This window comes from Lutra lutra, chromosome 1 (genome assembly GCF_902655055.1).
Source record: "Lutra lutra chromosome 1, mLutLut1.2, whole genome shotgun sequence".
NCBI lineage: Eukaryota > Metazoa > Chordata > Mammalia > Carnivora > Mustelidae > Lutra > Lutra lutra.
In genome coordinates, this window is record NC_062278.1 from 56356118 (window position 1) to 56500296 (window position 144179).

Consider the following 144179-nt stretch of genomic DNA (forward strand, 5'->3'; position numbering starts at 1 on the left):
CACTGCTCTTGGACTTATGAGACCCGATGTGGTTAATGATGTTTGGGGAAATGTCTCAAAATAAACACAAACACAGCAAAATGCACGGATGGCAAAAAGTGCAGTTTCGTAATCCAAAAGGCAACAGCACACGGTCCAGCATTATCGGCAGCTACCAGGTAGTGTGTTCTCACAGGAGAGCTTTGTTTTTACCTGTGACCATCCATAGGGTGAAAAGTCTGTAAGCAGAACGCATCAGAAACTAACCTACTTTCCTCATGGGTTTGTTGTTGGGATAAACTAAAAGGGAAAGTGTAAAATATTTTTCAGAGCTTTGTTATCATTTGCATGAAGCTTGCCTCATTTCCATACTTCCATGTTGGAACACCAGGGACAAATCTTTGTCCCACAGCAAAAGAGGGAACTCTAACCTTAATCTCTCTTCGAGCCAAACATATGAGCATGTATGCACGCATGTGCCCACCTACACACAGGCATACACGTGTGAGCGCGTGTGCACACACACACACGCACACCCACACCCACACCACTATCAGCAGGAGAGATAGGGATCTCGGCTCACAGAGATCACATCTCTCCCGGTAGGAAAAGGGGTAGAGTCAAAATTCTTAGGTGCTGATCACTTCATTTGCACAAGACAAACTTCCTGTTGTTTGCTTAATAAAAGGAAATAAATCATTTGAAAGATGTTTTGAGTTAGACTAAAAAGACACAGGTTGAGATTAGGGTTAGAGATTTTATTATATCCCGGAGTGCCTGTATAAATTATGTTGCAGTGATGTTTAATTGAAAGCTTTTCTAGATAATAAGTAGGAGATTCATTTACGGGCACTTCTAAAATGCTATTGGAATGAGAAAATGTAGATGCCAGCACATGTTCACGTAATCAAATAATAAACGACCAATTTTTATGTTGAGTTTTAAGATCACACAGTTATAAACAATTTACATAGAAGGAGGGGTCACTGAGCTAGCCTTTTGGGAAAACAAGATGGATTTTTCCAGCCAATCTTGTCTTGGCGTACAACCACCTTAGATATATTGTTAGATTTTATGAAGGTATTTTTCCTCTCACACTTCACTTTCACCATCTAGAAGCCAAGTTGAGGCATTTTCCTTGGTGAGTGGGACTTATAAGGACTAGTTCAAAAATGGAGTAGGCTTTTAGCGAAACTTTTATGTAGGGGAAATTATTGCTTTAGCCTGAATCTTGTTTCAGTGTCTTGAGTCTAAGCCCTATCCTCACCCTCAGGCACTCAACTCTCTGCAGACACAAAATTCCTCACAGAAGCAGTGCCCTGAGGAAAAAAATATTTAAACTGTTAAATTTTAGATGGCTGTAAAAGGGAAGTTAAGCCCAGGGCTTCAGTTTGTGGATATATATATATATTTTAAAGATTTTATTTATTTATTTGACAGAGAGAGAGAGAGATCACAAGCAGGCAGAGAGGCAGGCAGAGAGAGGGGAGGAAGCAGGCTCCCCGCAGAGCAGAGAGCCCGATGCGGGGCTCGATCCCAGGACCCTGAGATCATGACCTGAGCCGAAGGCAGCGGCTTAACCACTGAGCCACCCAGGCGCCCCTCAGTTTGTAGATATTAATCTCTGCTAATATCCACAGATTTTTTTTTTTAATCTGAAAGTGTTTTTCTTCTGAGTAAGTGGTTTGCATTTTAACAAGGGTAAATAAATGCCTAGTTCAAATGAATGACACCATACGATTTTTAAATACCACCTCCTCCAGGAAGTATATCCAGGTTTTCTCTATCCCCACAGGCTAGACGGTCCCAATAAGACTCCTAAGCAAAGTGTACTTCTCCTGTCATGGCACTTAGTACCCATTATTATGATCATTTGTTTAATTGTCCCTCTTCCAGTTCAACAGTGAGCTCTGTGAGTGTACAGCCCGATTTATATATTCATGTATGTATATAGTATATGTATAGCATTCCATGAATTCCCACCACATGGCTCTGTGATCAAACCAGGACCTCAGGGTACCTGGTTGGCTCAGTTGGAAGGTCATGCAACTTGATCTGGGGGAATGAGTTCGAGCCCCATACTGAGTGTAGAAATCACTTAAATAAATATATAAACTTTTCAAAAAATACTTGAAGGACCTTAGTAAATACTTGTTTATTGAAGAATGAATGAAAAATGCTAAGAATCTCAGAAGCTCTAGAAAAGTGATAGGGTGAGGGAAGAAGAATGTGGTATTTTGGAGGTCAGGTGGCTTTCATTAATGCCTCCTATGTAGAGATTTTATAAGACTAGACAGCCCTGCTGACAGACCTCTGAAAATGCCACCTGAACATAAAAGATACAGATTTCAATATCATTCAAGTACTTTTAGAAACCCACTCAGCATTGACTGTATAGCCTTGGTCTTCTGGGGTCACAGGTACCTTTAGTATACAGAAATTCCACAGAAAGTGTCATGGCATCCTTGTTCTACTCAACGAGGGAATCCATTGATTTGTACCTGATTTGAAATTACTCCTTCTACCAACAAAAACAGAGAATGAGAAGAAAACAAAAGTAAAATCTCCCCATCTTCACAGTATGACATAGAATAATCACATAAAAAGAGAAAGAAGGCTTCAGGGAAACACAAATGAAAAGAGAATTATTTCAGTGACATTCTAAGTATGTAAATTGTGGCTAGCATTTCGACTCAATTACTAGAGGGTACAAAGCCCCCCCCCAGCAACACAGTGATAAGAGCTCTTCTAAAAGTCAAGTGAACTTGGAACAAGTAAATGAGGAAACACTGAGAATAGGGAGCAACTAGAAGAATGCTACCTCTCAAAGCATGTGGGAAAGCTCAGCTGAATTAATATGAGGAGGAAAGGAAATTTTTTTTCCAGACCAGAGACTACTCTATAAATCCTGTGGGAATCTTTATTTCTTAGTGAGGAGGAATTGTTACTTTCAGGGAGGAACTTCAAAGTTCTTTCGGCTGATCTAAGAATTTAAGGAGCATGAAACACATGAACAGGAGAAAATCAAGTTTAATTACATAGGGACAGGGGCTCCTACAGAATAGGCAGCCCACCACAGGTTAGCAGTTTAGGTTTATACGACATTCAAAGCTAGGAAAGAGAGAATAAAGGTCTGAAACTTCAAAGGGAAGAAAGACCATTCACAGGAAAATGGAAAAGAGTAAATAATTGTTAAACAAATGTTTGCTGGGACACAGAGAGGAATTATAGTAGACTTTGCTAAGATCCTCCCTGTCCACCACCTCTAGTTCTTATCACAATGTAGGAATCTCTGGCATTATCTCCCTTCCTGGAGCAGGTCTTCTATCAAAATTCTTTCAGGCACTTAGGGCAGTGGCAAAAAAGAAAAACTTCTTGAGCCTGTTTCTTAAAAATAATCAGCCTAAAATAATCTACAGGCTAAAGAGACATATTTTGGGTGGCAACTGTTACCCCCACTACAGTCCTACCTTTAAAATGGGAAGTTTTGAAGTCTAGAAGTTGAGTTGGTAGATTGCTTCCTCTCCCTGAACCAGTCTCGCAGTCCTGATAGTAGGTTAGTTAGTTCCTGAAATTCATCTCAGGAGGCAGCAATGGAGGTGTGCTCCCAAAGTTAGGCCTGTGGCTCAAGTAATGAGGTATTAAATAAGAGGTATTTTTACGGAAATTTTTTAAATGAAAGAAAGAAATAGTCAATGATTGTAATGTAGGAACAGACATTAGGGTTCAAAGCCAAAGGCTAAGAAAGAATTCTTGAGACATCTTTGGTGTAAAATGGTGATTTTATTAAGGCATGGGAACAGGACCCGTGGGCAGAAGGAGCCGCACTGGGGTCATGAGTGGCCCATTTTTCATCTTCAAATTGGGAAGGGGTTAGGGATATTGTAAGTCTCTAAGGAATTTTGGAAACAAGGTTTCCAGAAACTTGAGGGGGCTAACTGTAGTCAGGAAAAGTCATTTATTACTGCTAATAGTCATGAAGACTCTTCAGATATATATCAGTGGGCCATATGCTTGGGCATGATTGCCAACACATATCTTGGGGGGGGTTGAGATAAAGGATTTCAAAGGAATTTTTATACATAAAAGTAGACCTACAGGGTTGGGCGTGGGGGGACTCAGGCTAGGATTGCCTTTTGCCCTTAGCAAAGTGTTAACATCCAGCCAGTTGAGTCCCTAGAGGAATGTCCCTGTCTGTTTCAGGGACTTGTCAAAGGGCTCTAGGTAGTAAGGAAATTTAATAATTTTTCTTCTGTCTTTGTTTCCCTCATCAGTTGCAGCAATTTATGAACCCAGTTTCTGAGCTCTGGAGACAGCCCGTCAAGAAGATTTTTAGATGGCACGGGGGCAGGCAGGAGCAATTTTATAGATTTTCCTGGTTTGGAGTTTGAATGTCTCTGATGCTCTTTCTGAGCAGCCATGCAGCGACTACTATGAACATGACAAGTACATGAGCTGTTACGGTAATTTCTCTAAAGTTGATATCAAGTCATTCATATTCAGCCTGTAGGGCTTCAGGAAAAGGCAGTTTTAGTTCTCAATGATTCCACGTCAGAATCCATTCAGGACTCTGAGATCATGTCCCCAGCCCAAGGTGGACCCTTAACTCACCGAGCTACTTGGGTGCCCTGGAAGTCATCTTTTTTACTCACCTGGGAATGCTGATGGAAACTCCATAAGCAAGGTACGAGGCTCATATTTCCAAGGTACGAGGCTCATATTTCCAAGGAGCTCTATTGGGTCCAAAAAATCAAACTTAGTTCATTAAATCTGTCTACTCATATTTGAGTCTATGCCCTTCTCTCTCTATGACATTCCAGTCAGAGCTTTGGTAATATAACCCATGTTTCCAGTTGTGTCCTCTTACGAGAATAGACCCTTACTGAACTTAAGCAAATAAATATATTGACATAAAAATAAGAACACTCACTATGAATTTCTGAATTCTGGAGAGATTGGGTAAGGAGAAAAGGATAAATGTGTCAATTTGTTCACAAAGATATTCTTTTTTTTTTTTAAGATTTTATTTATTTATTTGGCAGAGAGAGATCACAAGTAGGCAGAGAGGCAGAGAGAGAGGAGGAAGCAGGCTCCCTGCTGAGCAGAGAGCCTGTTGCTGGATGCTGCTGTGGGGCTCAATCCAAGGACCCTGGGATCATGACCTGAGCTGAATGAAGGCAGAGGCTTAACCCACTGAGCCACCCAGGCGCCCCCACAAAGATATTCTTTATCAAATTGCTGTACGTCATAGTTAGCTCAAGAGAAAAAGTGTGCTTAAATCTAGAAAGCAAAACATTTAAAAAAAATCAGCAATAAACATCACAAAAGTTATAATCTTCCTCATCAGTTCCTTCAGCCCATATTATTAGTTTTTGTTCTGCTTGAATCCAGTTTTTCCATTAGTTGTGGAAATTTTTATCCACTTTAGTTTTATGGTCTTAAAGTTATCAGAAACTTGTATTCTGGAGGCTTCCCCATGAATCTCCTTTAGGATGAGCATTTTTGCAGGAATTCTTTTTGTAAAAGCATCTGAGTAAATGAATAACTAAATTGAAAAGACTTAAAAATAGCATGGCTAAGGGTCTGATTAGGGCTCATTATAATGAGCCTGACAAGGAAATTTGGTTATTTCTGTGACATACAACATTTTAAGATAATAACTAGAATTATAACTGATAGCATTATACTAAGATATATCAGAATTTTAGGAATTTTATACAATTTTGAAAACACTTACATTAATAATATTTACCTATTACAATACAACCAACTGACATGGCTTCCCATGTAATTTACTATATCAAATAAGCCCAATCAGTTTAATATCTCTCTTTTATAAGGAGAAAGAACAAATTTTTGTGATTCCTCTGGAATCTGAAAAATCCCAAAGTGATTTTGAGGTCAAAAAGACTTTATTTAGAATTTGATTTTGGGGAAGTTTGTCAAAAATATCAAAACTGTTGTAAAACATTTTGTCAAATAGGGTCATAGTTCTCTGTGAAACAATACTTAAATATCCACTTAACCATGATGATAGTTAAAGATGTTGCAGGCAAATACAGAAAGTTAAATGGCCCTAAGAAGGAAAAACTTGGCTCTTTTAATTTTGAGGAGATTCATTGTCTTAAGTAATCAAGGGCCTGATTAAGACAACATGAAGCATAGGACATTATTTTGACAAAACACAGCAATTCTGTTTTCTAGGCAGGTTACTTTAAGAGAAGAGAGAAACCAAAAAAAAAAAAAAGAGAGAGAGAAGAGAGAAACCTTTTATAATCTGTTATAAAAAACAGATCAAGAGTCCAAGAAAACTTTGTCCTTTTAACAGACAGTAAAACCAAATTCTAATTGTGTACTAGTGTACTTTTGGTATTTAAACTCATTCTTAAATAAGTTTATTTTAATCTTAGCCAGCTTAACTACACATTAAAATTCCTTTTCAGAGATTCCATTTCCACAATCTTGTATGACTTTCTTTTTTACATTTAGATTTTGTCCTTTCCTCTTTTCCATAACCAGTTTTATTTTGGACAAATTTACTTTTATTTCCTTTAACAAAAACATCTTCATACCTCATACCTTTTCTTTCCTTGTATATACATTCTATTTCCCTTATTCTTTCTAATAGCTTTAACTACAAATGTTAATTAGAGTACATAATTCTTAGAAACTTTTATTTCTAGGGAAAATTAAGTAGTAATCAATTGTGAACTGTCTGTTGTATCAACATTCTTTAGATTGGCAAATTTATGAACACAGTTCATACTTTCTATGAATGTGTATCTTCAAAGTACAATCTTTTAATAAAGCACAAAACATGTTTATGAACAAACTCAAATTTACCTTTAGTTTCTCTGTAGTAAGGAAGTAGATAAACCTGTTTTCAGTAGTTAATGTTTCATTATTTTATCTTATTTGGAGATGATCTAGATAGTCAATGAGTTTCCATCATTCAACATAACTAAGCAAAGCTCTTAAGTTTCAGGTTGCCAAAAAGATTTTGCAAATTATCTTTAAGTACACATATCATAAAACATAATTTTTTGCAAAGAAGTTCACCTAAAGGGACGCCTGGGCAGCTCAGTTGGTTGGGCGTCTGCTTTCGGCTCAGGTCATGATCCCAGGGTCCTGGGATCGAGTCCTGCATCAGGCTCCTTGTTCATTGGGGAGCCTGCTTCTCTCTCTGCCTCTGCCTGCCACTCTGCCTGCTTGTGCTCTCTCTCTCTCTCTCTCTGACAAATAAATAAATAAATAAAACCTTTAAAAAAAAGTTCACCTAAAAACTCTTATCTCACTTACATCTCTGAAATAATTTGCCCCCAATGGCATGTTTAGATTACCTGTCATGAGACATTAGACAGAGTCAGCCATCATTCTAAATTATTATTTGCTGACAAATTTTGCAACAGAGATAACAAACTTGACAATAAACCCAAGTAGAATAAAAAGTTGTATGTCTGGATTATAGTCAATGTTGATAACTCTAAGACATGTCTATTTTATTTTATATATTTTTTTAACATCTTAATTTAATTTTATTTTTTTCATTGTTCCAAGATTCATTGTTTATGCACTACACCCAGTGCTCCATGCAATACGTGCCCTCCTTAATACCCACCACCAGGCTCACCCATCCCTGCACCCCACTCCCCTCCAAAACCCTCAGTTTGTTTCCTCAGAGTCCACAGTCTCTCATGCTTCGTCTCCCCCTCCGATTTACTCCAATTCACTTTCCCTTTCCTTCTCCTAAAGACGTGCCTATTTTAACCAAACAAGCATCCTTACATTAACTTTCATACTGAATGTATTCCCAGACCATATAAATCTGAAATTCATTTGGATTAAGTTTTTATTTTCTTTGTTTTATTTATTTATTTATTTATTTATTTATTTATTTATTTATTTGATAGAGAGATCACAAGTAGGCAGAGAAGCAGAGAGAGAGGGGGAAGCAGGCTCCCTGCTGAACAGCGAGCCCAATGCAGGGCTCCATCCCAGGACCCTGAGACCATGACCTGAGCTGAGGGCAGAGGCTTAACCCACTGAGCCACCCAGGCACTCCAGTTTCTATTTTATTTGTGAGAATTTTTATGGATACTAAATTTATTTAATTTTCTTTATTTTTTAAAAGATTTTATTTATTTGAGAGATAGAGAGAGAGCTCATGAGTGGGGTGGATGGAGCAGAGGGATAGGAAGAAGCACACTCCCTGCTGAGAAGGGAGCCCAATGTGGGGCTATATCCCAGGACCCCAGGATCATGACCTGAGCAAAAGGCAGATGCTTAACTGACTGAGCCACCCAGGTGCTAGTGAATGCTTAATTTTCTTCAAGCCAATTAAATAGGACTCTTTTACACAAATTAATTTTGGAAATACCATCCAGAGGTAGAAAAATACCATATTTCTTATAGACAGGCAGGCATAGGCAGACATACAAGCATAGAGATTTTATAACTTCTATTTTATTTTGTTTTATTTCTTTATTAACATATAATGTACTATTTGCTTCAAGGGTGCAGGTCTGTTTTTCATCAGTCTTACACAATTCACAGTGCTCACCATAGCACAGACCCTCCTCATTGTCCATCACCCAGCCACCTCATCCCTCCCACCCCCCTCCACTCCAGCAACCCTCTGAGATTAAGAGTCTTTTATGGTTTGTCTCCCTCTCTGGTTTCGTCTTGTTTCATTTTCCCTCCCTTCTTCTATGATCTTCTATGATCCTCTATTTTAAAACAATATAAAATCACTTATTTATAAATAATGGAACAATTCAAGTTTACTCACTAGAATGGTTAAAAGTTTTTACTATTTGTGGAGAAGACTTTTAAGATTTGTATTCGTCCCTGAAAGTAATCTTAAGGAGGCTATCGCCTAGAGTTTGGCAAGAGAGCCCTTTCTGTAGTTTGTAATTTTTTTTTTTTTGAGATTTATTTATTTATTTTACAGAGGGAGAGAGAGAGAGAAAGAGAGAGAGCAGGTGAGGGGAGGGGAGGTGAAGGGAGGGGCAAAGGGAGAGAGAAAATCCTAAAGCTGACTCCCCATTGAATGCAGATCCTGATGTGGGGCTTGATCCCAGGGCCCTGAGATCATGACCTGAGCTGAAATCAAGAGTCACACACTTAACCAAATGAGCCACCCAGGTGCCCCTTGTAGTTTGTATTTTTAAGAAGACTCTTTTTCTTTTCTTGTCTTTTCCTTTAGTCTTAGGTGAGTGTAGAGTTTTAGATAGTTTTAGATACTTCTTGGGGTGTTACATTTCAAAGACATGGTAAGATTTACTTTTTTCAAGAGACTGAAAAAGAATACAAGTTCTTCCAAGAAGGACTTTGGTTTCCTAAGGCCAGTAATTGACAAGACTTTTGAGATGAATAGGTGAGGTTTTAGAATTGATGGAAAGGAACAGATGGATTTTGGATTGCCTGTGGAGTTGCATTTTTTTTTTCTTCGTTTTGCAAAGATTCGTAAGATAAAGAAAGTTGCTCTCATTTTTTTTTCTTTTCTTCTTAAGTGCAGAACAATTATCCTTCTAATATCTTGGGTTTTTTTGTTTTTGTTTTTGTTTTTGTTTTTAATACCTGCAAATGTCTGAAGGCAAATAGGAAGGGGCCTGAGCGGACTTTGATTCTTGTACTATGTCTAATTCATTTTTTTTTCTTTTTTAAGATATACTTGTGTATTTTAGAGAGAGTGTGTCTGAGTGGGAGAAGGGGCAGAGGGAGAGAGTCTTAAGTAGACTCCCTGCTGAGCATGGAAACAACACAGGCCTTGATCCCATGACCCATGAACCAGCCAAAACCAACAGTCAGATGCTTAACAAACTGAGCCACCCAGGCACCCCACTATATCTAGTTTCTGTTCTTTCATCTTATTAAAGCGTCCCTAAGGCTAGCCATTATACCCATAGGACAATTGTTTTGGATGAGAACCCTCCAAAATTTTTTTTCTTTCAAATATACCCAACTTAAGGGATCCACTCTCTGGCCGCTGATGAGTAGAATCTCATATTAAACTCAATAGTGACTTAAACCAATAAACCTTTTTATGGCTTAACCATAGATGCAAGAGGTATCCTTAAAGGAGAGTGGGGGGAAAAAGAAAAAAAAAAAGCAAAAAAAAAAGCAGTCCTCTCAAGATCCAGAAAGTTTACTCCCAAAGTTAGCCTAAGAAAGATCTAGCCACAAGTAGATGGACAAGTATGTCTGTCCAGACACACCTAGCCGCAAATAAAGTGCAACCCACACTTCTGTCTGGCCAAATTAGTGACAATGAAGGTTGAGATGATAAAGGACCTTTATGAAGTGGAACCCCTTATGACATATTTTCCTGAGAGCTGACACAGTTGGACAAAGAGAAGGCTGACTATTGGATCCACATCTTATTGGGCTGCCTGCCAGATGCATGCCAGGGTAAGCATCCTCCCGTTGGTAGAGACCAAAGAGAATATTCTCCCCCGTCATAAGGCTCAGCTCTTAAGACAACGAATAAGATGAGAGGAAAACTTAATCAGAACTATGGTTCACCATTTCTTATGACAAATGACACAAAAGACAGAGACAAAAGAAAACAATGACCATCTCTGGCAGAAAAAGGATCAATAGAAAACAACAGTACTTAAAATAAGTTTTTACCAAAGTCACTTTACCCAAGGAAATAGTTCCATAAATGTTTTCTCCTGCTAATCTAAATTCAGATAAAGAAAAGTACTCTCACTACTATTGCTTCCGTTAGATCCTGCAGGCACACATAGGGAGACTGGTATGGTAAGAATTCTTACCCTCTGCCAGCTTTTTGTCAGAAGTCCCACGATCTCTCAGCTGCAGCAGTCCTGTGGTGAGCATCATTCAGCCAGTTTAAGTTTATCCTGCTGGCTACACCAGCTCTTGGGGAGGAAAAAGTTTTCTGTACTCAAGATTCTTTGGCTGGTCTAAAAATTAAATTGACATGATACAGTCTAACAAGAGAAAATCAAATTTAATTACATATGTCTGGGGTTCCACAACAATATGAGACCCGCAGGCAGTCAGGTGATTGAGGTTTAATATGCGATGCAGAGCTAAGGAGAAGGCTGGAAGGGGGCTGAGACAGTTCACAGAAAAGATGAAAGGAAAGAAAGACAGTTCCCAGGAATAGTAGATGTTTGGTAAACAAATGTTTGCTGGGCCATACAGAAACAGTGGAACCCAGGAAGGAATTTTAGCAAACAGACATTGCTGGTTTCCTCCCTATCTACTGCCACTAGTTCATATTATACTGTAGGTATCAGTGGCAGTATCTCCCTTCCTGGAGCAGGTCCTCTATCTATATTCTTTTAGGCAGTTAGGGGAGTGGCAATAAAAACTTCTTGAGCTTATTTCTTAAAAATCATCAGCCTAAAATAATTTGCATGCTCAGGAGACACATTTTGAGATGGCAAATTTTGCTCCCCTATGTAAACTGTATCAGAACTGCACTGTACATATGTATGTATATGTAGTTTGTCAGTGTAACTGTAGTTCTTAGTAATATGGTATTCAGTCATTTTTACTTCTTTCTCTTTTTCCTTTTTCTCCCTCCCTCCCTCTCTGTCTCTCTGCTCCTTATTTCTTTTGTCTTTATGATATTTCAAGTTAAAGAACTTCTTTTGACACTGTTATAAAGATATACAGACTAGGTGGACCAATACATAAATTAATATATAAAGTGGCCAAAACCTCCAGTAAAAATTTCTAACTTCTATGGGTTTATTTCCATCTACATGTGTTGCATATTTTATTTACACACACACCCCCCCCCCACACACACACACACACGCACACATTCTTATTCAATTCCCCCAACATCCCTACTCTATAATAATTTTATTGCTATTTTTTGGATGAGTAAAGAAATTCAGTTAAAGTAGGAAGCTTGGCCAATGACAAGCAAAATGTAGACCATGAATTTAAAGGTGAATTGTCTGGCTCCAAAGCCTATAGTCTGTTCCCTGCATATCTTGGGAGAAAATAGGTACAATGTAGGATAAAATCAATGTTGTAATTGTTGTTTAGCTTAGGTAAAGATGTAATGTCCTCATTCATAATAAAGTACCCATCCCTACTCTGGAAGAGCATATTGTTTTAAAGCTGCAAGATACCAGTAAGGACTCAGATGGTATCCATGCACAAGTTTGAAAACCCTGTTGCTGCATGGTTTTCTTTTTCCTTTGGCTGGGCCAATAGATACAATACCCACATTCCTGGCATGAAGATCTCATCCATCCCTGAATTGGTGCCAGAGGCTCCAGGGCTTAGGTGGGTTTCTCCAAGACACTGCACACCTTACACTCTTCCACGGGGTACCTGCCCAGGTGAACAGCATGTCAATGGCACCAGCCGGACTTTCTTGCTCCTACTTCTCCATACTTCACTTACAATATGACTTGGTAGAGGATCAGAATGTTGATATATTTTAATTTGCTCATAGGCCAAATCGGAGTGTTTGTATTTATAACTCTGAGAATTAATGGAGAGAATAAATAGAGTTAGAATTCATATTCCATGAAGTACTTTGAGCTTCACTAAAAGGGGAGATATACAAGACATTACATTTAGAAATTGTTTAGGAGCAGCAAATGGAAAGAAGCATCATTTTGCTTAAAAAAAAACACACATCACAACCCCTTCATTATGTGCAGCACACAATTTAACAGGTGTGTGATTTATTCATTTATTCACAGATTCATGGACTAACCATTCCATCACAGCACTATTGTCTGTGAAGCAAAACACATTTACAACAAACTGCATCAGCTTCTTCAGAGTTACTGAATTAGCTGATCTCCAGAAATTCTTCACTACCAGTTGAAAAAGAGGGTTAATAATCACCAAAATGGTGGTCATGAAAAATTAAACTCTAGCTCATTAAAGTCCTTTCCATCCTTGTATTTCTGGGTCATCTATAACCAGCACTTGATTTAAAAGAGGAAAAATGTGTATATTTCCATCGGAGAAGTAATGAAATAAAATAGTTTCTCCACATGCATCTAGAATGGTCAATGGTCCTCTCGGGAAAGGTGCTGTTGCCCGCCATTTCCTGTTTACTTAATTCTTCTCTTAAGAAGACGGTTTTCCATAGAGCTATCTTATGTTTATAGCAGCAATGTCCACAATAGCCAAACTATAGAAAGAACCTAGATGTTCACCAACAGGTGAATGGATAAAGAAGATGTGGTATATATATACAATGGAATACGATGTAGCCATCAAAAGAAATGAAATCTTGCCATTTGTGACGATGTGGATGGAACTAGAGGGTATTATGCTTATCGAAATAAGTCAATTGGAGAAAGACATCTATCATGTGATCTCCCTGATATGAGGAAGTGGGGAGGTTTGGAGGGTAGGAAAAGAATAAATGAAACAAGATGGGATCAGGAGGGAGACAAACCATAAGAGACTCTTAATCTCACAAAACAAACTGAGAGTGGACGGGGGGAGGGGGGGTAGGAAGAGGGTGTTGGGGTTATGGACATTGGGGAGGGTATGTGCTATGGTGAGTGCTGTGAAGTGTGTAAACCTGGCAATTCACAGACTTGTACCCCTGGGGCTAATAATACATTATATGTTTATTAAAAAATTAAAAAAATTAAAAAATTAAAAAAAAAAAGAAGATTATTTTCCTGATAGGTAAGTCTAGGGACAGCAGCACACCATCTACATTTCTTTACTGGGCAAAGTTAAGTGTCGAAGGTCATTGTTCTTATTCTCTTGGCCTCCCTGACTCAAGGGCTCCTAGGAGATGTGTGTGCCTGTCTTAAGTCTCCACGTGGTTAGCTTATCACTAGTGAGTCCAGCTAAGTCTCTTGTTATTGCTTCTCCATCTGTGGCTGTATAAGAAGTTATGGTCCAGTGGGTGTCTGGGTATATACGTGGAGCAGAGAACTGTTAGGTTGGGGCTGCACTTTCTGCACAGTTTGAAAAAGTGCCCTGTGATCTTTGGCCCATGACATGAAGCTGATACTACACTTGGATCGTGCCGTGTTATTCGATCTGGCTTTACTGCTGGTGAAGCTGATGACTGTACTGTGATCCTCTACTCGCTCCTTTTGCCAAGTCCTCAGCTGAGTGGACATAGAAGGTGAGACTGGATGAGTGATTCTTACCCTGTCCCCAAACTCCAGTAGACACCAAAGATTCTTGAGGGAACCAGAAGGTATTATGCTCACCGAAATAACTCAATCAGAGAAAGACAATCATCCTATGATCTCACTCATATGTGGAATTTAAGGAACAAAACAGAGGAGAATAGAGGGAGGGAGGGGAAAATAAAACAAGATGAAATCAGAGAGGGAGACAAACCATAAGAGACTCTAAATCATAGGAAACAAACTGAAGGTTGCTGGAGGGGAAAGGAGTGGGGGGGTAACTGGGTGCTGGGAAGGAAGGAGGGCGTGTGACATAATGAGCACTGGGTGTGGTATACGACTGACGAATCCCTGAACTCTACCTCTGAAACTAATAATACGCTATAGGTTAATTAGTTGAATTTAAACAAACAAAAAAGAAACCAAAGATTTCCAAAAACAGAGCAGCAAGAGGGAGATGGGGGGTGGTGGTGAGGGTAGGGATGTGTGGAGAGATAGCTACTACTTTTCACTTTCTGTCTGCCTTTAATATATCACAATGCTCTCATTAAAAAAATTAAAAAACTTGCACTTAAAAATGGTCCCCAGGACTAGAATGCTGAAGACACAGTGGGAAACATGCCATCGGTAAGTAAACAGTGTCAGCCCGAAGACCTTTCAGAACAACATTCTTGCTCAGGAAAAAGAAAAAAATATTGAGGTAGATTTAGCCTATTTAAATATTTCCCAAGATATTTGTCGAATTTTGGGACACAATGTTTCTCCCTTTGAATAAGCTTGCTTGCTTGTCTTTGAGAACAGCCTGGGCTAGAGACCATTTGACATTCAACCTCTGACTATTTTAGAGTTGGGGCTGGACCAAAAGAAATTTACACTCAATCGAATGATTTTTCACTTACTGAGACAAATTCACTTTTTGCTTCCTTCAGTAATTCATCAATCTAATGGGAGAAATAAAAGCTATCATAATAATGAGAATAGACTTCTAGAAGCATGAGCCAATATCAATACTTTATTTAATAATGCAAATTCTATTGCTCTATATTTGGTCCCAATCCAAATTTGCTTTTAATTAAGTTTTCTTGCCATTGTATGCTCCTTTCTCTCTTACTCTGTCTCTCTTCACACCCCTCACCCCACATAGACATTTAAGCTTTTCTCATAGTGCAGGCATCATATTTGACCTGATCCTATTGTCCCAGGACAATATTGATAATGCACTGATGACATCACTATTACCATCATCATTGTCATCATACTGGAGGGCATCTTTAGAACATTTTGAATGTGGCTGCAAGAGGGTTTTAGATAAAGTAAATACTCCCTATCTCATATATTGTGTCCCCAAACAATAATACTAATTGAAAATACTGAAGAATATATATGTCTTTTATTTTTTAAATTTATTTATTTGACAGACAGATCACAAGTAGGTGGAGAGGCAGGCAGAGAGAGAGAGGAGGAAGCAGGCTCCCCGCTGAGCAGAGAACCCCCGATGCGGAGGGGTTCGGATAGACCCATCATGAGGTCTATCCCCCTCATGACCTGAGCCGAAGGCAGAGGCTGCAACCCACTGAGCCACCCAGGCACCCCCAAAGAATATATATTTTTAAGAGTAATGTGGTTACATAATGTGTAAGCATCAAAGTTTCACACCATGAAACTTTGTCATGAGTCATGACTCATATAAGATAGGATACTCAAACACTTGAACAAAAAAGGGCTACCAAATTCTGTTATTTTATTGTTTATATTTAAGACAGTTAAAAGTATTTTTATGGTAGGTGACTCTGAGCAGCAGACATCTATCTACTGAAGGATGTTATGAAATAATGTGCCTTCTCCCATCCTGTCCATCAACCTTTATTTGGACGCTCTGGTCAGCCCATGGTTAGCAGCCATTACCCAGCTCCTCACTCTCTGGTTTCTGACCTGCTTCTAAACTATTTCTAGCTTGTTCCTGACTCTGCATTACTATCTCCCTTTGTTCTCCAGATCTACTTAGGTCTTTGACTTTGGGTTCCTTTCAAGGACTCTTGGCTCCCTTTGTAGTTGCTTTGAAAGGGTTAACCCATCCTAACAGCTTTCACTTGGGCCTGCTGACCTAGTTTCTCTGGAGGGTAGTATTGGACAGCAGACTTTCAGACCATGACTTGGCTGTTCTTCATCCTTCTTTATCCAGCCATTAAGCATTGGATTTCATCAAGGCTTAGTTCTGGGTCCTACTTACTAACTCCGTGTGCTCTCTGAAAGAACTCAAGTCCACATTTAATGACTGGTTAATAGAGTAATTACCAGATTCTGAGAACTACTTTAAGAATTTTAAATGCATCCTGCTGTTTAATACCCCAAGTGTTATAAGGTAGGGAATATTCTTGTCCCCGTTTTATAGATAGGAAAATTTGGTGTAGAATATTTGAGTAATTTCTTTATGGCTGCACAGCTAGAAAGTGACAAAGCTGGGCTACAAATCAAGACAGTTTTACTCCAGGACCCCTGCTCTCAACCACTAATATTGCTACTGGTTTATATGGAATCTCTTGGTGATCTCATCCACACTTGTAAGTTTTGTTGCCACCAAAGCACAGATGGACTGACAAACTTCAGTTGCCTACTCAAGGTCTCCATTTGGATGTCTCAAAAACACTTCAAATTAAATGCATCCTAGAGGTGTCTGGGTGGCTGAGTCGTTAAGCGTCTGCCTTTGGCTCGGGTCAGGATCCCAGGATCCTGGGATCAAGCCCCATGTCGGGCTGCCTGCTCAGAGGGAAGCCTGCTTCTCCCTCTTCCACTCTCCTTGCTGTGTTCCCTCTCTCACCTTATCTCTATCAAAGAAATAAATAAATAAATCTTTTTAAAAAAATGCATCCTAAAGTTAACTCAATTTATAACGAAGAAATAACGAAGAACATGAGCTAAGGGCGCAGACCCCCTATGCAGTTGAAATTCTGCATATAACTTTCAACTGCCCCCAAATTTAACTATTAATAGTCCACTGTTGATCAGAAACCTCACTGGTGATAAATAAATAAAAAGTTAACTAACACATATTTTGCATGCTCTATGTATTATACACTGTATTCTTATAATCAAGTAAGCTAAAGAAAATGTTATTAAGAAAATCCTAAGAAAGAGAAAATATTTATAGTACCATATTACTTAAACAAAATCCACATGTAAGTGGGCCTGTGGAGTTCAAACTCATGTTGTTCAAGAGTCAACTCTATTTGCCCCTCCAAACTGGTCCCCTCCTTCCATCAGCGTAGGACACAATCCTCAATTTGGTGGTATAAGCCAGGCACCCAGGCATCATCTTTAACTCATCCCTTCCTTTCCTTCAGTCATGTCCCATGCATTATTAAGTCCTGTAACTAAAGTCTCTGAAATGTGTTCCAAAGCTGTCCTCTTCTTTCTATCTCCACAGTCACCACCTTTGCCCAAGTCATGGTTATCTCTCATCTAATCTAGTGCCATAGATCCTGGACTGGTCTCACATCCAGCTTTGGCCCTCTTCATCTGCTCTTGACATTGCAGTTTAAATAATCTTTTCCAAAATGCAAATTGACAATATCATCACCTGCTTAAACTCTTTCATGATTCTCATTGTTCATAGCTGAAGAACTATCTACTTAGCAAGACCAGCAAGGTGCTACAAAGTCTGGTCTCTGCCTGAACGTCCAGCCTCATGTGAATTCCCTTTACTTTCTGTATCAGGCACACTTGCCTTCTTCTATTTGGGCATTTTCAGTTGACTTCAGGGCCTTTGCACACGCTATTCCCTATGTTTGAAATGCTTTCCACCCACCACCCAACCCCCACCCCCAAGTCTGGTGAACTTTTATGCATTCTTCCGTTCTTAGGTCACATGTAAGTTCTTCAGAGACACCTTCCTGGCCCTTCTTCCCAGACCAGGTTAGGTTTTCCTGTAATATATCCTTATAACACCATGAACCTCACTGTCATAACACTTAGATCAGTTTGTAATTATGCAGTTGTTTATGTAATTATTTGCCCAATGACTCTCTTCTTTAGTGGAATATAGACTCCATAAGGATAGAGATCAAGTCAGTTTTTGCTGAACATTGTATCCCCTATAAGCATTGATAAATATTCACTGAACAAATAAGATGGGTGATTCTGAAAACACAAAGGAATTAGGGTTAAATGTAACAGATTAAGTAGTAAAACTAAATCTTTGAGTGAAAGGCCAGATATTAAATTTTAAGGTAAAGTTTTTTGACTCAAAACTTCCCTCTCTTATTTTAAACTTCTTTAACACACTCTGAATATCTATCTCAATGTATATAATCCTTTTAATTTTCTCAGTAGCATATAACAAAAGGGTATGACCTGTTTTTTTTTTAAAGATTTTGTTTATTTATTTGACAGACAGAGATCACAAGTAGGCAGAGAAGCATGCAGAGAGAGAGAGAGGAAGAAGCAGGCTCCCTGCTGAGCAGAGAGCCCGATGTGGGGCTCGATCCCAGGACCCTGAGATCATGACCTGAGCCGAAAGCAGAGACTTTAACCCACCTAGCCACCCAGATGCCCCAGTATGACCTAATCTTGAAACTGATCCCTGGGTCTCCACCCGTCCCCTTTCCCACCACACTCATCATACTTTCCTGCATCCGTGACCTTCTGGTCTCCCAGCTACTTTGCCTTTAGGTCAGAGCCTACCACTGGCCCTTGCTTCAGACCCCGCTTTTATTCTTCACCCTCAGATTTTGTATCCTTACAGTTTCAGCGGGACTGGGGAGTGGAGAATGGGGTGGTAATGCTGATGGCTGGGCTAATTCCTGGCAAGAGGGCAATTTATGTAGTTCTGATCTGGAATCCACACTGCCTGGAAGAAAGAGCAGGGAGTGGAGGCCATGTGGAAGGGTCAGGTGCTAGTATTATTGACAGTGTGTTTTGGGGAAGTGATTAAATCCCAGGACTACTTACTCTGAATCTCTTAAACTGGCCCAGAAATCTGCATTTTAATATGCAGCCCAAATAATTTTGATGCATGTGGTCCTTATACAACACTTTGAAGAAAACACTGGCATAGAGACATAATTTTTTAAGAGCAATGTTAACACTTCCTTTAAAAAAAAAAAGCCCTATATATCTCAGCTGTACTGACTTGCTTGCACATGCTATCATGTAGGCTGACTCTCTGGTCCCTTACATTAAAGTATATTAATGGATATCATTGTGTTTTTATTCTGAGAAGCATAGAGGGACAGTTACCTGTTTTTCTTTGTGAATTCCAGGAACATCTGTTGCCTAACACCTGGCAGTCTCTGTAACAGGTGTATGCTCAAGATAGCAATGATAAATAATCATATGACGTTGGCCCAGATCACAATTTGCAGCCTGTCACGCCTGCCAAATGGGTCAGTTGAGACGGAAACCACAATCTGAGCAGCTGTGTATTAATAATTTAGGGAAGTGTCATAATTAAAAAGAAAGAGTATAAGAATACAGAATACCGTGGGGGTGGGGTGCCTGGGTGGCTCAGTGGGTTAAAGCCTCTGCCTTCAGCTCAGGTCATGATCCCAGGGTCATGGGATCGAGCCCCACATCGGGCTCTGCCCCGCATAGGGCTCTCTGCTCAGAAGTGAGCCTGCTTCCCCTCATCTCTCTCTCTCTGCCTACCTCTCTGCCTACTTGTGATCTCTGTCTGTCCAATAAATAAATAAAAAATCTTTAAAAAAAAAAAAAAGAATACCGTGGGGGAATGGGAGAGGTAATTTTCTACTGCCCATGAACATTGTTTTCTTTCTTGTCCTCTTCCCCTCCTTACTCATCCCCCAAACACTGGCTACTTTTAAGACGCTGTGAAGGAGATGAAAATTGAGAAGTTGTTTGACCAAAAGAAAGCAGGTGTGTAATGGTGGGAGACCTCAGTTGGGAGGCCCTGGGAAGGTCTGGTTTACACCTTCCATTATGTAGCCGAGGAAATGGAGGCCCAGGGAGATTATGGTTGAGGCAGGTGACGGGCTATACTATCTTTTATCTGTCTGGAACCCAGAGGACAGCTAGTGTCCAGCTGTCAGATGTAGTCCACTCTTCTTCCCACACTATCGCAACATGTTAGCTCAGACTTCCAGGCAAGGGAAATAGCCAGTGATACTCCCTCTACACAGTTGACTCTGCCTATCTTTTCCTCCACTGTAACCTTAGCATTTAAGGCTGTGCAAGGCCCTTTGTGAGTACTTGGTAAGGCCCAGTAGCTTCTACTTTTGTGTTTCTGGGAAACCTGAGTGTCTAAGAAATTTGGCTACTCTGATGGTGAGAGCACATGGAGCGATCAGAGGGAGACTGTGAAAGGGACTTCTTTGGAAATAGGGTCTTTGCAGATCTTTTCATGTTAACATGAAGTCATGCTGGACCAGATGGAACATAAATTCAATGACTGGTATCCTCATACGAGGGCTGGGGGGAACACAGACACACATGGGAAGAAGGCTGTGTGGTGACAGAGGCTGAGACTGTGGTCACGAGGCTACAATCCAAGGAATGCCAGGGGCTGACAGCAACTGCCAGAAGCCAGAAAGAGGTGAGGAAGGATTCTTCCCTGGAGCCTCCAGTAGCATCACGGCCCCACCAACACCTTGCTTTTGAGCTTCTAGCCTCCAGAACTTAAGAGAATCAGACACGTGCACAGAGCACCCAGCACAGTGTCATCTCCAGATCTAAAGGGGATGAGAGACGGGCTGAATCTGGGAGTTAGAGGAAGGGTGGGGACAGGCAGAGATGAATTTACGGTAGTCAGGATTTTTAAAAAAATAATTTTGGTCCAGAATGATCATTTCTGGATGTTTTCTGAAGCAAAGGTGTTTATGGTAGTGATGCAAGGGGGGCGAGGCTGGGGGCTCTAGCGGGGGAAGAAGTGGAGTCCCAGTCACCTCAGTTACAAGCAGAGAAGCTAGTGTATATAACTAACAGAGTCAAAGTAAGGAATTTGTTAGCAAGAATGAGAAGCCTTCAATGAAAGAAGGCAAAGAAAATGGGGGAGACTTCATTGAAGCTTGTACATGAATGAATGGTGTGAGGACAATGATCATAAATGTGTTCATTTAATCTCAGAATATCACAGGCTAAAGACATGTTTTGAAACCAAGAAAAGACGCACCTATAGGATAAATAAAGGAAATGATATTTTATTTAAATTCTGCAAGTAAATATATGGAAGAAGCTTCCAAGAGGGTGTACTACTTAGCCTAAACTGGTAAAGAGGTTCAAGACAGGTTTAGATAGTTTAGTGAGTGTGAGTCCAGCTCTGATTAAAAGATGTTGAAGGTTTTCCTACTTTTTTCATTTTTATTTTATTTGATTCAGATATTTAGAAAATGTAAAAGACCATACAGTGAAGACTTGCTCTGTTGCACCTGTCCCATGTCTGCCCAGCCCCTACCTCTCCCAACACAAAATTGCTATAATGGGTTTCTTATGTCTTTAAACGCATTTTGTAAAGTGGATAGAAAAGCAAATAAAAATAAGTTCTCTAATGGCAGGGAATTTGGTCTGTTTCATTCACTGAATATATATATATATATATATATATATATATATATATATATATACTCCACACCTAGAAAAGTTCTTGGGATGTCGAAGGTGTTCAAGGAATATATATTAAATGATCAAATATAGTCACCTTCACAATCTCTAAACACATAGTGGCCTCCTATACTCACTCACGTGTATGCATCTTACTTTATTTCACACTATGTCCTCCAGACTTTTCTTTAGTGGTACATGAAGACCTCTTTCATCCTGTTTTTAGACCCAAGTAGTGTTCTATTGTATGGTTGTACCATAATTTATTTCGACTAGTCTCCTATTAATGGCCACATAGTTCATTCCCAAGTTTTTGTTATTACAAACATCATGGCAATGAATAATCTTGTGTGATTTTTGCATTTGTAGGATAAGTTCCCCAGAAGTACAACACCAGTTTTTAAGAAGTCATGTCCTCACAGTGCCTGGGAGGTTCAGTCGTTAAGTGTCTGCCTTCAGCTCAGGTTATGATCCCAGGGTCCCGGGCCTGAGCTCTGCATGGGGCTCCCTGCTCAGTGGGACACCTGCTTCTCCCTCTCCCTCTGCCCCTCCCCCTCCTGCTCATACTCTATCTCACTTTCTCTTTCTAAGAAAAATAAAACCTTAAAAAAAAAAAAGTCATGTCCTCAGATATTGGTGACAAAATTCTCAATCAAAATCAAATAGAACACTGAACTGCCTGGCATGACATATCTTGTGCTCTTTTCAGTGTCATTGAGGTTACTAATGCCAGGTGTCTTTAGCCTGCTTTCAAAGCAAAAACAAACAAACAAAAACCAAAAACCAAGAGATTTGCAGAAAGAGAACCAGTGAGCAGTGCTGGAAGTGGTGAAATTGACACATGGATGTTCACGATCCTGCTGAAAGATCATAAGGGGATCACAACGCAAATACCCGAAATCCCACACAAATCTTGTGTGGCCACTGCTTGGGTCTCTAAGCTGCCTTCACTGTGAGGTACAGGCTTTAATTGCTATTGTCTGATAATACACATCCGTGCTTTCAGTATTTTTCTAGGGACGTCTGAGAATCCCGACCAATACATAATGGCTTCTTTGCCAATCTTGCTTTATCATTGTCTTTTGTTTTCCTCATAGCCTTGGGGCTTTGATTTTATTATTTTGGTCCGACTATGACACTGGGGACAGCGGGCTGAAATGACAGCGTCCGACTTGCTTTATCTCGGCGTGGCTTCTTACAGGGGCATCGGACATGGATGAGGGTGCTGTAAGGAAACCGTCTCTGAATCCTTAACCCCGGCACACGTGGCTGTGCCGCTTTTCACGGCCATATTTCCATCTGAGACGTGGAGATAATGATACATGGCCCGCACCCTTGGAGGATGTGGTGGTGAATATTAATGAGATAAGCTTCAAAATGCAGTTTGAGCTCTTTCAGGCCTGAGGTCCTTGATAAAAACTGGGTTATAGAATTAGGGAGATAAAGGAGCACAGCCCAACCATGACCATTTTTCATTATAGAGTGCCTTGACAACTGCTCTATGCCTCTAACTCTGATACAATACCTAGGAACGGTCAGTAGAGTGCATAGGTATTTTTAATATTTTGCCTTATCTTCCTACATCCTTTCTGCCAGGGACTGTGGGTAGTTTACTCAATCAGCAGATAGGTTTTAAATGTTCACTGGGTTCCGATGGAGGTGGCAGTCTCGGGAAGAGCCCCGGGCTGCAGGCCAGGAGGGCAGCTTTGCCCATCGTCCCACCTGGATTCGAGGAGCAGCCCATTGCCCCTGAGCCCCATTGCCTTCTCATCAGAGCAGAGAGACGAGCTCTGCCCTGTGCGTCTCTGTATATGAAAGGAACATTCGGTGAGCATAGGAGTACCAGCTTGTTCAGTGGAATAAGGCCCCTTAACGATGAATATTAATGTCTAGATGGGCTACTTCCTCAAGTTGGAAATAAAACTGAGATGTCAGGAAACAAAGACTGCCTACCCTGAGCCAAGGCTTCCCATCCACAGAGGAATTATAAACCAAGAACATGTCCACATTTTCTACCATGATGTATCAAAATCATCTAGGTCTACATAGGTGTAAAATATGTATATAAGATATTTGTAAAAGAGGCATCTACCAATGATAAAATAGAGAGCAAATTTTCGACAATGACAATGACAAACAGAATCTTCCTTTCAGTTAGTTCACACTGAACTGGCCTATGAGGGGAGTTGGTTTTCTGTCTCCTGAAAGAACTGGGAAATGTCAGAGGGGCCCAATGCCAAACTCAGAGCTCTGCCAGCATGCATTCCAGCCCTGGCAACAGTCCCGTGGCCTTGGGATGGCCTTAGGCGCCTCATACAGATTCTATTCCAGGAGCTCTGAGGGCTCAGTGAAAGGAAAAATATCTGTTGATGTTTTTTTTTATTTCTCTTCTCTGAAAGTGGATTGGTAACCAGGGGCTGGTGACGCTGGTGAATGTGATGGTGAATAGAGGCTAGAGGCAGCAAAAAGGTATTGCTTTCAGTTCTGGGCTAGAGGGGCAATGCAGACAAGGGGGACAGGCAAGGCAAGAATTCCAATAATCCAAGAGCGTTCTATTTCACATTCAGAACCGCCTCATGTCAGGAACATAGTCAGGACTGGTGGGGACTGAGGTCCTATGGAGAACATCACTCCACTCGATGTGATTGTCATAGGTACCAGTGCAGGCTTCGAGTCGGGGCATCTTCTAATCTTTGGTTAAGCTCTGCAATCTGGATCCTTATGTGAAATTCTCATGTTTGAATGTTGGTGTGTGTGTACAGACACTCAGATAGACAACCACAGGTCGTTATGTAAGAGAAGCTGGAGTGGTCTCCCTGGGGGATCCTTGGACCTTCGGTGTTGGAGAGCAGTGGGCGCTGTCAGCCCAGAGGAGTGGACATGGTTAGAAACTAGCCCTGGGGCAAGGCAACATTATCAGGTTCTCTCCTTCCTGAGCTCAGCCTGACCACCAGGGTGAGGATCTAGAGGCTTCTGGGCCACTGTGTAGACATCTGTCACCTCCTTGGGGACTGGCAGGGAAGGAAGGCCACTTTAGCACTGTTTTGGAGTCCCCATTTGTTTGGTCAAAATTCATGGGTCCCGCTGGCCAAGAGGGAGTTAACATGTGGCTTCCACGAGCCCAACTCCGAGTCATGTGAGTTTCTAAGATCAACTACAGGAGCCATAGTACAGAAAAGGGGAGTCCATGAAGTGGAACTTATGGGGACCCCTAGAACCATAAAGCTAGCTCTTCTAATAAGGGGGAAAGGCAACAGGTTGGTGATTACCATCTTTGCATGTATAAAATGGCAGCGTTGACATCTAATAGCTAAGCAACAGACTTCTTATAAGGTGATTCGGAGGAACTGGTTTGCTCTAGAATTAGACGGATAGGGATAAATAATACCAAATGATTCGTTGGACTCCCTGGAACTTCCCAAACGCTAAGCAACTGGCAAGAAAGTATCTGCCAGGGCACAGGCTACAACTATGGATTTGGAGAGAGCACTTGTGTTCAGCTGATTATTTCAATTTTCTCACCCATAAAAGGATATGGCCAAAGAACACTTTTCCAATATGCTGCAAAAGCCGATTTGGAAACCAGAGGCTTAATTCTTTTCTTTTCTCTCACTGTTAAGTCTGTATGTAGAAATCAACCACATCAAATTTAATCACACCTGCTTCTATTTTGTTGATAAGATCAAAGGATTTATAAGCTAAGGAATATAAGTCCTGGGAAGGAAGGAAGTAGGCCAGAAGCAGTATGAGCATACATTGAGCACCTAATAGGTACAATCACATACATTACCCTATTTAATACTCGCAGTCTTCCCAGAGGGAGGCCTCATTACCATCATTTTGCAGTGAAGGGAATTTTCTTCTTGAAGGTTTGCTCCAATTACAAATAAGTGTGTAAAATAAAAGTCATACACAGGAAATGAAGGAGGAAGAGAAAAAGGCCTACATTAGAAGCTACATTCTCCTCACTTACCTTTAATTTATCTGATTCATCCTTCTCAGTTTCCTTCCTCTTGCCAGAACTTAGGGGTAAAAGCATTTTCAATCCTTGGTCCTTTCCTCAGTCTGTTTCTACAAGCTCTTACCCATGCCAGGCTTGAGGTACGGCCTCCCAGTAGATGAATCCCATCTCTGGTCCTGATTCTGTCCTACATTCCAAAGCCAGGCCAGCCTTGCCAGTTCCCAGCTAGCCACCTGTACATGTAAGTGAGTTGGGGTTGACCTGCTCATGGCCAGCTGGTATGTATTGGGCCAGAGTCATTCCAGCCTCATCCAGAATCCCAGTGAGATTAGGACTAAATAGCATCTCTCCAAACCAGGAGATCAGAAATCTGACTGAAGGGAGAAGTTTTGAATCAGCAGCGCCTTCTGGAAATAATGCTTAGAGGCTGCCAAATGGTTTCTGGAATGCCGTGCAGTTTTCCGTTGTCTTGGACTTTAGGAATTCCCCTCCAAGGTGTGGTCACTGCAGGAGGGATCCCACACAATATCCTTACCTACTTCCAATTCCCCCACCAGCCCCAGGCCTGGGGAAGATCAGATCTGACAGGCCCTTATTGCTTCTGGATCAAAACTCCCAAACAGATCTGACTCTCCATGACCTGCCATTACCTAGGTTGGCATTTGGGATCATACCAGCTCCCAAACTGCCACTTACTGATTCCAAACTGGACTAAAACTTGACATCCCCAGGCAGACTTGGTTTTTGCCATCCTGGCCCCCCTCCCAAGGAAATGAAAGCTTGGTCTTTTTCTCGTATTTCATATTAGTCTCTAGGCAGATTCCTCCACCACCTCCCATTACAAGATATCCCATACCAACTCTTGACTGACGGTATTTGCAGTTGTCTATTTGAGTGTATCCACATGATGGTTTCAACTTTCTTCAAAAACAACAAGGTTTAGATGAACTAGGGTCTCTCTCCTGACACTGAATCTGGTTCCTTCTTCATGTGTATCATATAAGAAGGCCTAAAGGGAGCAGGCATAGAATAGAGTAGTTGTCAACCACAGCTGCCAAAGTTCCTTGCTTTGCTCCACGGCTACCTCTCTGGAAAGTCATGACTGGCATCCTCTCTCCCTCCTCTCCTCAGCTCCCTCTGCACTTTCTGTGTGGTAATATTTTCTAAGTTTGCCACTAACTGGGTGAGCTGATCAATTGTCTCTTCAAGGTGTTGTGATGATTTAATATGTATATTAAATTTCTTGCAACATAGAAGCTGCACAATAAATGGTATTTATGATTTAAAAAATTATTACACTATAACCGACTTGGTGTACTATTGCCCTTCAATGTCATAACATATATCTTTATCTTTCTTAGATTGAAGATTTATGGTATAAAGCGTTCAAATCCTGAGTCCACTAATATCTGGCTTTGGACCTGTTATTTTGTTTCTCTGGACCTCAGTTTCGTATCTGTAAAGTGGAAATAATACCTCACTCACAAAATACCTCACTCCCTCACAAAACGTGATATTATGAATAAAATGCTTAGCACAGTGCCTGGCATGCAGAGTGATAATAATGATCATTATCACTGTCTATGTGCCTTTGCTCATACAAATCCCTCTTTCTGGAATGTTGCTTCTCCTCTTTTCCATTTTGCAAAATTTTGAAAGACCTGGGTCTTTTCCTCCCAGTGGATTCATGTCTTCTCAGCTCTGTTCTACTGTACCCAGGTCTATTATTATATTTTATTGTATTATGTCTATTTGATTTACCACTTCTCCTGCTTGACTCCTTATCTTGGCATTCGAAATCTTCCATTTCATCTTCCTTTTCTTCCTCCTGGTGTACCTCGAATCCTTCCTCTCCACCATCTGATCCCTTAATGCCTTTCTGCACCCCATGACTTTGTGTCTTTCCCTCTGCCTAGAATGGCTATTCCTGTTTTTCTTTGTTACCGGAATCTTACTCATCCATCAAGGACCAACTCTAGGAATTCTTCTCTATTTCCTCCAAGTTAGAAGAAACCCAGTTCAATACCATTCGGTTTATTTCTCTATTATGAACGTTACCATCATAATGTTTTAATTAATGCACATATCTTCCCCATTAGACTGTGAGCTCTTGAAGGAGAGACTATGTCTGATTATTTGTTTCCTCCAGCACCTACTACTGTGTTCAAAATACAGTACTTATCCATCACATCCTGGCTACATTTATACTATGTAAGTGTACTAAGCAGCATCTGCCTAAAGCAAGAGGTCACAAGTATGAAGGTAATGCTTCTAGACCAGCAGCACTTTCTGTAAAGCTTATGGATTGCTGAAAGGTTTCCAAGAGTCAAATGGATAGGGAGTTTAAAATCTGTCACAATCTCTATCTGAAATAAAATATCTAGTCATGAACATTAGCATAGGCTAACATTTATTGACTAACAAGGCCCTGGAAGCATAAGAGAAATCAAGTCATATACAAGGGAACTATGTCAGTAAAACTAAGAAAAACATAATAAACTCCGGCTACAATTTTTAGTCCCTGTGTATTATGTAGAACCATTATTGAAATTTATGGTTGTGGAAAACTGGCCAGTTTCAGTTTCAGCATGGTTGAGTCAGGGACATTTCCTGTTATCAATAGGAAGCTGCTATACAATTAAATGGATCAATGATGCAGTGAACTGAATTAGTTGTTTTTTTATAGCAAGTAATTGGACTAGTTGTGCATTCTATATTCTTCAGTTGTACAAGCATGATCTTTGAATCTATCATGAGGGAAGATGCTTGGGTTGCTTTAGCCTATTGATTTGAGAGGTAGTAAAAGGAACTGGGTTTAGTTAGAAAGGCAGTAAAGTTACATCAATAAAATGGTACAGGGGATGCACATTTGACACACTGAGCGGCTTTATGGAGACTTAATGATTTTTTAGAACAATTTGCAAATCTGATCTAATTCAATTAGTACAATAATAATCTACCTTAAAATATGGTGGGACATTCTGTTATATATTTACTGCATTTGGTTCTGGTCTATGGAACATTATACCACTTCTTATCAGTGGTGAGCTGGTAAACCGGCTTTTTGTTTTGTTTTTGTTTTCTCAAAGCCCTAATTTTTTAGTGTTTTCCGATTTCCCTGGTGTAAATACTCCCATTATGCACTGGCTTTAAGCTACCAACAGTTAAACAACTGCTCTCAAAGTTTCTAAATACTTACAATCAGCTCTTAGGAGCTGCTACACCATAGCAAATTATTTAAATAGTGTAGGAGAGATTTAAAATCATGCAATTTTAGGATGAGAAGCATTCGGAATATTCAAGTCCTACTCCTAACTTTACAGAAAAAAAAATATTGATACTGAGGATAAGTGATGTCCTATAAGTCATGCAAAAACTTACTAGCAGACTTCTGTTTGGAACCAAGGTGTCTGGATTCCCCATTCAGTAATCTATGCAAAAGCCTTTATATAGGGAGTAGAGAAAAACAGTCGTTGGGCATGAAAGGGATCATGACTGTTTAATGTTGCTTTGGGGTTTGGACGGGAAGGATGGGTGACAGGAACTGTGAACATGAAGTTGCCATACAGCTGCTCCAGGTTGCGTTGAGAACTGTTTAGGTTCTCAGTACAAAACTGAGGCTTGTAGTCCTCGTTTGAAAACGGGCAGGCTGCTTGACCTTTCTGGGCATTGGCTTTATGATTTTTTTCTAAGTAATGATTTTTAATATTAAGGTGTCACAAACCCAAGTGTGTATTAAATAATCTAAGGTACCTAGTAAAAATCACTCCCAGTGGGGCTGATGTTAAAATAGTCCGAAGGCGAAACTTTAAGAGACACTAGTTTAGATCCTTTTTAAAGAGCTCTTCAGATCCAAGGTGCTTTATCTGTTTACTGGTAGGTAAGGAGAGTTTCTAGAGTGGTAACTCTCCCAAATAGTTCTTCAGTTAGCTGTATCAGAGTTATCTGAGCAATTCTTTGATATTTCTGGCCCCTCAGTCCCACCCAAGAACTATCAAGAAAGAACTGAGGGGTTAGAAGGCTGGGATGTTATTGTTTTGTTGTTGTCGTCGAAGTGGCCTTTTAGATTTTGATGTCCAAGCAGAGTTAGGAACTATACATGTTGCTAGCTAGAGAATGTTTTTTTTTGTTTTTTTTTTAATTTTTAATTTTTAATAAACATATATATTTTTATCCCCAGGAGTACAGGTCTGTGAATCGCCCGGTTTACACACTTCACAGCACTCACCAGAGCACATACCATCCCCAATGTCCACAACCCCACCCCCCCTTCTAACCCCCCTCCCCAAAGCAACCCTCAGTTTGTTTTGTGAGATTAAGAGTCACTTATGGTTTGTCTCCCTCCCAATCCCATCTTGTTTCATTAAATCTTCTCCTACCCCCTTAACCCCCCATGTTGCATCTCCACTCCCTCATATTAGGGAGATCATATGGTAGTTGTCTTTCTCCGATTGACTTATTTCGCTAAGCATGATACCCTCTAGTTCCATCCATGTCGTCGCAAATGGCAAGATTTCATTTCTTTTGATGGCTGCATAGTATTCCATTGTGTATATATACCACATCTTCTTTATCCATTCGTCTGTTGATGGACATCTAGGTTCTTTCCATAGTTTGGCTATTGTAGACATTGCTGCTATAAATATTCGGGTGCATGTGCCCCTTCAGATCACTACGTTTGTATCTTTAGGGTAAATACCCAGTAGTGCAATTGCTGGGTCATAGGGTAGCTCTATTTTCAACATTTTGAGGAACCTCCATGCTGTTTTCCAGAGTGGTTGCACCAGCTTGCATTCCCACCAACAGTGTAGGAGGGTTCCCCTTTCTCCGCATCCTTGCCAGCATCTGTCATTTCCTGACTTGTTAATTTTAGCCATTCTGACTGGTGTGAAGTGATATCTCATTGTGGTTTTGATTTGTATTTCCCTGATGCCGAGTGATATGGAGCACTTTTTCATGTGTCTGTTGGCCATCTGGATGTCTTCTTTGCAGAAATGTCTGTTCATGTCTTCTGCCCATTTCTTGATTGGATTATTTGTTCTTTGGGTGTTGAGTTTGCTAAGTTCTTTATAGATTTTGGACACTAGCTGTTTATCTGATATGTTGTTTGCAAATTATCTTCTCCCATTCTGTCAGTTATCTTTTGGTTTTGTTAACTGTTTCTTTTGCTGTACAAAAGCTTTTGATCTTGATGAAATACCAATAGTTCATTTTTGCCCTTGCTTCCCTTGCCTTTGGCGATATTCCTAGGAAGATGTTGCTGCGGCTGAGGTCGAAGAGGTTGCTGCCTGTGTTCTCCTCAAGGATTTTGATGGATTCCTTTCTCACATTGAGGTCCTTCATCCATTTTGAGTCTATTTTCGTGTGTGGTGTAAGGAAATGATCCAACTTCATTTTTCTGCATGTGGCTGTCCAATTTTCCCAACATCATTTATTGAAGAGGCTGTCTTTTTTCCATTGGACATTTTTTCCTGCTTTGTCAAAGATTAGTTGACCATAGAGTTGAGGGTCTATTTCTGGGCTCTCTATTCTGTTCCATTGATCTATGTGTCTGTTTTTGTGCCAGTACCATGCTGTCTTGATGATGACAGCTTTGTAATAGAGCTTGAAGTCCAGAATTGTGATGCCACCAACCTTGGCTTTCTTTTTCAATATTCCTTTGGCTATTTGAGGTCTTTTCTGGTTCCATATAAATTTTAGGATTATTTGTTCCATTTCTTTGAAAAAAATGGATGGTATTTTGATAGGAATTGCATTAAATGTGTAGATTGCTTTAGGTAGCATAGACATTTTCACAATATTTATTCTTCCAATCCAGGAGCATGGAACATTTTTCCATTTCTTTGTGTCTTCCTCAATTTCTTTCATGAGTACTTTATACTTTTCTGTGTAGAGATTTTTAGTCTCTTTGGTTAGGTTTATTCCTCGGTAGCTTATAGTTTTGGGTGCAATTGTAAATGCGATGGACTCCTTAATTTCTCTTTCTTCTGTCCTGTTGTTGGTGTAGAGAAATACAACTGATTTCTGTGCATTGATTTTATATCCTGACACTTTACTGAATTCCTGTACAAGTTCTAGCAGTTTTGGAGTGGAGTCTTTTGGGTTTTCCACATATAGTATCATATCATCTGCGAAGAGTGATAGTTTGACTTCTTCTTTGCCAATTTGGATGCCTTTAATTTCCTTTTGTTGTCTGATTGCTGAGGCTAGGACTTCTAGTACTATGTTGAATAGCAGTGGTGATAACGGACATCCCTGCCGTGTTCCTGACCTTAGCGGAAAAGCTTTCAGTTTTTCTCCATTGAGAATGATATTTGTGGTGGGTTTTTCATAGATGGCTTTGATAAAATTGAGGTATGTGCCCTCTATCCCTACACTTTGAAGAGTTTTGATCAGGAAGGGATGCTGTACTTTGTCAAATGCTTTTTCAGCATCTATTGAGAGTATCATATGGTTCTTGTTCTTTCTTTTATTAATGTGTTGTATCACATTGATTGATTTGCGGATGTTGAACCAACCTTGCAGCCCTGGAATAAATCCAACTTGGTCGTGGTGAATAATCCTTTTAATGTTCTGTTGAATCCTATTGACTAGTATTTTGGCAAGAATTTTTCCATCTGTGTTCATCAAGGATATTGGTCTGTAGTTCTCTTTTTTGATGGGATCCTTGTCTGGTTTTGGGATCAAGGTGATGCTAGCCTCATAAAATGAGTTTGGAAGTTTTCCTTCCATTTCTATTTTTTGGAACAGTTTCAGGAGAATAGGAAATAGTTCTTCTTTAAATGTTTGGTAGAATTCCCCCGGGAAGCCATCTGGCCCTGGGCTTTTGTTTGTTTGGAGATTTTTGATGACTGTTTCAATATCCTTACTGGTTATGGGTCTGTTCAGGCTTTCTATTTCTTCCTGGTTCAGTTGTGGTAGTTTATATGTCTCTAGGAATGCATCCATTTCTTCCAGATTGTCAAATTTGTTGGCATAGAGTTGCTAATAGTATGTTCTTATAATCGGTCTGTATTTCTTTGGTGTTCGTTGTGATCTCTCCTCTTTCATTCATGATTTTATTTATTTGGGTCCTTTCTCTTTTCTTTTTGAGAAGTCTGGCCAGGGGTTTATCAATCTTATTAATTCTTTCAAAGAACCAGCTCCTAGTTTCGTTGATTTGTTCTATTGTTTTTTTGGTTTCTATTTCATTGATTTCTGCTCTGATCTTTATGATTTCTCTTCTCCTGCTGGGTTTAGGTTTTCTTTCTTGTTCTTTCTCCAGCTCCTTTAGGTGTAGGGTTAGGTTGTGTACCTGAGACCTTTCTTGTTTCTTGAGAAAGGCTTGTACCGCTATATATTTTCCTCTCAGGACTGGCTTTGTTGTGTCCCACAGATTTTGAACTGTTGTGTTTTCATTATCATTTGTTTCCATGAATTTTTTCAATTCTTCTTTAATTTCCTGGTTGACCCATTCATTCTTTAGAAGGATGCTGTTTAGTCTCCATGTTTTTAGGTTCTTTCCAAATTTCCTCTTGTGATTGAGTTCTAGCTTCAGAGCATTGTGGTCTGAAAATATGCTGGGAATGATTCCAATCTTTTGATAATCGTTGAGACCTGATTTAGGACCGAGAATGTGATCTATTCTGGAGAATGTCCCATGTGCACTAGAGAAGAATGTGTATTCTGTTGCTTTGGGATGAAATGTTCTGAATATATCTGTGATGTCCATCTGGTCCAGTGTGTCATTTAAGGCCTTTATTTCCTTGTTGATCTTTTGCTTGGATGATCAGTCCATTTCAGTGAGGGGAGTGTTAAAGTCCCCTACGATTATTGTATTATTGTTGATGTGTTTCTTTGATTTTGTTATTAATTGGTTTATATAGTTGGCTGCTCCCATGTTAGGGGCATAGATATTTAAAATTGTTAGATCTTCTTGTTGGACAGATCCTTTGAGTATGATATAGTGTCCTTCCTCATCTCTTATTATAGTCTTTGGCTTAAAATCTAATTGATCTGATATAAGGATTGCCACTCCTGCTTTCTTCTGATGTCCATTAGCATGGTAAATTCTTTTCCACCCCCTCACTTTAAATCTGGAGGTGTCTTCGGGTTTAAGATGAGTTTCTTGTAGGCAACATATAGATGGGTTTTGTTTTTTTATCCATTCTGATACCCTGTGTCTTTTGATTGGGGCATTTAGCCCATTAACATTCAGGGTAAGTATTGAGAGATATGAATTTAGTGCCATTGTATTGCCTGTAAGGTGACTGTTATTGTATATTGTCTCTGTTCCTTTCTGATCTACTACTTTTAGGGTCTCTCTTTGCTTAGAGGACCCCTTTTAATATTTCCTGTAGAGCTGGTTTGGTGTTTGCAAATTCTTTCAGTTTTTGTTTGTCCCGGAAGCTTTTAATCTCTCCTTCTATTTTCAATGATAGCCTAGCTGGATATAGTATTCTTGGCTGCATATTTTTCTCGTTTAGTACTCTGAAAATATCATGCCAGCTCTTTCTGGCCTGCCAGGTCTCTGTGGATAAGTCTGCTGCTAATCTAATATTTTTACCATTGTACGTTACAGACTTCTTTTCCCGGGCTGCTTTCAGGATCTTCTCTTTGTCACTAAGACTTGTAAATTTTACTATTAGGTGATGGGGTATGGACCTATTCTTATTGATTTTGAGGGGGATTCTCTGAACCTCCTGGATTTTGATGCTTGTTCCCTTTGCCATATTGGGGAAATTCTCTCCAATAATTCTCTCCAATATACCTTCTGCTCCCCTCTCTGTTTCCTCTTCTTCTGGAATCCCAATTATTCTAATGTTGTTTCGTCTTATGGTGTCACTTATCTCTCGAATTCTCCCCTCGTGGTCCAGTAGCTGTTTGTCCCTCTTTTGCTCAGCTTCTTTATTCTCTGTCATTTGGTCTTCTATATCGCTAATTCTTTCTTCTGCCTCATTTATCCTAGCAGTGAGAGCCTCCATTTTTTATTGCACCTAATTAATAGCTTTTTTTATTTCAACTTGGTTAGATTTTAGTTCTTTTATTTCTCCAGAAAGGGCTTTTATATCTCCCGAGAGGGTTTCTCTAATATCTTCCATGCCTTTTTTGAGCCCGGCTAGAACCTTGAGAATCATCATTCTGAACTCTAGATCTGACATATTACCAATGTCTGTATTGATTAGGTCCCTAGCCTTTGGTACTGCCTCTTGTTCTTTTTTTTGTTGTGAATTTTTCCGCCTTGTCATTTTGTCCAGATAAGAGTATATGAAGGAGCAAGTAAAATACTAAAAGGGTGGCAACAACCCCAGGAAAATATGCTTTAGCCAAATCAGAAGAGATCCCAAATCGTGAGGGGGTAAAAAGGGGATAAAAAGAGGTTCAGAAAGAAAAAAAAAAAAGAAACAATTAAAAAAAGGAAACCAATAAAGAAAAAATATAAAAAGGAAAAAAAAAATATATATTAGATAAACTAGGTAAAAAATGTTAAAAAAGAAAAGGGTAAAAGTTAAAAAAATAGCAGAAGAAGAGAAAAAAAAATTCAAAAAGAAAAAAGAGTTAAATTAACTGCAAGGCTAAAGAATCATGGGGAGAAAGCCAGGAGTTCCGTGCTTTGCTTTCCCCTCCTCTGGAATTCCGCTGCTCTCCTTGGTATTGAAACTGCACTCCTTGGTAGGTGAACTTGGTCCTGGCTCCATTTCTTGTTGATCTTCTGGGGGAGGGGCCCATTGTAGTGATTCTCAAGCGTCTTTGCCCCAGGCGGAATTGCACCGCCCTTCCCCAGGCCGGTCTGAGTAATCCGCTCGGGTTTCCCTTCGGGAGCTTTTGTTCCCTGAGTGCTTTCCGTAGAGGTCTGGAGGACGGGAATGAAGATGGCGGCCTCCTGGTCTCCGGCCCGGAGGAGCCGAGAGCCCTGGGCCCCACTCCTCAGTGCACCCTCAGAGAACAGCGCCCAATTACTCCCGTCACCCTGCCTCCGGCCGCGCTCCAAGCTGATGGAGCCTGGGACCGGTTCAAGGTAACCCCGAGCTGTGCGCTCACTCCTCGGCTCCATCTTGGTAGCCGGCTTCCCCGTTCTAATACCTGTAAGCTCTGCGACACTCAGACACCCCCGATCCTTCTGTGACCCTGCGGGACCTGAGGCCACGCTGACCCCGCGTGGGCTTCACCCCAGTTAAGTCTCTGGAGCGTTGTCTCCCAGGGGAACAGACTTTTAAAAGTCCTGATTTTGTGCTCCGTTGCTCCGCCGCTTGCCGGGAGCTGGCCCCTCCCCCCGGGGTCTATCTTCCCGTCGCTTTGGATTCACTTCTCCGCCAGTCCTACCTTTCAGAAAGTGGTTGATTTTCTGTTTCTAGAATTGCTGTTCTTCTCTTCGATCTCCCGTTGGATTTGTAGGTGTTTGCAATCTTTAGATAAGCTATCTAGCTGATCTCCCGCTACCTGAAGTAGTCTCAGCCTGCTACTTCTCCGCCATCTTGACTCCTCCCCCGCTAGAGAATGTTTTGCAGGGTAAGAAAAGTGGTAACTTTGCTAACTGCTGACCCACAGAGAAGGGGCGATGTGTGGGGGCTTTAAGCCTATGTGATAGCATCTCAAGCGGGGAATGGGAAGGAGCAGGAGCAGGTGATAGGTTCTAGGGTACTGTCTGATGGTAAGCTGGAAAGTGTCCTTGTAGTACTTGGCAGCATGAGAACAAAGTGTGGAAAGGGTCAGACACAGTCCTGAAATAAGGCGTTGATGGTGAATCAGCAAATCTTAAGTTTGAACTTTGCATGTCTGTATGAAATCCACACAATTATGTAAATCTAACACTTGAGACATGTTATTTAGGACACATTTAGATGGACATGGTTCTTGTCCTCCTCTCCTGTGTTTTAAAAAGGCTTGTCAAAAAAACCCCCAAACAAATAGACAAGTGAATCCAAATTTGCTCTTACTCTTTAAAATGCCATTTCTTGGGGGTGCCTGGGTGGCTTGTTGGTTGAGTGTCTGCCTTCGGCTCAGGTCATGATCCTAGGGTGCTCGAACTGATTCCCACATGGGGCTCCCCTAAGTGGGGAGCCTGATTCTCCCTCTCCCTCTACCTGCCGCTCCCCCTGGTTGTGCTCTCTGTCAAATAAATAAATAAAATCTTTAAAAAAATAAATAAAATTCCATTTCTCCTCTTAAAATACAAAGTTTTAGGATTTATGACTTGGTTGTTAGCTACATTAAATTTCAAAAAAGATAAAGCTATGACAATGGTTGCTATTTGACCACAAAATAGGGCAGTACATTCTAACTACTATAATTACATTATTATTAAAGCCTGCTTTAAAGTAAAAACAAAAAGCCTTTTTGGCAGGCATAGAAGAGTTTTAAGAAGCAAAGCATTTGGCCATGTCATCCTAGGTTCTCTACAAAATCTCCCAAATCCTCAAAGTCTACTGACATTCAAAGAGCATCACATGCATGTTAATCAGCCATGCAGAAGAGTTATGAACAGAGTGACATGTGTCTCCTCATCTTCCTACACAGAGCCTGCAGATCCCTGCTTCTAATAAAAGGTTGAAAATAATCTCAAATTTGTACACTGATTTTTATATGCTCATTTACCTAAATCTGCATCCTCAAAGTGTGTTCTTGGATGAAAAGGATCTGTGATTACATATTTGTTTAAAAAAAAAAAGGAACTATATTCACTATTTGCAGATTCACAAGGCAGATGAGAAATCCTAAAGAAAATGAAGCTTGTTTAACATTATCAAATTTACTGACTACAGAAATTTGTTTTTGGGTAAAACTCATAGGGATTGTTGACCTAGATAAGCTAGAGGGCAGTAGGAAAAAAAACCTCCCTTAAAATTGTACAAATATAAGATGTGTTCAGTGGGCCATATAATTTTATTGGGGAGGTTATATTATTTTAACAAGTTGACTTTGTATTTGATTCAGAGGGAGGCTAACTTCTATATGGAACCTATAATTTCCAAGAACCATCATTTCTTAAACTTTATATTTTAAAATAAGTTCAGTGTTATAGAAAAATTAGTAAAAAACACAATGGAAAGGGGTTAATATCCAAAATAGATAAATAAACAACTCAACACCAAAAAAAAAAAACCCCAAATAATCTTTTGGATAAAAAATGGGATTTTGGATAATCTTTGGATTAAAAAATGGGCAGAGGACCTGAATAGACATTTTTCCAAAGAAGACATACATATGGCCAACAGACATATGGAAAGATGCTCAACATCACTAATCACCAAAAAAAATGCACATGAGATACCACCTTACACCTGTCAGAATGGCTAAAATCATTCTGAAGAAGTGTTAGTGAGGAAATGAATGAAAAGGGACCCGAGTGCACTGTTGGTGGGACTGCAAATTGGCATAGCCACTATGGAAAATAGTACAGAGGCGCCTCAAAAAATCAAATATAGAATTATCATATAACCCAGTAATTCCACTACTGGGTATTTACCCGCAAAATACGGAAACACTAATTTGAAAAGATATATGCACTCATGTTTACTGCAGTATTTACAACAGGCAAGATATGGAAGCAACCCAACCCATAGATAGATGATGGATAAAGAAGATGTGGAATATATATATGGAATATCCATATATATATATAGAGAGAGAGAGAGAGAGAGAGAGAGAGAGAATCACTCAGCCATAAAAATGAATGAGATCTTGCCACTTGCAACAATATGAACGAATCCAGAGGGTATCATGCTAAATGAAATAAGTCAGATAAAGATAAATTCCAGGATTTCACTCATTTGTGGAATTTAAGAAACAACAACAAAGTCGAATTACCGAAAATTGAGTTTATTCAGAAATAGCAGAGGAGCAACAATTCAGGAAACACACTCAAGCTATAAGTGAATCTATTGAGAGTTCAGGATGGGCTCTAATTTTGAACAAGGAGTGCAAAGACAGGAAGACCAGCCAGAGTCCAGTCTGTTAAGTTCATTGGCTTGAGGATAGTGAGATATTCCTATGTTCATTGATCAGGAGAAAAATCTGGGTCTTCTATAAATCAGGCATTTATGAGAGATCAGTCTCTCAGTTCCTAAATTCTGTTCTAAGGCTGCATAGATGAGAGTCCCCATTTCCTATTTCTGGTTCCATTTTAGATTGAAATCCTTTGATAAACACTTTGGTGATTCTTGCCCAAAACACTTACTACTATGGTAATTGCCAGTTGGCATTTTTTTTTTTTAAAGATTTTATTTATTTATTTGACAGACAGAGATCACAGGTAGGCAGAGAGGCAGGCAGAGAGAGGAAGGGAAGCAGGCTCCTCACTGAGCAGAGAGCCTGATGCCGGGCTCGATCCCAGGACCCTGGGATCATGACCTGAGCTGAAGGCAGAGGCTTTAACCCACTGAGCCACCCAGGCACCCGCAGATGGCATTTTCTAAATGCAATATCCTTTTTACATTAGCTGTCACTCTCTTGTAAGAAAGACCTCTCTCTTCTTCAATTGATTCACTTATTTTGTCAACATATAAGCAGTTACTTTTACTAGCAAAATTAGTTTATTCAGAGATAGCAGAGGAATTATAATACAGGACACGCAAGCTATGGTGAACCAACCGTGGGCAAGTCTGAAGAGACAAAGGGAAAGTCAGCTTTTATTAGGGGAGGGTTGCTTTGAAGGAAAGTTCATGGGAGAAGGGCAAGGGTTTACGGCTGTGGCAGTTTCTCATTGGCTGCAAGCGATGGATAGCACGTGGTTGCTGCAGTGGGGGAAGGATCTCCCCACCTTTTTTTTTTTTCCTGAAAAGCAGAACATGAAATTCCTATGTGAAAAATGTCTTTCCTTGTCAAGATAATTCTTATCTTCCTTCTCTCTGTTAGGCAGGCTAAATAAGTGGTACCTGCGCGAGAGCTCCCCCTCAAGCTGACTCCATTTTTAAAAAATTTTTAAAATTTTTTAATAAACATATAATGTAGTATTAGCCCCAGGGGTGACTCCATTATTTTAAGTGAGGTTTCTTTCATTAATTTTCACAATTTCTATCTGTAATAGACTCATGGTTTCTTGTTTTATTCTGTGAGTTATAATTCATTTCTATCATTATTTATTTTAATATTCAGTTGTCCCAGCTTGGGACGCCCCTCAACCTGACTGTATCCGTTAGCCATTTTCCCATCATTCTTTGAGCAGTTCTCTGCTTTCTGGCAGAAAAGGAATTCCCACTCATATTGTGCCTTTCCTGCCCCAGCCCAGGAATCAATCATTCTCCTAAGAAGCCTGTTTTCATTTTTAAGTAGAAAATTTAAAAACCAAGATCTGAGTGTGAGGCATTCTGTTACTATGCATCACTGCTTCTAGGCCTCCTTAGAGGACAGAAATAGTAAATACATGGGTGTATATGTACATGGATTTCTGTATACTTATTGATTTCTGTTAATCTGTATGTATTAAAAAAACCATGTGTCCATGCTGATGCTTCCAATTCCAACACAATACCATAGGGGGTAGAAAAACATTTACAATTACTACCTCAAAACTGCGTCAAAACTCATAGACTTGAGGTCATTAAATCTGTCATGCAACACAATAGAAACTGTGAGACATTCTGGAACTGGGTAATGCCAGCCATCCACCCATCCTCTTAGAAACTCACACTCGGTGTGCTAGGTAGTTGGCTAGAAATATGGAAATGTATCTTTCTTTGTTTTTAAATTTATTTGACAGACAAATCACAAGTAGGCAGAGAGGCAGGCAGAGAGAGAGGGAGAAGCAGGCTCCCTTATGCAGGGCTCGATCCCAGGACCCTGGGATCATGCCCTGAGCCGAAGGAGGAGGCTTTAACCCACCGAGCCACCCAGGCGCCCCTAGAACTATGGAAATGAAAAAGACGTTTTCCCTTTTCTCAAGCAGCTCAGTCTATGAGAGAGGGTAGAAGAAAATAGATAATTACAATGCGGTGCAATAAATTCTGTATTAGAGGTATTCAGCCTTATATTGAATCAGAGAGGAGGGGTGCCCAGGTCAAACTGAGTAAACTGGATTACTCCGGGGAAGAAAACAAAAATAGATCATCCACACTACTTGCTGCAAGAGTTCTTAGATTATTGCACGTTTACACAAAATGAAGAGTGTCCTTTGCTTCTGAACAAAAGTACACTTTACAGAGAGCTCTGATTTATCTAGAAGGGTCTCTGCATTGATTGAATTCATCAAAAAGCTGCAGCCATGACATACTTACTATTCAAGTAAGTTCCAAGGGAATCGGTGTTTGCCTGTAGGATCCAAGTTGGGGTTTCCCTCTTTTTTCTAGGCCCCACTCAATGGCCATAAATAAGAGAAGGGAAATTTTTTATTTTTTCAAACTGCTTATTAACCCAAACTAAATGAACTGACTTATTTGCCGTTGGATTTATTGTCACCCTCTTGAGCCACAGAATAGTTTACACACCCTGATTTTCTTTAATCTAAACTTAAATTCAAGAACAGTATGAAGGAGAGAAAAAGATTTGTGTGCATGTGTCTATGCAAAGTAAAATTGAGGGAAGAAAATATTAGGATAAAAATTGAGAAAAGAATTTTATCATTTTTGTTGTCATATATACATAAAAAATTGAGAAAGGAATTTTATTATTTTTGTTGTCATATATATGTATAACAAAAATAATAAAATTCCTTTAATATATATATATGTATGTATACATATATATATATATATATATATATATATATAGTATTCTTATCAAAATTTACCTCTAGATTTCTTTTTCTTCTTTTTAAAGTATAAATGTGGGCTATCTTCTAGTTTGTGCTCTCCTTGCCAGTCTCCCCCAGTTGTTAAGTCTGGTCACGTAACTATTGCTTATTTTACCAAGTTAGAAGTCCCAGACTAGAGAGTCGCTCAGTATGACGTGCAAGCAAAGATCACCAGCACCAGGAGGCTGATCTTGCTGTCTCCTGTTCTGCTGTAAAATGACTCTTTAGTACAGCTGATACTGCAGAAAAAAGTAGAACTGAGATATGTATATGCCTTTTCTGTCACTACAGAGTCAAACATGACTGAAATGTTCGTTTGCTTATTTATTAGATGGCCTTAGATCAGAGAAGATAAAAAATCATTCTAGTCATGAAATACTCAATACTTAATAAGGACACTTAAGTCTTTTCATATGCTTTTTAAGAGAAATGTAATTTTAGGTAACCATAAAGCTGAGGCAAGGGTAGTTTGGGTTCTTAAGAAGGATCCCCAGCCCTCATTAGTTGCTGCTGGGCGCAGAAGCACTTATGATCACTGCAGTGGTGGACCAAACTGAAGGTGCCAGGCTGTGTCAAAGGTCCATGTGGTGACAGCAGCAGGAGCCCCTGCAGAAAACATGGTCATACACACTGGCTTACACAAGGAACAAAGAGAAAAATATGCCACCGGGTGGGGGTTTTAACATCTGTAATGATTACTGAAAGCTTCTTTGAAAGTGAGAATTTTTAATTACTTTATTATTATATTCAATTAAAAGGCTTTAGCCATCCATAAACACCATGATACAATGTGTATATACGTAAAAATATACCCACTGAACATGCTTTGAGAGGTATAATAGTGTTTGGAAATCTATGCCACATGAAATACACTTTGATATAAAAAACAACTAATCAGAAGCATGAAAAACAGTGTTTTAATAAGAGCCTATTGCAGATTCTGGAATGATTGTTGCATGCATGTCCCTAGTCATGTTGGACTTCTCCTTCAGTTTTGATTGGAGTAATGTGTGTTCCACAACGCCAATTCTGATGTCCATCTGAACCGTTTCTTGCTTCAGCTTTGTTAAGCTCTGTTTAATCTTTACCAAGGGAGCTGCAGAATGAAAATAACATGCAATAAAAATGTTCATTTGGAGTATCAGTCTATTACAGAATTGCATGACATTTTCCTCACTTTGTCTTAAGCCAAAAACAGGGTTAAAAACAAAACCTACAACATACTGACATTCACATGGTTTTGCGGTGGTATTTTAAATACCTGAGATTTTTAGGATGTGAAATGATGCAACATTTGAGCTGAGGTTAAACTCCTTCCTTTTCTTGGGGAAGAGGTGCTAAAGGGGTATTTAAGGATGTCTTTAATAAATTTTATGAGCTAGAATATTTGTCTGAAGGAAAAGGGATACAATGGGGAAAAAAAGGAAGAAAGAACTACCTGAGAGATAGAGTTAATGGGTTCATTCAAACATAGTACAAAATCTCTATACGTCCCCTTTTGGATAATCACTCAGTTTATATCATCAGAACTCTGGAAAATCTTTCTAGAACACAGAAGGGCCTTAGGCAATAAACCAGGCCGTGTCAAAGTGACTAGCTCATGATGGAGCATGATTAGTAGAGGATTATTAATTCTTCTCTATTTGACCGCTCTGCCCAGTTGGGTCCACTGGGGGAGAGGAAGATAAACAAAGGTCACCCCATCACTGCCTTCATGCCATTTGGGCACACACTTAGTGCTCTTTTGCACATAAAGTGGAATAATGAAGCTCATTTGAGAAAACAGCAAATATTGTTTTTTTTTTTAAATCGGAATAACAAAGTGTATATTTAAGTATTTCCCACTCTATCTCTAAATCAACACAGTTAGAATAAAAAAATCCTAAATAAGGATAAAAAAAAATGATTCCCCTGAGGTGACTGATGAGGAAAACAGTATATGGATTATCAGACATCATTTTTGTACCACATACCTACCTCTCCTCAAACTCATTTTATTTATTTATTTATTTATTTATTTATTTTTTAAAGATTTTATTTATTTATTTGACAGAGAGAAATCACAAGCAGGCAGAGAGGCAGGCAGAGAGAGAGGAGGAAGCAGGCTCCCTGCTGAGCAGAGAGCCTGATGCGGGGCTCGATCCCAGGACCCTGGGATCATGACCTGAGCTGAAGGCAGCGGCTTAACCCACTGAGCCACCCAGGCACCCCTATTTTTTTTATTTAATCATTTTTTAAATTTATTTTCAGCATAACAATATTCATTGTTTTTTTTTTTTTTAAAGATTTTATTTATCAGAGAGAGAGAGGAAGAGAGAGCGAGCACAGGCATACAGAGCGGCAGGCAGAGGCAGAGGGAGAAGCAGGCTCCCCGCCGAGCAAGGAGCCCGATGTGGGACTCGATCCCAGGACGCTGGGATCATGACCTGAACCGAAGGAAGCTGCTCAACCAACTGAGCCCCCCAGGCGTCCCAATATTCATTGTTTTTGTACCACACCCAGTGCTCCATGCAGTCAGTGCCCTCTCTAATACCTCAAACTCATTTTAAAAAGCAGACTCCCGATTTACGAATAGCATTTTGTTAAATAGATTTCTTGGGAAATACTCTCCTCTTGCTCATCTTCCCCTGAGGATGAGTGTGTACTCACCACCGTCAGTCATGCTGCTGCCTTTTTCTTCCATTTCTTGCTTTACCTTTTCCAGTTCTTCTGTCACCTTTAATTGAAAAAAAAAAATTCACACGCTCTGGATTTTAATAAACTTTCAAAATCATTGAATGATGTGTTAAGGAAATTTAGATCTAATACATCTGTAAAGGGACATAAAAATATAAGGAGTCTTCTGGACATAATCTGAATAATAAGATAAAATAGGCAGACACACAAAGCTTTTCATCTTCTGAGAGTGCTCCTAACATTAAACTTCACCAAATGACATTCTCAGGTTGTCACATGACAATAAAAAAATGATCTGAGTTCTCATTTTAGGTATCAGACATGCAAACCTTGCAGTTATCTCCTAGCATGTATGGTGTCAGTCCTTTCTTTTTCTTTTTCTTTCTTTAGAGAGAGAGAGAGAGAGTGGGGGTGATGGGGGCAGGGAGGGACAGAGGGAGAGGGAGAGAATCTTAAGTAGACTCCACGCCTGACGTGGGGCTCCGTCTCACAATCCTGAGATCATGACCTGAGCAGAAATCAAGAGTAGGATGCCCAACCAACTGAGCCACCTGGGCACCCCAACCATGCCAGTCATTAATAATGAGTCATTAATTAAAAACATTCACGGGACGCCTGGGTGGCTCAGTGGGTTAAGCCGCTGCCTTCGGCTCAGGTCATGATCCCGGGGTCCTGGGATTGAGTCCCGCGTCGGGCTCCTTGCTCAGCAGGGAGCCTGCCTCTCTCTCCGCCTCTGCCTGCCTCTCTGCCTGCTTGTGTGCTTTCTCTCTCTAAAAAAAAAAAAAAAAAAACAAAAAAAAAAACATTCACACATCCTGAGAAGATTTTGGATATCTGAGGCTTATTAGGTATATTTCTTAATATTACAGTTTTATAAGAGAAGATGCCATCTTTTCCTCTATAGGATGTTAAAAATAATGTTTATACCATATGGCTGTAATATAAAAATATTCCAACTGCTTTTCTCCAAACCATGAGCTCCAAGAGCCATATTGTGCTGTCATATCGGCTCCTATCTGTACTCTACGTCATACTCAAATTATACTACTATAGCCTCTATCAGCAAAATTCCAAACAGGCATATTATCTTTAAAAAAATTAAAAATATTTTTATATGACCTAGAACTAAGCCATAATTATTGTAACTTAGTAGACTTTATTTTTATCATACTGGTGAGTAAAAACTTCCTTGGGAATAAAGTGCTCATCCAAGTAAAGCAAATTAATTTTTTTTAGGCACCTGCAATGTTACAACTGGGGATAACTACCTCCTCCAAAAGAACTAAATGGGTCCCTGGACTCCCTTCAAGTGTTAATTTACTTAACGTAAGTGAGCACTTTACTTCTTTCCACATAACATTCTATTTGCCTAGAAGCACCACAGGATTAGAGTCTAAATATTACTAAAGTTATATTTTTAGTATTCTAAAATAACTATTTATGCCTTGAATAATCTCTATAAAAGAAGCTTAATTCTATTATATAGAAAAAGCCTGGGACAATTACACTGGATTTTGACCAAAGATAATTTTGTTCATTGGCTATTGACCTTGTTGTAAGATTTTTTTTTCCTCTCAGCTCTTCAGTAAAAAATTGGAATATATATTAGATCTTACTCTCTTACATGATGTTGAAAGTCAATATAACAATATATGCAAATATTTCATAAGTTCTCAGAGGGAAAGGGTTACAAGCCACTTCCAGTTTGTGTGGAGAGAAATACTCAGGATCACATACATCGGCAGCAATCAGGAAAAACAAATCTTACATCTTACAGCCTAACATTAAAATCTGTGTACGACATTTAAGCCAGTGCTTTACCTACTCTTCTATATATTAATCATAATTATTAGGTTTTTAAAAGATTAAGGAAGGTTATAAACATGCTAATATTATCAGCAGGTTCTGTGTTGAATTTAATAAAACAACTGCAGGCATTTTATGGAAACAAACAGTATATAAATACATAATTGAGTCACTGATAAGGAAACTAGGGATTTTCTCCTTAAAGAAAAGGACTTAAAGCCATGGGAAGCAGTTACCGAAACAAACAACACCAGGCTATAGCCTTATTAAACCGCCCGGGCCCCGCACGGCCTGGGCTCAGCTGATGGTGAGAAGAGGGCAAGAGCACAGTGCGTACCTCAGACAGGAGCCGGGTCCTTTCCGTTACTCCACCGTTACCCTGCTGGTATCGCTCCCTCGCCTAAGGGAGAAAACATTTTGTTTAATGACAAATTCAAAACAGAAGCAGATTACTTAAGTGTGACCTCTTTGTGTTTGCAATTTCTGCATATAATTTTACGACACCCCTCCATTTGTGAATACATTTGTGAAAGTGACATTTAACTGTAGCTGTTTTATGTCCCTAATAGACACCATCTATTTAAACTAAGGCACTATAAAATGATAAGCTACCTTAACCTTCATATACTGACTGTGTAACTCACACAGGCATGGCTCACAATAAAAACTGTCCTCAGCTATTCCTACACCGTCTAGGAGAGTAGCTCTTGGTCGATCTAATTTGCATGCAATGCAGAGAAAACGAGTTCTAAAAATCAATCATAATAGAGAGTCAGGATGAGCAATTAATAAGGATTAACAAATGGTATGACAGTACAGAATATGTTCTTGGGAACTAATCTAACAATTATTTAATATCAATGTTTGACAGATACACAGTGGCTTCAATCAGAGTCTTTTACAGCATTTGAAAGTAAAACATCCCCGAGTAGATGTGTCTGTGAGGGAATACTTTGTTAAATAAATAATTAAAAAGTGAAAATTATTTTGTTTGGTCTTTGAGAACTTCTGAAAGTGCAGAGGTATCTCAAGTTCATTTCCAGTTTTTTCCCATTCTTCCAACCTTGTTTGCTAAACGAAAAAAAAAAAGTCCTTAACTGACACTTGCAAGTGTTCTTACTAGTCTCTTCCTCAGTATCAGGAAAGAGGGGGCATAACTCCCAAGGAAAGCCTTTAGATCCCCACTGGGGCACAAAGAACTGCTGCTTTCAAAGGCGAAGGTTTCGTTTTTTTGGTTGAAATTCTAAAACCTTGAAAGGATTAAAAAATTTGCTCATTAAATTAATTAAACTGCTTGTCTTTGAACGTGTCGTGCTTTCATATTTTTTATTATGTGGCTGTAAGTCATTAAGGCAATGATGTCTTTTCCTACTGACACATGTAAATGCATACTATTCTTTTTCCTCCTACTCCTAGGGTAAATTAACAGCAGACTTAGACACAAAACCAGGTGTCCTGATACTCCGTTCCTGTTCTAAGCAATGTTCCCCAACAATACATGCCTTCATTTATTTAAATCAAAAGAAGAAATGCATTTAAAGACTTCCAGGAGATAATTTCTATTACAGGTAACACGGAGATGGCAAGTGCTCCGGCCTCATGTGGCTTCCTAAAGTGGGCAGAGAATCCAGGTGTTGCTGTTTGTGAAAAGCATTTCATGATTCACAAATTCGAAGTGCTGTGTCACGTCTGGGAAACAGTGTCATCAGCTGAACTAAATCCCAGATATCATTCCTAAGTTACCTCACTCAGCTGGGCTTGAGCCGCACGATATTCTTGAACCAAGTGCTCAAGCTGATTGTTGATGTACTTTTCTCGGCTGCTGATCTTTTCCAGAGTCCTGCTAATTTCATTATGAAGTTTATCCAAAAATCCCTAGAAATTCCATTGGATTTTAGTAGATAAAAGAATTCACAAATATATTTCTTAAGAACAGTATAAAACGGGCTAAATCTCCTTCAATTCATCCCACAAATTCTCAGCTGGTGAAAAAGAAGTTAGCTTGAGATTTTCAATAGCAAAAGAATTCTGTAATGAGAAATAATTTAGTCATACTTGGCAGAATGTTAAAATAAAAAGCACCTGGTAGTGTTAGTCAATTCATTAGCCCTTATGCATGTCTAAATTGTACGTGAGTGGAATTTGCTTTATATAAAGTTTGTAATCAAAGTAGGTAATGGAATAACAAGACTTTCTTATACCACAGTTCAAAGATGACTAGAATGCTCCCTTTGGAGGTAAGTCATTAAATTTATAGTTCTAGCCTGGGACCTGTAACTTCTCATTCCAACTTTGCTTCCTTATGGCATCCTCCAAAAGAGTCCTTATTTCTGTCAGAGCAGCAAGCTTGGGGGAGTTGTAGTTTCTAAGCATTGCTGGCCCAGTGCTCTGTTACCTCATGGGATTCAGAAAAAAAAGAATGATGAAATGTTTCTCTAATATGTATAGATATATAGAGAGAATCTAATATACATTAGATCTAATCTAACATATATTAGAGAAACACTTCATCATTCTTTTCTTTCTGAATATATTGTATAATTGTATAATACACAATGATATATATTATACAATATACCTAATGTATACAATTTGTATATTGCACAATTTACATATATATTGTGTAGTTGTATAGTATATATACATATTAGAGATATTTATCTTTCTCTGTACTAGGTATATATTATACTGACTTGATAAAAAGTTACTTTTCTTTAGTTTAAGTACGTTAGGGCTGTTGAAATATAATATGGTACATTCAATCTATAAGCTCCTCAAAGGCAAGGATTGCGTCTTTTTTTTTTTTTTTTCATGTTCTCCTTTAACAAGTATTCAACAGGTGAATAAATGTACATTGATTCACTTGAAATAATTCACATACCTTGGTCTCCTTTAGAGCAGATTCTATTCCACTTTTGTGTTGGTGCATTTGGTCAACATGGATTCTCCAATCCTATAGGCGTAAGAGCATAACAGGAACAAGTAAAATACACATTTCCTTCTTTCCTCTATGTTTTTGAAGTTGTATTCTTCATTAGTTACTTTGGTTGCTGCCCTATTTCAGGTAGGAAAGTCCTATATATAGCTTGCAATCAGATTATAAAGAAATATGTGTAGAGCACTTTAGGATTAAAGGTTCTAAATAAATGTAAATGATTTTATGTGTTCACAGAGTGATGTCTGACAATTTGAATATAAATTATTCCTGCACTGCTGGTGGTTAATATTTATGACTACCCATCAAAATGAAAAAAATATATAATTACTAGAAAAGAAATAGTTGTTTAAATAGTAACAATTGCCAGAAGCAACTCTCGAATCAAGTATCATATATCAAGTATTAGTTTGTCCCCTGAAAATTAAGAGAGGGCCCTCTTCTTCAGGAAGACTTCTCTTTCTGAAAAAAGGAAATCTATGATGATTATTAGAGTTCATATATTTTGAGATATATCGCATTACTACTAGGCTGTGTGCATATTTAAAATCAATGCCAACATTTTAATTTCTTACAAGATATCTTCAAAATCTTTTGGTTTATATTAATAAAGGAAACGATTTTAAGACTGGAGAAATAGCCATGATGAGAAAAAATATGGTAAGTTGAAGTAATGGAACCAGGATATTCCTCAATTATACATATCTTTTTGCATAGCCTGAGGCTCCACTTTGCTATCTACACTATTCTGTGAGACAAAAACATACTGTGAATTGTCCTATTCTACCGATTCCTTAACTCTGAAACATGGGCTAGGACTACCGGGTGAGAAAGCAAGCCTGGGGTACTTCACACATACCAATGATAAAATTACAATATATTAAAGAACCTCAAAGAGCAACTAGGCTCACCTTTATCATTTCACAGATAAGCAAGAGGCCCCGTGACAGAAAGTGGCACACCCGGGGCACACCCAAACCCACGCGGGTAGTAGTGCTCCTGGCTCAGAAGCCAAGTGTATTAATTCTCGCAGACCACATTTTGGCAGGTCAGAGTTAATAAAAGGAGCAACTGGCTACTTGACACCGGTGCAGGTGCTAGAGCAGAGAACAAATCAGCACTTCCTTTTGTCCATAAGCATTTTTCTGTCTCATGAGCAAAAAATATCTCAGAATATGAGAGCTGGGAAGGACCTTAGAGATCATCTACTCATCCATTTAATAGTCACCTGGTGAAACATTTTCATTTTACAGTTGAGGGGACTGTTCATCACCCGTGACTATGACTAGACAGATCTGGCAAGGAAACAGGCCTCTCCAACACGGCCAGTCAACACTGGAACGGGGAGGAGAGGCTACTGGTGGGCCTGCTGCAGCTGGACCAAATATGTTACTAAGCCTCAAAATGGAATACTGGTTAAGCCCAAGCAAGCATCCTTATAAAAGAAAATGAACTTAATAAGTATCATTATATTAGTAATTTTTCCAAAATAGTACTCGTCCGGACTGATTCCAAAAAAAAAAACTTCATAAGCTTAACAAAACACCAAGTGTAAGTATTTCTACAGTCTTGGTGTCTGTAGATATATATACATGTATAAACATATACATATATACATATGTATACTTTGTATCTATTATTTTATTTATAGTAATTGATGTGTTTAATATAGATTGTGTTCTGCTTTTCCTACCCAGCCTTATCTTTTACCATTACATTTTTTTCATGTTCTGATAAATATTTCGAGAGAATTAAGCATGCCTGACTCATTTATGTATAACTATGATAACTTACATTGATGTTAAACTCCATGGAGGAGCTGGCATTTCAGTGCAAGCTTGAAGCATTAGGAGCATTTCAACAGGCTGGAAAGGAGTGGGAGAGGAAGGGTATTTTAGGCTGAGGGAATAACTAGAACAAGAAAAAAACAGGAAATATATAGGGAACAAGAGCCCAGGCTGGCTAGAATATAAAACACAAAGTTCTTGGGGCAGGGTGGGGTGGAGAGGGTGAATCACGAAGAAGCAAAGCCGGAGAGGTAGGTTAAGTTAGGTGGAGGGCTTTAACTGAGGACTGTGGATTTTATCATGTGGACAATGGAGAGCTATTAAAGATTTTTGGTTTCAGTTTTAGGACAAGTTTGTGTTTTGAGAAAGTAACAGAGGGAAGGACTAGAAGGCAAGGAAGAATTAGAAAGGCAATTAGACTGAAGGCAGGTAGGCAACCAGTTAAGAGGCTGTGCAATGGCCCACGTTAACATTAGCAGTAGAGCAGCGCTTGTGAGAATGAAAGAGAAGAGATAGATTCAAAGGACATCATAGGGACAGAACTAGCAGGATTTGAGGACTAAGGGCAAGTGTGGGGTGGCTGAAGTGGAGATGGGGTGGTAGAGAGGTGTCTTTAATGTTTCCAGTCTTAGGGACGAAGATATTAGTAATATCACAGTGTGAGAAGAATAGATTTCAGGGACCCAGAAATACTGAGGATTTGGTTTGGGACTTTTTAATATGATAACCCACTGGGACATATTTATGTATTCTTACTGCCTTTTAAAGTGAAAAGCTAATAATGATTTATGATTATCTGGCACATAAATCTGAATGTTTTATTAAAATCTAGATGGACACATTTCCTGATGTATAGTTATTTTAAAAAAAGGCCTTAAAGATGTCCTAACCTCTTAACCCAGCAATTTCACCTCTAGAAATTATTCCCAAGGAAATATATGGGGATATACACAAAGAGGAATGTACAAGTTCTTTGTAAAACAGCTCTCTAAATAGTTAACTCTCTAAATGTTTAACAGTAGAGGACAGTTTAATTTTGTGATATCCATTTCACCACTAAAAATAATGCAGTATGATACCATTTTTATAAAGCTCAAAATGGAGCAAAGCTCAATGATACACTAAAATACTAAAAAAGAGGAAGAGAAGGAGGAAGAAGTGGAGGAGGAGGAAGTGGAGGAGGAAGAGGAAGCAGAAGCAGCAGCTAAGGACAATATCTGATACACAAATTGAGGACAGCGGTTCCCCATGGGAGGCAAAGGGCAGCAGCAGAGGAGCACCCAGGTAATTTCAAGGGCATGCAATGGTCTAGTTCTCAAGTTCAGTAGTGGGTTCATGAGTGTTTGGTTTATATTACTGGGCTCCATAAATATATATGTATTGCATATCAAAATGTTAAATTCATGTTTTCAATAGAAATTTATTCAGCAAAAATACACGCAAACAACATAAAGTAATGTGGAAACACATTCCCCAAAGAATATCCTATTAGGTGTCCAATTTAGTAAAAATTAATATTTGAGTATATTTGTATATGTATGCATATATTAAGCCAGGAATTTGGATATCGATGTTTAGAATTTCTTCTTTATCCTTCCAAAATTTCCCAAATTTCCTGCCAGAGAATTTTTAATCATTACTTTAATCATCAGGGGGGAAAAGTCTGGATGCCCAAGTAGTTCTCGAAAGGGGTTTAATACAGTTACAGCAGAAAATATAAGTGATCACATTTGTAACATTTTAAAAACATGATTATAAAAAGGCATAACACGTAGCTTTTAAAAAACTACAATGGAGATGGTTAAAGAGTTTACAAAGGTTTGTGGTAAGAATGAAGAAGTGATGAAGGACTTGATCCCCAAAATGCTAGCAATCCTTATATTGGTAGAGAATCCACTAGGTTACAATGCACTCTTATATACATTTCCTTATTTGAGACTCACAAAGGTTTGGAGTGCTATGTCAATTTGTCATCCTTCTTTTTCACTTCTACCCTTCCCTGTGAGAGGGTTATGTGATTTGTAGACCAGTTGTGGGGGGAGTATACTTCTCTGCTCCATTGATGCTGGCCTTGGCCATGTGATTCTCTTTGGCCAGTGGAACAGTGGTGAGTATGGCCTATGCCAGGACTGTGCAGATGGTGTAAGAGGCATCCATCAGCCCCCTTCCCCTTTCTTTCTGCCATTATAATAGGCATGCCCCACATAGGGGTTATACTTTCAGCCTGGGCCTGGGAATAAGAAATATGAAACACAGCAGGGCTAGAGCCGCAGCTGAGTCACACAACAGCAGACACTATCTTGAGTGACAGTATATTTGTTGTTATTATGATTATAAACCACTGTGATTTGGGCTTGCTTTTGATACAGAAAAACTGACTATATATACATATTGTATAGGAGGAAAACCAAGAATCAGGCAAATTAAATGACCTTTCTGAGGTTTCATGTCTGGAAAATGGAAAGCACTCTCAGACCAGTGCATTTTCCACATACCATAGGCTGCTTTTCTTTATGATAAAATGAACTACCGCAGAGTATCTAAGGTAAACCAATAATTTTTTTGTTATATACCAAGTGAGACCACTCCTCTCTGTAGATGTTGAGTTTTTCACTAATCCAGCATGTTTCCTCTCTCCGAGGAAATGAGAAGACTAATAATGATGCAGTATATCATTTCTTTAGACTATTTTTAAAAATCCTTTCATACAAAATCTTATATAATTCTGTCACCTCTGAGGTAGACAGCAAAGCGACTGTTGTAACCATAACCTCCTTTCCACTCCAAATTCTTGAGTGCCAAATTATATTCTCTCCCTTTTTCAAAAACTGGAGAATTACGATGCCTTGTCAGCAGATGGCGAGTCACAGCATACCATAAAGTCAAAACATAGGAGCTCCAGCTGCAGCCATTAAGGTGACCAGCAAGACTACAAGGATCTCTGGGTTTTACTTCAACAGCACAACCCCTGAATGACTAACTTTACATATGATACACAGACGCTTGGTTTCTTTGTCTGGATCCCCAACTCAATGCTCCAAGCTCCTCTCTGAAACTACTGCGGAGGGAGAGACCGACACATGAGCTAGAGGTGGTAAATGGAACTTTTATCTGTATATACATTTTACTAATTATACAACTCATAAAGTGTCAAACTGTCAGTTTTTTTCTCCAAGTTTGAACTTCTGAATAGAGAGAGGCGGAGAGTCAACGGAGTCCTGATAGAACAAAGCTGAGGAAGGTACTCTGGTGTATACTGGGGTGTTTTTTCCTGGGCTCAGGAAATGTCCATGCCAGAGCAGCGGAGTCTCATAGTCTGTGGCTCTAGTGGCACATTTGCTTCAGCCCCCAAGGGCGGGAGCAGGGCCCCAAGGCTCAGATGTATTTTGAATTTCTTTCCATCACAAAAATGCTACTTCTGCCATCTACTTTCCCTTTTCCCTCTATTCTTACTGGTTCTCCCCCAACTGTGTTATGAATAATTACTAATGGAATCTTAATATTCTGTTTTTGCAGTTGTGTTTTCGTGAACATGACAAGATATACTAGGGCTTTTATGCACTCCCTGCATTTAAGGGTCCTCACTGCATTTTCCTCTTTGGGCCTCTATTTCACCCCTGAATTCACTTTCTCTGTGGATTTTCAAGATCACTCTGGGGAGGAAATCTTGTACCTCCATTTCACTGATTGGGTAACAAATTGAGGTGGTGTGATTTTTACTATGCCAATTGCAAAATGAACAGGAAGCCAAATGTCTTTCTCTCCCTTACAGATTTTCCATTACACTGACCAGCTTCTTTCATTTCCTTACTTTGTCACCCAATTTCAATAGGAGCACAAGAAACTGACAACTTTCCATTCAAGTTTGCACATTAAATAAATGTTTCTTAGCTCAGTTGTTTTGCTAAAGCTTAGATGCTATGGGAGGTTTGCTGCTTCTAATCTGCTGTGGATGAACAGTCTGTTTAACCAACCTTGTTAGAATAATCTCTGAAACAACTATATGTAAGTTCCAAAGAAGGATTTATCAGATTCCCCTATAAATAAAATGCATGAGCTTTAGTACATAGTTTTTTGTGATTTCTATTTTGGCTACTTAGAAACCTTTTCTTTTTCCTTCCTTGGTATAGAGTAGTTCCCCAATAGTCACATCCATCCCGAGATCCTTTTACATCTAATGATAGCTTCAGTGTTAACACTCAAAAATGTCTAGTATGTGTCAGGCACTATGTTAGGCACTATCCATACATCATCACATACAATTCTTTTAAAAACTCTCATAAGATGAGGAAATTGAGATTTAGCTACTTTAAAGTAGACTGCCCAATCTTATAGGCAAGTGAGCAGTTGAGAGCAAATTTGCAGAGACCATGCTATCGTTACTTATCATCTCCCTGATGAAACGTAGCGAAGTATAACTAAAAATTTTAAGGGGGTGATGGTTAAAAGAGATGTTAGTTTCATTTATAATATTTGAATATTACCAAGAATGTATTTATATATCAATTGTATAATAAAAAAAGAATTTAAAAGTTTTAGGATAAACACAGGCAATTAAAAATTCTCTCACAAAGGGGGCACCTGGGTGGCTCAGTGGGTTAAGCCTCTATCTTCACTCAGCTCAGGATATGATCCCAGGGTCCTGGAATCGAGCCCCGCATCAGGCTCTCTGCTCAGCAGGGAGCCTGCTTCCCTCCCTCTCTCTGCCTGCCTTTCTGCCTACTTTTGATCTTTGTCTATCAAATAAATAAAACTCTTTAAAAAAAAATTTCTCACAAAGAAATACCCAGACCCAGACGGCTTCATCGGTGAATTTTTTCAAATATTTAAGGAATAACAACAACTTTACACAAATATCAGTGACAGGAAAAAAAAAAGAGAGAGCAATTGCCAACTGGTTTTATGAGGCCTAGATAGCATTACACTAAAACCTGACAAAGACACCTAAAGAACAGGAAAAATTACAAATCAGTATTTTTTGTAAACATTGATATAAAAGAAGTTCTCAACAAAAAAGAGTGCCTGGGTGACTCAGATGCTTAAGCGTCTGCCTTCGGCTCAGGTCATGATCCTAGGGTCCTGGGATCAAGCCCTGCATCGGACTCCCTGCTCAGTGGGAAGCCTGCTTCTCCCTCTCCCTCTCCTGATGCTTGTGTTCCCTCTCTTGCTGTGTCTCTCTCTGTCACATAAATAAATAAGGATATAATCTTAAAAAAAAAAGTTCTCAACAAAAATACCAGCAAATAGAATCCAGTAACATATAAAAAGGATAATATATCACGATTAAGTTACATTTATTCTAAAATGCAAGGTTAGTTTGATACTCAAAAATCAATCAGTATAATCCACCATAGCAAGAGAGGGAAAAAGAGAGGAAATAAATCACATGGTCCTCTTAATAGATGAAGAAAAAAAATCACTTGAAAACAATGTAACATCCATTCATAATAACGCTAAGCAAACTAGGAACAAAAGGAAAGCTCCTTAATCTAGTAAAGGCAAATAAAGTCATAAAGTTAACATCATACTTATTGGTACAATTGAAATATTAAAAGCTTTCTCCCTAATACCACTTATATCCAACTTAGACAAAAGTTCTTAACCACTATATAAGGCAAATTTAAAAATTTAAAAATCTTTAAAATTTTATTTATTTATTTATTTATGAGAGAGAGAGAAAGCAGGGGGAGCAAGAGATAGAATCTCTAGCCGACTCCACACTGAGCATGGAACCCAATGCAGGGTTTGATCCTATGACCTTGAGATCATGGCCTGAGCTGAAATCAAGAGGCTCAACTGACTCAGCCACCCAATTGACCCCATAATTATTTTTATATACCAGCAATAAACAGAAAATAAAATCTAAAGAGATACCATTTCAGTAGTATGAAAGAACAACAGATAGACTAGGGCAATAAAATAGAGTGTCCAGATGCAGACCCACACATACAGGCTTTTTATGACAAAGCAGTGCACTGGTGAAAAAATAACCTTTTCATTAAAATGGGTCAGTATACATATATACATATATATGCACACACACACACACATATATATATATCTCCCCCAAATAAGTCTTGAGTTCTACCTTACACCATACATAAGAAAAAAAGCTAGATGAATCACAGAACTCGATGCCAAAAGTAAAGCAATAAAGCTTCAAAAAGAAAACATAGGAGAATAACTTCATAGCATTGGGGTAAGCAAAGGTTCTTAAAGAAAACAAATATTAGCCATGTTCCTTTCTCCCCAAAAAAAGGTCATTTTGAGTATATTAACATTAGGCCACTGTTTATACCAATAAGAGTGAAAAGAAAAGCTAAAGAGTACATATTTTCAATACATATACCTGACAAAGGACTCATATCCAGAGTATAAAAATAATTTCTATAAATCAAAGGAAAAGCAGATAACCCAATAGCAAAAGACAAGAGGATATCCAAATGTCAAATATATGGAAAGGGGTTTGACTTCAGCAGTTGTTAGGGAAATGCAAATTAAAATGGCAGTGAGGGGGCGCCTGGGTGGCTCAGTGGGTTAAGCCGCTGCCTTCGGCTCAGGTCATGATCTCAGAGTCCTGGGATCGAGCCCCGCATCGGGCTCTCTGCTCGGCAGGGAGCCTGCTTCCTCCTCTCTCTCTGCCTGCCTCTCTGCCTACTTGTGATCTCTCTGTCAAATAAATAAAAATCTTAAAAAAAAAATAAAATAAAATGGCAGTGAGACTATAGCATAGCTATTATGATGACAAAAATGAAAAAGCATCAATACTTAATGTTGACAAAGATGCGGAGCAACTGCAACTTTCATACCCTGCTGGGAGGCATATAAATTTGTATAACCACCTTCAAACACTATTTGGCAGGGTCTGCTAAGGCTGAACATGTACATACCCCAGGACTTAGCAATTCCACACCTAGTAGAAATTCCAGTAGAAATGTGTGCAGATGTTTACTAAGAGACATGTATAAGAATTTTCAAAACAGTATTATTTATAATACTATAAACAATTCACATAAGCCCAGATGTGGGCTCCTCTGGAAGGGCATGACCTGGGCTAGGAAGCTCTCTGCCATCACAGGTGCAGGCAGCTAGGGATTATCTGTCGACGACGCTCTGTGGCTGGGCAGCAAGTCCTTGCTTGTAAAGGGATCTGGACATTTCATCTCCGTTTCAGTCACAGGGAGAGAGATGCAGTTATTAAGATTATAACTGTATCTGCAGTGGTAGGGAGGTAGGGCCAAGTGTGAGCGGCAGTCCAAAAGTGATCAGTCTCGAGATTTCAGTGTGGAATACTGATGTTCCTGTGACATGTTTAATAGCCCATTCATGGTCAATGATGAAATTCTTTGGAAATCGGATGGTTGGAATCAGGCTAAGTGAAAAAAGCAGAGAAGACAGTTTGATAGAAGTGGCTGCATATGTCTAAGTTCACTGTAGCAAATGTTGCTGGGATAGGTCAATAATTCATCATGCTTTCAGTGCAAGGAAAAGAGCAGCAAATTTCCCTCCTCCACCCACAATACTACCTTCCCTAATAATAGAACATTATCTATATTCTCTTTTTGCCACTTTGCACAAGTGGTTTTGTAATCTCTTCTTCTTGTTCTAATCGTTAATTTGCGTCTTCACCAGGGCTCACATTTGCGGACTTATTTGTGTATGTGTGTGTGAGAGAAAGAGAAGAGGAGTGAGCGAGATTGTCCATCAGATATTTTTTTCATGAGACTGAATTACTTTCTGAATGAAAAATGCCCATCAGGTTGTGAGGTAATCACAGAATGTGGCTTTCTGAATTTTTTATTGTGACAGTTTTCTTTCATTGCCAGCAGCTTACAGTCTTATCTGATACACACTTGTGTGAAAACATGATTTTTCTTTGTAAGTGTTTAAAGAACTAAACATACTAAACATACGACTTAGAAGTTGAGTATGTATGTGTGATATATAATGTATGTGTATATTTGTTGCAGGGAGTATGGAAATCCACTAGTGCTGGAAATGTGAGTTTCCTCAGGAAAGTTCCTGGTTCCTAGATAGTCCTCTTGTTGTAGAGAAAGATAAGACAGTGTGCACAGAGGGTAAGCAAAGGCTATCACAACAATCACTAATATTCTCACACCTACCTGTAGTTGAACTGAAACTGGAGATCCATAATCTCTAAACCTTGTTAGTTAAATAATTAAATTTCTTTTTTAAAAATTTAATTATTTTCAGTGTTCCAAAATTCATTGTTTATGCACCACACCTAGTGCTCCATGCAATATGTGCCTTCCTTAATACCCACCCAACCCTCCACCTCCCTCCCCTCCAAAACCCTCAGTTTGTTTCTCAGAGTCCACAGTCTCTCATGGTTTGTCTCCCCCAATAATTACATTTCTAATTGTGTGCTCAGAGATGATCTTTACTGACTACCATCTGTTCTAAAGTGTTTTCATATGTTCACTCTGACTTATTATTCATGCTTCCTCCAACCACACCCCTTTTTTATAGCCACAAAATTCTCCTGAGTGAGGGTTTCTAGACTTTACAAGGAATTATAAGCCCAGAGAAGAGAGCTGGCAAGGCAGATGGGGCGTGAGTGGGGGTCCTTCTGTGAATGCAGGGGCACTCTTAGGCCCAATGAGAATGAAACTATTTCACAGGATGCTGAGTAACCCTGAGGCATAGCCGGAGAAGATAACCTTGACAGTCCCTCTCAACTTCAAGAATCTACTAATCAAAACCTTGATCTCCTACAATACTCAAAAAACAAAAAAACTGAAAAAATAAATAGAGCCATCTGCATATTTGAAGAACCAAGAAATCTAAGTCATTACCTTGGCATAAGGAAACAGAATCAAATGTAATGGGATAAAGGCTATGGGAGTAAAATTTGTCCACATATTAAGAAATTTAATAATGAAACACAGTGATACTGAGAACTACTCTAATATCATTGATTGGAGAAATGAAGCAAACCAATTAAAAAGTACATTTCATAGGGAGGGCCATATGACAAATGGTTTCTGTTTCAATTCATATTTTTACATTAAATAATTTAAAGGAAACATTAAATCATACTTTGTAATAATGAAATATTTAGGCAGTCTAGAAGTTTTAATTATAATCAATATATATTAATTCACTGCTCTCAATCACAAATGTCTATCTGAGGTATATCTGCTGTGAGGCATTAGTAACAAACTTCCCTCTGTAGTGTTCATGCAGTATTTATTGGTTATTTCCTTAAAATCTGCTACCACTGTTGATGCTCTTTAGTTAGAGTTGATGGTACTCTCTAAAGCAAAACACTTGTTCTCCTATTTCGACTTGTGATAAATGAAACCTTTCCTCGATCCAGTTGAAACATTTATCACACTCAGGGTAAATAGGAAGGAAGGCATCATCAACTATCTTTAAACAGAATATCCTGAATGTTCAACAAGACTGTGACAGAAGCAGCTAAAAACTGTTTTCAGTTTCTTAAGGATAGCTGGGTTTTCTCCACCCCTTTGCAGTAGTTTTACATATAATTTTAAGCATAGTATTCTTTTCTACAATCCTGATACCTGCCCATGACCTATAGGCTAAAAAGAAAACAAACAACAACAACAAAAACGACAGTTGACCAGCTTAAGAAAAATAAGAAACTGTGAATAAAACTCTAAGTCTACAAAATAACACCATGTTTTAAAAATAACACAAAAATCCAAAGCAATCCTCTGTTTCTTGTAGTCTCCTTTAAAGAAAGCTTGCCTGTAAATGTCCATCAGCGAATATTTCCCCTCATTCTTTGAGACAATGTGGCAGTTGAGTAATCATGCGGGCTGCTCTAAAAATGTGTCTAGTTAATTTAGGCAGTTTATTTTGATAGCATTCACCTCTTTTTGATTATAGCAGGTGTTTCAAGGATAAATTTGCTGGAAATTGTATTTTGTTTAAACAACAGCAGCATGTACATTTATGGCCTTACTATATTAAAAAGCATTTATTGTCTGGCAGCAATAGATACAATTACAAACATTTGTGACAGTAATTGGAGCTATTATTCCTGCATGGAACCTCATGGAGACCAACTTATTGCCACCTGTATTTACATTTGTTACTGGTAATTGTAAAAGCTGATTTTTTTTTAAATTTGGTGCCTTATTTTTTTTTATGTGAATATTTCTCAACAAAAGGTCTTTCTACCAGAAAATCCTTAAAAATTATAAATGTAGTTTCTTCATTACTCAAATAACTAGCAGAATCACATTTTAATGACTAATACATACATAAACTGTATTCTTGTATCCTAGCCCACAGAATATATTATACCTTTTTGCTCATAGATGCAAGAATCCTATCAATGTAGCCTATCCAACAACCAGAGTACAAGTCTTAAGAAATGCTCTTTATTTCCAAACTATAACAATTCATAAATCCTTGCAGGTCAGAAATATTTAGAAAGCTAAATTTTATTAACATTCTTCTTACACTACATCCAAACATAGCGATGGCAGAAGGTCAAAGCAGGTTACTCTCTGCACTGCTTTGGAATGAGAAAAACACCCTCTTTCTCTTGCTTCCAGATACAGATTTGTCTATAATGGTAAAAAGAGAAAGCCTACTATTGTACATTTTCTGCAGGATCTGGCTTCCAATTTGAAGAGACTTAAATCTAATATAGTAATTCTGTGGTCCCTCCAGGTTCATTTAAATGGAATTCCACCTGCTGATTAATAAAGGCCTCTCTCCTCCCTCTTAGGTTTTAGCTCTCATACTGACTAGAGAGCCCAAGGGCTCAAGACTATTGCAATGATTCCATCCTTAGCACAATGACTCTTCCAGAAAGGTTTCTTGCTGTGAATTACCCAAGGCAACACCTGTATAGTTTATTTACGTTAAAACAAAATCCAGTTGTTTGGAGTTGAAATTTAAAGTTTAAGGTTCTTTTTACAACTGCACCCTGAGAAAGTCAGACACTGAAAAACAGGTAAGGATGTAAAAAAAGCAGTTCAGTGAATCATAGGCTTGAAATAATTAGAAACACATGCTGTAGTACTTCCAAAGCCTTTAAAATATATATATAATCTCTTTATCTAAATTCTTGTAATGAACCTGAAGATTTACATAATGAGTAGGAGACATTTTGGAGGAATGAAGGGGGTACTTAGCCAGCTATCTTTTAAAACAACAAAGCAGGAAACATTTAATTATAATTTGGAAAAAAAATCAATTTAAGTCATTAATCAAAATTTTAATTACAATATCCACGGGGCATTAAAGCATGATAGAACATTTGTTCATTGCATCAAATACCCCATATTAAATCATTATAATATACAATTGTTTAGGGATAAATACTGTATAATTGAGGAAAAGGGTCTATGTAAGGTTTAGCTGAAAACTGATTTCACACTTTCTGCTCTTTCTTATTTCTGGAGAACAGGAATAAATATTATTAATGTTTACTTGGTTTCTATTATGGTAAAAACCCTTGACTTGAAAAAAAAAAAAAAGTCATTCTCGGGATAAAGACTGATAAGACTGATCATTTTAAGAAGCCACTTTCCCTCGGTTCAATGGATGAAGCTGACTGAATATACGAATGGAGAACAATGTCCAGGCCATAATCAAAAGTAGAATTCTGATCTACTGGGACACGTGGGTAGCTCAGTCCATTAAGCATCTCCCTTTGGCTCAGGTCATGATCCCAGGGTCCTGGGATCCTGCCCCAAATCAGGCTCCTTGTTCAACAGGAAGTCTGCCTCCTCCTCAGCCTGCTGGTCCCCTTGCTTGTGCACTAACTCCCTGGCTATGGTAAGCTCTAAATACGTAGTCTTCGTTTTCATTTAGGTGGTCTCCTTTATTTCCACAGAATCAAACATAGGCTTGTTTTTTATAATAAAAAGGAAACTAAAAAAGAATAAGGTTCATCGAGAAACAGCATTATTTAGTGATTCAAAATTAATAAAAAACACAGAAAGTCAAATCTGTATGAATATGCAACCACATCTTTTATTTCCTCAGAAATTATGGAACATGTAGAATTCTTTGGCAGCTCAGTCTCCAGCTAGTAGTTGTCAACTGATTCACTTAGACGTTTTAAAAAATCACTGTTATGGAATTAAAAATATTTTAATCATGAAGGAAAATATCATCTTTCAATAAATGACACCAGGTACTTCCACCACCAATAACTACTGGTTTCTTCAAAATAACTCACTGGCAGGTTTCATTTCTTGCTATTGGTCTGTATTCTCAGATCTTATGGTCCTTATGCTTGCCCATATTCTAACTATCAGCTGTTGCATGACTCTGTCCAGCTGGCCATTTCTCCACCAAGATCTTAGGCCTCTTGGTTTGATCCCAGCCTGCTGAGCTTGGCCAAGCCATCTCTGCTACCTACCACTCAGCTGAAGTTATGGCTTGTATGTTTTAAGGATGTGTGGAACTGCTCATGATATACTTCTGTGTTTTTAAAAACAGAGGTGTAACCTCAACTGTATACACAGAAAAGCACACGGAAATAGTGGTTAACATATATTAAGTAATTCTTCTGGCAACATTCTAAGTGCTTAAGCTACACTAATTTATTTAATCCCTTTAATAACTCTTTGAGGTAGGTTTTATAATGAACTCCATCGTACAGATGAGGAGACTGAGACGTAGTGGTTAAAACTTGCCCACAGGGTCCAACAGCTAGTAAGTATTAGAGCCAGGATTTGTACTCAAGCAACCTGGATTCAGAATTTGTGCTTTTAACCAGTATGCAATATTGTCATTAATGGAATAGGTAAGAGCCTGGGTTGTAAGTTCAAATATCTGTCACTTACTAGGCAAAAGCAAGTTACTTCACTTCACTGTGTTTCAGTTTCTTTCCCTGCTGTGAAATATACCTGTATGTAACAGGGCAGCGGAAAGGATGAAGTGAGTAAATATATATGTGAAGTGTTAAGAACTGTACTTGGCACATAGTAAACACTTGTAAATATCAGTTATTATTACCATATTATATATACGTTTACTAGAGGAAAAAAACTGGATAGATTTATCAAAGTGAATACTTTGAGCCTGATTACTTATATGAGTCTGATTATATCCCCATGTAAGACTATAAGGCTGATATTTTAAAATATTCCTTTAAATGATGGAAGTATTAGTACAGAAATTTTGTAAATTTCTCCTGAATATTGACATAGGCACTGAATATGAGGGCCATGATAGAACACAATAATATTATAATAACAATACTATAATTTAACAATAATTAACATTTATTTATTAGGCATTAATTATGTCTCAGACACTGTTGTTGGTGCTTTACAACAACTGTGTAAGATAAATAATACACTTAGTCCCATTTTACAGATTAGGAGAAGGAGGGACAGAGAGGTTTAGTAATTTGTTCTGGATCATACATCTAATAAATGGTAGAAATATGAATTCTGGGTGTCAAGGGAAGATGTGTAAGATAGGCTCTACCTTCCTTTGATCTTTGTGACTACCCCAGTTCCACTAAGTTTCTGAAACTCTGACCCAATAAATCAAGAATTGATAGTGAAAATAAATGTGGGATCACTAGCTTCTAACTCATAGCACACTGCCCATCCCTCTTCCCCTTGAATTGCTTCCATATTATTTTTATAATTAAAAACAGAAGTGTATTTTATTTTATTTTTTTAAGATTTTATTTTATTTGACAGAGAGAGGTCACAAATAGGCAGAGAGGCAGGCAGAGAGAGAGAGAGAGGAGGAAACAGGCTCCCCGGTGAGCAGAGAGCCCGATGCAGGACTCGATCCCAGGACCCTGAGATCATGACCTGAGCTGAAGGCAGAGGCTTAACCCACTGAGCCAGCCAGGCGCCCCAAAACAGAAGTGTATTTTAAAAAGACTCAGAGAAGGAAGCTTGGATGGCTCAGTTCGTTAAGCGTCTGCCTTTGCCTCAGGTCATGATCCTGGGGTCTGGGATTGAGCCCAGGTCTCCCTCTCCCTCTGCCTGCTGGTCCCCCTGCTTGCGGGTGCTATCTCCCTCTTGGTCAAATAAATAAATAAAAATCTTAAAAAAAAAAAAAAAAAGACTTAGAGATCAGGAGAATTCTTGACCAGTTATAGATTTAAGTTTATTCTGATTATAATCACAGATGTTTGCTCTTAGTTCTAAATTTCACCAGAGTACTTATGTAACACTTGTGGGCACCAACTGCTGGTCTAACAAAAAACAATAAAAAAGACATAAAAACACACAAGAAGAAAGGGAAAGAGATATAAAGAGAAAAAATGAGGGAAAGAACAAAAAGTGCAAGATATACAGTCACAGTGTACTAAAAATACTCACAGATGATTATATTAGGTGGCACTGTTATCTACTCTAATTTAGCTGTCCTCAGACTGCCCTTCTAAGGAATTGACTCCAGAGCTTTACTTCCTTGGTCATAACTGAGGCATTAACTAGAATGGAATGACCCAGGATTTGGCTGAATATATTGACTTTCTTGGCAGAACTTCTGACTATGTGTTTAGACACATTATTCCAAGTCAAGGCAGAGCTGAGTTGGTCGCTGGGTATATTTAACACTCTAGAAGTAATCACCAGGAGCATTCTCTATAACCAACCCTAAAAAGGAAACTGCTAATATGGTCCATTCAAGCTAACATATGACAGAAGTCCTTCACTTTCAGCTGTGGAACATATTATTTGTATTTTTGGCAACATATGTATTTTCCCAATTGTAATTTGTTTAAGCTAATATTAAAATTTGTTTGCGTTCTTTGAAAACTGTCAACAGTAACAAGTGGTGCCGGAAAAAAGGACAAGCTAGCCCAGCAATAAAAACCTAATTACAACATTATGGGGAATATAAAATAAAATACTGGTATATGAGAGGATCTCATAATAGCATACATACTACAATATGCAAAAAGAAAGACAAGTAGATTTACTTTTCTTTTCTTTCTTTCTTTCTTTTTTTTTTTTTTTTTTTTGCGATTACCTGCCAGGAAGCATACAAGGAATAAACTGAATCTGTGAGAAAAGAAAGCAGAACAAACATTTGATCCAGTGCTAAATAAATATGGAACTTACTTACTCCTAACACAAGGTCATTTTCAAGAACTTTATAATGGGTCTAAATAATGGAGGCCCTTTATTATTTATTTCCCACATCTCTATGCTATTTAAAAATTAATCTAACAGTGATCAGTAAAGCACATTGATCTGAAAAAAACTAATTTTCCCTCAAACACAAAGTTGAATTCTCTAAATGTCCTAAATAGCATGTGTTGAGTGAAAGATAACTGTTTTGGCCAAGAAGAAAGGAGAGGATTTGGTTTTGTAGTGTCAGGAGTTGAGAAGAACGGGATATACCACGACGCAGGAGTCAACCTCTTCTGATGGAGGATAGTGAGCCCGTGAGAAACCTCATCTGTGACCAGATTACTTTTATTTCTGAGGCATGAAAAACACCTCTTTATTCACTAGCCCCTTACTTTCTCAAATCAATGTATAATTTTATTTTTCTTAAGTAAAGCTGAATAAAGAATTGACCCAAAACCTGTCCTTCCCATTTGATACCTCTGAAACACTTAAGAATTTGTGAAATACTGGACATAAAGACCAAATGATCTAGAAAAGAATTCTGAAAAAGCACTCAGATATTACTTTATGTCAGTATATTTTACCGCAAAAACCTAAATTCAAATGCTATTCATATAAAGAAAACCCCCCAAAACTTCATCTGACATTTCAGGATGTTGCTTGTAAAATTTGACTATATAAATTAATTTGTTACAGTATATCCGGTACATGGCAATACATGGCACAAGAGTAAGAGGCCAACTTTCACCTAGTTAATTTTTCCCCAAATCAGGAGATCACTGACTCTCTAAGAACCCAGGATTCTGATTACTGTAATATTTGTTTGTTAGTAGAATTTGACCTGTACTTAGTTTTGTAAAACTGTATGTGTCAGAAGTTGCATTTATATCCTTTCTTCATTCAGTTACTCCTATTATGTAGAAATCAATGACCATGCTTTAAAAAATACTCTGGTGTGATCCTATTAGGCTCTAAATGAGATGTCGGATTTCAAGAGTTTACTTAGCTTGAAAGTAAATAAATTAAACTTGCTTCTTTGTGAGATTAAGATGTACCTGAGAGTTCCTCACTACATGGTTATTCTAACACGTCATTCTAACTAGAATAACAATAAAAGTGATTTTTAAATTTATTAGATTTCTTCTTGTAAAATTAAAGAATTAAAAATTACATTCCCCCCCCAAAAAATCACGTTTTTGCAAATTATGACATCCAGCAGAGATCAAATCAGTGAAGAACTCTGTATTAACATGTATTTATATATAAGAGATACACAAACAAAAAATTCACCCCTAAAGCAGCCAAATAATGTCTGTCCATAATGTTTGGGTAATTACATGGTAAACAGGCTGCAGGATTTGCCTGTTTACCTTTAAGTTTATTCCACAGCTATTCAGTCTAGTAAGACCTTTGCTGCCCTTATCCTAATCTAGCACTGCCCTAGGAGTCTAGACTGCTTCTTACCTTCTCTAGGACACAGTTTTATAAGCTCAAATCCAAACATTCTGAGAATGAATTTGTTTCCAAGGCATTCTGAAAGCAGTGATCTTTGGGGGTAGAAATGGTAGACCATATTTTCAGAGTAACAAGCTTCCTTAGAACCTAGTTCCATAATTCTGGTGCTTTTCTCCAGCCTCTTAGGATAAAAAACCCTTTAGTTTCTTTACCTACAGGTCTCTCTAGTCCCTTCTACAGACATTATTCTAGTATTAATGAGAATGGTATTGTTTAGTCACCTCTTAGTTTGTTCTGAAGTTCTTGTACATTGTAGGTTAGAAAGAAGCAGAAACTTGATTAAATGGGTCAGTTCATCTGGCTCAATCCCCAAATCTTAATGCAAATGCTTTGCTTATTTGCTTACTACTTGATTTTTAATCATATGTACTGAATAGGTTATGTAAGGCAACCTCAAGGATGTCTTCTGTTCTGCCATCCAGCAGGGTTCCAAAACCATTTTCTAACTATAAACAGTTGGTATACAGTCATAAAATTCCAATTTTGTTCACCATTCACCTGAACAAAATATGAGTTCTATGAAAATACATCAAAATGTATTGAGAAAATGCCCCTCAATCCCAAGGAAACATGACAAGTGTTTCAAACCACTTTACAGATCTATTGCTTTCTTTTTCCTTCTTTAATATGACACTATTGATTCATTCAGCAACAATCTACTAAATCTCTGCTAAGTCAGAACACTGGAAGCTGAATCCTACCACCTTAAATCATTCATATAATTGGGAGTACCCCTGACCCTGAAATTGCCTTATGAAGCTCTATTTGAACAAAATTACAAATTCTGTCCCTTATACCTTATTGTCAGTCCTAATCGTGACTTTCAGTTGTGGTAGTACACGTTCCACTTCGAGATTCCATTCTGCAGCATCTGTTGTGGATTCCAAAATATCTTCCTGTTTGGCAGACTCGTTCATATCCTAAGAAAGGAAAGATATCACAAGATTGAGAGCTTATAAAAAGAAACAGTAAAATTTTGAGGCATTTTAGCAGGACTGCACAATTTATACCAAGCATGGTAGTGTCAAAATTACAGTGGCAGAAGAAGTTCTTATGGGTCCTCCCAGCCATGTTGAAAGAAAACAAAGCACAAACCTGGTAGAATAGCAAAATTAGCATTTTTAAAAAGAAGCAAATACATGATTCAACCATTTTCACAAAAACAACAACAATGCTTTTGAGATATCACTGTGAACTCAATGGGAATACTATCAAATGAACAAGCCATTTAGTTATGTTAATTGATAACAGTAAAGGAGTACAAACATTCACACACTTGGTAGGAAAATATTGTCTCAGTTTGAATTTTCTATACTGAAATACAAACCACAAATCTGAAAGACAAAAAAGATAAGATCCCAGAAGCCAAGGGGACATTACTTACAAATTACATAGCTTTAAACCGTGATTTAATACAGACGTATTTGAACTTAAATAGGGCTGGGGCCACATTTCTGCATCTGGTTTCTGCTGTTGGGTAATAAAATCAATTCATGCTTGTTTTTTCAATAACAAAAGAACCCCACCCTTTTTTCATTTTCTCAGCCTTTCACATTTGGGCATTAAGTATATATGGATCTGAAACTATAAAGAATATACAAATTAATGACTTAAAGATAAAACCTATCACATTAATTTTGGTAACAATTTTTCCTTTAGGCTTCCTTGATAGAAAATGGAGGGAAAGCATATAAAAATGTATTAATATAGAAAAAAAAAAGAGACCTGAGAGACATAAATAGCCAAATACATATGTACATGATTCTAGTTTGAACAATCCGTAAGAAGATGTCCTTGAGATAATCAGGGAAACTGGAATGTGGAAGAGCATTAGATGATAAAAGGAATCATGACTAATGTTAGAGGTATTTATAATGTCAATGGTTACATTTTAAAACAAGGCCTTATAAATTTGAGACAAATGCTGAAATATTTACAGGTAAATGGACATGATGTCTGAAATTCAAGATGCTACAAGGCTAAGGAAAAAGAGGGGGGCCTCTGGAGGAAACATGGTTGACAAACTATTACCTGCTGAACCTGGGTAATGTTACATAAGAGTTCATTATCTTGTTCTCTCCATTTCTGTTTATGTTTGAAATTCTCCATAATACAAAACTTAAAAATAAAAGATTATATAAATAAGCTCATGGTGAAATTTCATTCTCAGTGTGAATTTATGTCACTAAAAGACATTTCTTAAACAAAAGCTCATCAGACTAGTCTTTCCAATCCAGTCTAATGCTAAGTATAAAGAATAACCTTATATGGGGATTTGTATTTTGGAGGGAGATTGAGGTCTTTAGGGGCTTTAAACTCCTGACTGAGTCCCTATAGCACTGCTGGCATCAGAAAGCCTCTCTCTCCTACCTCCTAGTTCATATTAGCAAGACCTGAACAGACTCAGAGCCCTAAAAGGAGCATATGTTGCTTTTTGTTCAGAAATTCAGGGGGCTCTATAGTTCTAACCACACAATTAGAGGATGGATAACTAATACATGCCTTTCCATTTTACAGTACATAGTCTGAATTTATTCAGATACATTCTACTTTAAAAACCAGAAGTATAAAAATAGAAGTATTAATTAATGTAAGTAAAATACGGAAACTCTAAGTGAAAAATGCTCAAGATTCTGGGTTAAACATTAAGGTGCTCACTTTAATATAGAAATACTGTATTATTTTGAGTACTAACAGAACCCTACATACATCATAAAGTGAATCAGGGTAGCCCAAGAACACCAAAGCAGGGCGGGGGCGGTGGTGAGGGGACAGTATTCACAAAGTAGACATGTGTGAAGTTTTATGAGACAAATGCTACAGCGGAGAAGTGGGACTGAGTCTCCCAGTTGAAACCTAAAGCTGTGAGGAAAGTTTTGTGTCATGCCACTGAGACAAAGGGGCATGTCCAACCAGCAGCAATTTTGTGAATCTCAATAGAATGTAGATGTTCTGGTCCCCGATTTACAAATAAGTTTCGTTTATGGAACCACCATTTCAGTGAACTGAAGTTGGTACTGCTGATTAAATCCCAGAGCCAAGTCTCAACTCCATTCTCTCATTCCCATTCCTTCTTTTTCCTTTCCCTACAGGAGGGTGGAGTCCAGAATCACCAAACAAGGCTAGAGAGGGTACTCATCCCTAGTCCCACTTTCTTCAGACCTCGAGTCATAGGACTGTTCATCCTCAAAGATTTTCCTCAAGGAAGGGCACATTTTTCTAATTTTCCTAAAGGCAAATGGGTTAGCAGTGGCCCTCTCTGAATCAGACTCAGAATCTAAGAGTTACTAAGATACACGGAGCTCAAAAACTGAATTAAGACATCCCAGAGCATAAGCTGCTCTTTGGTTTACATTGGCCCTTTAGTAAGTAGGAACTTTTCTTAAGTTCTTATTTGGTTCCCTTAAGCAATGATTTGCAAATTCCGACTCCCAATGTCCTAAAGTGATTTAATATACCAGCTGAAATGTCTTCACTCACTCCTAGGCCACAGTTAATATACTGGGGGGAAATGGCCTAGTTACTAAATGAGGAAGGGCAAAAAGAGAACATTAGGCTTGGTAGAGCAGGAATAACTTATTCAAACTATACGGTCTCTTTCTGTTTCCATGTTTGCACATCTATTTCCTAACCTCGTTCCTCAGTCAAAATTTCCCAATGCCTAATAAATGGAGACATTAACTGAGCGAGCCCTACATTTGAAGTAGAAATCACTTTAAAACTATATCATGTCCTGGTTATAATACCTTGAGAAAACCTTTCCTTCCCAATTGTATGTCCATTTAACAAATGGTATTTTATGTGGAGATATTAGTAAAAGAGAAATAAACTGCTGTTTCCATTTAATCAAAATTTTATATCAGCCTGACAAAGTCCCAGTCCCTCTCTGAAACAACATTAACTAAGATAAAGCATAACTCCTGGGAAATTGTGTTTTCTAGCTAATGCTGCTGAAGAAATTGAAGAAACAATTAGAAGCTCAATAAGACACAAGCTATCCAGAAGTCTCATTTATAATTAATTAATTTACCAGTAAGCCATTTGTAAAGCTTCTACAACACACAAGGTAAGAATCCAGGCACTGTGTTTGGTGTGGGAAGATAAAAGCATTTAATCCCTGCCTGCAAATAAGCCTATTAGGAGGAGACTCAGGCTAGTTTATGGAGGTAATAAATGGACCCAAGGGGAAAAAAAATATGAAAACTGACCTTAAAACGGTCAATGGAAGAACTGAAGATAGTCTAAATGATCCTATTAACATAAACCTGGGCTCAAATAGTGGGGCATACCACAAAAGCCAGTTCAAGGATCAAACACACAATGTTAAAAGTCTGCTCAGAATCCTGTTCCAGGAAGTAATCTCCCTATTTCCAGGTAATATTAATGGGATGGTTAAGCATCTGAAGAAATAGTATATTCTGTATATGTGTTTATATATATAAACACATAAAATTGAATGTTTTTGTGTGTGTATAAATGTATGTATGTATGTATATTTATAAAATTGGATGTATCTAGTCTTATGGTTATAGTGGTAGAATAAGGGCAGGCCTCACATATCAACAAGGGAGGGTAAATAAAGCCCTTTGCAGCTTCTGAGCTGTTGGGTAGCCTATATGGTGGTGCGAAGGTATTCTGTCACACTAGTTTAGATGCAGTACAAAATCTGATAGACCTTCAAAAATACCTTCACCTCTTAATTAACACTGGGGACTCCAGGTAGGCCATGACTACCAGTAGGGGAACTAATGGATTTGATATTAACAGGGAGAGACTGGCCCATTAACAAGTATATTTTTTATAAAATTTAAATTCAATTAATTAACATATAGTGTATTATTAGTTTTAGAGGTAGAGTTCAATGATTCATCAATCTTATATAACATCCAGTGCTCATTACATCACGTGCCCTCTTTTTTTTTTTTTTTTTAAAGATTTTTATTTATCTGACAGAGAGAGATCACAAGTGGGCAGACAGGCAAGCAGAGAGAGAGAGAGAGGAGGAAGCAGGCTCCCCGCAGAGCAGAGAGCCCGATGCGGGACTCGATCCCAGGACCCTGAGATCACGACCCGAGCTGAAGGCAGAGGCTTAACCACTGAGCCACCCAGGTGCCCCTCACATGCCCTCTTTAATGTCCATCACCCAGTTACCCCCTTTCTCCAGCAACCTACGTTTCCTATGATTAAGAGTCTTTATGGTACCCCTCTCCGATTTCATCTTGTTTTGTTTTTTCCTCCCTTCCCTATGACCTTCTGTTTCGTTTCTTAAATCCCACATATGAGTGAAATCATCTGATAACTGAATGGATAAGGAAGATGTGGGGTGTGTGTGTGTGTGTATAAAATAGAATACTACTCAGCTCTGAAAAAATGAAGTCTTGCCATTTGCAATGATGTAGATGGAACTAGAGGGTATTATGCTAAGTGAAAAAAGTCAATCAAAAAACAACTACCATTAACAAATATTAATATTAATTCATATTAATATAGAAAACTGTTACAAGTGATACAGTAGAAGCACTGACCACATTTTTGGTAGACCTGATGAATTACCATCTTAAGCAAAGAATTAAAAAAAAAAACTCTTTGGAATGAAACTATTTCTAGTATGTAGTACATACTCACTATTGGAAAACTCCATAAGGGAAAGGGAACTAAATATTACTGAACAAAGCATTGTTAATTATGACTTCTTATACTTACCCATTCATTTCAGTTTTGCTATAATAACAAAAATCTAGTGCTATAGGATCTTTTGATCCCAAGGGTCCAAATCAGGTTGGGCATTTAGCTCTGGTTAAGGTACTCCATTGGGAATGAAGAAGGAAGAAAGCTAGAAGTAGGATGAAGTAGAGTTTCTAAAATTTGACTAATCATGGATACACTATAGTACTTACCCTCATTGACAGAGAAACACCTTGTTTAGTAAAGGGAAACACCTTGTTTAGTAAAGGGAAAATATATGGCTGCGTGGGCAGACCCAAGAGTGAAGCTCAAGGCTCAGGCATCCATGAGATGTTTCCTTAGAAATGGGGATCCTGCATCAGAAGTTACAGAGAGATCTTAAGTCAAATGGGAGCCTGGCCAAGATAACCTAGATTGTGGGGGCCTGGGCAGAAACTGGATTCACAGACTTCCTGGTGAAAATGGGAGATAATTGAACTAATGAAGCAAGAGCAAGCAGAGGCTCTTGAATCTTCAGTTACCAAGGCCTTTTGCAAGAATGAGATATCACTGTCAGACTGGATACTGGTAAATGCTGACATTTACTAACCATAATTAAATCTTTTATGATGTCTCTTATTATACTAATTCTGTAATACAATGGGGCTCTCAGGACTGAGAAAACTGGGTATGACTGCATTAAAAGTTCCCAGATAGTTATAAGTTTTGTTCTTATGTTTGCTTTTAAAGTTTTCCAGTAGCCCCTCTGTATCAGATGCCACTGATCACCTCTGGTTGTCTGCTTGATTTTCTGTAGCACCTCTTCTTCCTCCTAAACTTCTGTGAGCTTAGAAATCTAATATCCAAACTTGTGAGAATTTAGGCAAAGTGAGAATACAGGGGAAATATGTGAGAGCTGGTGAGAGTGGTGGTGGTGGTGATGAGGGTGGGACTTCACAGATTTTTTTTTTAAGATTTTATTTGTTTATTTGAGAGAGAGAGAGAGACAGCATGCACACGTGTAAGTGGGGGCAGAGGAGGGGCAGAGGAGGAGGGAGAGGGACAAACAGACTCCACACTGAGTATGGAACCCTACCCTGGGGCTCCATCTCACCACCCTGAGATCAAGATCTGACCCTAAAAGAGCCCGATGCTCAATAGACCGAGCCGCCCAGGTGTCCCTTCATAGATATTTTTGTAATGGTAGTGGTTATACTTATTTTGGTTGTTCAGTTGTTCAAATCTTCCTAATTTGATGCTTTGTTCCACAGAGGAAATAGAATAGGTGGTCAACAAGCTAAGTACTAAATATATATATATATTATAAATATATATATAAATATATATATAAATATATATATATATATATATTTTTTTTTTTTTAAGATTTATTTATTTGAGAGAGAGAGTGCGTATGGGAGGGGGAGGGTAGAGGGAAAGGGAGGGAGAGAATTCAAGCAGACTCTGCACTGAGCAAGGAGCCCAACTCAGGGTTCAATCCCAGGACCCTGAGATCATGACCTGAGCCAAACTCAAGAGTCAGGTGCTAAACTAACTGAGCCACTGAGGTGCCCCTGGCATTACTATTTATTAAACAGGGTTTCTCCTAAGGGTATCTAATGTCCTTCTTTCTTTATCATTGATCAATAAAAAGTTAGAGGGATAAATAAGGTATTTCAATCAAGAAAAGTGTTCCCCTGAAATCCAGTGATTTTAACAAATAACATTGAAGGCACAGAGTTAAAACCTTTCATGTCCCTACAAGTCAGTTCTTCTTCATGATTAAAGAAGCATAAATCATGAGTCTGATTCACTATTTTCTTTTCAAATTAGGTTTTAAATGATTTAACACTATATTACTATGAAGAAAAATGTTTAATACCATACAAAAAGTATTTTCGGATTTGTTCTGAAAAACTAAATTAAACCCTGGCTATAATCCATCAAAAGAAATAGATAGATGATAGCCTCTGTCTTTAAATATATGAAGTTCATAAAAGTTTTCAATTCAATTTTAAGACTATCAAAAGAAATTTTATTGTTATAATATGGCCTAAGATTTAAATAAATTATGCTCACAAATCAAAAAAGTTAAAAAGCTCCCTAAACACAAAATTAATTTGATTTTCTAATAAGAATTCTGAAATTATTTTTGAATGAGAACTCAACTTCTAGTAATTATTTCTGTTTAATATCTCAAATACCTGTCTTTGCCACTATTTCAGCTATTTTAATGTACAGTAAGTGCAAAGGTAAAACCATCCCTGATTTTTAATTTTCTCAAGATAAAAACCAAAAGAAAGCACCCCAAGAAGTATGTATGGAAAAACTGCCATAGACACTATAGTTGGTGTTACAGAGTATGCCAAAGGAAGTTTAATTCTTTATGGAATGAACTTCTACAAGGCTTCTTTTCTCTGAGATGGCAACGTTATGGATACACCAGTGCCAAAATACATTTGAAGAGCTCAATTTATATACGTACTGAGAAGAACATGAAAACCCTATTAACTGTCAATATTACATAGTCCCAAGACTCAAGGAAAAGGGAACTAAACTGTCTTGAGAACTGCCACTGTGGTGTAAAATGTCAAGAGGATGGGTCTGGAATCCCATCTCTGCAAATCTTACCTCTATCACTTATTAGTCGTTGGTCAAGTTGCACATCTCTCTAAATCTCAGGGTTGCCATCTGTAAGATAGGGATCATGGTACTCTCCTCAGTGGAAGGGTTGTGGTGAGGATTGAATTATGTGATGTATTTTAAAAGGCTTGCACAGTGCCTGGCACAAAGTAAACCACAATATATTTTCACAGTTACATTTACTATTATTATATGCCAAGCATGGTACTAGATTCTTTCGCCTGTTAAATGCCCATAATAGCACCATGAATCAAAGGAGACTTATTCCCATTTTGCAAATGAGAAAAGTGAGGTATAGAGCAATTACCTAATTTTCCCTATGTCACATCATTAGCAGAGTTCAGGGTCCAGGCGATGTTACTCTAGAACACAAGCTCTTAGATACCTTAACAAATGCCCATCAATCCTTTGTTATATAGTTACAACTACATTCCCCCAGTTTATCACTTGTCTTTTTAACTTTATGGTGTTCCCCATCCCATCATTTCGTATATAGACTTTAATTTTTATGCATTCAGATTTATCAGTGCTTTTCTTTTGTGTTTTTTAGTTTTCCTGCCAGGCTTTATCATACCAAATTCAACCTGTGTGTATAACCCTTGTCACTCATGTTTTTGTTTTTGTACCTCATCATTTTCTAATTTGTTGATCCATGTGGGGTTTATTTGGGTATACAATATGAGGGAAGAGCCTATCTTTTTTTCCAGATGGACAGCCTGTTATTCCATCACCCTTTAATTGAACAGTCCAGTTTTCTCCACTTATTTGCATTGCTTCCTACATTATTAATACTACAATATATTTGGATTATTTTATGAACTCTGTACTTCATCAATTTGTTTCTGTGTCAGTATATTTTTTTCAGACTTACAAAAAAAATTACACAAATAGTACAAAGAATTCCCATATGCCCTCATCCAGATTCACCAAACGTTAGCATCTTACATAACCTCAGGGAAATTATGTATAAAGTGATACAGTGTTTCTAGTATAGTGCTGAGATTTGGGGATGTTTTCAGATTTTTCTTTGTACTTTTTTGCACCTTTGTTTAAAAAAATAAGGAGTATATTTCACTTTAAAAAAGAATAAAATATTTTCAGTAAAAGCAGGTAATAGTAATAAATTTGATAAACTTCCAGAAACTAGCTGGTATGGGTGTAAATGCTTTAGGAATTTGAATGAGAGAGAGAAGTGTGTTTTAATGGAGATGGTGAGATCTAAGTTTAACCTTATAAGGATGTATGGAATGCTAATAGGCAGAAAAGAGACTAGCCAAGTGTTTATAGTCAGGAAAGCACCATAAGCCAAGATACTGAAATAGAAATGCACATGGCTTGTGAAGATCATATCAAGAATGACTAGGGGCTTGGAAAGGCAAATACTGAGGAGCAAAAAAAGAGTTAAGTACTTTGTGAAAGACCTCAGAAGCTAAGGTGAGGAATATGAATTTTGTCCTCTAAGCCAGAAGGGAAGTCAGAAGAGTTACAAGCAAGGTAAAAATGACTTTATTTATCCAAGAAATCTTTATTTAGCACCTACTATATGCCAGGTATTATTCAATACCAGGGACACTTAATAAAATGTTAAAAATCCTCATGAAAGAACATTCTAATCATGTTTTATGAAGACTTATGGGTTATAGATTTGTGGGTCATAGAACTGAATGGGGCTGGGGTGGCTGGGAAGGTGTCACTAAAAAGGCAGAATTTGAGCTGAACTTTGAAGGCTTATTAAGACTCAGGTGGAGAGATGATGAGAAGACATTTTAGATAGGAGACAAAGATGAGAACAGATATGCTCATAAGGTGTTTGAAAACCCATGGGAGGATCCATTTATCTAGAATAAAGTTATTCCAGCAGAAGAAAATAAGGTTGGCTATATGGACAAGTTGTCAAACTGCCAAGAGTCTGGAAATTCAGACCAAAATATTATTGTTTTATGATCTACATAAATTGACCTGTAAGCAGTGAAAAGCCATCAAAAGTTACTGAACTCAGAATGACCTTTTGAAAGTCGTTTGGCAGTAAGAAAGATAAAAGAGTAGTGAAAAATATTGTGCAAAAGGGTGAGGGTGGGATTGAAGGAGGAGGATCAAAGACCATTTAGGCCATTATTGTTACATAATCCAGACAGGAGATGAAGCGGACATGACCTTGAAAGATAGCTAAAGGGATACATACGAGAAATATTTTCAAAAGCAGCATCTGCAGGTCTTAGTGAGACCAACTAGATGTCTGGATTAAAACAAATCATTAGACAAATATTCAAGGACTAACACTGCTAGAGGTGAATGGGTGGGGTTGGGTGGATTTAAAGAATATAGGTTTCTATAGGACCAAAAAAAAAAAATACATGGAGTTATGTAATAAATATCTGCTCTTGGCATTGATTGGGGAAATATAATCTATCCATTTATAAAACGACAGCTCTCAAATGAATCCTGAAAAAGATCGTATTAGTTCTCATCAAATTCCCCTTAGTCATTTCTGTAGGGGAGACCTTATGTGATAGCAGATTTAGTCCAGTGGGCATTCAATAAGAATCCATGTGACATAGTATGAAAATAAAGACATGACATCACCAAGACTTCCTAATTTATACAAAAATGCAAGCCTTCTTGATAACTTATATCCTATATAAGCTTCTTACTCAAAAATACTTGTGGCAATCTAGAAACTTATTTAGATTGAGAGATTGGGGCTTTTTTACTCTCCTATAGCACATAAGAATGTTGGTAACATTCCAGTCTCTTAGTTCCAAACTCTAGGAAAGGTAAAAAATTATACAAAATAAGAAATGCGTCAAGCTATGTGCTGTCCACAAGTTAGGTTATATTAATCTCAAAACAACACTGGGAAGAATTGTGTCACCATCGTACAGAATAAGCAGAGTCACAGGTTAATTCACTAAGGTTAAGTGTCTAGTGATGCGCAGTCCCAGTATGATGCAAGGATTATTTTCCACCCTGGTGTCGACATCGAAGGTATGTACTCAGATCTGGAAAGGACCTTGAGAAGTCCTTGCTTCACACTTCTTTTTAGGCTCACAATAAAACCAGGACGGAAATAAGGATCTCTCCTGTTCCAAGTGTGGATTCAAAAGCTTCACTAAAGATCAAGCAAAACCCTCTTTTACGCCCAGCAAGAACTGCCATTTGAGCTTCTTCTGAGTAATGCAGAGTACAGGTTTTTTCCTCTAACCTAAATTTTCAATTCACCTCCAGATGTAAAACTGATGGGGTGGTACAGGTTAGTTACCAGAGAAATAAAAGCATTTACTCAGTCATAATGCGTTCCAGCACACTCAGACATGTGGTGCTTTAATTGTTTCTCCTGTGAAATACCAACCACAGACTTCTCAGTCACAATACAGGAGGGCGAACAAATGTTTTAGGAATGGAGAGGAAAACCATTTTCCTCAAGCAGGAATCAGAACCAGTGATAACCTAGGGGGCAAGCTACATTGCAGAACAGTACTTTTTTTTTCCCTGCCCTACTCAGAAATGATGTTTTGTCAAGAAGTGAAATGTAAATCAGATGTAAAATGAAGAAATTTAAAGTATTTAAGATATTAGCCAAAGTAGATCCATCTTCTTCCCTTTTTTGATTATAATCTTGCAGACTTGCCACAATGACACTCTAAAACTGAGATGACATTTTTTTCCAAGCCCAGATTTTTGCTTCCTCACAGCTTTTGCTTTTTAAGCTAAAAATTCTCTCATTCTTGGTACAATGTATTTTTTGCTAAGTAATTAAAAACCAATTGTGTTTAAACCTTTTGAGATAGTTGGTTTTATGCTGTCTAACTCAGAATTTGGTTTCTAAAACCTCAAATTTAGCATCTCAAGAAGAATGGTATCTATGGCATGTTTGGAAAAAAATGTTTTGAAATGAAGTGATGGACATTTAAAAATAGAACTCAGAGCGCACAGCTTCCCTCCCATCTTTTTTCCACTGGGGGAGGAGAATGACACATCTGCGTTATGCTGCCACAACACTGCTGCTGTGATTCTACTAAGCTTCAGAATGGAGGGGAGCTACAAAGACCACTTGTAATTACAGTGTAGCTGCCACAACCATGCAGGCAGTTTCCAATTAACATACTCGAGATAGAACTAGAAATGGCCCGAACACCTGCCTAACACCTCACCGCCAGCACCTTCCTTTCCTGCTCCCACCCCTCACATCTCTGAAACTCTACTGCACCCCTACCCATCAGGAGTTCTGCCCAACCGTGAGAGCTTTAATACAGCACCAGTGTCTTCCTCCATGACCGTTCTCAAGGAGTCTTTGGCTAAATTTTGGATTTCAAGAATATTTAGGAATCAGAGAGCGAATGAGAGAATGTGGAATTTTGTGGGCTAGACTTGAAGACTGCTATTTACTCATTTTTTTCCCCTTCTAAGAAAAGCTTGATGAAAATTCAAATAACTAACCTACAGATAAAATTTCAGAAGATAAAGCAATCCCTCAATAACTGCAAAAATTATTTTCTTGAAAATATTTGGCAAAACTGTAATTGCAGTAAGAGAATTAGAGGGTGAAATCACACAATAAAAGGGCATTAAAATGTACCTTTTGAACCTCAGAGTAAATGAATGTTCTGAAAAACAACTGCTTCCAAAGCAAACTGATTTCACCCATGTAAGCATTCAATATTGACTAGAGGAAACATTTGCTTAGAACGCCATTATCAGTGTTGATGAAACATTACTGCTCAGGTTCTGTGTAGGCAAACGCTCCAAAGTTTAGTCAGTGGGCACCTGGTAGCTCTTTACAAATTCTTCAAATTCGCAGTTAGAGGATTCAAATCCACTGTGGTAGGAAGATGGACCACCAGGTCTCCTTCCAGAGAAAGGCGTGCTGCCTCACTGCCGGCATTGTGGTCAGCAGATAGCTTCCTGCTGTTGGCTCCCTCAGGCTGTCTCACCCAGAGAGGCCACCTCAACCTGGCAGTATGTCCTCCCCAGGGCAGCCTGTCTCCAGTGACTGAGCCAAGCGGGCAGCACTGGCGTCAGACCTCTTCAGCAGGTTGCTGAAAACTTTGTCAGGCCTGAACCACAGCTAGACATCTCCCTCAGCCCAACTTCTTCCCCCTTCCTTTCACAATGAACATCCTGGACCCCAAACTCTGGTCTCACTGTCCACTTCGAGAGAATGTAATCATTAGTACGTCTTTTCCATGCCCCTTCTCTCTCGCTCCATTTACTACAAATCTCAGGAAAATGCTGGGTATGCTCATCTTCTTGCATTATCATGGAACTTAAGAGCAAGCACACGTTTTAGGGTCTCGACATCACTTTATTTAATGAAAGGAGGGAATATAAGTAGATTCCTCCCTGCATCATCTTACTTGGTACATAGAAGAGGTAATAATTACTGTTGAACAATTCTTTTCTCTCTGAAGATTAAACTATACTTTGCCTATAAAATTACAAATATAAAATAGCATTCATTCAAGCATGTATTCATTCATATTATTCAATACTGGGCACTTTCTACATGCCAGGCACAGGTGAAAAAGTACTGAAGAAAGTTCCCACTCTAGAGGATGGTGCATTCTAGTGATTGAGATAGGCAATAGATAGAAATGAATACATTGCCAGGGTCTGGAAAGAAAAATAAAGCAAGGTGAGAGAATAGAGAATGATTGGAGAAGCATCTGTTGTTTCAAAACCACAGGTAGAGAGGAATTGCTATCATCCATAAATGGTTGGGGTGGCCTAGTCATATCCACATTTCGTATATCAATTTCCTAGACAGAACATAACATTTTTGTTCTAGTGCAAAACTCATTGCATGCAACTTCCCTAAAATAATATTTCCTCTGCATCATGAGTCCACCTGCTGCATCAAACATAAAATCTTAAATCTATGTTACTAACCTATATAGCAGTTCTGTCTTGGGGAAAGAGCAGCCTAAGCCATCATAAGCTAGAGTCAGATACAGCTGTCTCAGGCAGATGGCTTTAGTGGGCAACATCATAAGCCTGCCAGATTTTTTAAAATATGAAAGGGTTTTCTACCTCATTAGTACTTCATGGCTGACCATCCACAAACACCTGGTGTTCAGACTTCTTCCTCTTATGAAAATGCAACCATATACAGTCTTAGCTCAAAGGGGTTTTTGTTATATCATCTTTGTCCAAAGAATCTAATACCTAGATAATTTATAAAGGCACAGGTAGGGGAGAACTTACATAGTTCAATTAAGGTGAAAAATTGAAATCAGGACCTACAGGAACTTAAGAGTAGTGGTAGTGGTAGAAACAAATTAAATTACTTTAAGGCCTTCCCAATTCCCACCCTACATTGTCCAGAGGGAATCCCAGGCTGCCTTTAGAGGTCTCTATTTACACCATCAGTGGAAGAATAAATAACACAAATGACAATTTTCTTCTGAGAATAATTGTATATTCATCTCTTTTGTTTCATTTCCTTATACTTTAGGACAACTTTGTTGTCATCTTCAACACATATAGGAATACTTAGCACCACAGTGTCTTTCCTTAATGTGGGAATCAAATCTTACCTACCCTGCTGAACTCTCGTATGACGGAAAGGGAAGTTTAGAGCAAACTTAATTCAGCTATTGTAGATTTATTAAGTTTTTTAAGAGTATACTGTCCCAAGGTTATAAATTTCAGCTTTTGTATCTGTAAAAGGGAGATAACAACATCTCAAATTCTTCACAAGGTCAGTAAAGGATGTGTTTTAAAGTACAACTGACCCTTGAGCAATGTGGGATTTAGGGGTGTGGAATCCCAATAACCGAAAACCTGGATATAACTTTTGACTCCCCCCAAATTTAACTTCTTTATTTTTTAAAATTAAAACAAACTTTTTTTTTTTTTTTTTTTTACAGAAAGAGTGAGTGTGCGTGTGCAAGTTGGGGGTGGGCAGAGGAAGAAGGACAAAGAGAATCTCAAAAAGACTCCTCACTGAACACAGAGCCCAATGTGGGGCCTGATCTCATGACCTGAGCCAAAATCAAGAGTCGGATGCTCAACCGACTGATCCACCCAGGTGCCCTCCAAAAACTTAAATTCTAATAGCCTATTGTTGACTGGAAGATTTACTCATTAATTAATACATATTTTGCATGCTATATGTATTATATATTGTATCCTTACAATAAAGACAAAAGAAAATGTTACTGAAAAAAAATCATAAGGAAAATACATTTCCAGTATTGTACTGTATTTATTGGAAAAAGGTCCATGTTTAAGTGCATCTATGCAGTTCAAATCCATGTTCAAGGGTCAACCGTACTTTGAAAACTACAGAGTGATTTGCAAATGTACTGTTACAACTGGAGTTTATTTGTTTGGATTAAAATGTTAACACATTATTCTGATATCCTGTATCAGATTATATTATACTCTCAATTTTCAATTAAGCAATAAAAATACATTCATTTATTGGGCAACTTCTGTGTTACACCATGGAGAATATAAAAAATGATAGTTATCTCCTATAATCAAGGAGCTTATACAGATCAGATTTGAGAAGGGGAATGTGGGACAATGTGGTTCCGGGTTTTGCCAACATTTACTGAGCACTTTCTATGTGCCAGACATCATTATAAACGCCTTATATGTAGTAACTCTTTTAATCTTTAAAAAACTTATGAAAAGAAAACATTTTTATCCTCATTTTACAGATGAGGAAGATAAGGCACAAGAATTTGTGAAAACCTGCCCAAGGTCAGACATCTAGTAACTATTAAATGTATTGAAGTTAACTCACACATTTAGGCAAGTTAGCTACAACGTTACTCGTTAAGTTTTATTGCATTGCAAGTTGGGCAGAAAACAACAAATATATCATTAACGATAACAAATAATACCGACTAACAGTAAATGATAAATGAAGAGATCATCCTGGGATAGGATGGCCACCAAAGTCTTCATGATATGAGCCCAAAGCTATATCCAAACTTGTTTGCAGAATTTAGACAAGAAAAATAAAGGGCAAATGAGACTATTATATTCTATACATACCTTTTTGGACAAGCAATAGGTATCACTTTATTGAAATATACAAATAGGAAAATACAAAAATCCCATACATACTTTCAAATATTTCATTGAGTGGGTTCTCATTTATAGACCATATTTATTTCCTAATTAAAACAGAACAAACATTGACTTAAAGCACGTCTGACTCCTATCCATACACCAGTCTTAAAATAATATACTTTATTTCAAATAATTACCTATTAAATATTTTCTTATAATCGAGACCATTCAATACTAGCCACTTATAATGGAAAATAACTTGAAATCAGATAATGTCTTTCTATAATAAAAAATGACAAATTATTTTCAGCTTATGTGAGAAACACTGTGTTGGTTTTTCATGGTGCAGACAGGAGGCTGCCCCACTTGCCCCTCTGGAGTTTTGTATTTGTTACAATTATAACATTTTATATATATGAAAAGAATTTTTTGAGAGCTACTTTTCACATGACACACAAAACAATGGCAAACATGGTTTCTACTTGTTTTAATTTCCAGCAGAACAAGTGTACTGATTGCTTGTTGGTCTTGTGTGTATCCCATGTTACTTACCAAACGATACGTCTGGGCCTTTAAGACATTGAGATCAATAAAGTTTTCTTCATTGTCTGTTTCTTCTTCCTTAGGAAAAAAAAAAGTAAATAATTGTAAGAAGAATGTATTTCCAGTTTTTACATGCATAATACACTAAGTTCAACACAAAGACTAATGCAGGAAAGGGTATTTAAAAGCCTAGTGGTGTGTATAAAAGTAGGGCATAATGTTATTAGCAGCTATTCTGTTTTTTGAGGTTTTGATGGTACCTTTTAAAATAGGGCCTTTTTATAGTCACTGAAAAGGGGGGGAAAAAAAAAACAGAAGGGCTGCTGCTGTAAAACTAGGGATAAAGAAACCCAAGAATAAAACAAGAGTGTTATGGTGAGTGCTATGAAGTGTGTAAGCCTGACGTTTCACAGACCTGTACCCCTGGGGCAAATAATACATTATATGTTAATAAAAATAATAATAATAAAAAAAGAATAAAACAAGAAACACTGAAGAGTGGTATATCTAAAAGAGAAGAGATAATGGAAGAAGTGAATGGCAATTTTGAGAACATGACTAAAATGGACAAAAATGAGGGTGACAGACAGAATATCTTCACCTGCTCCCAGGACCAGTCCCATTAATGCATATTTTTGACATCTCATCTCTTACATGCTCAAGTTTAGTAAATTAATAAGATTAGTCATTAGTACTGTTTGGCCCATGGCCCCTAAACCCTAACCTTGTATTAACTACTTAAAAGGATAGTTCAGGTATATTCCAAGCTGGTCCTGATCCCTGGGCTAACTGATATGGGGGGCAGGATCAGAAGTGACCCTTGGAGAGGCAATCCCTTTCCCAACATACAAAAATGGAGTCTGGGGAGGTTCTAAAGCATGTAGAACAAAGTAAAAAAAAAAAGCTCCCCTTTCTCTTCAAAGGTCTTTAGGTGGGTGAAACCAATCTAGTAAGGACTTAAGGACATGGTAAGACAGTGAATGGAACTTGGTCCTCAAAGGAAAAACAAAACAAAACAAAACAAAACAGTAAGTGTGTGTTATTTGGCAGACATTTCCACATATACAGTTCTACAAAGCTGCAGTGGGAGATTTCAAAGATAATCCTTATCTTCAAGAACTTAGATGTAAGAGTGGTTCTGAGACCTGAAGCATCAGCATCAGCATAAGCACCAGGCAAGACCCGGGAGCCTGTTAGGATGCAGATTCTAAGGTTCTATCCCAGATCTACTCCGAAACTCCGGGGTGGGGACACTAAGGTAAGCTATGAGAACTATGCTAATCTTTGGGGGAATTGGAAAGATTTTATGAAATATGAAGCAATATAAATGCAGAGTATAAATACACTCAAGTGACATTTACTTTTTTTATGTTTACATTTTTTTACATTACTTTCTCAGAGAGGCAGGGCAGTGGAACACAGAGGTATAGACAAAATTGATGTGATTGTTTACATCTTAAATCTTAGTCATAAATGCAGATGCACACCTTTGAGATCCAGCTCAGTGTATTCTGCGTTTGCACTGCTGATGACCTACTTAACAACCAGAGTAAATGACTGAACTGCCAATGACTCAATGCCCGTGGAAGAAGAGACAAGTTTATTATGCTTTAATCATAATCTAATCAGTACTGTTTACATAGGGAATCAATAAATACTCGTTGAATTAGTACTGGATTAAATGCTAATAGGTAAAAAGCTTTAATAGTAGGCAGTCAAAAAAAAAGGATTTATGTTACTAAATATTACTTAAGAGAGCATTCAAAAGGAATTCAAATATAAACAGACTTAGAAAAAAGTTTCAAAATAAACTAAGAGGATTCTGATTTCAGTAATATAGAAGACACTCAATAATTTCCCACTATTTCTTTGCTTAATAAGTAATATGTACCCTCTTAATTCTCTAACTGCCAGTTACTAAGTATATGATTATATACAGCAGGTGAAAATATTGTTTTGTGATCAATACTTCTTTTATCTTTTTTTAAGGAGTTATCAACGTGTCCTATCTTGACAAGTCTAAAATTGAAGGATTCTAATTTCTAGATGATTATAGCAGAACTTTACTCTGTCAGAAATAATTTTTTTCCACGCTTGAGCCACCGCACAAACTCTGGCAACAAAATAATGTAACATCCTACCATTCAAACGCTTTTTGGCACTCATCACCTTAGCAAGAGGGATGGGAGAGGTAATGAAGGGCTACTTAGACAACATGATGACAATAAGAAAGAAAGAAAAGGAAAAATTCAAGAGACTCGACATAAGGGAGCCAGCAGCCTCAGAGGCAACCCTTTAAGGAAGACCTTCATTTTGGTCTAATGATAGTAGAAGGTCTTTACTGTACAGTTGGGAAGAAATGTGCAAAGAGGCTGTTTTCTAGTTTGTTTCTCTAATTTACACACCTAATGATGCTGCTTTGGACTTTAAAGGTGCTCAGAAAAAAATGAGCTATAATTTCTAAAAGATACATAGCAATTTGCTGACAGCTGATTATGAGTCAAATATTTAAGGAACACCCCACTTTGCACTAGCAACATGGAGATACAAAAAAATGCAAAGTTGGTTTCCATCCCTACAGAGTCTTCTTTCTGACTAGTAGGTTTTTGTACTTTTTTCCCCCTGACTGGCAGTTTTGAGTTATGTCCCTGAAGCTAAATGTTGATGCACTAGGACCAGGTTTCTATTGATAAACCATTAACGAATAAATACTTATTAAAAAGTGAAGATGAGGAAAATACTTCAGTAAAGTAAATGAGGTCAATGAATGGGAGTATGCAAGAACTTAACATTTTCTGAGCCTGAATGGGAAGATCTATTACACAAAGAATAAAGTCGAAACTCCTTAAAATGGCCAAAATGATCTGGACCTGGTCTATCTTTCCTGTGAATCTTAAACCACACACATGCATACACACACCATACTTAGGAAATCTGGCCCCAGTGGTCTCTAAGTTCCTTGATCAAGCTAAGCTCGCTCCTGCCTCAGAGCTTATGTACATGCATTTCCACCAGGGTCTTGCTCAACAGGTGCTCAATAAAACACATGTGGAATGAATGAACATATACTTACCTTAACCTTTAAAATGTATCATACTTTTAAAATATATCTTATAAATTGATTAATTTTACAATGGTCTTTTTCCTTCTATAAATAACACAATTAGCTTTTTCCTATTAATGGTTTAAAATATTTATACTGCTGGTAAAATTCAAGTTAAAAACTTTGACAATACAAAGAAGCATAGAAAAGGAAATAATCAGGGTGCCTGGGTGGCTCAGTCGGCTGAGCGTCTGCCTTTAGCTCAGGTCATAATTCCAGAGTCCTGGGATTGAGCCCTGTATCAGGCTCCCTGCTCAGTGGGGAGTCTATTGCTCCCTCTCCCACTTGTCCTCTCTCACTCGCTCTCCAATAAATAAAATCTTTAAAAAAAGGAAATAATCATCCATAACCCTTCTACCCATATATACCTAATGTTACCATATTATTATTTTTTCTTTTTTGTATATTTTACATACTTGGGTTTATGCATACAGCAGAAATTATCATCTCTATATCACTAACATTTCTTTGTAAACAATTTTTATGGCTACATAATATTCTACTATTTGGAAATAGTCTAATTTACTTAATGGTTAGTTTCAGCATTTGCTAGAAAACAATGTAGCATATAATAGCTTAGTAAATTAGCTGAAATATAGAATATACTTATTATCTAATGATTTATTTACTTTTTAAAGATTTTATTTATTTATTTATTTATTTGAGTGCAAGCAGGAGGAATGGCAGAGGGAGAGAAGCAGGCTCCTGGCTGAGCATGAAGCCCAATGCGGAGCTTGATCCCAGAACCCTGAGATCATGACCCTGAGCCAAAGGCAGATGCTTAAAAGGCTGAGCCATCCAGGCACCCCTTATCTAATGTCTGAAAAGTTCACTTAGAAAATGTAATTGGTTTATGGCAATAAAATACACTTTAAAAAAGGGTTTTTGCCCCTACTATTTTAATTTCAGATCATAGGTATACTTTCTAAAATATCAGGGTCAATCTAGCTCTGGTTCTGAGAAAGTGCTTTTTTTTTTTCCTACCATGTTAATAGTTTAATCTGTTATAGAGACTTGATCATGTGGTTTCACAATATGAATAGAATGTTAAGAATGGTCAAGGCCCAGATGCTGCCAAACAACTTAAAAACTGTTGGTACTTAAAAGTGTGTTTTGTTTTTTTTTTCCTTTTATTATTCATTTGACAGACAGATATCACAAGTAAACAGAGAGGCAGGTAGAGAGAGAGGAGGAAGCAGGCTTCCTGCTGAGCAGAGAGCCCGATGTGGGGCTCGATCCCAGGACCCTGGGATCATGACCGGAGCCGAAGGCAGAGGCTTTAACCCACTGAGCCACCCAGGCGCCCTTAAAAGTGTTTTTAAAAACTCCTAAAGGTACTTATCCTAATTTTAGAAGCATATAGGAGTTCCTGAGAAATGAACAGTGTTCTTACAAAGTAGAATATATTAATCCTAAACCCTACTATTCTTTTGTAAATTCTGTATTATTTATGGCCTATTTCAATCATGAATGGTTGCTAACAAACTATTTACTCATATAACTAGCAGTCCACTGTTTCCTGTTTACAGTTTAAGAACTGCTACAATTCAGACTTCAATCTTTAGAAAACATGAGCATTAACTAATGGTCTAAACAACTGATACTTGGTACCCTATTTAAAAGCGTTTCTTCTCTAGAAACAATGAAATGAAATACATTCCTAAAAATGGAAGTCTGGGGGAATTAAGAGAAGGGAAAGGAATTCAAAGGTGAAAAGAAACAAAAAGTTCAGTAGCACACATACCACAAATTCTTCATCCACTTTATTTAATGTTAATTCTGCATCATCTTCTGGGATAGTTTCTTCTTCTAATTCTTCCACTGGATATGTTGGTCTAAAATAATAAGGCTTAGTATGAGATAAGAGTTAAAAACTAAACATTTTAGCAAGACAAAAAGGTAAATGTGAATTTTAAGAATCCCCTCTATGCCAGATCTTGTCCTTTTTTACTACGCCCCCTTTCATAATCACTACTACATGTTTGATGTATACTTTTGAAACTTTCTATTTTTAGTTATGTTAGTTATGTTAGTCGTGTTAGCTCTATGTAAAGAAGCAAAAATGTTTATCTCCAAATTTAAAGAATAAATATACACAGTTGGGACGATAAAATGCATATTGTTATCCAACATTCTTTTTCACTAAGTTACCACATTTAAGTACATATACATTTTTCTCTTTTTTCCCCCTACACCTGCACTATTCCAAGGAACAATAGTACCATAACTAATTTAACTAGAAACTTAGTTTTCTAGTTAGTTCTTAAAACATTGAGGTGGTTTCTAGTTTTTTTACTAAACAAAAAATCATCCTTGTACATTTATCATTATGTCCATCATTTAGAATAAATATATATAATAGCTGGGTCAACAACTTTGTACATTTTATTGTTTTTCCATATGTTCCAAAAGCCAATTTCCATAATGTTACCCTAACTTACACCCCCAACAACAGTGACTCCATTTCATGTTCACAAATACTGCAAACAAACTTTAATCTTTGCCAATCATATAAGTGAAAAATCTCTCGTTTTAATTGCATTTCTTTAAGAGAGTAAGTGAACACCTTTTCAAGTTTTAATTGGTTACTGGTGTTTCTTTTTCATTGAAATGCCTATTTATGGTCTTTGCCCTTTTGTATATTAAGAAAATTAATACTTTGCCTAACTTGTATTAAAAATATTCCTAGTTTATCACTTAAAATCTTGGCTATTCAGGACTGTTACAATTCTTATTACATAGATTTGGCAACTTTTCCTTGCATGGATGCTAGCAGTTTTAACATCATATATACAAGGTTTTCCTTCACATGACACATCCCACCCCTCTTTGACCTTTTAGTACTCCTACAGTTTCATTTTTCACATTTACATCATTGACCAATTTGAAATTTATTTTGATGGAATAAGAAGGGTTCCAGCTTTCTTCTAAATCTAATCAGTGGTCCTAACACTAAGTATTGAACAACCATTTCTCCAACAAGATTAACGACATGTATTTCCCATATTAAAATACCTGAAAATATTTAGGTTTATTTCTAGAAACTCATTTAAAAATCCATACCTCAGACATAATAATAAAATATAAAAATCAACATTTAATATTAAGGAAAGAAAGTACTGAGAACCAAATCAATCTTCTTAAGGAATAAGTTCTCTATTTCATTAATTAGAATTTGAGACTACCTCAAAAGCAATGTTCTTCTAGGATTTGCTTTGACATATTTAATATATAAAATAATCATCTATTAATATATAACTTCTAGGGGCGCCTGGGTGGCTCAGTGGGTTAAAGCCTCTGCCTTCAGCTCAGGTCGTGATCTCAGGGTCCTGGGATCGAGCCCCACATCGGGCTCTCTGCTTGGCGGAGAGCCTGCTTCCTCCTCTCTCTCTCCCTGCCTCTCTGCCTACTTGTGATCTCTATCAAATAAATAAATACAAAATATATATATATATATATACACATATATATATATATATATAAAACTTCTATGTAATTTACGTATTACATAGCTGACATACTATCCGATGCCTACTTTCAATATTTTCCCTCTATTCTTCCCCATGTATTTTAAGAGTCCTTATAAATTATTCAAATCACAATACATGGTCAAGAATTAGATATGCCTAGAAACAAAGGAAGTACAAAACTGAATACTGGTTGAGATATTAATCACTTCAGGTGAATTTAGAATACATTGGGTAGTAAATTTAATAACATCTAAAAATGCCAAAATGGAGTAGCACATCTCCTAAATTTTCTTCGAGTCTAATAAGGAAGTAATGTGAATCCATATAGTTATTTCTTATACTGTACTAACTGGTAATATTTAGGCTGAAGCATATGAAATTGCCATTTTTTAGTTCAATCACAGGTGAATATCAGCAATTTCATATGGTTCAAGTTGATGATGACCTAAGTCAAGTACATTTTTTAAAAGTACTTATTAATAAAAGAATAGATTATTTACATGAGAATGTAATTGAATATACATTAAGATATTAACAGGGAACAATATATACACCTTTCCAAAGAAATTTTTTCTCATCCCAAAGTACTGCTTGCTCAGGTTTTGCCTAAATAATGCTTTCCACAATCTCTAACCAGTCAATAAGTCCAATCTTCAAAGAACCAAAATTATGTATTTCCTAACTATATCTTGCATAAATTGCATAAATTGATAGTTTCTGAATATTTTATTCTCTTATCCATGTGATTATCATTTATTGAGCATCTATGATATACAAAGTGCTATGCTAACTGCCATACAGTACATATGAAGAGTTCATAGTTTCTTGCAAGAAAGCAAAACCTGTAAAAAATGATTTCAATACCATGGGATAAATACAAGCACAGAATTATAAACAGATCACTCTCAGGTCAGACAAAGAAGCAATGTATGGTGCCTAAGAGAGTGTCAGGTGGCTTATTCAGGTGGCTATTATTCTTGCCCAGTATCTATAAGCAAAAGAGAAAAATCCCATTTAAAGTATATTAATTTCCATTTTTTCCTTAAATCTGCAGCTATCAATTACCCCCATGTATAACTATCTTTGTGTGTATAAGTAGACTTTGAAAAAATTTCCTACATTGACGAAGATACTCAGTTAAACCTTTAATAATTATATATTTGAATTGGGAAGGGGCATGATAAAATCAGAAGTGGTTATGAATATACCGGATATTCCAATTTTGTCTATGCAGACATTTCTAATGACCTGTGGCATTTTCAGTTTAGAATAGTCAAGAGGAAATGCTTCTTGTCAGTTCAATTAAATAGCTCTGAACCCATGGGGGAAAAAGCTATCCACATAAAAGTACTATTGCCAGGTTAGGTAATGTTTACCTTTTCCAGGTGAAACCAATATATTTTAATGCTTCTTCTGCTAAACAGTCAAGAACATAGCATACATGTTCTCCGTAACCTGACTTTAATTTTGAAGGAGGAAAATCTGTAGTTCTGCCCTGAAATACAAAAGAAAAACAGGGTATTACTTGTTATTTATATTCCAAATGTCAAAATATTTTAAGCAAAGTACTACTGAATAAATGGATCACTTCTCTACTTTTCAAATAGGATTTAAAATAACTGTAATTATATTGCTTCTTAGAAATCCATCTTTTCAGTCCATTGATACATAAAAACTACAGGAAAATGAAGACATTTTATTGTCAAAGGTATCAAATTGAAAGGCAATAACCTCATGACAGAACAAGTAATTGATCCTGTTAGGGTGAAAAAAGACCACTACTGCCTTGGTATCCTACTGTTAAACAACCATAGGAAGGACCGAGTGAATCACTTGTCAAAAGTTAATAACATGTGTGCCAAAAATTCTTACTGCCTGTCCCTCAGGAAAAGTCAGAAATGAAAAGTACAACTGCTATCATGGTCTATTAAATCAAAGCTCCCTTTCAAAATACAATGTTTCAACTTCCTACTAGCATTTTTTAGAAGGAAAACTAAGATCCAAATAATATACTTCTGAGACATAACAAGATTAAGAAAAAATATTATTACTTTCAGCTATAAAGAGTACATTGAACATTTTTAGAAGTAGCATTAATATTATAATACCAAACATTCTGAGGTTTTATCTGAAAAATCCAGATATAATTTTATATATGTATGTGTGTGAATAGACATAGTTATTCACAGAAAATTAATCTAGAAGGGTAGCATCTACACTGAATAACCAATATTAAAATTCATAGCTTGACAACATTCTGAAAGAAGAGAGTTGTTTACACTTACAAGTGATCGAAGCTCAGATAATATGTTAGATATAGTTGCATTAGGGTCATCATATTCTTGAGGTTGCTCAAAGGGGCGTCCTGCTTTGTTAATCAGCCAAGCAGCAAGAGTGCAAAACATGTAGAACTGTTCACCAGGGTTGGTAGGCAGTGCAAAATAGTGTCTGTTTCAAAACAAGGTGGGGAGGATGGAATATGACATATTGCAAATAAGTCTATAGCAACTAAATGGACTAAGTCCAAAATTGCTAAAGAACTTTTTTTTTTAATGGCTTTAAAATCAAAAGACATTTATAATTCACTCTGAAGTTTCTGGTAATCCACAACACTCATATTCAAGTTTTTAATCAATAGAACTAGAGCAATTACTACTATACACAAAATATCAGATCAAAGATCTTACACCCAGTAAATGCAGGGCATGTTAAAAAACTGATCAATCATGTACAACTTTTGCCAGTATTATCTATATGTCAGGAATAATGAATAAGAGTACCTCTTGAAAATGGTAACTGGGAATTAAGAGAATTTCAGACTTTGAAAAAAAAGACTCTAATGATTAATTACTATGCATTTTTACAACATCACTGGTATCTTTACATACTGTTCCTAACACATTAGTTATGTTAAACAGTTGTTCTCATCTTGGCTGCATATTTGAAGTACCCGAGAAGCTCGTTGAACTATTGCTACTGGACAAAACATTGCTTCTTCCCTTACAAATTAAATCAGAACTTCTGGAGGTAAAGTCCCAGTACAAGTATGTTTCAAAAGCTACCTAGATGGTTTTAAGGTACCAGGATTAAGAACCGCTGAGTATCACATCCACAGTCTAACAAACATTTGTTGACTTTTGCTCAATCCCCTAGCCAGGAGGCAAATAGTCCTACAAAGATCAATGTACGATTTATACTTAAATAGGTTAAGAATAGGGGCGCCTGGGTGGCTCAGTGGGTTAAAGCCTCTGTCTTCGGCTCGGGTCATGATCCCAGGGTCCTGGGATCGAGCCCCGCATCGGGCTCTCTGCTCAGCAGGGAGCCTGCTTCCTCCTCTCTCTCTCTCTGCCTGCCTCTCTGCCTACCTGTGATCTCTGTCTGTCAAATAAATAGATAAAATCTTAAAAAAAAAAAATAGGTTAAGAATAAAACTTGCCAACAATACTCAAGTCGGTTTGATCAAAGATCTGATTTTGTTTTATGTGCAATTATTAATTTTTTGTGCCATTTATAATTTTATTTATGGCTATTATAACTATTTTTCATAAAAATCAGCAGTCTACTCTTTCATGTTTCCCAAACTTTTTCCTGCAGGGTAGTGCAAATGTTCTAAAAGATAACAGGTAGCTGGGAAGAAAAAGGTCAGGAAGTCCTTCCAGGCATTTGTGCACAACGCTTTCAAAGTACCCACTGCTGAAAACTCATCTTTTTTTTTCCAGGCTGTTACCAACTCCAGAACAGAGGACTGAATACTGACAGATCCTCCAGACACAGGGCAGTGGTTCTCCAACTTGAGCATGCATCAGAATCACCAGAAAGGCTTGTTAAATAGACTTCTAGGCTCCACCCCTAGAATTTCTAATGCAGTATACCTGGAAAGGGACTGTGGCCTTGCATTTATAATAAATTCCCAAGCCATGCTACTGCTCATCTGACAACCACAGTCTGGGAACCATTAAATTTGCCACACAAATCCATGATTTAAAATATCCTGGATTATAGCACAGAGGTTATACCAGTAGAAACTTTAGGCCATTTTCTTTTAGTTTGAAAATACACTTGGGAACAAAAATGCATTTTTATCATAGAAAATGTTGGTTGTTTATATTATCCTGATTGATTCATTGAAGTAATAACTCCCAATCCCCAAATTCCTATCATAGATCAAGCAACACTGCCTTTTCCTCTATTTTCTCCTACTCTGGACTGACTTAGCAGTATGGGCAGTTTACATAGAGCCTACATATCCTAAAATTCAAGTTATTGGAAGAGAGCAAGGAATGAAATCAAAACTGTCGAGGGAAATTATTTAAGCCAAGGTACAGCCATTAAAAGAAAGTATTACAGATTTTTTTTTAAAGATTTTATTTATTTATTTGACAGACAGAAATCACGAGTAGGCAGGGAAGCAAGCAGAGAGAGAGGAAGGGAAGCAGGCTCCCCGCCGAGCGGAGAGCCCGATGCGGGGCTTGATCCCAGGACACTGGGATCATGACCTGAGTTGAAGGCAGAGGCTTTAACCCACTGAGCCACCCAGGCACCCCGAAAATGTTACAGATTTTTAATCTAAGTTGCATTTTACACAATAAACAATGTTAAGTATTAACTTATTTATCTGTCACTAAGCAACACTGATTGTGAGAAAAAGTGCTAGCTGTGCATAACCCTCGACAACTAATGGCACTTTTCCCGACCAGAACAAAGGCAGAACTTTAGGTTGTATGACAGACACAGTTCTTTCCGTTGTCATTTTATTTGTCTTTTCCACTTCTTAGCTTCTGAAAGGACTGTTATCACAAAGGTAGAAGTCTTTTAAACCAGAGCAATTAGTCAACAAGTTTACTAACTTCATATAAAGTCAAGCAAGGTCCTAGGTACCCACAGTTACCAGTTGTAGGGACAAATTATCGCAAAGGAAAACAAAAACTAGAAATAGAGTTAAAATGGTAACAGTATTCATCTTTGGGGATGAGATTATGGGTCATACCAGTATTTTCTACGCACTTTCTTGTGTTTTTCTGAGTCCTCTACAACAGGTACTTTTATAACTTTTATAATCAGAAAAAAACAGTTTGTGTTTTGTGGAGGGGTGTTGTGTGCTTTAAAGACTAAGAAAGCCAAGCCGTCTTCCGGTTCTTTCAGCAATTCTGAAACTTTACTCTCTAAAAAAATACCAAAGCTAAACTCGGTGAGCTCCGAGGCCTCTGCCGTCAAGTTTGGGGTGCAGTGCCCTTTCCTGGCTACGAAGATGGAGGCAAGCGCTAACTCGCATTCAAGGTTCCCCAGGAGGCCGGAGGAGGCATCTCCCCGGCACCCAAGCGCTGGTGGACGAGGGCACCCACCTGGACGGGGGCTTCAGGTTGTTCTTCCGGAGGAGTTCCTCCTCGTAGTGGAGCAGCTTCAGCTTCTCCACCAGGTCCTCCATCACCACGAACATGTGGTAGGCCGCGCCGGGCCCCCGCTCCACGACCACCTCCCCTGCCCCTTCGCCGCGGGATCGAGACACTCCATCTTCCAAACCTGACGGCGTGACCACTGCCGCGGCGGCCGCCATCACAAAACAGGCAGAAAGCGCCCGGCGTGGGCTCCGGCCCACAGTCCTCGGCGGCCTTCGCCGCCTGAGCTGCCGCAGCCAGGACCGCCGCGACCGGTTACCAGGCGACCGCCGGGCAACCCGTCACCAGGGAAACTAGACTCCGCCCCCTTCCCGCCCACGTTTCTTCTAAATTCCCTCCAACCAGGGCGGGCTTTCTGAACGACGTCACGCGGGGCCCGCACCCTTCCCCCGCCCCTGGGGAGGAGGTGGCTGGGAAGTAGTCCCACCCTTTCGTGGGGGCGTGGCGCTCCTCCTCCCAGTGGGGCCGCGCCTCCAGGCAGAGGAGGGGCGGAAGGCGTTTCTGTGGCGCGCTCCCAGGGGTTGTTAGCTGGTTTGGGGCGGGCTCGGCCTGGTGGTTACCGGCCGCAGCTGAGCTGGTATCCGAGTTAGCGGGTAGCGCTGAAAAATGTAAGGGGTAAGGAAGACTCCCACTGCTGTGTTTTCACTATTCTCAAAATTGAAAGTTTTCACGGTTGCAAAAATAGTGGATATCGTAGGTTTCCCTTTGGGTCAGGAACTTTCCAACAACAGGTTTCTGTAATTGCTGTATTTAACGGAATATGATAAACCTTGAAGTATTATAATTCTCCCCTGTTATTCTGGCGCTGGAACAAGGAAGGGGTGGGGAAAAGAAGGGAAGAGGATGAGCAAAAAGGAGGTACTGGGAAGGATTTGTTCTATCTCTGAAACAAGAATTCTAAATTCACATCCTGCTGGTTTCAAGCCCATTACATGTTGAATAAAATTTGGGGGTTCCTTGTTAAAATCAACAAAATAAAGGGGATTATCTTGAATTTCTCTGCAGGACAGCTCTAAGTGTGGCTAAAGAGAGGTACTACTGTACTCTGCAGCTATTAGGAAAACAAGAAAGGTGACATAACTGACCACAGCTTTGCAGTCCTCAAAACAGGTTTGTGTGTCAAGCAGTTTTCCAAAATGCAGCATAAAATATGAGGTTAGTGGTAGGTGTGTGGAGGTTTCATGGGAGAAGAGAATGTGTGGGAAGAGACTGGAAATGTATTTGTGTCTATGATGTGATTTGGGGGAGATCTCTGATGTTATACCTGCTACTAGAGGACAGAAGAGTCACATTTTTTTTTTTGACATAACTGAAGTTTTGAAATTTATCTAACATATTTTTGTTTTTGTTAGAAAATGGGTGGAGGAGCACTTTTCATTTTACTATCCGTCTAATTTCTTTCTGATACTAGTAAAGTTATTAAAGCGAAAAATCAGAAAGACAAATATCTTCTAACATTTACCAGAGAAAGGAAATACATAAAATAATTTAGAAGATAACCGAAGGGAAGGGCCACAGAGAGTTGCTTTTTAAATGAATAATGTTACTTTCCTACTGCAAGTCATTAGCCACTGCTTTTAATAAAGATAGGTTGGAAAATTGGCTTTGTACCCTACTGCAGATTTGGCCTTTTTCTTTGCTTCCTCAGAAGAGTGTTTCTCACCCATACATTCCCAACCCCAGCCACCACATTTGGGGGTGAGGGATATTGTAGTAAGTCTGTTTAACTTTCAGAGTACAACATAGATATATAGCTTTTTACAATTGGAAAAGAAAAGTGAAAGCTCAGAGGCATACTTTGTGATGCTTGGTTAGTCAACAAGCAACCGTTGGCTGTTTAAATGATCCTCAAAAAGGTTTCAGACTTTACAGGTAAATTGGTTCCAGGGAGATATTCACTCAAGTCATTCTACCTGCATAAGATGTTTTGACATTTTCAGAAAGTTATATATAGCACTCAAGATGAAATTAGCCAAACATTGTATTTTGGCTGAGAAACCCTCCAACAACATATGTATTTTTGACTAGGGGGAAAAAACCGCCACCTGTCCCAGAACCTAGGCATTTTCTTCCCCAGCACAATACTGATGCATCCGGGCTTGAAAGCAGTATGAAGAATTGTTTCTCCCCTTCATTGTTGTGAAGGAGAAAAAAGACTAAAATATAAAGTGTGCCACGGTAACTGTGACACAGAAAGAATAAAAGAAAGGAAAAGCCAACTGTTCAACATTTTGTGTTTTCCCATAGAAAAAAAGATGGGAAACAATACTGAAATGTCATTTCATTTTTATAAGGCCTGGGGATGAGGTTTGCTGAATCTTTGTTTCCCATCATAGTTGATAACACTTCTCTTTCCCTGCTGGAAGTATTTCCTTCTCACGTGTGAGAATGCACAATGAAACCCTCTTCCAGCTCTTTCAGCCACTTGGAAGCTGTGGGGTACATTTTTGTTCGTAGTTTTGCAGGACTAGTTCCTATGTTGACCAAGGAGTTAGACAAGGGCTTGAAGAGAAAAGAGTGTTGAGGCATGTGCATTCCTCCTTTCAGGAGTCTTGGGAGATTTATCTCTGACTCTATGTGTTGACCACAATTAATAGCCAGGCTTCTGACAGGGACTTTTATCTCTTACAAACTGTGAGATGATTGGAGGTAATTTTTAAGGCCCTTAAGATCTTTTGTGACTGAATGGGCTAATCTCTGGAAACTGAACGGTACTCTGATCAAAGGGAGATTTAAAGTACATGGATTTCCTGAAAGATGCTGAGCAGTAAAAAGGAGGCAGGTTCGAAGGTGGAGGAAGGCTTTCCAGCTGCATCTCCAGATATAAGAGCAAGTACTTCAAGACTGGGTGGGCATGCTTAAAGAGCAAACCTCCTTTGCATTATAAATGACTTCAAGATGTTAAAAACTTAGAAAATCACTAATTGAATAAAACTTTCTTAGCCTAATAGAAAATGTATGCCAAAAATCCAAAAAGAAAAAGGTCACGTTTAAATGTGAAGCATTAGAGGTGATGTCTTTTAAAGTTAAGACCAAGATGAAGACACTCACTTTGCTAAACTGTACCAGAGATCAGAACTAGAACGCTGGATAAAAATTAGTAAGTATTGCAGAAGAAGAAAGTGTTGCAGGTGATATGATTAAGTAAAAAATTCCAAGGGAATCTACAGACAAGTTACTAAGACAGCTCAGCAAGTTTGCCTGACTAGTTACTATTACTAGTTACTACTAATAAAAGTGTTTATTAGTATTTACTATTAATAAAAGTCTAGTTACTACTAAAGAAAGGTTACTAAATCCAAACTGAAGAAAGGTTACTAGAAAAACAAAAACCTCAAAAATAAACCATATATAGCACACAGGAATAAGTAAGTGTATCATTATCATTATGGAGAAATTGTTAAACTTTACTGAAAATCATAGAACAATCCAGATAGGGATATGATATTCATGAATGAGAAAAATTAATTATATTTGCCCAATCTTTAAAGTCAGTACACTTTTGAATAAAATTACAAGAAGGCTGATATATACTGAATTTGAAGGCTGATACTGAAAATCATATGTAAATTTATATTTATTTTATTTTTAAGATTTTATTTATGTCTTGACAAGAGAGAAACAGCAAGAGAGGGAATACAAACAAGGGGAGTGGGAGAAGCAGGCTTCCAGCTGAGCAGGGAGCCCCATGCTGGGCTCAGTCCCAGGACCCTGAGATCATGACCTGAGCGGAAGGTGGATGCTTAACGACTGAGCCACCCAGAAGCCCCGATGAAAGTAAATTTAAAGAAGACTGGGGAGGGAATCATGATAATCAGATAGTGGTTTCATCATCAAGGTGTAACTTAAAATAATGACATCACAGGAATAAATAGAAAATAGAAAATCTGGAAATTCAGTATATGACAAAACTGGTGTTACCAATTAGTGGAGAAAGATGAACTACTCAGTAAATGCTCTTAGAATTATGGGTTATCCATATGGAAACAAAATTATATCTCTGAATTCCAAAACATAAATTCCAGTTGGATTGAAGGTATAAATGTGGAATACTTATAGGATATTTAGAAAAGAACAAAAGAGTATCTTTAACCTCAAGTAGGGAAGGATTTCTTGAAGGAAATAAAAAACAAATTTTTTTTTATTTTATTTATTTATTTGACAGAGAGAGAGAGAGAGATCACAAGCAGGCAGAGAGGCAGGCAGAGAGAGGGGAGGAAGCAGGCTCCCCGCAGAGCAGAGAGCCCGACGCGGGGCTCGATCCCAGGACCCTGAGACCACGACCTGAGCCGAAGGCAGCGGCCCAACCACTGAGCCACCCAGGCGCCCCTAAAAAACAAATTTTAAAGGAGAGAGAAACTCATTAAAATTTAAGAACTTAGATTTTAAAAAGAACTATATAAACAATGAGGAAAAAGATACATGTGACCCATATAATGTCAGTGGATTAGTCTCTGGAATATACAGAGGTCATCCCAAAGCCTCTGGACCATGTTGAAGGATTTTAGATATCTTCTTCTGGGTCAGGATTTCTTGGCCTTTAACACCATTGGCATTTTAGGTTGGATAATTCTTTGTTGCTGCGTACTGTTCTATATATTGTAGGATGTTTCACAGCATAGTTGTAGCAAAAATGTCTCCAAGGATGCCTCAGTGGCTCAGTTGGTTGAGTACCTGACTCTTGGTTTTGGCTCAGGTCTTGATCTCAGGGTCCTGGGATCCAGCCCCATGTTGGGCTCCATGCTCAGTGGGGAGTGTGCCTGAGGATTCTTTCTCCTCCTTTCCCTCTGTCCCTCTCCTCTCCCCCACTTGTGTGCTCTCTTTCTCTCTCTCTCTCTCTCAACTAAATAAATAAATTAAAAAAAAAAAAAGTCTCTAGACTTTGCCAACTGGGTCTGGTTGAGAACCACTTTTCTAGATGCTTGGGTTGAAACAGGAAATGCCTTTATAAGGACCAGGAATGTAAGCAATGTGGGGGTGGGGTGAGATGGGGAGCAGTGGGGAAGACTGTGGTGAACTAGAGAACTCATGTATCATCTCAAGGAGGGGACATTTTTGTCATTTCGGAATTTGACCCAATTTTGTCATGTATTATGTTGCAAGGATCTAAATCTGGATTTGTATGTCAATGTGAGGTTCTCTTGAGGATGACCTCTCTACACGCAAAATATTATTTCAGGGCTACTTTAGTTGTTGAAGATATTAATACGTCAAAGTTCAAAATTGAGAAACCTCGTTCTTAAATTTTATTTTGATTTTCAATCTTACTCAACTGGTAAATGTAGGAAATTTGTTATAGTCAAGGAAGGGGGGGTAGAATTTACAACTTAAATTTCTATAGAGATTTTTAAACTGTTCATACACTTACAATATTTGCTTTAACATTCTCTGACAAACCATTCCAGATGCCATAAAATATCCTGAATTTAAGGTTTCAAAAAAATGGCGGGAGGGGAGGGAAATATATTCTGTTGAATATTCTGTTGAAATACTCTTTGTAAACAGATTTCAATGTAAAACCAAATCTAAATCAGTTACACAATTGCATATTATAAACTGGGATGACAAATCAGTCTGTTTCTCTAACAGGTCAAATTTTCAAACATTAGATACTTAAGTATCAAATATGTACAAATTATTCTTAAGCATAATTATTACTATAGTGGGTTTGACTTTCATCCTTAGTATATTTAGTTTTCCAGTTTTCCAGGGTTAAAATATACTCATCCACCTGGGAACCAATCATCATCCCAACCAGAATCTGTGAAATTTCCCATGCAATGGACCAAGAGATTCTGGGGCCAGAGGTAGAAGAGATTCTTGTCCAAAACACCGGTGGGACACATTAAGTCCTAAGTTACTAGAATAGACTCTGTAACTTAGAAAGGGAAGTGGTTTTGTAACCCATTGTCCTGGGTTTACTTCATTTTCTAGTTCTTCTCTACTAATGGAAGTCTTCTAAATCCATTAAGATTATAGTTAACTGCTTTAGCTAAGTTTTGTTCTCAAGGTAGATAAATCTGATACAGTTATACATATTTCAAGGCTTTGCTTTGTTTCATGGTTTCTTTGGCTTGGGAGGGACACCTAGTACATGTGTGAACTGAGTTCAGTTTATTGCCTCTGTGTAAGTGATGGAGATAATTAATGAAGGGTATAAGTAGGGGCATATGTTTTTGTTTTTTTTTTTTAATTTTCTTTATTTATTTGACAGAGAGAGAAATCACAAGTAGGCAGAGAGGCAGGCAGAGAGAGAAGGGGAAGCAGGCTCGCCACTGAGCAGAGAGCCTGATGTGGGGCTCGATCCCAGGACCCTGGGATCATGACCTGAGCCGAAGGCAGAGCCTTTAACCCACTGAGCCACCTAGGTGCCCCGGGGTATATGTTTTGAAGGAGGTAGAGCAAAGCTTAGATTTGTATCTTGGAGTGTTCCAGCAATATTGTAGAGGGGGCACTATAGGAAGGCGAATATTGATTCAGAAGGCAATTTGAATAGTCAGGTGAGAGATGGTCCTGAACTGAGATGAGTGACAATTATAATAGCGGAAAAATGATACTTAGATATTAGAAAAGAAATTCAACAGAACTTTGTAACAGGTACAATGAGATGTTCTCTAGAGCATGAATGACACAAGGATAACCCACTTTAAGGCAAGAAAATTGGCCTTTGTATCCCTGACTCACTGGGTCACTGGCTATGAGTTTTCCCCGACATTTCTGGGTGAAGAGCTTCTATTGGCTAAGGATAATCTTGTGGAGAAGGATATAGCTGTGAGTACTGAATGGCCAATATTTATAGCCACTGGGGGATGGGAATATCAGCCTGTTAAAAAAAAAGGACCTGGGTAGGCATCAGCAGCTTTTACTACAAGAGTTGACATTAAAATGCAACACACCAGAATTTCTTTATGTGGAACATGAGCTGAAGTAGTGAAGATGGTGTTAAGCTACGGTTTTCAAAAAAGTAAGGCTGTTAAAGGTATAACTTATTGAGTAGCTATAGTATAAGCTATCAGATGGGAAAATAGTAGATAAGTAATTGAAAATATTGAAGCAGTTTAGTTTTTTAAAAAAAAGAGTTCTCTTCCATCATATATGATAATAAGATTTTGATACATACTGAGTACTAACAAGAAGGACTGATCTGATTTTTCAGAATTTTGAAGGTTAAATAGAAATGTTTACTCTTTAATGGCTAGATGAAGAAAATTCAATTTATTTTACAGGTTGAGATGGCATTTTCCCCCAAGGAAAAATTAAATTCAAGTGGAGAGTAAACAATAAATGTCCTACCACCAAGCTTTCTTTCTTTCTTTTTTTTTTTTTAAATTTTACCTTCTCTAATTTTGGTGTGTGTCCAGGTTCTCCTTTTTTATTTTATTTTATTTTATTTATTTATTTGACAGAGAGAGAGGAGAGAGAGAGAGAGAGAGAGATCACAAGTAGGCAGAGAGGCAGGCAGAGAGAGGAGGAAGCAGGCTCACTGCTGAGCAGAGAGCCCAATGCGGGGCTCGATCCCAGGACCCTGAGATCATGACCTGAGCCGAAGGCAGAGGCTTAACCCACTGAGCCACCCAGGTGCCCCCACCACCAGGCTTTCTTAATGGGGCTCTCTAGAGCCTAATAAAAGCAAAATCTGCTAGATGCTATACCTTCATGGTACAACTCGGCCTCTCAGCGCATAGTGCACCAGCCTTTCTGACAACCAGTTTCTGAAATAGTTATTGGCACCTTGTGTTGTTTTTGGAAGCTGGTGCCGAACCCATTATATGGTATAAAACATTAAATCCAATTTCCTTATTTTTATTCCTAGCTCTTTAGTAGAGATGATTTCTACTCTGTATCTACATGTTTTGCTTCATGAATATAACAAGTAATCCATTCTGTCTTTGCATCTAGGAAGATTTTTGATAATGAGAGAATATTTTTTTTTCTTTCTTTCTGAAGGTGTGAATGTGAAAGCCAAAACTAATAGATCCAAAGATCAGTATTTTGCTTTTGACAGCCATGGAGAGTATTTTCTAGAATTTTTTTGCATGGCAAATATTTGAGTACATATAATATGTTAGTCACTATGTGTGGGTGTAGCGATACACAGGCTTATAAGCCTGGCATCTGTGCTGAAATGTCTCATACCCTAATGCAGGATACACATGTCAGTTGACAAGTGCAACCTACGATATAGAGGAGTGTGCTTTTGAAAAAGCTCTCCAGGCTTCTTTCATTCTGCCCCTTCACAAGACAGAATTGGGTGGGTCTCCTCTGTACCACCATCGCCTATGATACCTTCTGTCTCTCTAATAGCACTTTTTTCTTATGATCTGAAGTGTTGGGAGGAATTAGTAAGGGGACACTAGTAGGAGAACCAATATGACAGCAAGAGATCTCAGGCCTGGGGAGCCAAACTGCAGAGCAAATGTGATGGCTCCTCTCCTTTATGTCTAATGTGGGGGCTGATGCCTGTCAGCCTTTTGCTTACGTGTGCAGGGGCGTGAGCTAACTCTCCTTGCCTAAGAACTTTAACAAGGGGTCTGTCATATACAATCAGATATTTTCAGAATCTGTAGAAGACTATGCACCTGTGGCCCATTTGCTAAGAATTCAAATTAGAATGTGTTTAAGCAAATTCCAAAGAAATCATCCCAAAATAGTCCTGAATCAAGAGCATATACTAAAGACTATTTCTATGACTTTTTAACAGCTTATAATTTTCAATAAGTCTTTGTGCTTGATCTGCACACTGTGTGTGTGTGTGTGTGTGTGTGTGTCTGTGTCTGTAGCTGCAGAATTCAAAGGAATACTCATAAAGTTAGTGTAAAACTTTTCTTCCTTCTCCCCAGTACTCCAAGGCAGAGTAATACTTTTCATAGTATCTTTCTGAGGAAGAGTAGACAATTGATGGTACATAGACTGTGTGGTTGTATGGTCCCCAGGAAAAAGGGGAGATCTTTCCCACAGTTCCCGCATAGAGTAGACTTGATGATTTCCCCTTCATTCCACAGTGCTGTGAAAAAAATGACTACCCACCTACCAGCCCATATTTTCCTTATTAATATGACATGTTTATACCTAATTGGTCTATTTCCAGACTCCAAACTTTGAACAGACTTCTCTTTGCTTATTCTCATGCCTGTAAAACTTTTTGTTTTCATGGTTTTAAAATAAGATTTACTTTCTAACAGAATAACTCGCCTTTCTCAATCTTGATTATCACGTATTTATTCTTCCGGATGAACACTAAACTTGTTTAATGTTAAAGTGTGTACTCTTAGGATATTTTTTAATAATATTGAGTTTGCTATCCAGGGACATAGTATATGCTCTATTTGAATCTCTTATTAGATTAAACAGGTTTCTGAAAAACTCTTCTATTTTCAATTTGTAAACTGACAGTCGATTTTAAAATACAAATTCTTGCTATTTTCCTTATGCTAGTAACTTAGCATTGTTAAGTATGAAAATTCCATATTTTACTTTCTGTAGGCAAAGACAGACTGTTACACTGCAAAAGATTTGAATCTCCACAGCTTCTTAGAGGAAGAATAATACTTCTGAAATGGGAGGCAGAAGTTTTTGTAAGTAAAATTAGAAATGCCCCAGAGGATCTTGTTCTTTCAAAGGAAACACCAAGTCCTTTTATAAAATAAAAAGAAAAAGGTCTTTATTCTTGCTTGGAATACAATGATGGCTTCCTTAGAGTTTTCCCTGCAGATCTGGTCCTTTTTCACACTTTTGTCTACATTGTTCTCAGGGTAATCTTTCTAAAATGCAAATATGGACATGTCTCTGTCTTACCCGATATCTGTATATGGATCCCTATTTATGACAGTATCCAAATTTCTCAACCTGCTATACAAGCCTCCTGGGACAAATCCAGGCTTTGTGGGGCCTGAAGTTTATGTAATTTGTGGGGAGTGAGGGTTCCTTTTAATTGAAAAATATGAAATTTTGAATTCAAAATCACCTATGGGACCTTAAAAGGGGCAATGCAAGTGAGGTTCCCTGAGCATAAATTTCACTCATTTCCTGGTATATCTGCCTCTACTGAGGGAATTATTTTATCATCTCAAACAAGTTGAGGTTACTGGCTCAATAAATAATGACCAAAATAAAGCATCTAACATGTTGAAGTTGAAAAAAACTTTTTCCTTTACCCTTCTAGATTCTTTGGCTATGACCTTACAAACTAGACTGACAAAAGGCAGATTAACAAGAGAAAAACAGTTTATTAACATGTGTTCTGAGCATACACACAAGAGAAACTCAGGAATGAGTAACTCAAAGAGGTAATTAGAACTTGGGCTTACATAACATCCTGATAACAACAGATTTGTAGAGAATTGACAAAACAAAGGAAAAGGGTTTTAGGCTTCCAAAGTAAATATATGGGGGAAACTAATGGAAGATAAGGGTTGTTTTGGTAAGTCATGTCATATAGATTTCTCTCAGTGCTGTTTCTGGGCTCGTAAGAGTCTTCAGTAATTCAGAGTCTCGATTTGATTTTAGGCAAATGTGGGGGAAGGCAGAGCCTTTTTTGGCATCTGCTATTTCTCAGTCGTCTTCAGTTCAAAATAATCTTTATGACAAAGTTGCATATTTTTGTTTGTCATATTCTGATCACCCACAGCCTACAGATTTCTGAATAGAACTCAACTAGTTTGGCTGCACATGGCCAAGATGGTTCTTCCTAACATGAGACAGACATGGTGAGCCTTATAGTCATCACAATGAGGAGAACATTAAGCCCATAGTTTTTAGAGTAGGCTGTTTATGATTAGGTTCAAGTTTGAGTCTTAAATTACTAAATTAAGTAAAGTTAATTAAATTACTTTCTTGTGATTTGAGATTGTACCTCTTGACCCAGCAATAACGAGCTTCCTTCACTAATCCTTAACTACCTGGTTGACACATCTATTTAATAGTTTTCCTGTTTGGGGTGCCTGGGTGGCTCAGTGGGTTAAAGCCTCTGCCTTCGGCTCAGGTCATGATCCCAGAGTTCTGAGATCGAGCCCCCCCCCCCCCCCATTGCTGAGCAGGGAGCCTGCTTCCCCCTCTCTCTCTGCCTGCCTCTCTGCCTACTTGTGATCTCTCTCTCTGTCAAATAAATTTAAAAAATCTTTAAAAAAAATAGTCTTACTGTTTGACTGAGACACAATTCGTAATGATATTTTACTAAGGGCTGATTGGATTCACTATCTCATACCTTTGTCTGGCTTTGTAGTCAACACCACCAAAGTCATGCTAATGACAGCTATTATTAACTCTTCTTTACACCAGACAATGGTCTGATCTCTCTTAGTTGAGGTTGAAATGATGACAACTACTACACTACTCTCATTTTTTCTTACCCAAGTACCCATCTTCTCCTTACACTGTAAATTTGGTTTCCCCTTTTATTTCCTCTAGAGCCTCTTTTTAAGTATGACAATGATTCCTTATTCTTTAGATGAGTTTTCCCTGAAACACTTGTCTTAGTCCAAATCTTCCAAGAATCAGAGGCTGAATGGGAGTAGACATGACAGAATTTCATTAGGCTATACATCTGAAGAATTTCATTAGGCTATACATCTGGGATTGAAGATAGGAAAGGAGCTGGACAAAGGCTGGGTTGGCAGTCAGATCTTGGTACAAGACTAAACCCCGGTGAAGAATAAAGAGAAGGAAGGTTGTTTGGAAAAACTCATTCTACACTGCCATGCAGTCGAAGGGCCCCCACTTAAAGCTGGCACCTTTTTTTTTTTTTAAGATTTTATTTATTTATTTGACAGCAGGAGAGCATGGCAGGGGGTAAGTAGCAGGCAGAGGGAGAAGCAGGCTCCCTGCTGAGCAGCAAGCTGGGTGTGAGGCTCAATCCCAGAACCCTGGGATCGTGACCTGAGCTGAAGGCAGAGGTTTAACCCACTGAGCCACCCAGGTGTCCTCACAAAGCTGGCAGCCTTTGTATCATCCCACAGTATGGGCAGGATGAATATTCCCAAGTTTGGAATTTGTTGCCTCCAGAAGCCAAAGAGGTCTTCGAAATGCTCTCCTTCCCTCCTTTGTTTAGGAAATGCAAGATACAGTAATTTACTGTCTTTTACTTTGGAGCATGTCTCAGCATGCCCTTGATCACTGGGTTCTCAAAACTTCACTGAAAAGACTGGCACCTGAATCTTTGATCTTTCATCCTCTAGAGTGCATGCATCTTACGAAGGTCTCCAGCATGTTGATCACCTCTTCCTCCTGCTCACTCACTATCATATCATGGATATCATGGACAGGCATGATATTCCGTGGGATGTCTACATCTCTTTGGACTGTGACTGAGGGCAGGAGAGTTAACATAGCCCTGAGGGAAAAATTGAATATTGTGTCCATCCATGTGAATGCAAATTGTTTCTGATCCTCTTTCTTGATTGGGATTGAATAAAATACATACATTCACTAGATTAATGACTGTATTTCGTGTCCCTGGCCCCACACTGATGTTTTTCTATCAACTATACCAGGCTTGGCATAGTAGCTACAATTTACAATCTTGGTTGACACTGTGATAATCTACAGTTATTCTCCAGGATCCATCTGACTCCAAATTAAGTGGAGATATGATAAGAGCAACTACTCCTGCATCCTTCAAGTATATAATCCTGATGCTTATCTTTGCAACACCTATTCATGAGATATTATTGTGTTTTAAATTTACCGTGTTGGGGGGGTGCTGGTTTCAGAGGTTTCTATTCGACTCTCCTGCTATGATAACTCTTTTTCCAGAGGCCAGCGACATGATGTGGGGATTGCTCCAACTGCCAAATGTATCAATTCAGATCATGCATGCAGGCACTGTATTGTCATGGTACTTACTTGCTGTGGTGTGGCAGAGTCCTTCCTCCTGGGATCTTAGCCCCTTCTTTAGCAAATTGGTTATAAATGTGAAAATTTGTCCTGATCTGGGAACTGAGCAAGTGACTGTGACTTTGTTGGGCAACAACTCTCAGCATCCTGCTCGTCTGTGCTTATTTGGTTGTAATGTTAAGCAACACCCTTGTTAGCTGTCCATCTGTTTTGCCCCGAGAGACACTATGCTCTATTAACCATCTCTATAACTCCCTCTGGGTCAAGTAGCCTTGGCTGCCCCGCGGTCTTGCCAGTCATTATGGTAATTACAGCCTCCTAGCTCCTGATGGACAAGTGCTGCCATCTGGCCTCTATTACTTCAAGGCCCCGTCATCTCCAGTGATGCTAACCAGTCCAGTTATGCAACTATTTCTAGTACCAGAATTTCTGGCATGTAGAGGAAAGCCATCACAGAATTTCTCAGTGGTGGTGGTTCTCTTCTTACCAGTGCCTTCCTGATGGCATTAGTGAACTGTGTGCTATCTGGGCCCCCCTGTGGAACATAATCTTCTGGTGGGTCTTCTGGCCTTATGTATCCATACCACATAATCACTTTCTTCAGCTACTTAATTCCTTCATTTGTTTTCTGCTAGGAAAATTTAGGCATTCCACTTGACTGAGAGTTACCCAAGCTTCTAGAGGCTACCTCAGTGGTGAGTTTACCTATCCTCTGGGTCCTTGCTGGACTTTTAAATCCTGAGTCTTAATAAAGTATCTCCAAGTCAATGAATTCTGGCTTTTTCCGTTGTTCCTTCTGTCCCCACTGATCAAGAACTTTCAAAATCAGGGCACCTGGGTGGCTTAATCAGTTGACCATCCAATTCTTGGTTGGCTAAGGTCATGATCTCATGGGTTGTGGGATCAAACCCTGTGTTGGGCTCTGTGCTCAGCATGGAGTCTGCTTGGGATTCTTTCTTCTTCTTCCTCCCTCCTCTACTCCCTTCCACCAACCCACCCCACAATTGGCACTCACACACACACTCACACACACTTACTCACTCACTCTCAAATAAATCTTAAATTTAAAAAAAAGAACTTTCAAAATCCATTTTAGAAATAGCTTCCTGATTCTTCCCATCATATGCCAGTTCATTCATATAATTCTTTCTTTCTTTTTTTTTAAGATTTTTATTTATTTATTTGACAGACAGATCACAAGTAGGCAGAGAGGCAGGCAGAGAGAGAGAGGAGGAAGCAGGCTCCCCACTGAGCAGAGAGCCCGATGCAGGGCTCGATCCTAGGACCCTGGGATTCGACGTGAGCCGAAGGCAGGGGCTTTAACCCACTGAGCCACCCAGGTGCCCTCATTCATATAATTCTTTAGGGTATAGTCTCTTTATTCCCCTGTAAGGCTCAGTACATCTCCAGCTGTGTTAGGCTGATATTTAATGCTAATTGTTGTTCCGACAAGAAAGATAGCAGGTGTGGCCCTTAATATTACCTTTTCCAACCCCAAGGTATACAGTCACTTGCTTTTCATGATCCCGGGGCAGCTAGGAACAGCAGGTATCAGCTCTTTCTGCCCACAAGTCCTGTCCCCCATGCTTTAATAAAACCGCCACTTTGCACCGAAGATGTCTCAAGAACTTTCTCTTGGCCATTGGCTCCAGACCCTACCAACCTCACCAACACACTGATATTCCAAAACTACATCATGTGGTGCCCAATATGGCCCAGTGTGGCACCCAACATGGCGCCAAATGATGTAGTTTTGGAATGTGAGTGTGTTGCTGAGGTGGAAAATGGTGGTTTTATTAAAGAGAAGTTCCAAAAAGACTTTCATAGGCTAAATAAAATTCACAGGATCCTGGAGGAATGTTATAATCTGCCATGTCAAGTATTTGTCAAAGCATTTCCTTCTGCCTTTGTTTCCCATATCACTGACTCTGACCTTAAGCTTTCTTACCGAACGTAAGCTTTCTTCAGTTTCCAGTGAGCTACAAATAACTTATACAGTGGTTCTACCTTAAATGGAATGTAAGTTGCTAGTAACCAGTCACAACAGAAAACAATGTACTTTCTCATTCATGCATTGTAAATTGAGCTGTAACTCTGAGACCTGAGCTTCATACTGTTACTAGTGGGAGGGTCTGCATTGTGTGAATGGAGGTCTAGTTCTTGGATTTTCCGGGAAAGTTTTATGTGAAGATCCACATTCGAATGAAGATAGCCAGAAACAGAGTAGAAAGCACAAAGCAGTTTATTAAGGACAGTATACTCTCAAGGTAGGACAAAGCAGGTAGGCTCAGAGGTGGGAACTATCCTGAGGTTACAGGGATCCTTTTCTTGTATGTGAGTGGGGTCTTACATCATGGATGGGGTAGTTCTGATGGAGGCTGCTTCCAGTCATTTGGAGAACTCCTTCCACGATTGGGAGGGTAGTTTCTGACCCCATCAAATTTGTACCAGAACTGTCATGGGGTAGCCTTTTTCCATGGGATGGAGGAGGGGAGCTATAGTGACACAGTAACTGTATTATCATGAGTCTGGAGCAGAGGTGGAAGGGGAGAGCCCATGCTTTGCACCCATAGCTCTTGATCTGTTAGCTCCAAGGTCTGGGAAGCTGTAACATCAGGATGTTGTGCCCTCGGGCTTATAATGTGTAACCTGTTTATCTCCGTCCTTGCCCCCAGCTCCTGTCCTATTCTAACCAACTGCCTACTCTAATCATTTTCCCCTCAAGGACTTGGGCTCTCTAATCTTTTGGGTCAATGAATGAAGTTCCTCAGGGCATTCCTTCTGTGACTCAGATCTAGCTTCTACCTAACAATACCACTGTCAGTTTTAAAGTCTCCCTGTTTGTGAACAGTTTGCTTCTCATTCAAAATATTATATCAAGTAAAACTCTGTGAATTTTCTTTTGATAGTAGATTCTATGGGCCCGGAACTCAAATACAGTGTATTAAGCACAGCTTCTCTTTGTAACGCTTAGGGACTCAGGCAGGAAGACTCTTACGGAGGCTAGTTGGGACAAGGGCCCTGCCCTAAGAGGAAGGGAGCCCTTCACCCTTTCCCACATGATAGATGGAGGACAAAAACCTGATTGGATGACAGGTGCAGGGAGGGTTAATCAGATTAAAACAGCCTGCCAACAAGCCCATAAAACCCCCTAGGCTTAGAAACTCCAGTGGCAACCCTCTTTGGTCCCCTCCCTCTTTGAGAGCTTTGTGCTATTGTTCAATAAACTTTACTGTAGCTCAATAAAGTTCACTTTGCTGCCCACCACTCTTCATCGGGTCTGCCTCTTCATTCTTCCAAGCTGCATGACCAAGAACCATGGGCACTAAAGGAAAAGACATCCTGTAACAACTCCAGGGCTGGGGTGACTCCGTGTTTGGGAGCTGGGTTCCTCTAAACACTTGTTCATTCATAGGGGCAGGTGGGCTGGGAGGGTGTGAAGATTGCCAACTGGGGTGAGGGGGAGTCTACACAGGGTCTCTCCATGTGGCTTGGCTTCCTCACAATATGATGACCTCAGAGTACTCAGACTTCTTATAGGGTAGCTTAGGGCTCCAAGTGTAAGCATTCTAGCAAACACAAAACACTTTTTATGATCCAGCCTCAGCTGTATTATATTGGTCAAAGTAGTCACAAGCCCACCCAGTGCCATAGAAGGGGACAAACCACTTCACCTTCTGATGGGAGCAATGACATAATTTTGTGCTTTTTTTTTTTTTAATGCATCATAACTGGTCAACAGGTTCCTATAAGGAAAACTTAGAAAACCTGCAGCTTAGGGTGCCTGGGTGGCTCAGTCTGCTGGGCGTCTGCTCAGGTCATGATCCTGGGGTCCTGGGGGGATGCATTGGGGGGGATTGCATTGGGGGGGATGACCCTGCTTAGCAGGGAGCCTGCTTCTCTCTCTCCCTCTGCCCCTCTCCCTGCTTATGCTCTCTCTTTTTCTCTCTGTCAAGTAAATAAATAAATAAAATCTTAAAAAAAAAAAAAAGAAAGAAAAGAAAACCTGCAGCTTAATTTGTTGCCATTTCTACCTTCCTGGATTTCTGCTCATCCTAACACTTCTCAGCTTTTATTGTAGCTGTGTGTTTACTTCCTCAGTTTCAGTCTTCCTTGTTCCCCTGCACCTGGCACACAGGTGCTTAATAGGCACTCAATTAACTGTTCCTCTCTAAAACCTACTCCAGGAGCAAAACTACCATATATAATAGTGTACAATGTAAGACAATAAAATCACAAGTTCATATGGTTCAAGTTGTACTATAAGAGTTAAGTTTTCTTTGCTCCCTCATCTCAATGAAATCAGATGGATGAAAACCAGGAATTATTCAGATAAGCTGTTGGGAGCTATTTCAGGATTCTCCTTTTTTTTCTGAGGTTGTTGATAAACATTTCAACTATGGCCTGACATAGGATTCCAAAATAATAAAATCCTAACTTGCCTCCTGAAAATGGCCTTTCTAAACTGGGAATTAAGGAATGAGTTCCCATCAAAAAGCAATTACATGGCCTTAATAAGTAATGAATGACTTCTTTAGGACATCCTTGGTGTATTCAAGTGTAGTGTGTTTACTATAAGAGAATTGGGAAGAATGGCAGCTCATTGTCCAGAAGGACATTCAGAACAATTCTCTAGCCTATACCTACTCCTATCTCCCTTTAAAAATATTACCAAAAAGTAAATGAAGAATATTGGATAATAAAATTGGTTAAAGTAGTTAATCTGTATCTACACAGTAGTTAAAATACAAAGTATCAGAAGAAACAAGAGGGAAATGAATGAGACCGAACCAAAATACATTTTATAGCTATGTATCAGATTACCCTGGAGTTGTTTAATCTCTGTGTGATTCCTACATGAAGAGCTAGCTAATTTGTGATATTGTTTGGAGAACTCAGAGGTATTAGAGTGAAGGCAGTATCTCCAAACTAAAATGAGTTAGGAAGATACAAAAATCCACCATTTAAAATAAATTGGCTTGGGGACTAGCACAACTCTGTACAAAGCTGTATCATGAATGAAATCCTTACTGGAAACTGAGCTTTGACATATCAGTAAATATAAAATTCTTATTTTAGTCTTGTACAGCAATAGATATCACTTACTTATAATTTTGATTTTGCCTGTGACGATATGCATAGCTTAGTAACTTAAGAAATTTATAGAGTTTTGAAGAAAAAAGCCAAGATCCATTGAAATTAGAAAAACACCTTTCCTACCAATCCATGCTTTTCATCATTGTATAGAATCTAATTAATGCTCTTGGGACTCTCTTTCTTGAAGACCAGTAGGATTAGTTTGTTATCTTTCTTGTATTCTCCCTGGGTTTTTGTAGTCAGGCTAGAATAGAAAAAAGTGGACTCCTTCCTCCATAGCCTCTCTGTCTTACTTTTGGAAGGCCTGCTCAGAGAAAGAATATGTATGTGGAGATGAGGGATAATTCTTTAGCTTGGCTTTAGCATGAATTCTATGGGGTTGAAAGCTTAAAATAATAGTGAAAAGTACCATGAATCCAAAAAGTCTGATTAGGTAACTACATCCTAATTATAGATCAATTGTTAGAGTCACAGAGGAACAGAGCACCAATGTCTGACATCAGTGAAGACTACAAAGCTAATGAGAAAGTTCTTCTAGTTTGGGAAAGTACCTGGCCTTATCCAAGTCTTAAGAGAACATAATCATTCAGTATACATCAGTAATACATGTATCTGGTGATACATATTTGTCATTGACCATTTCTGGTGATAAAGTCAAGGTAATTAACTGAGGATTCGTCCTTTCAGATGCCAAAGCTAACATTTGATGGGAGTCTTCTCAAATGTTTGGGGTTCATGATCCTGGTCTATTAAAAACTAATTCAGTGAACAGCAGTTGGGCTGCTATATGCAGATCCCCACCCCTCAACTAATAAGATCATCCTAACTGACTATGCTTGGATGAAGCCTGTGCATCCAAGTGTTTAAAATCTCTGTGGATAAATCTTACATGCAGCTCGTAGTTCTATCATCTTCCCAGCAAAGTTACTGCTTCTATCTTGCATCATGTTTGCTATACATAAAAATTCAGAACTACCTTCTTTCTTTTTCACAAAGTACCACTTGTCAGATTAACGACCCTATTCTGTGACATTTTGCAATGTGAATTTTCCTTCCTTAGTTATCACTTCACTCCATCCATCTTGGACTTCCACTTCCTATTAATAGTGTTCTGCCTTAAAGATTTTTCTCCTTTAGAAGAAGAAATGAAAGTGGAATTAAGGAGTTCTGCCTCCTTTCACAGGATGATTTTTTTCTTTAAAAGATCATATTCTGGGGCGCCTGGGTGGCTCAGTGGGTTAAAGTCTCTGCCTTCGACTCAGGTCATGATCTCAGGGTCCTGGGATCGAGCCCCACATCAGGCTCTCTGATCAGAGAGGAGCCTGCTTCCCTTTCTCTCTCTCTGCATGCCTCTCTGCCTACTTGTGATCTCTCTCTCTCTCTCTGTTAAATAAAATAAAAAAAAAAATTTATAAAAAAAAAAAGATCATATTCTTCAGGCGGGGTGGGGAGTGTCTATCTAGTCTTTTTGTGCTCTTCTTTTGCAAACCTGATTTTGGCTGATTTCCTGATGCAATCCCTTATTGTTTTTGGTTATACACCTGTTCCCTGAATCTATAATATGAGTTGTTGAATTTATGTACATGTTTCCCCTTTTTCTTTTCTCTGTTGCCTCCCAAATGATTCAGGTACTGGAGTTCAGTCCAAGCTTGCTATCAGCCCCAACAGTCTTTCACAATAATGGGCGGTGTGACATTTGAATGTTCTGACTGCTTTGAAATAAACCTTCCTAATGTCTGGCATACTTTTCAATGTGCTTGACATGCTTTTCTTTGGTTGTAATAGATTCTGGGGTGTTTTTGCTTTCTCCCAAAGTTTCCATTACTTCTGCTTCAAAGAGCATTAATTTATGGTGGTCAGAGTGAAATTAATTCAAGGAGAGCAAATGCTTTCTTCCAGAAAAATAACTTCTTAAAAATCCTGCTTCATTCTTTTCTGAGGGACTTGGCAAGCAAGTTAAGAATTTTAGAGTGTATTCTTTTCCTCGATACCCCCTCTATAGACTAGCGAATATATCAATAGTCAATTTAGACAAACTTTTATGTAAGTGGAGTTTTTCTATTAGTTTCTGTAATAGAAAGAAATTGGAATTAACTAACATGTCCGGTGGTACATAGTTAATATTCCACTATATATATGGGCTCTAATTAAAGCAACACTGAAAAAGATGTTTTAAGATATTTAATGACATAGAAAAATAGTCATGCAATCACAAAGTAGTTTTGAAAATTGTGTATAAACAGCATAATATCAGTATTCTAAAAATATATGCATATAAAAAAGATTAATCATCATGTTAACAAAGTTATTCTGTAATCATGATGGTATTATCTGTGTTTCTTTTAAATTTTCCAGTCTCTGTAATCGTATCCTACTTTAAAAATAAAGAAAAGTTAATGACCATTTTTAAAAATCACACATAAAATTTTGTTAATGGGTATTTGCTTAGTCGGGGCTCTATATCCCCTTTATACCTTGGTTTAGATCTGTTTCCTAATCACTTACCAAGTTTAATACCAGGGACAGAAGAAACAGTTGCTTGCTAGATAATTGCTCTGATTCTCTTTACTTCACAATAGCTAGCATCAGAGTACTTAATCTGTGGAAGGCACAGTACTAAGAGTGTGAAGTATATGGTGTTTTATCTATCTAATTTAGATAATACCTCAATGGAGCCTTAGAAGAAATTAGTGTTTTATAGGTGAGAACACATAAACTCAGGCTATCCAAGGTCACACCATTCATATGTAGCAAGCTGTATTTGATTCAAAGTCTTTCATGACAAAGCCCCTAGTCTTTTCACTGCAAAGGAAACATCATTATTTCTTCCTCCATGGTGGTTGTGTACTAGCGCAGCCTCTAACAGAATTGTTTGAATATGCAATAAAAGTTCTCCTTGTCCTGGTTTTCAATTAGACTTCTTTTTATTAATTAAACTTTATTTTGAGATAACCGTAGATTCCCATGCAGCTGTAAGAAATAATGCAGAAAGATGCTTTGTACCCTGTTCCTAGAACACTCTGTTGGTAACATCTTATGAAACTATGGTACAATATCATCATCAGGATATTAACATTTGTACAGTCAAGACGCATCACCATAAAAATCCCTCATGTTGACCTTTTGTGGCCATATCCATGTCTCTCCCCACCCCATTTAACCTCTGGCAGCTACTATACTGTTTTCCATTTATGTAAGGTGTCACTTAAAGAATGTTATATAAATAGAATCAAACAGTATGTAACCTTTTAGATTTGACTTTTTAAACTCAGCATAATTCTCTGGAGATTTAGTCTGGTTTTTGTATGTATCAATAGTTTCATTTCTTTTCTTTCTTTTCTCCCTTTTTTTTTTTTTTTTTTCCTGAGTAGTAGTCTATGGTCTGGATGTACCACAGTTTAACCATTCGTTCACCCATTAAAGGATGTCTGGGTCATTTCCAGTTTTTGCCTATTACAAATAAAGCTGCTGTGAACATTACCGTGTAGGTTTTTGTGTGAATGTAAGTTTTCATTTCTCTGGGTAAATGTAAATGCTCAGAGGTACAGTTGCTGAGTAGGATGGTAATTGCATGTATATTTTTATTTATTTTTATTTTTAAAAAGATTTTATTTATTTATTTATTTGAGAGACAGCACAATAGGGGCAGGGAAAGGCTGAGGGAGAGAGAGAAGCTGACTCTCCACTGGGCAGGGAGCCAGACATGGGGCTCCATCTCAGAACACTGAGATCATGATCCGAGCCAGAGGCAGATGCTTAACCAGCTGAGCCACCCAGGTGCCCCACGTGTGTGTGTGTGTGTGTGTATTTAATTAACATATAATGTATTATTTGCTTCAGGAGTACAGGTCTGTGAATCATCGGTCTTATATAATTCACAACACTCACCATAACACATACCCTCCCCAATGTCCATAACCCAGCCACCCTCTCCCTTCCCCCCCACCCCCCAGCAACCCTCAGTTTGTTTCCTGAGAGTAAGAGTCTCTTATGGTTTTAAAGAATTTTTTTTTTAAGATTTTATTTATTTATTTGTCAGAGAGAGAGAGAGAGGGAGAACACAAGCAGGCAGAGCAGCAGGCAGAGGCAGAGAGAGAAGCAGGCTCGCCACTGAGCAAGGTGCCCGATGTGGGACTCGATCCCAGGACCCTGGGATCATGACCCGAGCCGAAGACAACGGCTTAACCAACTGAGCCACCCAGGTGTCCCAAGAGTCTCTTATGATTTTAAAAGAAACTGCCAAACCGTTTTTCTGGATCAGCTTTCCCATTTTACATTCCCATCAGCAATGTGTGGGTAATTCAATTTTTCTATATCCCCATCAGTGTTTGATGTTGTCATTATTTTTTTAGTTGTCATTATTTATTTTATTAATTGTATTTAAAATTTTTGATTATGACAGATATGTCATTGCAGTTTTAATTTGCATTTCCCTAATGTCTAATGATGTTGAACATCCTTTCATGGGCTTACTTGCCATCTATATATCCTCTTGGATACAATGTTTCTTCATGTCTTTTGCCCATCTTCTTATTGAATTCTTTGCTTTTTCACAGTTGAGCTTTGAGAGTGCTTCAAATATTCTAGATACTAGTCCTTTGGGAGTTACATGGCTTACAAATATTTTCTTTCAGTTTGTGGCTTATTTTATTTTTCTATTCTCTTAACAATGTTTTTTATTAAACAGAGTTTTAAGTTTTGATGAAGTCCATTTTACAAAGTTTTTGCTTTTATGGATTATATTTTTAGTGTTCAATCTCAGAACTTTTTGCCTAGCCCTAGTTTCCAAATATTTTCTCTTACTTTTCTTCTAAAAGTATCATAGTTTTGTATTTTATGTCTAAGTCCAGGCTCATCTTGGATACTTCCTGCCCAGTCCTAGAATCAACCATTTCTCCAAGGGGCCCTTGTTCCTTTTATTGGAGAATGGTATCAGAAACCAAGATCTAGGCACTAGGTATACTTTTTGCTCCTGGAATGTCCTTGATTTTAGGTCCTCTCAGCCTACAGAGCAAGGGAATGTGTGTTATACTAACTCAATCACTAAAATTTGCATATACATACCTATAAATATTTTTAAAAATTCTTTTTAGAGAGGGGCCAGGAGGAGGAGCAGAGGGGGAGGGAGATAGAGAATCTTAAGCAGGCTCCACGCCCAGCACAGAGATCTATATGGGGCTCCATCTCACTATCCTGAGATCATGACCTGAGCCAAAGTCAGAAGTCAGACTCTTAACCAACTGAGCCATCCAGGCTCCCCTATAAATACTTCTGATGTAGCCATCTGTATCTATATTATGTTAAACTTGAGTTTACACTGATGTCTCCAACTCTAATCTATTACCATATAGATTATCTAGTGTCCTCCCTTTGCTTATCTGTAAATTCCCCATGTTGAGATACTTGGCTCCCATCGTCTGCCATCTATCTACGTAACTGTTCAAATCCAATATACCACATGAGTAATGGTCTGATAATTAACCTGAGCCTAAGTAGTAAACACTTCATCAACCAGAGTATAGTGCTTATGTACAGCTTCTTTTGCTTCCATATTAGAAACGCCACTCATTTGCAGAATTACTTAGGTCAGCCCCTCTCCCTGGACTCCCCTTAGTAAGGTTGTTTCCTACATTTATAGTACAATTAGATTGTTTTGTCTCAATCTGCATTTCATCCTGAAATCCTCTAACTTCCTAAATGATTTTTTCAAGTTTTGCGTACATTAAAGTTTAAAGTTTACTCTGTGCTATGAAGGTCTATGGGATTTTAACAAATGCATAATCTCAGGAATCCACAATTACCTACAGAATATATGCCTTAAAAATATCCCTTGTGCTTCACCTATTCAGCATTTCCTCTTCCCCTCTTCCCTGGCAAACTCTGATCTTTCTATGGTCTCTATAATTATATCTTTTCCAAAACATCACATAATTGGTATCCTATAGTATGTAATACACATTTAAGATTAATCCATGTATTTTCCTGGTTTGCTGGCTTATTCCTTTTTTTTTTTTTTAATTCCTAATATTCTATTGTATGGATGTACCACAGCTTGTTTATCTATTCACTTATGGAGAAAATATCTTGGTTGCTTTCAGTTTCTTATAACCATGAATAAAATTGCAACAAACGTTCAGGTACAGATTCTGGTGTGGACAGAATTTTCAAGTCAGTTGGTTAAATATCTAGAAGTATGCCAAGAGTATGCTTGCTGGATTGTGTGGTAATACAATTGTATATGTGGTGACACAATTCTATGGTAACTATGTTTAGTTGTGAAAGAAACTTCCAAACTGTCATCCAAAGTAACTGTATCTTTTTTCATCCCCATCTTCAATGAATGAGAGCAGTTAGTCTTCTTTGTCTTCACCAGCAGTTAGTGTTGTTGGCATACTAATGGCATCTTCACCAACAATTAGTATTGTGTTTTGGTTTGTTTGTTTGTTTTTAGTTTTGGTCATTATGATAGACATGTGGTAATCAACTATATTCTTAGAACTGGAAGACAGGGGGCGCCTGGGTGGCTCAGTGGGTTAAAGCCTCTGCCTTCGGCTCAGGTCATGATCCCAGGGTCCTGGGATCGAGCCCCACATCGGGCTCTCTGCTCGGCGGGGAGCCTGCTTCCCCCTCTCTCTCTGCCTGTCTCGCTGCCTACCTGTGATCTCTATCTGTCAAATAAATAAATAAAATCTTTAAAAAAAAAAAAAAGAACTGGAAGACAGTTATTTTTCAGTGTAGAATAATTAATAAGAAACAATGATACTGTTCAAAGACACTGATAAGCATTGATTTTGCCTCCTCTTCACAGTACGAGTATTGGCCTCACTGCTAAGGAGTCTGCTTCAAGACCCAGGAGAACTCATGTTTGTAAGTGTTACCTTAAATCAGTGATTCTCAGTCCTATCACACCCAATGCTACCTTATACCAAATGTTTGTAATGTCTTCTTTTCTATGCCAAGGTGAAATTAAGCCGCAATAGAACCTAAATACATAGTTTTTAAAAAATCAATACATATGTTCTGTTACAGAAAGGAGAATTTTTTGAAATAAGTTATATATTTCAGATTGTAAACATATAACTATATTAAAAAACAGTGAAGTAGTCAGGTGTTAGTACCCTCCTGAATAATAAATTGAGATCAGAAATCATTCCGCATAAGATGTATAGGGAAATTGAGGCAGTGGTATGGGTGGACACTAAAATCAAGCCTAGTATTACTCTTATGTATATAAAAAAGAGAGCTTATTTGTATACAATGGAAAGGAACAACCCCCGTTGAAGTAGGAATAACACACCAAGATAAATGACAGACTGTTGAGATGGAAACAATGGGGATTTATGATTCTTGCGAATGAGCTCAGCATTACAAGCATGGTGTTAATTTCCTATATTATGACATAAGGTATGATAGTGACAAAGTGTCACATCTCCTCCTATTTTGAAATCCCATTATATGTTGGGCATATGTTCAGTCTCAGCTAAAAAGGCCTGGGAGGCTATATTCTTTAATAAGCAATAGGCACTATGGAATAGATTGGAAAGAAGTCATAAAGTAAGAGCCTATAGAGAAATTGTGATGAACCATTAGGGACAGAACTGTAGTAAGAGCTGAAAGTAGGCAAGCACCAAAACAACTTCAGTGTTATATTTCACAACCTAACTTTTTATCCTTGTACTACAGAAAGTAATATAAGATGGTAAGCATGTGAAATTTTAAAAACATTTTTATAATGAAATATAGTGATATCCCAATGTGTTCTGCTCCTTTAATAATATTTGGCATTAAGTGACTTAAAAGGAATCCTAAAGCGATGATACATTTGCCATCTGCCTTGTCATTTTTGCAGTAACTGCACTTCTATAATATGAAACCCTTTTTAACTGATACACGTTTGAAAATGCTATACAATGTTGAGTAGCTAGAAAGTACAAAGTACTTACTTATTTATTCAATAGTTTTAAAATAGCCTTTACCCAATTTAAGCTTTTCTCTCTATAATATCTTTTCCTTAAATTATGTTGGCTTTTTGCATGAATTTATGTAAAGAATCTTTCAGCATCTCGCTAATAAAGTTTCATTAGTTTATGCTTGCAGTGGTTTGGTGCCCGGGGATAGTAAAAATTTGTTCAGGAAGATAACTTCCTAAGTGGGATTTTCCTGTGTGTTTTAGGATAACTTACATCCCTGGCCCCAACCACTAAAGGGCCTGAACTTCCATGTCTCTGTGCCCAGTCATCACCCAAGCAAAAATGTTCCCATGTTTCCAAGTTGTACCTTTGGCTACAGTACTTTCCTGGTTGAGAACATAACTTAAATCTATGGCTCCTGCTCTTTCATGGGGTATTTATAGGTTTCAGCCATTTGATCCTGTAGAGTGAAGCCTGGAGGCTCTAGGAAATCATCGGAAATGATTTCCTGATGGCCTGTGTTTGATGACATGGGGCTTTCAGAGCAGAATTTAAATGATAAACGTCAGATTCTGCAAAGGTGGGTCCCAAAAATGCCCTCGAGGAATAAACTGCTTATGAGCTATTCCAATCTCAGGTCAGGAGTGAGTTTTGCTCTTATTTTGTTGTTGTTTCTCAGTCTGCAAAACTAGGTTAGGAGAGGGTAACCAAGAAGAGGAGACTAATGTGCCAGCATGTAGCATGGGCCGAGAGCTCTATTGCTACTCCCAGATCAATCTTCAAACTCTTTTAGGAGGTTGCACAGTTCTCATGGAATCTTTTCTCAACAGTGGAGGAAATTCGGATTTTGAGAAACAGTGTAACTTTTCCTATCTCTGTTGAAAAACAGAATCTGCCAAAAAGAGAAATAAGAAGCAAATTGGATGTTGGAAATAGAACAGATTGGAATATTAATGCGGTTGAGTAGGCAAGCAGACTCAGTTGGTGAGAGATATGCATGTTAGAAAGCCTTTTATAATGGTAGGTAATTCCAATCTAACCTGATCTAAGATCTTTTATCTAAGTGGTAAGAGTATACCCTTAGAGGTAGGAACAAAATACATCACCCAAGTCTTTAGGTTTTTCTTTGAGGTCTCGCTATGACTATGACCCCCCCTAAATAATGGGGTCTGTGTTTCTGTAATAATTAAATGTAGCAAATGGAAAGGTAGAAGAAGTTCTCCCTAGCTCAAATTAATGATTCTCTGCAGGTGAAATGAGTTGCTTTCCAGGAGATGATGGACAGAAAAATCTCTGCGTGTTTTTCTTTTTTTAAACATTTTATTTATTTATTTGAGAGAGAGAGAGAGACAGTGAGAGAGAGCATGAGCGAGGAGAAGGTCAGAGGGAGAAGCAGACTCCCCGTGGAGCTGGGAGCCTGATGCGGGACTCGATCCTGGGACTCCAGGATCATGACCTGAGCCGAAGGCAGTCGCTTAACCAACTGAGCCACCCAGGCGCCCATCTGTGTGTTTATTTTCTGTCATCTTTGGCAGGATCTACATTTGTATCCGTGAGTTTTGTGCTTCAGTTCTGGAGTCTTAAAGGCAGTCCGCCGGAAAATGCTCTGACTAGCTTGCGGGGGCCAACTGGTGCATTTTCAGGAGTTTTGCCATCTGTTCATTAAATCATTGATAGTTTGAAATTAGCTCTGATGGGAATATTTACATCACAGAAATCGGCAAACCCTATGAATCAAGTCCCTAGTTCCTCCTTCCGGAACTGTTAAACATTTATCAGCATACTACTGTTGAAAGGTTACAGAATACTTCACTGTGGTCACTGGCATTGACTTGTACTCAAGGGATCTTGGGTTTCTCAGGGTATCTTTCTATGGCTTAAAATCATTGGCCATGTGACAAATACTGAAAAAAATCATTTGCTCCTTTGTATTAACCCACTTTTGGTTGGGATGAGAAGAGTAACTAAGTTACTTATTTTGGGGAAGCTCTCTAGTGCAGATGGTCCTGTTAATCAGTTTGTGGCTCATTATCATTAAGGCTTTTATTATTTCCATTTATCCTTATTCTTCACTCCAGTTGCCCTCTGCTGTCACTGGCAAACATGCTAATATATATAATATTTATACTTTTGTATATGCTTTTATAAAATGTATACCATTCTGCATATATATATTAACTTACAGAAAGGATTTATCTCAGCCTATTTTATTCTATTTCATGTTTTAACATCCAGAACTAGCATTAAGGATTCTTAATTTGACAGTGTTATGACTAACTGTCCTGTGGAAAGACTCCACTAGGCACTTCCCCATCAACCATTCTTGGAGTCACTCATTCTCACATTCTTGCCAACACTTTACAACTACCTAGCTTTCTATTTCCAAGCTAGTAGGTATAAAATAATAGCTTCTCTTCATTTACTTTTCTTTGATTACTATTGAGTTAAGCATCTTGTTACATACTTGCTAGCCTTTTGGGTTTTCTTTTATGTAAATAGCCTGTGGATATGTACTTTGGACAACCTTTTTTTTCCCATGGAGTTCCCGCCTCTCTAAGGGACATTCTGGGTATTAATTTCTGATCAGTTTTAGACCCTGAAAGTATCTTTGGGGGAACAGATTTAATTACCCCTCGTGTTGAGGCCCTAAAACTAAACGCCCATAATTTTAATCTTGTTTGGTGGTAGTGCACCAAGAAGAAAACCGTGCCCATTACCTTGTCTTCTCCCTCCCCTCTTGGTTCTTTTATAAGTTAAGATTATATTATGTTGCAGTACCGAATATTCCCCATATCTTTGTGGCTTAAAACAGACAGTATGCCTGAGTGAGAAATGAATATGTCAACTGTGGATCATCAGAGTTGTTCTGCTTGTCACAGTCACTCAGGGACTGATGGATCAGCCAGCAGCTCAAGCACTGCCAGTTGCTAAGGCAAAGGGAAAGAGAATTCTGGAGGCTCTATCATCAGCAATTGTACGCTTGGTCTGGAAATGACACCTGTTGTTCACAACTCATTGGTCAGAGTGGACAAGTGGCCTTATTCATTTCTAAGAGAACCAAGAAGTATGATCCTGCCATTTTACCAGAAAGAAGAGAGATGCACATCATCAACAAAAATCACTAATATCTCCCCTTCTGGCCGAAACCACTATAGAAAAGTAAAGATGGATGGAAATTAGGATGGACACACTAGTGTTTCAGTGAGGTAGGAACAAATTTTTCTCTTCCTTATTCTTGAAGCCTTCTCCACTTTCACTTTTTCTGTAGAATCCTTTGTTCCAGGAATTCGGTATTAATATTGACGTCTCACTGACTTCTGTGTCTACTTAGTAATGAGACTCGAATGGTTGGTGCCAGTGCTTGATCATCTTTTTTTTTTTTTAATTCATTTGAGAGAGAGAGAGAGAGAAAATAAGAGCACAAGCAGTGAGGAGGGTCAGAGGGAGAAGGAGTCACTCCACTGAGAAGGGAACTCAATGTGGGACTTGATCCTGGGACTGACCTGAGCTGAAGGGAGTTGCCTAACCAACTGAGTCATCCAGACACCCCAGTGCTTGACCATCTTGAGAACACCTTGAAGACATGATGATGGTTGCTGGCAGCACGTATTGGATTCCTACTGAAACCACCCAGAGCCTGTATTTTTCTGTAAAGCTCCTCAGCCTTTTATCCCAGGCAGGAGCACAGTTTTGAAGACATTAGCCTCCTTTGTCTGGCAAGTAATAAAACTGTCATTCCTCTCTATCCTCACACTCTGTCTTGGTGTTATATTTTGGCTCTGGAGCACAGAGGTCAGTTTTTTATAATATGGCAACCAAATATGCTGGTCACCATGTTCTTTCATGCAGCCAAAACACATTGGACCTTTCTTGAGAGATAGAACCCAAAAGTCACTTCTAGTCAGTGTATCAAACTCAAGCCCAGCATCTCAGAGTGATAAATAGAATTTCTTACATCAAATCCAGGTATGGTTCTCCATTATCTGGAAACCTATGAAATAAGATGACAAGTTACTTGTTTTTCACACACTGATATACATTGGTGGAATAAGAAAAGAATAACTCAAACAAACAGTCCTTTTCAGACTGGGAAAAGAATGGGACACTTGGGAGTTGCTGGCAATTTTAAAATCACCTGGGGAATGTGTTGTGAGGGTCCTTTACGCTGTGGATGGAGGCTGTTTCTAATCAGGGCTCCATTCTGTTTCCTGGGAGCGACTCCCAAGTCCATTGTTTTCCAGGACCCTTAGCTTTAGCCTTGGAGAGTTTCTCCCTTCCCTGTTATCTTCCTTGGTTATCTTTGAGGAGGGAATTTGAGAATATATCCTTACTACAGGTTGAAAAGCTTTCTTAGGTGGTCTTTAGGGATTAAGTTTCAAATTTTGGTTTAGTCTTGTGGGTCTTTGAACTGCAGCTACAAATGTAACTACAACTACAACCACAAATACAAATGTAATTTGGATTCTCGTATATTTGATTCCAATCAGCAACATGTGCCAATAGACTTGTCCACAATTATTTTCAGGACTGGGCTAAGTTCAATCAAGTGCACAGTTTGAACCTGGAAGGATTTGGTGGGAGAAATCATACATAGCCTTTCTTTCTTCTCTTCAAGCCATTTTGTCCTCTTAAAGCACTGTTGTGGATGCTATAAACTTGGCTAGATCTCTGTTCCAACATAGCTGGAACCATTCAGAAATTTTACATTTCAGGCATGCCTTTGACTTGGTTCTATTAGGCTGAATTCTAATAAGCCTTTTTTGCTCAGAAGATTTCTCATTTTTATCTTTTACCAGTTGGGTACGAGAAGCAGTGTCTCTCCTAATCCTGCAAGGCCTGGACTTTTGGGATCCTCTCTGTTTCCTTTCATTCTTGAAGTTGGCAAACCAGCCAACAATTTCCTGAGTTAATCCACTTTTTTTTGTTGACAAATATAGCCAATGGTAATTAAAGTTTTCTTTTCCATCCTCTTTCCTCAGAGATGCAAGTTTATCAAGCATTTAAACTACATACCTTCCAAAGTGTCCCACACGACAATTTTGCCAAATGCTTCACCATTGTATAACATGGATCACTGTTTTTCTAGCCTCCAAAGTTTATTTTCTTGCTATCTAACTCCTAGGCCAGTGCCATATAATTTGATATTTTTGTTATAGTGATGCCCCCCTTTTCTAAGTATGTGTTTGTATAATGATCCAGGTGTTCTGTCCAAGATGGGTGATCAATGCAGCAGGTAACCATGAGGTCCTGCTACTTACTGGGATACCTTTCTCTGTTTTACTGAGTTAGAGAAGACAATTGATTCATTTGCTATTAAGATCCAGTATTTCCAAGTTAGTTACCAAAGATAACATGTTAAAGTAACACTAAATGAATATCAAAATCTAAATCATCAGTATCTAAAACTAATGTATCCAATGTCTCTTTCCCCCTTGCTACAATGATAGCAGTCTTAAGGATATTCCTCATATGGTTTGCCTCTTTTCCTGATCCTTTCACACGGGTACAAAGAATAAATAACTTGGTAATACTTGTCTTTTGTCAAAATATGCTTGCGTAATTGGAAATTTTCAAGGAATTGAAAAGTATTGAGGCTACTCAGGCTCTAGCCTCATGGGTTTGTCCTTTCAAAGACCATCTGGTAATTTCAAACGCTACAATCTCAGAGTACAGATTTTTGGGAGATGGAGAAAAGAATGATGCTCCTCCTCCATGGGGGTTGGGATAACAGATTCTTCCATAAGGCTGAGGGAACTGATGCCAGCTTCATGCTTAGAGTTTAACTAATAGGTCTCAGATGCATCCAGCACTACCAGGGCAAAAGAGGGGGCTGGAGATGGCAGACATCTAGAGAGGCTAGAGAGAGCCAAGATGACCCTGAATTAAACACAGCACTGGGCTTGGCATTAAGAAGACTCAAACTCTCCATGAACCAGGTGGTCAACACCTGATCATTGAGTATCAGAGTGCTAACTCCATAAGATTTGCAGATACAGGAAAGTGACAGCATCAAAGAGAAACTAATGAGATCTGTGGATAGAGCTGGCATTGGCAAAATTTTCCTCTAAAGTGCCAGATAGTAAACGTTTTAAGCTTTGCAGGCCATATGTAATTTCTGTCCCATGTTCTTTTCCCTTTTTTCTTCTTCCTACCCTTCTTCTTCCTTCTCTTTTTCCTCCTTTTTTTCTTTTCCTACTTCTCCCCCTCCCCTTTTTTTAACAACTCTTTAAAAATATAAGAATCATTCTTCATTCCTGAATCATACAAAATCAGGATGAAGACTATGTATTTGGCCCAAGGGCTGCAATTTGCCAATCTCTGGTGTAGAGGAATTAGGCAAAAATCTCTGTAGGATCATGGATACTGGGAAGCTCCAGGGGAGATGAGGGTGCATCTGCAGGAATAAGTGATGCCATGTGATAAAGTCCTTATTGGTCAATGTTTATGCTAAAATACCAAATCCTGTGATACCAACAGCTATGCATAGAAAGATAGAGATATGCCCTACCCCCCTCCTAGCTGAGTGGACATAATTTCTGAGCAAGGATAAGAAAGAAGCCTGAAAAAGGATCTTTCAGTAAAAATGTAATTAAATGATTTTGAACTTGGCTGGAAATAATCATTGAATTGGACAACTTTTTCTTTCTTTTTTTTTTAAAGATTTTATTTATTTATTTGACAGACAGAGATCACAAGTAGGCAGAGAGGCAGGCAGAGAGAGAGGTGGAGGCAGGCTCCCTGTGGAGCAGAGAGCCTGATGCGGGGCTCAATCCCAGGACCCTGAGATCATGACCTGAGCCGAAGGCAGAGGCTTAACCCACTGAGCCACCCAGGCGCCCCTGGACAACTTTTTCTATTGCTGAGCAGAAGAGGGGCTTCGGAGCTAGGATGAAATTGGTTATCGAGTTTCAATTATGTTCTTTCCATTTTGACTTTCAAATCTACACCTGGTTTACAAAGATATTTGAACAATTAGCAGTGAATTAGAGACAATTAAATATGTCTGTCTGCCATTCTCATGTTTAGTGGTTGAGTTTGTATACTTTACATTCCAGACCTCTTTTCATCTGTGAATACAGCTTTTGTACGCCTTTCTCTCTGTGTATATCCATACCTTTGATAAAGTTATTTATCTTGGAATCTCCAATTATTTTTAGTCACTTTGTAGAAAGGAGGTAAAATGTAATTTTTAAGAAGCTTATTTCTTTGAGAAGTTTTCTAGACTTTGAAAATTGGGTAGTTTTTAAACCAACTCTAGCAACACCAAATCCACCAAAAGATAAGATCAAAGTTTACTTGATTAGAAAAAGAAATTAACACTATCTAGGCTACAAGAAAAAAAACTGAGAATATTATTCTAATTATTGGAGACACTGATGTTTTTAAATGTATTGAAAGTTCAATTATAAAAGTAAATTTCAAAATGACCCCTACGTTGTTCTTTTTGATTCCTAATTGGAATATCTACAGGACAAACAAACAAGTCTTCAAATCTTGAGCTGATATCTAAAAAGGGTTATTTGGTTTTCTTAATGCTTTGGATTTTTTACCCTAAGTAGTAGCAGTAATCATTCTCACCTTTGGGGCAGTTAAACTCTTCATCAGTTGTGCTGTAATCCCAGGAAAAGGCCTCTAATGGTTTTAAGAAAATCTAGTCCATGTGCCTTTGGTCATTACATCTCACCTTTTGAATTTCTTTCATTCTACTGAAAGCACATGTCAGAATAGAGTTGGACAGGATTTGAGTCAGGCTAGTATATGGTGGTATAAACCAGGTTAGGTCTCATGGAATCCCCAGGGCCAAGGCAGACAGGACTGATGTATGACTATCAAGAGAGTATGTTTACACCAACTTCTTGATGACTTGATGCTTTTGCTGTCTTTGATTCTGAGGCAGCTCAGGTCCCCTTGCCCAGTTCTCTCTTACATTTGTAGTACCTTCAAAACTGGACATAAAGAAATTTAAGGAGATTAGACTTGCATTTTATCTCTTAGTTTAATGTCTAGCAAGACTATTTTCCTGGAATGATGTTGGAGTCTTCAGAAAGATTTGAGTCATCCATTTCGCAGAGTTGAGTTATTGTCTTAGCAGGATTTCCATCTATTGAAGGTGCATCTGGGAACAATTTTGTCCTGGTATGTCCCCATTCTATCCAGTTATCCTTTGTTTGCCCAATCCTTGGGCAATGGAGAGTATGGCAATTAATGGCTCTGGAAATCTTGTTCAGATGATTTGGGGCTGAAATGTCTACTTTATTCCATTGTCGGCTTTTGCTGAGGATCTTGAATCAGCAATTGATCTGCAATTGAATGTTATTTTAAGGTCTCTAATGGTTGCAATTTCCTAATTCTGTTAAGAATTTTTTCACTTTTCCAGATGCTTGGTGATTAATAAGGACAATGATGTTTCTAAGTAAAGGATAAAGACTTTCATAAACCATGAATAATTGTTCCTGCAAAAGGTCTTTCTCTATCAGTGGGTAGAATAGATATGTTAGGATTGCCTAGGTAGAAATCATAAAGTCTTAGAGCCTCTCTATTTGGCCATTGTTATTGCTAGGGCTTCAACCCTGCCAGAGAATAAACATTCCTTTACTCCTATATATTCACTGTTTAGGCAGCCAATTTTATAAAACTTATTTAGAGATGCTCAACTAATCCTGTCATTCAAATTTGGGTGTGTGTCACCTGTATAGTTTTTTCAATTATGTTAATTATAGTGAAGCATGCACTGGGCATATCCTCTCTTATTCTAGAGAAGTTTTCCTATTACTATTTAATATCAGAGGCAATTTACCCCAATTGGAAAGCACTGTATCATGGAGGTCCATTTGAAGTCTGATAACACTACATATCTTACCTAGATTTGACAGATCTTATTCTCATAAATTTTAAAATTTGGTGATTTCCATTTTTTCTGCAGAATTTGGTGTCAAATTTTATGCTCATATTTATGTACTCTTTGAACTTCTTCATGGATTCGTCCTTTCTGTTTTGTTTTTATTTGAACAGTCTGTTTAGCAGGGTGATCTGCAGTCTCCTTTACTGTAGGCCTCTATCTCGATGACAGCAACTTTCTTGGGTAGAAAACCTTCGTGTTTCTATAGCATTTCAAAATCACGAACTACTAAACTACTAATGAACTATTTCAAAAGCATATCAGTGATCAGTGTGTGTGTATATTTTGTTTATTGGCCACTAAACATGACTTTTATATAACCACAAGTTCAACCACTTGAACTGATTTGGCTTCCATTAAGGGATAGGTTCTGTAAGAGAATCTAGAGTAATTATTGCATGTCTATCCTTGCATTACTACTTTTCATTTTTAAGATAAAATCCATCAATAATAAGGAAGTCAAAATCTGGAATAAACATGTCCAAAAGATTTTCTCTAGGACGGATACTTCATAAAGTACAGAAAAATAACCATGAGGTTCTTTCTCTTTCATTAGGTCAGGTTAATCATGTTGCTGGATTAAGAATGTTAAATCAGTTGTGGCTGGTATCGAAGAGATTACTGCCTATGTTCTCCTCTAGGATTCTGATGGATTCCTGTCTCACGTTGAGGTCTTTTATGCATTTTGAGTTTATCTTTGTGTATGGTGTAAGAGAATGGTCGAGTTTCATTCTTCTACATATAGCTGTCCAGTTTTCCCAGTACCATTTATTGAAGAGACTGTATATTTTTTCCTGTTTTGTCGAAGATTAACTGACCATAGAGTAGAGGGTCCATATCTGGGCTCTCTACTCTGTTCCACTGGTCTATGTGTCTGTTTTTATGCCAGTACCATGCTGTCTTGGTGATCACAGCTTTGTAGTAAAGCTTGAAATCAGGTAACGTGATGCCCCCAGTTTTATTTTTGTTTTTCAGCATTTCCTTAGCGATTTGGGGTCTCTTCTGGTTCCATACAAATTTTTGGGTTATTTGCTCCAGCTCTTTGAAGAATACCAGTGGAATTTTGATTGGAATGGCATTAAAAGTATAGATTGCTCTAGGCAGTATAGACATTTTAACAATGTTTATTCTTCCAATCCAAGAGCATGGAATGGTCTTCTAAAGGAAACAAAAGCCAAAATAAACTTTTGGGACTTCATCAAAATCAAAAGCTTCTGCACAGCAAAGGAAACAGTCAACAAAACAAAGAGGCAACCCACGGAATGGGAGAAGATATTTGCAAATGACAGTACAGACAAAAGATTGATATCCAGGATCTATAAAGAACTCCTCAAACTCAACACACACAAAACAGATAATCATATCAAAAAATGGGCAGAAGATATGAACAGACACTTCTCCAATGAAGACATATAAATGGCTATCAGACACATGAAAAAATGTTCATCATCACTAGCCGTCAGGGAGATTGAAATTAAAACCACATTGAGATATCACCTTACACCAGTTAGAATGACCAAAATTAGCAAGACAGGAAACAACATGTGTTGGAGAGGATGTGGAGAAAGGGGAACCCTCTTACACTGTTGGTGGGAATGCAAGTTGGTGCAGCCTCTTTGGAGAACAGTGTGGAGATTCCTCAAGAAATTAAAAATAGAGCTTCCCTATGACCCTGCCATTGCACTACTGGGTATTTACCCCAAAGATACAGATGTAGTGAAAAGAAGGGCCATCTGTATCCCAATATTTATAGCAGCAATGGCCACGGTTGCCAAACTGTGGAAAGAACCAAGATGCCCTTCAACGGACGAATGGATAAGGAAGATGTGGTCCATATACACTATGGAGTATTTTGCCTCCATCAGAAAGGATGAATACCCAACTTTTGTAGCAACATGGACGGGACTGGAAGAGATTATGCTGAGTGAAATAAGTCAAGCAGAGAGAGTCAATTATCATATGGTTTCACTTATTTGTGGAGCATCACAAATAGCATGGAGGACATGGGGAGTTAGGGGAAGAGAGTTGGGGGAAATTGGAGGGGGAGGTGAACAATGAGAGACTATGGACTCTGCAAAACAGTCTGAAGGGTTTGAAGAGGTGGGGGGTGGGAGATTGGGGGAACCAGGTGGTGGGTATTAGAGAGGGCACGGATTGTATGGAGCACTGGGTGTGGTACAAAAACAATGAATACTGTTATGCTGAAAATAAATTTTAAAAAATGGTTAAAAAAAAAGAATGTTAAATCAGTAGGTAGGAACATGAAGAGGAGAAAATAACCATATTTGATAATTAGTGCAGCCTCAACAGAAAATGCTGGATGTTTTCGGTTAACAATAGGGACTGTACTGCATGTGGTACCTCAGATTTGTAGGTGATTTTGTTAGTTTGGGACATTTGAAAACAGATGTCAAGAAGAAATTAGAAGTATAAGAGCTTTATTGGAAGAAATGATCTTGTGAAATATAAAAGTGAGAGGGATGGGGGAATAGTCAGGTCTATAAAGCAGGGCCAATACTTGTGAAAGAAGAGAAGGAAGGAGAATTCAGAAGGAAGCACCTCAAACTGAGGTAAATGTCAGAGAAAGTCATTTGCTTAGCCCAAGGGGTGCTCTAGAGCAGACTGCCCTTTAAGGAAATTCCATGTTGGGACAAATGACCAGGACCTTATACCAGGGTGACTGCAGTCTGCCTGGGGAGGTTGTGTTCTTGACTTGAACACTGTGGGAAATCTCAAAAGCATAGTCCTTGGAGGCTGACAGCTAACCGCAGTCCTTGTGGCAAGTTTTCTCTTTTTAGGAGGTTCTAGTGAAACATTATACTGCTGTCGCAGTCTTTACTTGCTGTCTGCAGATCCACTGAACACAGCGGAAGCAGCTTCTCCAGGGTTCCTTTACACCTCTCTACTGAGTAGGGACTCCAGTGGGAGGTTAGTTAGAATAACCATAACTTTGCCATAGGAGTTGGTCTTGGGGCAATAACTGACATGACGTGTACTAGTTGGCAGAGGACCAGATTGTTAACTGTCCCTAAGGCAAAATTGTAAAGGAATTTTGTCTTTACAAAATGCAAATATGAATGCAAGTTTTCTGATTCTCATTTCTGACTGGGACAAAAAAGAAAGCATTGTTAAATCTATGGTTGTATACCATGTATCTCAGGCCTTATTAATCTGCTAGTAATATTACCACATCCAGCACAGTGACTGTGACACTAGTTGGTTGAGTTTGCAGTAGTGTTCTATAGTCTATGGTCTATAGTCATTCACTAGGGTCCGCTCAGTTTCTCTAGGGAAGGGACCACCAGTCTTGTATCCCTTTTTGGAATGTGATATTGTTTTATATTTACCATCATACTTGGGTGTGGATATTTCCGAGACTTCCACTTGGCCTTCCCCTCTATGACAGTTCTTATCAATAGGACAAGGACCCAATGTGAAGGTTATGCCAACTAGCAAGTTATGTCAACCCTAACTATACATTTGAGACTAGGGAAATGATGACCACATGCAGAACAGATATAGAATGAATTGCATCAGTGTACTGTAAGTCAGTGGAATCTACTTGTTACCTGGACTTTGTGTACCGCACCTTAGCAGTGGAGACTTTATTCTGTTCTGAGGGTATCAATATCAATGAAGAACCCATGTCCAAAAGTCCTTGAAATGTCTGGGTGTTCCCCGTTCCCATATATTAAAGTAAATGGCCATCAATCTTGTTGGGAAAGGACTAGTGGAACCATTAGTAGGTATCTACCATGGTTTTGCAAAGTTCTTCTTCCTGAGGACCCAGTCACCTCTTCAGTCAACGAGTTCCAGATCTTAAAACTATTCAGGACCAGGAACTGAGCAAAATAATGTGATTTTAAAATGAGATGGCCACCTTCTGCCGCCTGCTTTTATTCTTGACTGCTTTTGGGTGCAGTAGCGCCATCATTAATTGCCAGTCTATCTCGTCTGTAGAGACACTGCAATTCCTTGCAGGCTAAGCCCCCTTAGCTGCCCTTCCAAACTTGCTGGTTGTTAAGTTAACTGTGCCCCCCTAGTTTGTGGTATTTAAGCACTCCCATCTCTTTTCCTATTATTCCCCATTAACCTCATTGGTATTAATGAACCAAATCCTGAGACCAGGTTTCCTACTCATAGCCCTGACTGGAGAGGAAAGCAAACAATTTTTAGAGATGCTGGCAAAGTTCTCTCCAGCACATTCTTAATGGCCTTATTGAATAGTGGTGCATTCTGGGCCCTCCTATGGAACATAATCCTGTGGTGTGTATTCTGGTCTCATATTTTGGCCAGGAAGCCTACTTCCCTGAGCCTTTTAATCCTTTTTCCACTGTCTGTCTCAGCATTTCAGGCCTTTTTACTTGGCACAGTGTGGACCAGCATTTCCCTAGTTTTCCAGAACCATCCATGCTCACTGTAACTATAGGATCCTTGCTATACCTCATTAAGAGGACCAACATAAATAAACTTCTCAGTTAGCCAGTCTGGCATTCTTGGTCAGACTCTCAAAATCTATTACAATGGATGCACCCCCTTGTTCTTTTTTTTTTTTTAATTTATTTTTTTTTATGTATTTCTTTTCAACATAACAGAATTCATTGTTTATGCACCACACCCAGTGCTCCATGCAATACGTGCCCTCCATAATACCCACTACCTGGCTCCTCCAACCTCCCACCCTCTGCCCCTTCAAAACCCTCAGATTGTTTTTCAGAGTCCATAGTCTCTCATGGTTCACCTCCCCTTCCAATTTCCCTCAACTCCCTTCTCCTCTCCATCTCCCCATGTCCTCCATGTTATTTGTTATGCTCCACAAATAAGTGAAACCATATGATTATTGACTCTCTCTGCTTGACTTATTTCACTTAGCATAATCTTTTTCAGTCCCGTCCATGTTGATAGAAAGTTGGGTATTCATCCTTTCTGATGGAGGCATAATACTCCATAGTGTATATGGACCATATCTTCCTTATCCATTCGTCCATTGAAGGGCATCTTGGTTCTTTCCACAGTTTGGTGACCATGGCCATTGCTGCTTTAAACATTGGGGTACAGATGGCCCTTCTTTTCACTACATCTGTATCTTTGGGGTAAATGCCCAGTAGTGCAATTGCAGGGTCATAAGGAAGCTCTATTTTTAATTTCTTAAGGAATCTCCACACTGTTCTCCAAAGTGGCTACACCAACTTGCATTTCCACCAACAGTGTAAGAGTTCCACCAACAGTTCCTCTTTCTCCACATCCTCTCCAACACATGTTGTTTCCTGTCTTGCTAATTTTGGCCATTCTAACTGGTGTAAGGTGGTATCTCAATGTGGTTTTAATTTGAATAATAAACATTGTTAAAATGTCTATACTGCCTAGAGCAATCTATACTTTTAATGCCATTCAGATCAAAATTCCACCGGTATTCTTCAAAGAGCAGGAGCAAATAATCCTAAAATTTGTATGGAATCAGAAGAGACCCTGAATTGCTAAGGAAATGTTGAAAAAGAAAAAACTGGGGGCATCGCGTTACCTGATTTCAAGCTTTACTACAAAGCTGTGATCACCAAGACAGCATGGTACTGGCATAAAAACAGACACATAGACCAGTGGAACAGAGTAGAGAGTCCAGATATGGACCCTCAACTCTATGGTCAAATAATCTTTGACAAAGTAGGAAAAAATATCCAGTGGAAAAAAGACAGTCTCTTCAATCAATGGTGCTGGGAAAATTGGACAGCTATATGTAGAAGAATGAAACTCGACCATTCTCTTATTCCATACACAAAGATAAACTCGAAATGAGTAAAAGACCTCAACATGAGACAGGAATCCATCAGAATCCTAGAGGAGAACATAGGCAGTAACTTCTTCGATATCAGCCACAGCGACTTCTTTCAAGATATGTCTCCAAAGGCAAAGGAAACAAAAGCGAAAATGAACTTTTGGGACTTCATCAAGATCAAAAGCTTCTGCACAGCAAAGGAAACAGTCAATAAAACAAAGAGGCAACCCATGGAATGGGTGAAGATATTTGCAAATGACAGTACAGACAAAAGGTTGATATCCAGGATCTATAAAGAACTTCTCAAACTCAACACACCAAAACAGATAATCATGTCAAAAAATGGGCAGAAGACATGAACAGACACTTCTCTGATGAAGACATACAAATGGCTATCAGGCACATGAAAAAAGTTCATCATCACTAGCCATCAGGGAGATTCAAATTAAAACTCCTTGTTCTTCTTAATACAAGTTTAGGTAATTCTTGTAGTTCCTTTGGGATCTAATCTTTACCCTGTCTTAACAAAACTGGCATAACCCCAGATGGCATATGCTGGCATTTAACCCTAGTTATCAGCCTTAAAACAAGGACTATATGGGCCAAGGGCATGTAGCCTGAAGATGGGCTCCTTTGGCATGAACATTATTTTAAGGTGAAGGCAATAAAAACCCACCAGATTCAGGAAAAGCTCTTTACTTTCACCCCACCCTCCCAACTGCCTGCCTATACCTGGAAAAGAGCTATTATCAGACATCCTCTTTACTAAGAAACTTACTGCATATCAGGGTGTTTGTTTTCCAAACATCACCTTTCACCTTCCTGCCAGTGGTTTTCCTCCCCTTTGTATCCTCAGACTCTACCCCCTCCTTAGCTCCCATGTCCTGTTGCTTCACTATCCTTGGAATTTCCAGATCTGTGTGGATTCCCCATAGGTATGCTACTAAATTCAATTTTCCCTTGTTAATCTGTCTCATGTCCATTTGATTCTTAGTGCCCCTACAAAGACCTCGAAGAGTATAGAAAATTCTTCCTCCCAACAAGACCAAATGGAGGCATTTCTTGAGGTGAGCACTGGATGCTTTGTGAGGAAGAAACCTTCTCAGTGTCTTGCCTTGTTGTGTGAAGTCAGTGTTAGACTTCAAAAGGGAAGATGGGGGCATCTAACTTATTTCTAGGCTCTGCTTCAGGACATCCACAGAGACACTGTCCTCAGGGATGTTTTCCCAATATGGCCTTATCCTAAAGTAGTCGACCCTATGTGGGATGAAATTTCAATGACCTTTGAACCCTCCTAACCTTAACTGTCAGATTAGGTGTTTGCTTCTCAATTGTATCTGCTCTTCTTCTGAGGAATATAAGGGCCTCTTTGTAAATTACGAAACAGGCCCTCTGGTTCTCACACTTAGTTTTGAACTTTTTAACTGCCCTACAGTATATCAGTTTCCCTCTCTAGTTCATCAATTAAACAGCTATAACCAGACAATTCTACTTTTCTTGTATGTACTGTTAGCCTTATTATCTTATAAATGCTGAGTAATCCCACTGGCAAGTGTATTCATCCCCTGAGATGTTTTACTTGTCCTAACTAGTGACATTTTTAGCAGTTGGGCTTCCTTTTGCCTTGCCTCACACACCACTTAGAAAGAAGTCTTTCTTATCACCCAGCTGTTCAGGGAAGCACTTCCTGAACCCCATTTCACCACCTGCTTTCTTGGGCCACTCCTGATATCAGTTGTGTCAGGCTAGGTCTCCCAGGGAATAGTTTCTCACAGCATTCCAATGGGTCTTAAGGGTTAACTCGTTTCAAGCTTATGAACTCTGCTTACTGACCTAAGTTCTTTCATCTGTGCAGAGCTTACTTTCCTTGATACTAGCAGACCACTGGTCTCAAGGAATAAAGGACCACTTTCCCAGAAGATGAGGGCCTATTACACTTGAAAATAGCTGCCACAGATGCTTGCAACTCTGTTCAGGGTCATGGACGTAGGTCTAACTGCCTGAGCACCTGCTGCTCTTGCACTCAGCTCCCCCACCCTTTTCCCCTGCCTTTCCCTTTAAAATCCTCTGGATTTGCCAGCATGGAGAAGATGGTCTTCGAGATGTTAGTCTACCATCTTTCCAGGTGACTGAATTTCTGAATAAAGCAACCTTCCCTTTCCCACCTCACTTGTCTCCCAAGTATAGATTTTCAAGTGGCAAATAGCCAAATCTAAGTTTGGAAATAGTTCTGTGTTCAGTAATATCACCAAGACAAACATAGAAATATACTAATTTTATTGCTGGTAATGGCTATGAGACATAGAGAAAGTAAGGAGAAAGTAAGCAGGAATAGGGAAAGCCTTCAGACTAAGTGTCAGACCTGAACTGTAGTCTGAAGCCTTTCCCTGTTCCTGCTTACTTGCTCCTTTATGTTGTGGGGATTGGATGGGAATAGCTTGCAGCTGAGGTGCAGCTTTGCGAGTCTCCAGGAGCCTGACAGAGATCTCCAGAGCAAATATCGTCCATCACAGGATTCTTGCACTAGACAAAACGACCACACTCCCCTATCTCTCTTCCTCTGTGCCATTGGCTAGGAGATGTCTGGGAAGGACTGTCTTTGGCTCAAATAACAGCAGATCCTGAAGAGGCTTCAAGTACTGGTTGTCAGTGACCTGCAACCACCATTACAGGTTATCACTTAAAGGGAGATCTGAGCAATGCACTTTTATACTTTCCTGCTGCCAAACTAGATATGGACTAGAGGCTAGGCATTACTTTTTACGGTTTAGACTCTTTACCTGGGATCATTTCCCTTCTGCTTGAATAACATTTATTAAAATTTACTTAGTGCCATTACTCTGATTGTAAGACAGTTTTTAATACTCTTTTTCCCTAGGTATAGAATGATAAGTTATCTTTTCTCCCCACTTTAAATAAATTATTTCACCGTCTTCTTCCTTCTATGATACTCTTAAGAGTTTAACCATCATTCTAATTGTCTTTTTTTGGTAGACTGTCTTTCTAAGTACTTTTGCAATCTACCTTTATTCAACATTTATGATGTATCCGGGCATGGTTTTATTTTTATTTTTATTGCTTTGGACTTCTTGGCAGTCTTGGCTTTTCAATAATTACAAAAAATTTTCAGCTACTCTTCTCTTCCTCATGCTCTCAAGTCCTTCTAGAACCCCAATCAGACAAATGTTAGACTTTTCATTCTATTCTCCGTGTCTCTTCTCTATTATATTTATATATCAATCCTTCTGAGATGCATTTTGGAAATTTTCTTCAAATTATACTTCCAGTGTAGAGGGAGCAAAAGTAAAATTAATCAGATTTTTAATTCATATTCTGTATTTTACATTTTATGTGCTATATTCTTTTCTCTATATTCTGTTTGGTTATGTATTAATGTCTTGGTTGCTCTGTAAAATCTATTATTTCTAGCACATTTTCAAGGATCTCATTTCTTTAAACATATTTGCTTTTTAATCTGATTGATAATTCTGATACCTAAAATGTTTGTGAATCTACTTCTCCCACATCTTACTCATAATGTGTTTTCATGAGGATTTTATGGTTCACATTTTGGAGTGTGTATGGAGATACTCGACTTCCTGTGGTTCTTAGAATTCTGGATTGTTAAGCTCCTTTGAAAGGATTGAGGTTTTCTTCTCTTGTATCCTGGAAGTATGATTAATCTCAACTGCAGATTAAATTCTGCCATGCTTGGGGTTTCCTTGGACCACACAAGTAACTTCAATGTAGACAGTAAACTTGAGGGTAGACTAGTTTATGTTTATGTATTCTCAGGGAAGAATTTATCTTCTTTCCTCCTCACTAAGTACCAAGTTTGAGGAGGCATATTTCCTTGACATCATCTTTTCTGGCAATGTTTTATTTTGTTTTGTTTCTTGGATCCTGAAGAAGTGAATTTCGTGCACAGATATATTATTAGATTTCCTAAGTGGATGGGCCATACATTTATTTCTTTCTTCCTCATATTAGCTCACACAGAAATAGCTCAAGACTCCAGTGTTCCACAGAAACTGACAAGTCAAAAGATTAATTTGGTGCTGCTTATCCAGCATTCCTGGTTTTAAATTATTTGGAGAATTTTTCATATTCCTCAATTTTGTATCAATTTATTGGCACTTTATAAAAGATATTTTTATGTTTTTATTTATTCTATTAGATTAAATATCCCCTCCTTAGGGAAGGATTGTTTAGAATATTTAATCCACCATACTTCTGGAATATAAATACTGATAACTCTTTATCTATTATGTTTTCCATGTACCCCAATTTTTTCCCCAACTGTTTCTCACCGGAAAGTAAGCTTGCATATTTTGGAACCTAGATACTTTAAATAAAACCAATTTTAATAAGACCTAACTTACCCAAAAATATTCCTGGGAAGAAAGCTTCCTGTTGAGGAGAAGGAAAGAAGGTAACATATGCCAAGAAGAACTTGCTTGTCATGAATGTGTTTTTGTGTATTTTGTTTTTAAGCCAACTTGCTCCTTGCCTCTGTTACTTCCTACAATCCTGATGTTAACAAAATGTTTATCTCTTTGTGGTTTATCCATATTCTGTTCTACTATAGCTTTGCATTTCTTTCTATTGATCTTTTCTGATCTGCTCCTTTCTGTCCCCTCGGAGTCAAAATTCCAAGCTCTGTCTTTAATGCTCTTGTATTAGGGCAGCATTCAATCCATTGGAAAATAGAAACATGCATTTCTAAGGTTCCCATTTACATTATTTTTCCTGTGAAAAATGCTGAAGGACCAAAAAATTCTACTGACCCTTGCAAGACTTTAGCTCCAGTTCTCCCCCTGCACCTGATAGTCCCCTCAATGGCTGGTAAACCACAGCCCCGGTCTTGTTATCCCTGCATCTTGTCCTGTGATTAACACAGCCTCAGTTTCCCATATTTTTCAAGGGTGAAAAATGAAATATGATTTCCTTAATATACTCCGTAAAATCTTTATGTGTCTTGCTCCCCGAGAACATTCAACTTGAGCACTGATCATGTTGTAACTTTTTAAAAGGAATTGCCTGAGTTACTCCTTTTGTTTGTTTTCCTTCTCTAACACCCCTTTTGTTTGGTAAATGCTTATTAGTCACCAGGCAATGAGTATCCTTGGTGCCAGGGTAACAAGGTGAAAAAAACAGGACTCCTATCCTCAAGGAAATTTTTGCTTCGTTTTGTTTTGTTTTGTTTTTAATAGAGAAGTAAATAGTTCCTATGTCTCCCATGTCATTAGAGACATTCTTCACATTCCAGGGTAACTGAAGTAATACGATCCAAGTTTGAGTAAACTTGAGCTCTACAAATGATAGGAGAAATGAATAAATGAGGGTGCATCTGGTTCATCTGGAGATGGTAAGCCTATGTTTCTGGCCATAGAATTTCCTTCTACAACACGCAGAAACAAAAGACATTTCCAATGAGGAAGACATCTGATCTTCATATAAAATAGGCTGCTTTTAAGGAATCTTACCCTTCAACTCCCTTTCAAAGTGAGGAAGGAGATTCCGAAAAATTTATATCTTCCAGAAAAATAGGTATGTGAAAGTCAGATGGACTCATTTACTGTGTTTAAGGAAATGTAAATAATTTAAACAGATCACTGGTGTGGCGATCAAGTCACCATATCTGAAATTCCTCAAAATGTAGGAGAAAATCTTTACCTTCAGATGACTTCTTAGAACCTCAGAGCTGAACCAATCAACCCAGGCTTTTGACTATATACCTTGCAATTATCTCCAGCTCTAAAACTGCAAACTATTTCATAACTTAATGAAATTATCACTGGGTACTCCACTCTTACAAAGGTCCAAAATTAATTAAAAGAGTTCTTTTGTAATGGTACAGATTTGCTTATGCATAGCTCTCATCTAAGAATTTAATGTAGGAGAAATAAAGCTATGTCTGTACATCACCCTAGCTATGTACCTATATTGCTATCTTATAGACAAGAAAAAACTGATTTGTGACTACTGGAGTCCTGAGTTTCCCCTTGATGTGGCCGCAACACATTTATGCTATTGTCCTTGGCTCTGCTAGCAGCTGTGGAATAATAGGGGAAATGGGGATAAAGACGAGGCAACATTGGTGATAATAACAGGATATTATTGTATCACTGCAATAATGTGCTCCCCAATTTTTTGGTACCAGGTGAGGATATCATTTAGAAGTGAGTGTTTGTATGTGTATCCACTCTATCAAGTGTTATCCCTATCCTGTTGCTGAGGAAATGGCCTTGTTGCTGAAGATTGGCTCAGAGACACACTGTAAAATCACAAAATATAGGAGGAACTTGAATTTGAGTTGACATTTGAGTGTCTATGTGCTAGGAGTTTTGCTAACAAGATCAAATGTCTTTATAGGGCAAAATTGCCAACTCCGGGTGGAGAGTCAGAAATGATATTAAGAGTGTATAAGGGGCTGACAGAGGTTGAGTCTCTTTGGAACTAGAAGATTCAGAGGAAGTCTTGTAATATGCACTTGAAAGATCAGGTGACTGGTGGCACAGTTTCCTTTCAAAGAGAAGCAGTGTCTGTAATGAGTCAAGCACCTTACAGATGGTCTTATTTACTCTCCTGTACCACCTGATGAGGTAGATGTTGTCCAGATCTCAGAGATAAGGAAACTGTGATAAAAAGATCAAATAGCTAGAGTGACAGTAAAGGACTTCTGCTTCCAGGAAGATCAAGTGTAAGACTTGTCTTTTTTCCTCCCACAAAGCATAGGAAACCCCAGAACACTTTCTATAAAACAAATACTAGGGTCTGAAAAATAGAAAGAAGAAGAACAACAGACTAGGAACCCCAGGACCCAAGGACCCACGGTGTGGAGAATTCCCTGGTTTTCTTTTAGACTCATATATCCTACAATTGAACTGAAGAGGCTGGCAACCCAGAAATGCCAACAGGCATAGACCAAAAAGGCCCAAACAAAACCCTTTTCTCTCTACTAAAAAGACCAGGAAAGAAGAAACCTGGCAAGATAGACAGCTTTTAGACAATAACCATTCTATTCATGCCAAACATCATAGAAAAACTGGAAGAAAGGCCATACTTCTACTTTCTAGAGGCTGTAAGAAGATGCCACACCCTGCCCCTGGGGTTGTGTCAGGGAAAGCTGAGTGGGAAACAGACTTGGATCTCTTCTAGGCAATGACTATGTGGGAGGCTGGACATTCTATCTCTACTCGGTAATAATGAAATGGCATCTCCTGCCTTTCCTTGCTGGATCTGTGTCAGGAAAAGCCAACTAAAATACAGTATAAAAATAAGATCCAGAGTCTTATAAATTATAGAGCTGGAGAACAGATTAGTGAATGCCAGGGAGGTTGAGGGAGAGAAAGGAGGTGCATCTATCTAAGAAAAGTCAAAATGAGAGATCCTGGTGGTGAGGTCCATGCTCTGTATCCTGTTCCCATGAATGTCAGTATCCTAACTGTACTAGGACCAAACTGTGTCTTCCCCCTGCCCACCACCAACCCACCAAATTCATATGTTAAAGTTCTAATCCCACTACCTCAGAATGTAACCATACTGGAGATCAAGTCTTTAAGGAGGTACTAATGTTGAAATGAGGTCATTAGGGTGGGTCCTAATTCAATATGACTAGTTTCCTTATTAAAAAAAAAAAGGAATTTTAAACATAGACACACATACAGAAGGAAGACACTATGGAGACACAGGGAGAGGAGAGCCATCTACCAGCAAAGAGAAACGTCCTTGCCAACACCTTGAGG

The 144179-nt window shown here is 38.5% G+C and overlaps 1 protein-coding gene across 3 annotated transcripts; it reads right to left on the minus strand.

Moving 5' to 3' along the window:
* Nucleotides 1-42201: 42201 nt before the first annotated feature.
* IFT57 (intraflagellar transport 57) lies at nt 42202-96205 on the minus strand. Of its 3 annotated transcripts, none has more exons than XM_047723783.1 (11): nt 95868-96203; nt 92811-92973; nt 91902-92020; nt 88800-88890; nt 83962-84030; nt 67878-68000; nt 48666-48737; nt 47528-47659; nt 46122-46184; nt 43952-44018; nt 42202-42398 (listed from the first exon to the last, which is right to left on the minus strand). In XM_047723783.1, exons 1-11 carry the CDS (start codon nt 96077-96079, stop codon nt 42220-42222), a joined length of 1290 nt encoding a protein of 429 aa, XP_047579739.1. In that variant the 5' UTR covers nt 96080-96203; the 3' UTR covers nt 42202-42219. The 3 variants fall into 3 exon arrangements, 2 of the variants coding, with proteins under 2 accessions (XP_047579739.1, XP_047579751.1); XR_007126403.1 differs by having other exon boundaries at nt 42348-43284; nt 43836-44018; nt 95868-96205; XM_047723795.1 differs by lacking the exons at nt 91902-92020; nt 92811-92973 and having other exon boundaries at nt 95868-96205.
* Nucleotides 96206-144179: the final 47974 nt, after the last annotated feature.

Excerpts from the sequence above, each read along its gene's own strand:
- IFT57 (XM_047723783.1), bottom strand. The coding sequence starts at position 96,079 with ATGGCGGCCGCCGCGGCAGTGGTCACGCCGTCAGGTTTGGAAGATGGA. Across the intron at positions 84,031-88,799 it reads AAGTGGATGAAGAATTTGTG|GAAGAAGAAACAGACAATGA; the intron begins GTATGTGTGCTA and ends TTTTTTCCTAAG. Across the intron at positions 46,185-47,527 it reads CTCAAGCCCAGCTGAGTGAG|GCGAGGGAGCGATACCAGCA; the intron begins GTAACTTAGGAA and ends TTTCTCCCTTAG.